General features: G+C 45.0%; 6 protein-coding genes across 10 annotated transcripts; 3 read left to right on the top strand and 3 right to left on the bottom strand.

The window, feature by feature from the left end:
- Nucleotides 1–12,879: 12,879 nt before the first annotated feature.
- On the bottom strand, nucleotides 12,880–15,802 carry BATF3 (basic leucine zipper ATF-like transcription factor 3). Its single transcript, XM_032184901.1, has 3 exons — nucleotides 15,740–15,802; nucleotides 15,453–15,557; nucleotides 12,880–13,530 (listed from the first exon to the last, which is right to left on the bottom strand). Exons 1-3 carry the CDS (start codon nucleotides 15,800–15,802, stop codon nucleotides 13,345–13,347), a joined length of 354 nt encoding a protein of 117 aa, XP_032040792.1. The 3' UTR covers nucleotides 12,880–13,344.
- A 3,311-nt stretch (nucleotides 15,803–19,113) lies between these two features.
- NSL1 (NSL1 component of MIS12 kinetochore complex) lies at nucleotides 19,114–30,563 on the bottom strand. The gene is made up of 6 exons (XM_032184833.1): nucleotides 30,397–30,563; nucleotides 30,100–30,181; nucleotides 27,901–28,031; nucleotides 24,113–24,167; nucleotides 21,201–21,268; nucleotides 19,114–20,624 (listed from the first exon to the last, which is right to left on the bottom strand). The coding sequence occupies exons 1-6, from the start codon at nucleotides 30,544–30,546 to the stop codon at nucleotides 20,346–20,348; spliced, it is 765 nt and encodes a 254-aa protein (XP_032040724.1). The 5' UTR covers nucleotides 30,547–30,563; the 3' UTR covers nucleotides 19,114–20,345.
- On the top strand, nucleotides 30,534–35,770 carry TATDN3 (TatD DNase domain containing 3). Of its 4 annotated transcripts, none has more exons than XM_032184832.1 (10): nucleotides 30,534–30,664; nucleotides 30,755–30,787; nucleotides 30,873–30,969; nucleotides 31,242–31,326; nucleotides 31,988–32,050; nucleotides 32,138–32,247; nucleotides 32,643–32,698; nucleotides 32,940–33,052; nucleotides 34,230–34,310; nucleotides 35,002–35,770. In XM_032184832.1, exons 1-10 carry the CDS (start codon nucleotides 30,571–30,573, stop codon nucleotides 35,071–35,073), a joined length of 804 nt encoding a protein of 267 aa, XP_032040723.1. In that variant the 5' UTR covers nucleotides 30,534–30,570; the 3' UTR covers nucleotides 35,074–35,770. The 4 variants fall into 4 exon arrangements, with proteins under 4 accessions (XP_032040723.1, XP_032040719.1, XP_032040720.1 ...); XM_032184828.1 differs by lacking the exon at nucleotides 35,002–35,770 and adding an exon at nucleotides 34,627–34,802; XM_032184829.1 differs by lacking the exon at nucleotides 35,002–35,770 and adding an exon at nucleotides 34,627–34,802 and having other exon boundaries at nucleotides 34,233–34,310.
- A 13,904-nt stretch (nucleotides 35,771–49,674) lies between these two features.
- Nucleotides 49,675–62,454, top strand: FLVCR1 (FLVCR heme transporter 1). The gene is made up of 10 exons (XM_032184827.1): nucleotides 49,675–50,432; nucleotides 52,545–52,689; nucleotides 53,254–53,394; nucleotides 53,701–53,768; nucleotides 54,014–54,117; nucleotides 55,301–55,411; nucleotides 55,910–56,015; nucleotides 56,213–56,324; nucleotides 56,984–57,051; nucleotides 57,896–62,454. The coding sequence occupies exons 1-10, from the start codon at nucleotides 49,827–49,829 to the stop codon at nucleotides 57,959–57,961; spliced, it is 1,527 nt and encodes a 508-aa protein (XP_032040718.1). The 5' UTR covers nucleotides 49,675–49,826; the 3' UTR covers nucleotides 57,962–62,454.
- A 6,096-nt stretch (nucleotides 62,455–68,550) lies between these two features.
- Nucleotides 68,551–92,702, top strand: VASH2 (vasohibin 2). Its single transcript, XM_032184646.1, has 7 exons — nucleotides 68,551–68,720; nucleotides 71,259–71,347; nucleotides 73,365–73,421; nucleotides 79,900–79,974; nucleotides 86,362–86,743; nucleotides 87,646–87,764; nucleotides 90,210–92,702. The coding sequence occupies exons 1-7, from the start codon at nucleotides 68,640–68,642 to the stop codon at nucleotides 90,277–90,279; spliced, it is 873 nt and encodes a 290-aa protein (XP_032040537.1). The 5' UTR covers nucleotides 68,551–68,639; the 3' UTR covers nucleotides 90,280–92,702.
- Nucleotides 92,703–93,267: 565 nt separating this feature from the next.
- On the bottom strand, nucleotides 93,268–108,834 carry ANGEL2 (angel homolog 2). 2 transcript variants are annotated; one of them, XM_032184644.1, is made up of 9 exons: nucleotides 108,696–108,809; nucleotides 106,864–107,297; nucleotides 105,041–105,294; nucleotides 103,218–103,287; nucleotides 101,027–101,448; nucleotides 99,935–100,061; nucleotides 99,360–99,420; nucleotides 96,763–96,926; nucleotides 93,268–93,890 (listed from the first exon to the last, which is right to left on the bottom strand). In XM_032184644.1, exons 2-9 carry the CDS (start codon nucleotides 107,288–107,290, stop codon nucleotides 93,736–93,738), a joined length of 1,680 nt encoding a protein of 559 aa, XP_032040535.1. In that variant the 5' UTR covers nucleotides 107,291–107,297; nucleotides 108,696–108,809; the 3' UTR covers nucleotides 93,268–93,735. The 2 variants fall into 2 exon arrangements, with proteins under 2 accessions (XP_032040535.1, XP_032040534.1); XM_032184643.1 differs by lacking the exon at nucleotides 108,696–108,809 and adding an exon at nucleotides 108,814–108,834 and having other exon boundaries at nucleotides 93,270–93,890.
- Nucleotides 108,835–112,757: the final 3,923 nt, after the last annotated feature.

Consider the following 112,757-nt stretch of genomic DNA (forward strand, 5'->3'; position numbering starts at 1 on the left):
TCTTTGCAATTCTGAGCAAAGGAATGTGTAAAATATTTTTAAAAGCATGGACATAAACTCGTTAACACCATTGGTAAGCACTCCTGCAAAAAATGTTACCCCAATTCATTCTTTCTCAACTGGAAGCGGAACACATTTTATATCAAGTGCAATTTCTCTTTTAAACATCTTTATCTTAATGGTTTTAGTATTGTACTTTCTGGGGAGCTGAACCTCACCTGAGAGAATTATTAATCCTTTCCAGCTCTCAGAGGAGTCCTGTGGAGTGTATTTCTGAATGTCACAGACTCATGCCTCACCTGTGAGTCCTGCTTCATTGGTTGGAAAACACTGTTCTGCACATCAGATGCCATGTAAGACATTATTTTCACACTACTATACGTTATTCAACTCCTTCTGTAATTAAAAACAATATGAGGAAGCTACAAGAAGCAGTCAGTTCAAAAGGACTTTATTCCATTTCACTGGTGATGGCAAGCCCTACTTCAGACTGAATTGATGCACAGGTGGACTGCCAATCCTACATGATTCATGGGATTCAAAAGCACTGGGCAGTACCATGTTCACACTACTGCAAAAGCTAGTCTAGGGTTATTAAAAGCTAAAAACAGCAATTGCAAAGAGCAATCTCTCACTGGGTATAAATTGATACTGCTTTAGCAAGTATCAAGATAGAGGTGAAAATGATTTATGGTTTACATAATGCCTTCCCTTGAAGGCATGAATTTATTTAAAAAATAGGCAGGTGTGTCACCCCAACAGTTCACAGAATCCCTAAGATACTGCCAAAAAGAATATTTCCATATAAAAAGATAAAAAATTCATCATAATAATTACAAATAAACTTCAATATCAGTCACAAATTCTTCCGACATTCTCTCTATTTTGTTTATTCCAAAGGAAAGTGGAGAAAAGAGAGGAATCTTCTCAGATTACTACATCTGATTCAACAAAGTTCCAGAGAATTGATGACCATTAAGAGCGTAGTTCTGAGTAACTGGCTTGTCTTCTTCATCTACATGAAACTGGTCAATCCAGGAAGCAAGGGGTAGCATCGCAACTACATATTAATGTCCGAGTTCAGCTATTACTAAAGCATGTTAACAAGCCAGCTGAGGTATGTGGGCAGGTATCAAGTGACAAGTTGTCTGTCCTGTTAATGTATACAAATGTTGGACACCAAATGAGGCTGAAGGGGGTTCGTGACACAAAGTGTTCAGTGGCAAGCACAATGATTCAATGCATTCCCTTGCCACCAGCCACTCATTCCTGTCTCTCTGTCTAGGCAAGCTCCCCCTCATCAGTCGTGCCTTTCCCACTGTTCGCCAAGCCATTCTGTGAGCAGTATCAGTCAACTGGTACTCAAGAAAGGCTTTTTCTTCATGCAAGATTACTTTTCAACCAGTTTTATTGAACGGGCTTATTTTACAGCCCAGAAACATCATGCTGGCATGATTTGGAGGACAGCAATTAGGGAGAAGGAGCTGCTGGGCAGGTGATGCTCACTTTGGTTGGTTCTGCCACACAGAAAACTGTATGTACACCTACTCTCACAAGCACATTTGCTATTAGTGCTTTTACGTGTTACATCCACACATCATGAAAATACACAATGCTAATATGGCATGAAATTTCTAGCATAATCTGATTTCAGGGACAATCAAAGTTCATTTTTTCCTCTGTATGGCTGTATTCTCTGCCATTTCTCTTCCCCTTCCCTACACTGAGTAGTAGGAGCTGAACACCTGGGTTGAAATCCTGGCAGAAAGGCAGTCAGTGGTGGCAAATCCCACTGACTTAGAGGGAAGGGAGCAGGTTTCACACCAACATTTCTCCTGAGTTTAAAACCAAAACTTCTTACTCTTTTACTCCATTAGCAATAAAACAAGTAAACATCATTCAATGTCTTACCTTAAACCATTTCAGAGGAACCAAGGCATTTGCGTGAAAACTGAAGTAGGTTGAGCTGGGGTATGTGTCCCCTTCTGTCACTTCTAGCAATCAGTGGCAGGGGAGCAGAGTGACATCTGTGCAGTAACGTCTTAAACTGTGGCTGATGAATTTACCACAGCCAATTAATCAATGCTCTTACTCAGCTGGAATGTACCCACATGAACATCCCTGCTAAAATCAGCTTGTAAATTAGATAAGCATCATCCATACCTATTTTAAAACCCCTTTGTATTGTCAGGATGGCATAAAGGGGCTTGGTATATAGGAAAAAATGGGTGTGATATTTTATTGTTTTAGTTGAGTTGTTGGGACTACAGTTTTGAAATCAGTAAGGCAGTTTATCCAAGTGCTTGGCAACATACACAACTGTTTACAATTTCCCATAATACTTTTAGAAAATCTAGTCTATATCATGCAATTTCAGAACCTGAATATGGATCCATGTGCACAAAGCTCTTACACTCTCACTGGGAGCATCAGCACACAATTAAATGAAAATATTTGAATTTTCTAAATACAGTGCTGAGACACTATTGCAAATCTTGGTTTGTAATCTAGGAAGATCCACTTCCATGCCAAATATACATGAATTAAACTCACCTCATACAGTTCCCCAAGAGGACTGAAGGTTAAAAAGAAATATGTTCCATTAAACTCAGGAGAATAACCTAAGAGGCCTAACACTTGGTTGCTAATTGAATGACATCAGAAAGAAGCCATCAATGGTGTTCTGCTGATTTCCTAGACACTGGAGAGTTTTGGTAAGAGTTGCATTAAATGATCTGTCATCAACCTAATATTAATCTCTCAGTATTTTATTACTCACTCTTAAACAGGGCCTTCTGGAGGGCATGAATTATTGGCAATGGGAGGCAGTAATTACAAAGTGAGGTATGGTGGAGAAAACATGACAAGTGAGCTAAAACAGTGTCTGGGGACCATTTAATATTGTGCTGGCAAACATGACGTGCTATAAAAACATTTTAGAGAGAACAGATATAATGCAGGAATCTAGCTGCTTTACAACAAAAAATGAACCCTGAAGCAGAAAATTATGTTTTTCATTTCTTACATTAAGGCATAACCTTTCAGGCTACGTTCCTTTAACAGTGCGGTAGATTCTGGTTATAGAGAGCACCATGTGAATGTGCCAAGTTTCTTGAATGTGCTGTGGGACTGGACACATTTTTAAAACATGTAGTAATCGCTGTGCATAAGATGCCATCGACCATGGTCTGTCCTTCGGGTGCTGTGTGGCTGATGACCCTCTTGCTGAACTCAGTGCTGAATGGGCTCCAAGCAAGAACGGAGCTGAAGTGAGGAAATACACACTTTACATGTGCATGACGCTGACATGATTCTGTTACAGTTAAGAAAATGTTAGTAAAGAGAAAAGAAAATCACAGCAAATTACTGCAATTCAAATATCCCAACCTGAGCCAGGCATGAGCAGATGCTATGAATGGGGAAGGGACGGTAACAAAAACTAAAAGCATTGTGCAGGAGATTAGCTGTCGGAGGGTAGGGCATATGGCTGATAAAAAGATAAATAGCTCTGAAAAGCATCACTGATTTACTAGGAAGCCTCAACCCACGAAACACAGAACCAACCATTTCAGGCCACATGATACAGGCTGATGTTCCCACAGCCATCATATTGCATGACAAAGCATGAGTAATAGTAGAGAAGTTTTCAAGTGTATCAGTGCATGGAAAGACCAGGAAAGTACTGGAACATTTCCCTGAATTAGCAGCTCATTGCAACAAATGCCTCTGCCCTGAAGGACTTAAATTGTTAGTAGATAAAATGGGCAGATGGTGCTGGAAAGAGATGTGTTACAGATATGTTACATGATAATTGAATGACCATAGAATCATAGAATCATAGAATATCCTGAGTTGGAAGGGACCCTTAAGGATCATCAAGTCCAACTCTTGACACCGCACAGGTCTACCCAAAAGTTCAGACCATGTGACTAAGTGCACAGTCCAATCTCTTCTTAAATTCAGACAGGCTCGGTGCAGTGACCACTTCCCTGGGGAGCCTGTTCCAGTGCGCAACCACCCTCTCTGTGAAGAACCCCCTCCTGATGTCAAGCCTAAATTTCCCCTGCCTCAGCTTAACCCCGTTCCCGCGGGTCCTGTCACTGGTGTTAATGGAGAAAAGGTCTCCTGCCTCTCGACACCCCCTTACCAGCAGCAATGTAGCTCGCAAAGCATGGGAGACCTGCATGAAGGGCATTTGTTCATTAAAAAGCATTTTTTAAATGTAAGAAGTAATGCAGAAGATGTTATTAATATTATTATTAGGGCAATTGAAATGCTAATTGGGGTTGGAGTTGCGGTTGTTCAGCCTAGAGACAAGAAGGCTCCAGGAAGACCTTGTAGTGGCTTTTCAGTACCTAAAGGAAAGATGGGGAGGGAATCTTTGACAGTGATAAGACAAGAGGTAATAGCTTTAAACTACAAGAAGGTAGATTTAGATTAGATATTAGGATGAAATTCTTCACTCAGAGGGTGGTGAGGCACTGGCACAGGCTGCCCAGAGAAGCTGCGGATGCCCCATCCCTGGAGGTGCTCAAGGCCAGGCTGGATGGGGCTTTGGGCAGCCTGGTGTGTTGGGAGGTGTCCCTGCCCATGGCAAGGGGTTGGAACCGGATGGGCTTTAAGGTCCCTTCCAACCCAAACCATTCTGTGATTCTGTGATTCTGTGATTCTATGGTTCTATGAAGCACAGAAGTAGAGATTCTGCATAATGACTTGGGATAGATTACTGCTTTCTCACTCTTATTTTTAATATGCATTCAGTAGCATATTAAATGCTACTGAATTTAATTTGAGTTCTTGAAACGCTGCTGTTCAGGTATAGAACAAGTATGCAGATAATAATGTGCAATGGGATTTTTATCAAGAAATCATGCAAGTTTTTAGTATCATTTATAATAATATATTCTTCCAGTTTGTGAGAGCAAGCCAAGAAAGTAAGACAGCTAAGTCTCTCCATATGCATCTGATGTCAAATATTGTGATAAAAGTGAAATTGTAAATTCATCATACCTACTTTCCTTTGAATGTATATAAATGATAGTTTAAAAGTAAAATAATTTCATTTTTCTCAATCATTATAAAAGTTAAAACTTGAAAGAAAAACAATTATCTACAGCCATGTATTGTTTCCTGAATTTTAAAAATAGTGACCCTCTATAGGTGGAAATGTAAAGAAACTATATGGAAAGAAGTAGTGATGCAAAACCAATTAGTGAAAACTGCAGAAATTGGTTTTCATATGAATTAAGTAGAATATTACAAAATATGAGACTGATATAACACTTGTTAATCTAATAACTCATGAGGAAAATGTTTTGATCACAGTTTCTTAGCAGGCTGGTAAAAATACAGATGTGCTTATAATGTGAGTGTCATATAGAACAGCCAATAAAAGGCCTGAGTTATCATTCAACCTCACGTTACAACTCTCAGCCACCCATATCCTTGTTTATACTCTTCTGCTTGAATTGTATCCGCAATTAGATCCTGTTCCTGCTGCAAGCTGCTCTGCGTGGGCTGACCTCACTGACTCTTTGAGACTCCCTGAGTTATCTGAAACTCCAGACTGGAGAAGTGTGGAACTACCAGCACGGCAAGGCTCATACCAAGGCAAGCTCTCTCAGCATTTTATTGACCTGGAAAGCTGGACTTCTGTTCTTATAGAAACAATACTTAAGTAGCTGTCGTTAATTTCATCACCTCACCTGTATGAACAAAAAGGCTCTTTCAAATTCCATGGCCCTGGGCCATAAGTCAAACCCTTAAGCACAGCTGATGGATCACCTCCCCCTAGAAAGGCATGAGCAAGGATGCGTAACATCTCAGTGCTCTGACAGAATAGGTCCCGAGTCCATACTGGAACTTAGCAAACAAATGGGATGACCAGAATTTACAAGGGAAATTTCTAGCCCTGTGTACTATTGTCATTTACAGTAAAAAAGAAAGCAAAAATATTCATCTCTAGAGATTATTTACCTCGCAACCCAATAGTGCACTTGGAAATTACTGTACCCTAAAACAGCTCTGATAAGCAAAGATGAAACTCAAAGAGCTAAAAGGGAACTAGCAGCTTTCTTGCTTAGTATCAAATCCTGTTTTAAAACTTTCTGATCTTAAAGACATCCTGTTTATATATTTAATGAATGAACTGGATGTAAGAGAAACAAAAATTGCCTGCATTCCTCTGTCAAATGCATATTCCCAAAGCTGGAATAACTCAGCTTTTAAAATAAACAACTAAACAGTTTGGGAAATTTACCAAAATTCCAGTTATATTTTGTTTCTGTTTCTCTGTGCACGGCTTTTTTTTTTTTTTTTTTTTTTTTTTTTTTTTTTCTGGGAAGGTGACATGGTTCAATGGTAGGCATCAAGAAGAAGAAAATTCCCTCTCTTTTCTGCTCTTTTCCTACTTTAATCAATACTTTAATTTGACAAGAGACACTTGTTTTACAAAATCTTACACATGAATTAGTTCTCCTGTCAAAATGAGCTGCTAGGTAAAGATGTCAGATGCAGGGATCTCGGGGATTATTATTTTTTTATTTTATTTTATTTTATTTTATTTTATTTTATTTTATTTTATTTTATTTTATTTTATTTTATTTTATTTTATTTTATTTTATTTTATTTTATTTTATTTTATTTTATTTAAGATCCTCTTGCTTTTTAAGAACAGTTGCAGACCTTTTCTAAAGCAGATGGGACAGGAGGAAATTTTTCAGATCACCAGTATACTCAATTGGTCTCACATCAAATAAAAAAACTTCAGCCTAAAAAATAACAGGTTGTCTGTATACATACCTATCCACAAAACTGCTCATACACACCATTTCTGTTGGAAGGTTATTCCTGAACCTCTTTCTTCACATACACAGCTCAAAAAGACATACAAATTACTCCTGTTTATTCTTCTACCAACACTCTTTCTTTTCTAAAATACTTTCCCCGCCATGATCCTTACTCCACTGTAACTACATAGACTGTGTTCCTAATGCTTCTCAGACTATTTGCCTAACAACATAAAACAAGATCTCAAATTTTTTTTTCTCATTCCATTATTCTTCATAGCAGCCCTTCTATGAACATACGTTAGCTTTGGTTCACCTTTCTTTATCATGGGTGAGCAGAAATGTATGCAGAATTCCAGATGAGGAATTTTGTTTCATCAGGCTCTTGCACGGTTATATGGACATTTCTCTCTTAAAGAACACAAAAATGCACATAAAGAAATAATCCCATTACTACACATCTAAGTTCCAATTTAACTTCCTTTTTGCCTCAGTGTGTTGGTGCCCAAGCGTCAGTGACTGACTAATATGCCTGTGCTTTTTCATTTCATCGTCATTTTCAATCAGTCTCCACCTTGTGACAAAAATTCTTGTTATTAGCTCAAGTTTGTGACTGTAAACTTTGCATCATTAATGATAATTGTATTTCTATTCTCATCTCCAAGGTCACACTGTTCCTCTTGCATGGTATTTCCATTTTCCTCTGTACTAATGGCTCCTCCATATCCAAGCTCTGTACAGAAGATTCTAAACAAGTGGTCTGAGTTCAGTCCTTGAGAATCTCCCCTTATAATCATTTGTTAGCTGGATAGGTCCCTTTTCAAAAAAGGGAGCCTTTTCAAATCTTCCTTCAGCTCATCCTCTGGTTATTTTTCAGTTCTTGTACTAATTCACATCATCTCCAGCTGGAGTAATTGCACCTTGTGTTGCATCAAGTGTTTAAGCAGTCTTACTGTTTATTCCTTATTCTCAATTGTTTTACCTAAGACAGAATTAGTTTTCTTACTATTTACAATGGAAGACAAACATTAGTAGTTTTCTTATGCCAAGACAGTTTCCTTATAAGAATCTCAAGAAATTAAACATTTTATTAATTCAGAGTGATGAAAACGTGACAGTATGTCCACAATGAGACACTTGAAGGAGAAAGTTCTTCCAGAGGACAAAGAACTGGAGATGTCTAGCCAGAACTGAGTTTTGGGGGGAATGGACTGTGATAGACTTCATTGGATGGTGCCTGGATGAGTGCAAAAAGCTATACTGGCAGGCTGTAGAACTTACTGAACATATACCATTAAAAAAAATAATCTTCTAATGCAGATTTGAAACAAAAACACCTATTAGGGGTATCATTTTCTATATGGCTACATGGAGAAGCTGATTCAGGATAAGAAAAGCTTTGAAACTGAAGCACAGTAGTCATTCTGTACTAACTCCCCAAATGAACGTTTTCATTCTATACCAACAGAGCCCTTTGTGGTTTAGCTTTATCCACTTCTAAAGAGAACTATAATGATTCCCTTAGAGCAGACAAAATACATAACTAGTAGAGAACAAGAGTATTTACAAAAGTTATGCCAGCTATTTCCAGACTAGGCAAGCCCTTTTGATGTCATGGTTTAAAATTCTACAGTGGGTGAAAAAAATCCTACTCAATTCTTACAGATTTTTTCCATAGGAACTATCTAGGAAAACAAAAAACAAAAAACAAAAAAACAGTTGAATGAGTACCAGAAAAGCAGCATGCAGTCTCAGGGATGATTGTTACTATAGTTTCCTTATTAAGAATTACCCACTTCAAGTTAGTCTGTAACCACTCCAAGTTAAATATTACCCAGGTTAGTAAGCATAGTGCCACATGTCCTCTGAGACAGCTGTAGGACTGTTCCTGCTTCCAGTGAAACCAGTGTAGAACGCGCGTTTCTGCAAAGAATTAATACAAATTCTTTCACTCCCTTGTAGATAGGTGCCCACACTACATTCTGTGCGTAGGTGTGAAATGTTTCTCCAGTGACCATTTGAGAGCAAACCAGGGCTTACAAAAAGAAAACTCCTACCCTCCTGTCAAGAGAATAACGTTAGTCTCTAACAGTAAATAAACCCACTGCTTCTCCTGCTTATCATACGTGCTTCCTTCCTGTGACAGGAATTATATCACCACACTGATGGGAAGAAGAGAAAAGGGATTTTTTTTTTTAATGGTTGTTTTATCTATCACTTTCACTGAGGCAGAAATTCAAGACTGATTCACGGACGGAAACCCCAAAAGCCATGCAGCAAAGCATTCATCTATGGACAGGAAACAGTATGGGTTTTATAGGCTAGAGTAAAGGTTATGTCACTTCTAAATACGCTTTAAAAGACTGCTCAGACACCTTCCTTAGTATTCAACTGACAAAGCTAGACACACAGAATATGCTTTAATCATGTACAGGGTGTATCAGCAAAGTTGAATTTCTATATTCTCCTACAAATTAAACTTGTTCCTATATCACTGATAACATTAAGCAGTGGTGTCACCTAGCCACACAGGAACAGTTGTAAAACAAAGGAAGAATGGGGGGGAATATGTAGCATCTGAAATAGAACAGCAAGAGAATACAAGGGAAATAGCAACAAGTGCAGGTGAGACCAGCAGCAGAGTAGTACAGGAGGATCAGCAGATGACAGTAAAAAAGGTACCAGGTAAAGAACAGAAAGACACAAAGTCTGTAGGCTTTTTGAATTTTATTTTTTTTAAAGTGTGCTTTTAGCAGGACTGGATGACTACATGAAGACACATAAATATTCACATGCATAAATATAAAACATCAGTGGGCAGGAGCGGGACTTTCTAATCAACTCTCTTGAGGTATAATAATTGATCTCTGTTATATTCTAACAGTTTTGGGAAGCTTGACTTTGTCTTTCTGTCTCTCTTTGGAGGCCAGAATTATCTTTTAAAAATAAGATGAATTTAAATCTGACCCACCATCAACTCAAAGAAATGAATAGACAACAGCTGAATTGGACCCAGTCTGCTTACCAGAATTAATATTTTTATCTTTGGGTAAGTTTGAACTGAGCATTTTGATTTTTCATTAGACTCAAAGAAAATACAAAAAGGAAATGCACACTAAGCAAATCTAGACTAACTGTAATCTTCATTGAGAATATAAGACGGAAAATCCAGTTTTCTTGGCAACCCTCATCCACATTACATGACCACAAACAGGATTGCGATTCATAGTATTTCTCACGTGAACCAGCACCTGAACATAGAAAAGATCTTCCCTAGGTAGACGCATCAGAAAATTATGCAAGTATAATGCAAACCACATTTGTAAGGATCAAGTCAAACTATCTGGAAGCTTTCTAAAGCTAGAATAAGTCAAGCAGTTTTTTAGCCATATATAGGTATGAAACATTTTTTGTGATGGTGTAATACCCTGCTGCAAAAGGAGAGGTCTGAATCTGAAAAAGAACTTTCTGTTGCTTCCTTAACAAACGGGCCTTTTCCTTTCTGTTCTCCTTTCTGCTTCCCTATTCATGTTACAATTATCCCAGGCTCCAGAACATACTTTCAGTTTTGAAACTCTCTGTAAATCAATAAATCCTTTTGAAGAGCTCCCGCAAACAGGGTCATCAGCCCAAGTGCATATTATTGTATTAGTGATACATAAGCCAGTGCTTTAACAGGTCACTGTGTCATTCACAACATGATTCAGCTATGACAATAATTCTACAAATGTATCAGTATGTTGGGTTTATCTAGTTTGGGACACTCATTTTGCTCACTTCTTTTGCTTAGGGTTCTCAACTGCCTTTGAACTTCTTTCATACAAAGCACAGTTTGTGATAGATGCCTTCGTTGAACTATTAAACAGAAGAATGATGCATAAGGCCCTTTGGTAACAGTGCTGGGAAAAAAAAAAAAAAAAAAAAAAAAAAAAAAAGTGATGCAATAGATGCAGGAGGAAGAAGCAGTCCCTGCCCCAAGGGTTCAAAGCACACTGTTAGTAAGGGACCCAAGGCACAGGCTGGAGCTACACCCTGTGGCTGTGGGAAGGAACTTGTGGTCGTGAGGGCCCCTGTGGGGCTCCCAGCTCTTCCAAGGAACAGCAGCACAGCCTTGGACTTAGGCTGCTGTTGCAAGCACACGACATTGTTGTGAGTTCAGCTGTTTTCCCCTTTACATTCTGCACAGACATTGCACAGTTAATGAGCCGATAAACTTAAATGCAGAAACAGCGGACTGAAGTTTGCAGAGCAAAACAAGATCGTTGCTTACTGGTGAGGAACATACAAAAGGACTTGGGCTACTACATAATAACATGCAGCCAGTTTCTAGGCAGATATTTATAAGAATACATGTGTAAGGATGATGATTTCACACAGGTGACTACTCTTCCCCTTCTAGAGGAAAGCACCTGTTGGACAAAATCCTTAGGAGGATTCTGCTGGGATGGACTGTCTTAGACAAGGTAGTTGATCTTTCCTCCCATTTTTGAGGGTCTGCAGGGCTTCATAGGAGATACCACGCTTTTGCATCTACTCTGACCTCAGCTAGCTCCTTTTCATCCCCAGCCTCAGCTCAGCCACACATACACATCTAAGAGACAGAAGATACCCTCTCGCACTCTGACCATCCTAAGCTATAATGAACTTTACTGGAGCAAACGTTGTTCATTTCCACTATGCTCCACCTTCTCCATTACACCTCTACTCAGCCCAAATTACACTGTGGCATCCAGAGGGGAAGGGATGTAGGTGGGTGGGTGAAGATACTCAAGATAGCTTCCTTTATTAAGGGTGACACGAAGAATCCTGTCAAGGACATTACCCAAAAAGCATACTGCAACGTGTCCTGAAGTTTTCATTTTCCTTGGCAGGGACTGCACGTGCTTTTCTTTGTATGATGAATCAATTTTTACAGGACCATAAGAAACTTTGAACAACACGTTTGGGCTGTGGATCGCTTCTGCAAGTGCTAAAAATTCTCTTGGGGACAACCTAGTGCAAACTTCTCAAGAAACCAAAAACTCCCTCCTCCTGTTGACCTTGAGTTTCTAGCCTAAGACAATGGCATGAGGAGGCCCTTTAGAAGGCAGATAGAATTAGCAAAACTGTGCAGTCAACTGTCTTCATAATTAAACTGTAATTCATAATTAAACTAGTGAAACTAAATATATAAAATCTTTTACACTTTTCAGATCACATCCTGCTGATAAATACATAAATCCAGCTGAGGGGAGAAATTAATCTCATTAGTTGAGCTGAAAAAAAAAATTAAAAAAAAAAAATCACCAAATGCTGAAGTGGGAGAGCTTGCAAAGGGATAGAGCTTTTTATTATCCAGAGATGCTCTTTGACTGGTAAACACTGTGAGCAACTCTTTGTTGGATCCCAGTCTAGGGCATTCACATTTCTAGGGCTTGACACAACTAAGAAGCTTCAGAGAAGGGGAGAACATTTTTCTGTTTGTTTCTCATAAACATGGTCATAATTCTTCCTTTTTGGTAAGAAAGGGAAAAAATAGTTAAAGTAGTAATAAGACATATTGCATGCAGTTATCCCATGTGGACATGGAATTAAATGCCTAGCCAAACTAACTCATTTTATCCATCGGCATCACTTATCAGAAGCAACATGCGAGATGAAGAATAAAGATAATGCACTACCAAAAAAAAAAAAATCCAAACAATTCCCCTAACCCCAAATAATCCCCTAGTTAATTTTCAGTGTGCACACTAAAGCAGTAAAATTTAAGATCTGCTCTTTAAAAAAGATGTGCAAGACCAGCAGACTGCTTTGCTTTTCCTTCACACAGAGCAGACTATCATTATTAGATACTGGCTGAGCTGTATTTTAGGATATAAAACATTATGAGAATTAATGCTGGCAGAGGCTGATGATTGGGGATAGTAAAGAAAGAAAGACTGGGAAAACTCATTGGTTTACACGCATTTCAAAAGAGGGACTAATGAAATGGCGATAAGAAAATAATAAAGCAACTGACAGGAAGATTACCATTAGACTTTGGATTTGGCCAGCAAACAAAGAGGAGAGATGTTTTAAGGACATTGGATATCGAAGAAGGTGGAGAAAACCATAAAGATAGGACATTGCTTTTATTAACCAAACCTGTTTAGAGAAAAAAAGAAACAAAACCACAAACCAGCAGCCAGAATCTGATATACAAGGATGACAACTGACAAAGGGTTGCTAGCAGTGGATGCGTGGGAGAAAGGCATCTCAGCCCAAGGCCGGTACTTTTCCCTGTCTACATTCCGTTGCACGATGGTGGGCTGCATCGCACTGTGACATTTCTGAATGCAAAACCATGGCTCGGAGATTCTACAAAAATATAAAAAGTCGTGGTTCGAGTTGTCATTTTTTCCATATTGATGTTTTCCTGAGATTCAGGAGACTAAAACACTTCAACACGGAGAAGAGCTGTGTGGTCAAGTCCAGCCCCCTTCAAGGGAAGGCCTGTGCCCTAAGTATGCAGTTCTTCAAATCTCTCCTCGTACTGGCACTTTCACACATCGCGTCTAGAGGTGGTGGAGGCAACGTCTCATCTGGGCAGGCAGCTGCTGAGTGCATCGGGCCTTGGTACGGTCACAAAGTTCATGGTGCAGTGCAATAGTGGACAGATCTTCTCGTGATCCTTCAACACTTCACTCAAGTGTTTCATTTCATCTGTTAGCTTTCCGATTTCTCTCTTCAGGGAGGTATTTTCTTGCTCAAGGGACTCATATTCCTGGAAGGAGGAAAAAAAAAAGCCTACTCATAGTCAAAACGCTCTTTTCAGTGCTCCCACCTTGAGTATATTCAAGTAACTGTAGGCAAGAAGCGTGGTTTCTTATTATAATGTGCAAAACGCTAAGGAAGGACATGCACAGCCTCGAGCAAACCTGGGTGCTTAAACAGGGCAGGTACTTCACGACCTGCGTCCTGAGCACGATGCGACTCCTTTTGCAGGAGGTGCCCCTGGACGGGGGGCTCCCCAGCAGCCCAGGGCTACAGAGGCAGGTGGTGGTGCCCCTGTGGTGCCCCTCCCAGCCCCAGGCTGTGCCTGCCAGCTCCACACCATCAGAGCTATGAAAATGAAAGTCCTGAGCCCCCACTTGGTCAGCAGCACTCCTGGCCACTGCCTTGCTTGTCCCTGAGCAGGCTGCCTTTGAGCCAAGGCTCCTCTGGCAATGAATACGCTGCTGTTAACTGCAGGGGAGTTTTGAGATGCTCTGCAGCACGCACCTGTGACGGATGTGAGACTCGCGTGTCACTTTTTCTTTTTTTTTTTTTTTTTTTGCTAGCTGCAGGTCTCAAGTGTCCCTGCTGCCAAGACTTCACATCCCAAAAAGAAGAGAGCCCAAGGTTCAGAGCCAGCCCACAGAAAACCTGCAGGTGTCTGCACCTCGCTGCTGGCCTGGGGCTCAACACTCGCCCACTCAATCTCACCTCCCTGGGAAAGCTTCAGAGCAGGCTTCAAAGCCCACACGTGCCTTCAAGGGGCTGCTTACCAGGCAGAGGGGAGAGCCCTGCACAGTGCTCCTCTGGGCAGCCAGAGGCTGCCTCTGCTTCTCTTCTTTGCTGCAGCTTGGACCCCCCCTGCCCTCCCTGGCACCTTTCCAGCACCCACTCACACAGGGTACAACAGGCAGGATCCTCCTGACACATCCCTGTAGCAGAGGCCAGCATCCCTGGCTCTGCTCTCCTCTTGTGCCCCAAGCCCCACGGAGCAAGCGTTACCCTCCAGTCGCTCCATCCCTTTTGCAGGGCAGAGAACACCAAATTGCTCCTGCTAAGAAGGAACGCCTCTTCAGCCAGATCTGCCTGGAAAAACCTGGGAATGAAGATTCCCAGCGTGAGGGAGAGCCCCGAGCCCAGCAGGAACACCAGAGCGGCTGTGGGACGGTGCAGTGACTCCAGAAAAGCCAGGGCTTGCCCTGTCCAGAAGCACCCAGCACCTGGCAGTGTCAGGCACTGACTGAGGAGATCTGGGAAAAACCAAACCCCAAACTCCCCACCCTGTGCCTCCCGTATGCAGCTCCTTCCACCCTACATGACCAGCACAGCCACCAGCAGCAGGACCAGCTCCCGGGGTACCGGGAACCCCGCTACAACAAAAGCGCTGCTGTGTCAGGCAACATCCCGACCCGGAGAGCAGCAACTCCTCTCCTCCAGCGTTTGTGCTGGGGACTGGAACCGCACGTGTGATATCGAGAAGTGCTGAGAGTTTCTGGAAGAATGAGCCACTTTCATGCTTTTTGGAAACACCCACTGCTATTTATCAGAGCACACATGCATAGCAGCTAACTGAACCGAGCTCCCGCGCCAGTTTTGGAGTTCCTAAGAAGCCTTTTCGAGCGGGTATTTCTGCCCCACACCACAGTTTTAAGTTGAGTGAAGCCAGCGCTGCCACCCCGCAGCGGTCCCCTCCTCCACCACCTCCTCCCCGGGGCATCCCTGCTCCATCGCAGCGCTCCTGCTGGCCTTACCCCGGCTCCAGAAGCGAGCAGCTTTGCCGAGGGACACCAGGAGCCCCGGGGAGCTGCTCGCAGGCGGCCAGGGGCCACCAGGTGCGGGCACGGCCGTGTCCCCCCCCATCCCCACCGGGCAGAGCCGGGAGCGAGCTCCGTGCATCCCCAGCCCCGCGGGCACCCCGAGCCCCCCGGGCACCTCGTGCAGCTTGTCTGCCTTCTGCGTCTGCTTCTTCCGGCTTCTCTGCGCCGCCACCCGGTTCTTTTCTCTCCTCCTCACCTTCCTGTCGTCTTCTTCGTGACTCTGGAAAGACACCGAGCCAGCAGCGCCTCGAAACAAGTCCGGGAACCGGCGGGGGGGCTCCCGCGGGCGGGCGCGACGAGCTCCGGCAGGCACCCACCAGCGTCCCGGCAGGCACCCAGGGGTCCCCGGCAGGCACCCACCGCATCCCCGGCCCCCCCCCATACCCCTGCCCCTACCCCTACCTGCTGGCCACCCTCGGAGCTCCGCGGCAGCGCGCTGCCCGCCGCCGGGACGCCGCCCGACATGCCGCCGGCTGCCGCCCGCCCCGGGGCGCCGCTGGGCAGCCCCGGCCCTGGCCCCGGGGAGGGCTGGAAGGAGGCAGGGAGGGCTGCAGGCACGGCCCCCCCCGGCCCGCCCCGGCCCGGCACCGGCACCGGCACCTGCGGGCCCCGGGGCGGAGCCGCCGCCCGCATGGAGCACACGTGGAGGGCCCGGGGGCTGCGCCCCACCGCCGGGGGAACCCCCCCAGTTCCCGGTCCCAGGGCACGGAGCTGCCCGAAATTCCCCCGGAGAACCCCCCTCCCTCCCTCCCTCCCTCCAAAAAGATCGCCCCCCCCAAAGCCGCGCAAAAGCCGCGCAGCAGCCGCGCAGCCTCACCCCCGCGCACTCCTGCCCGCAGCACTTGTGCGCCATCGGCTCCTCCGAGCGCCGTGGGCTTCAGAGAAGGGAGCGAGGCTCATCGGCGTGAGGACGAGGCATCGGGGCTGGAATACAGCGATTTTCGCTTTCGCTCCTCGCCCTGTTCCTTTAAATAATAAGGAAATGCCGCGCGCTTCTGGTAAAGGCGAAGCAAGGCAGCGCCTGGGGACAGCGCGGCTCTCCGGGACGCGGCTCCCTGCCTTGTGCCACAGCGAGCAGCGCGGCTCCTGACCGAGCCTCTGCTTCTCCCTCTGCTCGGAAGGATTCCTTTTTGCCCTGGCAGACGCTTGCCAACGCCCTCGCTCTGCTGTAGGTGTGTGCACAGCACCCCGTGTGCCAGCGCATGGGGCACACGCGTCCCCACGAGGGAAGGTGTCCCGCGGCGACACGCACGAAGCCCCAGGTATCTCAATGAAAGGGGCACTTCCCCATCCTCCTGGTTTCCCCAGAAGTTTGAGTCACGCAACTTAGATGAAGCTGAGGTTGCGGAGGCCGCAAATGGAGTAAATAAAGCCCGACGTTTTGGGAAGATCCGGCCAAGAGTTCGTGCTGGAGGTGAGAGAAGCACGCAGCTGGAGGCAAGGAGCTGGCCCGAAGGCAGTGATACTGAAAAACCTGGCCAAGGGCTTCTCCCCAGCCCAGCTGCACCACCTCTGAGCACTTTCTGTCTCTGCCCTCTGGGCCACCTCCACCTGGTGCTTTTGGAGGACCAAGCAGCAGCGCGCCTTCCTTACTCCAATGTCCCCTGGGACCCACATCCCTGACGGGCCCTTCAGCTCCCTCGCCAAAATGCCTCAACCAGGGGCACCCACAGGCTGTGCTGGGTCTGTGAGCGCCCTGCAGGACGTTCCCGGCCCCCTGGTTTCTCCCTGCCTGGCTTCTCCCTTCCTCCATCACACCCGCACCCAGCGGCTGGGTGCTGGGTAACTCCTGGCAGCTGCAGCCTGAGGAGGTTTCCAGGACCCTACAAGCAGGGGACAAGTCACAGGAAGGTTCCCTTGGGCCTGAGCATGGTCTGCTGGGGCTCAAAGTGGCATAGGAAATGAAAAGTCAAAATTTGCTCGTGGGAACAAGTTTCTGCTTAGTATTAAAGCTCTATCTCTGGTACATCTGCAGAAATGCCTACACAGTAATTCCAGGTAACACAGCAGCAAGGGCAGAACATTTCAATGCAGGAGGGAAAACAAGCCCAGAAAGCAGCCCAGGCGGCTGAGTTTACGTTTTACCCTCGCAGCTTATCAGCGACTTCTGTCTGCGTCGAAGCAGCCTACACACACACACGCGGGCTGGAGCCGTGGCTGAACACAGCGTGGCGCTTCCAAGGCACGGCACAGAGCGCAGCCGGGTGTCAGGGCACCGAGTGCCCCGGCTTGCAGACATGCCATGGTGTCTGCGCTGAGATTTCTAGAAGGGGAGGCTCTCCCTGTGGTGTTTGCCGTCACCTGGGTTAGAAAACAACATGCACAGGGCAGGGATGCTCCTCCAGCCCCTCAGGTTTCACGGGGTAGAAATGGCTCGCCCTCACCGGTGATGAACACACCGCTGGCAGCACACGCCACCGAGCAGCAAGATGGTCCAGCTCACCCAAAAAAGCCACGAAATCCAGCCTGCAGATATTCCCGAGCATCCCTCACTGTTGAGCCGCCTTACAGGATTCAAGGGCTATATAAAGAAAACCTACCAGACATTTCTTGATGCAATACCAATTCAGCCCAAGTTAAAAATAAGTTTGGATGTTGTGACATTTCACTGAAAACCTGATTAAGCACTTGTCTTGCACAACACTGCTGATTTCTATGAAAAGTTAACTGAAGGACGAAAGGCTACGGGAATGGGAAAAAATATATATATACGTCTTTCTGCCAGTGGAAAATAGATCCCAGACACTGATAGCTGCAAACATCCCTTGCTGCAGAAATTTTTAATAATTAGGGAAAGAGCTGAGCACTCAAGTGTCGAGTTTAGCTCATCACAGGACTTTCATTTCAAGAGACGTCCTCCAGCACCTTCTGCTGCCGCTTGGCCAAAAGCAGCCACCAGATTTGTAAATTCACAGCTGAGATGCTGCACTGGGAATCTTTACTTACTTTCTTTATCCTTCTTTACACCATTTATTTGGGCAGCAATTCCAGATGCTTTTGTGTTTTTTGTTTTTTTTTAACACACACTCGTGGTTACAAGGGCCACGGAACCAGGCCCAATTACCCTGGCTCAGGGTACCAGGCATCCCTTCCCACTTTGTTCAAACCCCGTGCAGACCGACTGTCCTGCCATCTCTTTATGCTGCCACGTGCTGTAGGACGACTTCTTTCATTCACTTCCTAGGTCTTAATCCGCAGTGCTGTCCTTCCTTGTTTCTTAAGGCATTTGTCTTACACTGGTCATTTTAGATGGGATGTCTTCAGAGAGGTGCCTAATCCTAGCTTTTATTTTCTTTTGTTTTAATTGCCTAACATTACTCAAGGGAGGATAGCAGGGAATCTTTCTATTAAAAAAAAATAAAATACTATAATTAGAGACTTGCAAATTCTTGTGGTGCTTAGCTTTGTATAGGAACACTCAGATTCAAGAGCACCTGTGGAGCTCAGCGAAGATGTATGCATTTGTGCAACGTGGGGATTTTCAGCCCAGGCCAGAGCACACATACCCGAAGAAGCTACAATTCACTGTGTGAAAAACCGTCCCGGTCACACGTTCTGCAGCTTTGCAGTTCCAGTCCTCTCACATCCTGTCCTCTCTTATATTAGAAGCTTTGTAGCCCCGAGATTAATAGCAGTTGCAAGTTCAAAGGCAGTAAATGGAGCTACTTCAGTTACTCGAGCCAAAATTTAACACAGATGTCTTCTGAAGTACTAATACACTAACTGTTCAGTCACCATGTATTCCAGGATTAGAACAACATTAGCCAAAACTTTGATCTTTCTTAATTGATTTCTTTTACTTCGTATAAAAACAAGTTTGTATATACAAAAGCCATGGGAAATATATTTACATGTGATTAAATATACAAAGTTTTAGCACAGAGGCTCACCTTTACAAAATAAACGGTACTAAAATCTGTTACACGTTTTCTTGAAAATTTTCAGTCTCTTAGACATCAAGATGGATCTGTCTTCCCACTACACTACACTAATAAACCTTCTTAAAAACCCTCTATTTACCGTGAGAGGAAATACATTACATGCTAGACACACGTATTTACTGTAAGCACATGCACTCATAAGCCAGAAAAAGTTATCGATGGTTAAGGCATAATGCTCAATTTAATACTACCTAGGTACTAATGTGTTTAAAAAAAGTAAGCTAGCTCAACCTAATACCATTTACTGTTAGCCTATACTGATTTGTAAAGTTTAGTCAAATGCCACAATTGCATATGTGACCCAAGTCAAGATCCTGTAATGTGTAGAAGTATTGTCAAGGAAACCCCCAGACTGCTTATATGGATTGCATGAACAGAAATATCAGAGGGAAAGATGCAGATGGTCAAATCCTTGCTCTGAAGATCACACGGCAAGCAAATACATACAATTATTGAAGTCCCACATTTAAACCAATGCGATGATACATAAGCCTTGCTGACCTAAATTCAGGAAAGGTGAAATAGGGGGGACTGATTTTAGGTTTGCTGTGGATTTTCAGATAACTAAAGCATCATACCAAAATTGGTGGGTTTAGTATGTTCTAGTTTGAAACTCTTCTTAATTTATTTATTAGCCACCAAACGCAGTATAAATGAAGGTTCATTAGGAGAACCAGACACTCTCCAGCCTCTTCAGAGATGTGCCTGCTGTGTATGAGCACTTAGTGGTTTACAAAAACACTGCCCACAGACACAAAGCATTCGCAGAGCTCTGAAAAGAACAAGGACTTCAAGCTAACTTCTGTAATAAAAGGGTAAAAAAATCAGAGTTAATCAGTAAATACATTTGTAGGATACCAGATGTTACTGGCATGCATAGGTTGTCATATACCACCATTGTAACAGTAAGAAGAAAAATACGTATATGGATCAAAAGCTAAATAATTAAGGAAGCTCCCATGTATAGCACTGAAGTAAAGGGTAGAATAGGGTTTAAAAATAAAAGACTGAATACATCAAGCCAGAGTGCAACCGAGTATCCAATCTGAAAATACAAAATGAGGAATTCAGGCGCTGAGGGTGATCTTCCTCCGTCGAAGCGGGTAGTATCTTCTCTGTGGTGAATCTGCAGCTCTTTTCCTCTTGAACAAAGTGTAGGGATTTTTACTGGTGCCAGTGTCTGTTGGCGTGACCTCTCCCGGTGATACGAAGCTTTGGGCGTTATCTTCCTCCTTTGCATGACAACCAGCAAGAACTTCTTGCCGCAGCTTGCAGAGTTCCAGGGTTGGTTGCCAAGTTAGCGCTTGGGAAAAACCTTCTGCTCTTTCTATTAGCGCGGGGAGAGACTGCAAGAACAAATTGAGCATCTCGAGTTACATGGGAAAAGTAACGGCTACAATGAGCGAGATGTTAATTAGATTCTGACAGGCACAAAAGACGCAGTGTCTGCAGGGATGGTCCAGGTGAAGGCTGGGAACCCAGCGCTACCAGCCTAACAGCACAAGGGGCTGCACTCACAGCTCGTACCAACAGGATGCCAAGTTTCGGGGCTGCCTAATTCCAGCTCTGAGCTGAATCAGTATCACAGGAACACAGTTCGTGTCTGAGCTGGTGCTAATGTAATAAATGTCATGTGCATACCTCTTCAGGAGGTATTTTTCAGATGTTGCAGGTCCTAAAATCTCCATTAAAGAAAAAATGCCTCCTATCGCCACAGGTTATTCTTCCTTACTCCCAGCTGAGGGTGAGTTCTTTACAGCTATAACATCAGGAATCCAAACCTAAAGATGTGCTTGCTTCAAAAGTATACAAGCAGGCTCTTCTGTACAAAGCTATAACCAACAAGAGCTGGAACTCCTGTTTGATAACATTATCAGAACAAGAAAAGAAACAAATATCCCCTTGGAGCACACAGATCTCACCTTCATTGCCTCACCAATCTGTTCAGACACCGTTTCTGTCACCTGCTTCAGATCTGTGATGTAAGCATCTGCAGAAAAACATAAAGCTCAAATACACTTCTGAAACATAACTCCCCTTTCCTCCCTCAAAACTTGCTATTGGCTTTTTAGAATCAGACAGAAAAGCAGCAGAGTCCTTGTGTAAACCTTAAACCTACAACGCATCCCCTTTGTCAGAGTGCCGGGGATGACAGCTGAAGGGCTTTATCATAGCGTTATTACTCTTAATCACAGAAAATACAGTAGTGCTTAGAAGTCTCACCCCTTGCAAGCCACACAGTTCTTCACCAGAAATCCTACAGCTTATACAAAACATGAGCCACAGAGGCAGTATTTGAGTTAAAGGAAGAGGTTACAGTATATATATTTATCTGTTCTTAAACCTTTCAAGTTCACAGAATCACAGAATTGTAGGGGTTGGAAGGGTTCTCAAGAGACCATCAGGTCCAGCCCCCCTGCCAAAGCAGGTTCAAATTACATTATGTAATTACAATGTTCACACTACATTTGGAAAAAATGCACAAAAGAAGGAGCTTTTACAAAAAAGGCTACTTTTTCATCCTGGCTTAATTTACCGGGCGTTAACAACAGGAATACGGCCAGGCTGGATGCGGCTTTGGACAACCCAGCTTAGTGGGAGGTGTCCCTGCCCATGGCAGGGGGTAGGAACTGGACAGCCTTTAAGGTTCCTTCCAGCCCAAACCATTCTGTGATTCTATGAAAAAAAAAAAAAAAAAAGAGTGTAAACAACGTGAACAGCACTAATTCTGCTGGGTTAACAAGAAAAGAAAGAAAGAGAAGCTTTCAGGAGTACTGAGGCAGACAGCAGGTGCAGAATAGTGGGGAAAATGGTATGTATTTCATTGCTGTAGCAATATGCTAAGATCATCAACACATTATACATTTTTGCTGGTTGTTTTACAGACAATAATAATTCTTCTACTCAAGAGTTAAACTCTTAAAGTTACTATAAAAGAGTTTTGCATGTCCTCTGCCGTTATTCCATCTGTGGCACTATGCCATCAACAAAAACAGATAAGTAAGCGTGCTTCTGGGAACTAAGTAGTCTCACCTCCCACTAGTATTATTTTCCTGTAGGGTTTCGCCAGCGCCTGCAGTAAATACCCTGTTAGATTGTGCACATGCTCCTAAACCATTTCAGAGCAAAACACATCACCGTGCTTTGACTTCAAACTAGTCAGTACTACTGAGGATAATTTAAGTCAACTACTGAATTCTGGCGCAGTGATAGTGACCTCCTGCTGACACGTAGGAAGCAGCAGCTGGCTGTTTTGTTAGGCTGCCTTTTCCACGTGCCTGCTGTGCTAACCTCACAGGGCTTAGGAAACAATCCTTGCACGGACACGGATGTTAAAACGCACTATCATTCAGAATTTGGAAGGAAAAAGAGTCAAAGAGCAGCCTCTTTAATTACAACACAGGACATTCTCTAAAAGAAAGGCATGTCCATAATGAAGCATCCTTGAAGTAGAACATTGGCATTAGAAGACTCTATGAAGTTGTAAGGAAGGAGTTAAGTAAAAGTGAAAAAAATAATTACTAGGGTTATTTCAGTTACACAAGAAGATTGACACGCAGATGAAGTTTGCCTGCAGGAGTTCAGCTTTACATGGACAGCACTATATTCCTCAGTGTTCAAGGCTTTCCAAAACATAGGGAAATGAAAAAAGGAAATGAAAGGTATTGAGTAATCTAAACATTTTTGGTTTCTGGCCGCTGTACTTGCTAAACTGGGATACATAAACTTCCCAAAGACTACATAATACTAAAATTCAGCACAAACTCTCTGCTGTCTTGGCTAGGACTTTGCTGTTACCTAACCTAAAAAGGAAAACCATGGTGCAAGGTATTACTAGCTTATAGAAGCAGTTAATTCCTAACAGAGAAGCATAGACCTGGATGCTAGAAACCAAAAGGAATGCAGACGTGAAGTGACGCTCTTTACTGCTCCTGTTAGCTGTTTTGCTGCACAGCCTGGCATTTCTGGGAGCAATGTCTCCTGTTTACAAAGAGGAAACGATGCCTTGAGTGAAGCCAGATCAGCAGGGTGAGAACTGGAAGCTTCAGGTTTGCTTCTTGAACTCCAGTTATCACCTCTGCTTGTTAGGCCAGCTTTGCAGCAGCTGCAGTAATCCACAGTGAGGGTTCTGTCACCGTGCCCACTTCAAACAGCACTGGCAAATTGTGTCATTTTTTAGTGCTTCGTAACAGGCAAGACAAAACTTTCCATCTCCAAAGGCCAGCCTCAAACAAAGCACATCCCACTCTTCTATTGCAAAACACACCGCCTTATTCAAACTCCCTGGAACAAGGAATAACCTTGCAAAACCATGGAGCAAACTTATGATGTTTACAGTTTTACACAAGCAGGGTAAAATTCAATCCATGCTTCATCAGTGAGTACTACACAACTGCTTTCAATTCCCTGAAGAAACTGACCGATTAGGAAGAGAGAGTGGAGCATTTCTAGTATTTATATAAAGGCAACACAAGGACGGTCAAAGCATAATGTCAGCGGTCCACCTAGTTCTGCATCTTGCCTCTGCCACTGGTGGAGGAAAGAGGTAAGAAAACCTCCTGAGGGCGAGTATTTGACAGTTCCTACCCAATGCTCCCCCAGAGACCAGCTTTTGCCTTCAAGCACACTGTGTAACAGCAGACAGCATTCAGAATAAACTGATGCAGCAATACATTCAGTTATGACAAACTTCTAGCTGCTTTGGTTAATAAATTAAACAAGCCAATATATTTAAATAAATTTACAGAAGGGAAACTTGTGAAACATTTGCTGCAGGCCAGTAAGGTAGGCACTGTTCCCTCAGTACAGTTGCCCTCCCCTGAGAAATCATTACCTTGAGAAGGCTGTGACCTGATCTCTTCAGGAGTTACCACAGGCTGGTAGAGCTTCTGCAAAATCAAAAGAGAAAAAGTCTGAAATAATCTCTCACTTTAATAGATACTAATGTATACGCTGCAATTCGAACAATGGAGAATAGCTAACACAGTTAAATTCACTGTGAACATGGCTCCGAAATCTGCTTTGGTTTGTGGAATTCCAATTCTTAAAGCACGAGAATTTCTAAACTAAAACCCAGATGTTTTGGAAGAAGTACTGCCATCCGCTGTGTGCTGAGGAAAATGAACAGCTCTGACTTCTAGGGAACCATTCACAAAAGCAGGATGCTGTCACAGAGAAGCAAACCTCAACAACGGGTCCATGAAGACAAAAAGCTAAGAAAAAGAAAACCATTTAAATGACTATATCATATCCCTGGAGTTACTTACGCAAGAACAGGTACAGTCGTCTGCACAAACCAGGCTCTCTCACTTAACACCAGGGAACTGTGACATGAAGTTCTCTAATACTAATTAATATATTTGATATTTATTTTGAGGGCAGAGTTAGAAGTAAGAACCTACTTGGAAATAAGGAAACGAAGAGACATAGGAACGCAAGGTTTTTCTATCATCTGCAAGTTGTTTTCTCCACTTGAAGAGCTGTCCCTCATCCTTCTCCAACCAAAAAAAGCAGCAAGAGGAAAGTTACTTATTCCTCTCTGCAGTGTTATCAGAGTAACACTTTCAGAATCATACATGTTACTAGCAAGCCCACAGCATCAGCCCCAAACAGAAGAACACTGCTTGCAGCTATCCTCAAACAAACGGGAATATACTGAATGAAAACGTGTGAGATCATCTCCTGCTTTGGCAGTTACAGGGAGATTGCCACACTAAACGAGTGGTTCCCTCCACGTGAACTTTAGTTAAGTACGGCTTCTTCATAGCTGTTTTTTATGCCCCAGAAAACATGCATCAGGAGAGACACCAGGCTTAAAAAGGAACAGGAAAAGTCCACCAACTAAAGCAGAGAAAACACGAGTACCTTCGCAGAAATAGCTGGGAGGAAAAAAACGCTTCATTTACAGAGACACGCTAGAAACTTTCTGTGTTTTGCAGACACAATGAAAATAATCATCTGGTTGTGCTGTAGTAAAATCTGAAATGATCACCAGCAGAAGAAATGTAGTCTGAGAGGCATCCTAAGTAACCCTTCTACTTTAGTACTCGGGTAGAACATAGTTCCTTCCAAAAGGATCAAAAGGTCTCATTAAAATCTTGGTGCCACACAATAGCACACTTTATTTTAGTTAATTTTTTGGGTTTGATATACTTGACTTATTAACAACAGAGATCACAAAGGCATGATGTGTTAGAAAATATTTCAGATTGAAGACAAATACATATGCATGCACTTCTATTTACTGCCAATCCTCTACGCCTGGCTAACCTGGAGAGTTATTTACCTTTGTCAATTTTAGTCCTCTGAAATGCAACGCAGGCTCTTAAAAGACTTTAAAATGATGATAATAATCCCTTTCTTCTTTACCAGAGAATCACAGAGCGGTTGGGGCTGGGAAGGCCCTCTAGAGGCGGTTCAGTTCAAGCCCGTGCTGAAAGCAGGGCTAACTCCAGCAGGTTGCTCAGGACTGCACCACGCCAGCGACTCCTCGCTGGACCTGATGCAGTTTCCCCACGCCTTCCTCGGACCGAGGAGCCCAGCAGGACCCGATGCTCCCGGCCTGTGTCACCAGGGCTGAGCAGAGGGCAGGAAGAAGACCAGCTGGCCTCAGCCTGCCGGCAGCTCTTCAGCTGGGGGCCTCCTCTGCCACAAGGGCGCGCTTCTGGCCCACGGTCAGCTCAGCAGCCAGGTCCGTCCTGCAGAGCTGCTTTCCAGCCGGGCGCCCCCACATCCACCAGCTCCATGTACGTGTCCCTTGGGTTGGTCGGGGATGGCTCCCTCTGTAAGTCCACGCGGGCCACTTCCACCTGTCCATCACCTTCCCAGGGACGGGCAGCTCCTGGCTCGCAGGTCTGCAGTTCCCTGGATCCTCCTTTTTTCCCGTTCCTGGTGACAGGGCTGACGTTTCCTTTCTTCCAGCACTCAGGGACCTCCCCCATTTGCCATGGTATTGCAGAGATAACCAAAAGTCCCCTTTTAACAGCCTCATTGTGGACACATCCCAGCAGGACATGGAGAACGGGACCGAGTGCATGAGCCAGTCCTGAGTCACTGCCTGAAGACCCACGGTGCGTGCCCTGGTGATGTAAATGTTCCCAGCCTGACGCTCCTCTGCCCTTCCCCTGAAGTTCTCCTTGCTTCACTGCCTCCCACAGCTCCCAGGGGCCTGTGGTTCCTGAAGGCAAATCTTACCAGGAAGGACCAAGGCGAAAAAGGGATTAAGTTTCTCATCCGTTTCCATGTCCTTTGTCATCAGCCTCAGTCAGAAGCAGCCCCTGGTCCTCCTCTTGATACACCTGCAGAAGCCCTTGCTGCCATGGCTAAATTCATCTCCAGGTGGCCTTTGGCTTTCCCTATCCCTATGTGCTACAGAACCCCTGTGAACTACAGCTTGCTAAATGTCAAGGCTTTCCTTGCTAACTGTTTAACTCGCTGAACTGCAAGGCAGCAGTTCATTTACGTGCTTTCCTGTGCTTCCAACGTGAAGAACGCAATTCTCAAGTCTTTACCGAGTCAGAAATCCTATGGAAAAGCAGTAACACTTCAGCCACGGGAAGTTCATATTACAGCACGCACATAATTAGGAAGAGGGAAGGAAAATATTTCTGGATTTCTGTAGCAAATACTTTAACCTTCTATCCTGCTTAAAGTTTCTGAACAGAAGGCAGTAAATCATCTCATTTGTTTACAAACACATGCACACACAGAAATGGCTCAGTGTGCCACAGTCCAGATGTCCCTCTGTTTTGCTCCTAGATTCAAATTACTTTTTTTTCCTCCAAAACCACATATCATAAAGCCACTAACCTGCCACAAAAACAACATGGTTTAAGACCTTATCCTAGAGTTAGACACTAAAAATGTACTTCAAGAGATGGGAATGTCACAGTTCTTTAGGATATCAAAGTGAAGGATGGAAAGAAAATTGACTCCTAATTAACCAGCAAGTAAGCAGGAGGCAGGTCTAATGTAATTACAGAAAAGAAACTTAACCAAGAACAGGAATGGGTCGTTTAATACCTATAATTACTTTACACTCAGTGTCAAAAAACAGAAATTGCTGAACCCATTAATTATCCACATTACTTCTTTTCCTTCTTAACTGAAATTGCTCAATGTAGTTACCAGCTCAACAGAAGTGCTCAGGGAAAACAGACTTCTTTTTGAAAGTCAAATACCGTGTGTGATAATATCTATCCGCACGTATCATAAATTTAATACGTTAAACGACCTTCAGACAAGAATTTCAGAAACCCAGCTTTGACAAGATTCATAGACATATAATGGCTTGTAAGCTGTAACTCACCACATTGAAGCAATCTGCCTAAGTAACTTGCTGAAATGTGCCACAGGCCCACTTCCCTCATAGTCACAGCAGTCTGTAGTAATCCTTACCTTATGGAAGATAAATTACTGCTAATTAATGCAAAGAAACAAAGCTCAATGTTTGAGCAACCTGGTCTAGTGGGAGGTGTCCCAGCCCATGGCAGGGGAGGTGGAATTAGATGATCTGTAAGGTTCCTTCCAACCCAAACCAGTCTGGGATTCCATGATTTATTCCAAGTTACATACAGCAGCTACTGTAAGCAAAGGGCTTCTGAAAAATCTGAGGTTACTCACCAACATTTCTTGCTCTGCTTTCATGCTTTGGATAACATGTACCAGTATCTTCTTAGGCCACTGCTTACGCTTTGTTGATGTCTCTACTATAAGTTCATCAAACTGGTCTTCAAGAATTTTGATGTAGGAACCTAAAAATGCCAAGCACACAAAGTTATTGTAACAATGCTCCTACCCACAATGTTTCTTTCCTTTGAGACAAAATTGTAAGGACAAAGACATCTTTAGAACTGAAATAAGAAATGAAATGTGAGTATCAAACAAGATGAATGTCTGTTCTGGATCCCAGTGTAAAGCAGTACAGAAATCAGAGCACAACTTCCTGCTGACTAGTTACTTTTGAAGTAAGGGAGCTGGGGTGAGGATGGGACAGGGGAGGCAGGGAACAATCTGGGGAAAAAATCCAAACCACATTTCTCTGTGTGCTCTGAATCTGACAAAAGTCTGACAAGGATCTCTTCATGTAATTTGTTTAAAATTTTTTAAAGCTTAAGACACTGTTTTAAAACTGGTTTCAAGATTTAGACAAGTAAATGCCTGTACTGGCTTGATGTCACACGTCATCACTACAAACCCCAAAAAAATCACAAGAGTTATGGAAAAAAAAACACAAAACAACAGAATTAACTTTGTCTAACTGAAAGGTAATGCATATTTCTATATTCTTCCATTTGCACACTTATAATTCTCCAACCAGTGGAGATTCAAAACCTTGACAGTAGTCTTGCAGTATAATTTTTAAATTTAATTTTGCAAACTCCTTAGGACTTAAATTCACAGTTATCACTAAAACATTGAGCATAGCTTGCAAGCCACACAATGTTTTCAGTCTACTGGTAACAAATGGATTTTGAGCACCCTCTCTTGGTCAATCTGTGCAGAATCAGATGATTGTAAAACTCAGAAAGGCAAAAAACAAGTTTAAGAGTTTGTGAGGTTTTCTGAGCCACTGGTCAACAGGAATACCTGAAGGCACAAAATGCCAGATCAGTTGGTGGTTCAAACTGGCTCAGAGATGAGCACATGCTTATATTTACGTCAAATTAAAATGCACAACGCAGTCCTTACACCTGCTTTATGCCAACTGCAGGAAGGTAAACAGTACCTCAGCTAGCATGAGGTTGGATTTATGCAGAGGATAACCTACATTAAAACGTAACCATCCAAAGATTTCCTGTTAAGAAAACCCTGTAAAGAATTGTTAAGTAAATCTGAATTAGCTGAGTGAGCCTGAATCAGTTTAGCATTTTGCATTATGAGACCAGTGCATGCAGCCTTGACAACGAAGTCAAACCTGGTCTTGGTATCTCGTGAAACCTGCATTTAGGATTATTTTATAAATGCACCCACTGAAAATAATGGATAAACATTTCACTCTGATGTATCCAGTCCTCATGCCGTCTGGATAGCCTCTGATGAACTCACTCCAGTTCTTCACCCTTTACTAAAATGAGGCAAATCATGCCTGACAGATCTGTTGTCCTTCTATGGTGGGGTTACAGCACTGATATGGGAAGAGCAACTGACATCATCCACCTGGACTTGTGCAAAGCATTTGACACTGTCGTGCATAACTGCCCCATGTCCCTAAGCTGCAGAGATGTGGATTTGACAGACGGACCGCTTGGTAGATAAGGAGTTGGCCAGATGGTCGCACTCAAGGAGCTGGCCTGATGTCCAGGTGGAGACCAGTGACGAGTGGCGTTCCTCAGGGGTCTGTACTGGGACCAGTGCTATTTAACAGCTTTGCTGGCAACAAGGAGAGTGGGATCGAGTGTACCATCTGCAAGTTTGCTGACAACACCAAGCTGTGTGGTGCGGCTGACACGCTGGGCAGAAGGGATGCCATCCAGAGGGACCTGGACAGGCTTGAGAGATGCACCCACGCAAATCTCATGAAGCTCAACAAGGCCAAGTTTAAGGTCCTGCACCTGGGCTGGGGCGATCCCAAGCACAAACACAGGCTGGGCAGAGGATGGACTGGGAGCTGAGTCCTGGTGGGTAACAATCTCAACGGGAGCACCCCACGAAGCCAGCTGTACCCCAGGCTGCACAAAAAGCAGCGTGGCCAGCGGCTCCTCATACAAAGCCAAGCCTGAGCTCCGCCTCATCCACACCACGAACAGACAACCAAGAGGCACTCAGCACAAACAAACAGATAATGAAACCCGCGATAAATGAACGAGCAGCCCCACGTACCGCAGGGCTCGGAGCTGGCCGAGGCGTCCCCCCAGGGCTGCCCGTTAATGGTGACGTTCTCCCGCACCGCCGCCTCGAAGTTCTGCAAGAGATTCAAGGGCTGCAAAACTCCTGGGCGACACCAGCAGCAGGTTAAGACGCTTTCCTGACCAGGGATCGCCCAGGGATCGCCTCAGGGATCGAGTCCCCGTCCCTCAGCGCCCCGTCCCTGAAGCACCCCCGGGGTGGGGACGCCCCCCCCGCGGGCCCTTCCCTGCCTCCCTCCCCGGCTCCCCAGCCCCGTCCCGGCCGCCTCACCCACAGCACATCGTCCTCAGCGGGGCCTCCCGGCTGCCCGGCCGCCAGCGCCCGCAGGAAGGGCGCGCAGAGCCCCAGCAGCCGCTCCAGGCCCCGCCGCGAGCAGCAGCGAACCCTCGGGTCTCGGCCGGCGGCCGCCCCGGCCGCCATTTCCCGCCTCCGCCCAGCCCCAAAATGCCGGCCCGGAAGCGGAACGCGGCGGGCAGAGATGGCGGCGGGGCGGCCGGTGGATTGCCACTGCCACCTCGCCGCGCCCTGCTTCCAGCCGGTGAGGGGAGGGAGAGGGATGGATGCACGGGTGCAGGGAGGGATGGATGGGTGCTGGGATTGGTGCTGAGGCGCTGCCTCTCTCCCGCAGGATGTGGCGGCTGTGGTGCGGGCAGCAGAGGAGGTGAGGCGAGGCGAGGCGAGGCGATGGGAGGCAGCACCCCCAAACCCCGAGCCCCGTCCCCTCCATCGCCCTCCCCGCTCTTCAGCACCTTTTTCCCGGCTGTGGCAGGCGGCCGTGGCGGCGCTGGTGGTGGTGGCGGAGCAGGCGGCGGAGTTCTGCAGAGTGATGGAGCTGTCCGAGAGGTGCGGGGTTTGGGGGTGTCCCGTCTCCCCTCCGTCCCCCCCATCTTATTTTCCACAGGCAGACACCGCCGCCCCAGCGAGAGCCCCCACGCGTGACCCCGAGTCGTCGTGAGGGGCTGCTTTGACAGCTGGTGAAGACAACTTGCCCTCTGCCTTGGTCAGGCTGGCCTTGCGTCTCTGTGTAACTTGCTCACTGTCCCCACATAACTCGCCTTCCACCCCGCGCTCTCTGGCTTGTCTCCCTGTGCTCCTTCACGCTGTTCTGTGCCCAGGTTCCCAGGATTTGTGGTGCCGTGCCTAGGGGTTCACCCCGTCCAAGAAGTTTCTCCAGAAGAGCAACGCAGCGTGACTCTGCAGGTAAAACACTGTGGGTTGGGTCAGCCCAGTTATGGTGACACTAGGGCTGCCCTGAAAATGCAACGTAGTGTTCCAGTTTGCCTAATTTAACATTAGATCTGCTCAGTGATTTTTATTTTTCTGTAACACGGAAGATGCAGTAGACCGAATCCCAGGTCTCTCAACACTGCCATTTGTCCGTGTGAAGTGTACAGCAGGCGTGTTCGCTGAAGTCTTCTGGCAGTGTTACAGATGCCACGGTGAAACAGTTCAAAGAAATCCCAAATGGGTGGTTTGTTTATAGGAACAGAATGTGTGCATGCTTGCAGATGGCCCTTTGTTGTCATGGGGAGCGGGAGGATACCAATTTGTGCCTGAAAAATTTTAACGTGAAAAACTTGGAGAGCTGTCTGCAGCCATATAATACTACCAGACTTTTTATGGGCCTTGGTTTTGTTACCTCTTCTGCTCCTGTGGAAAGAGCAACATGAAGTGAGGGCTCATTGAGTAAAGCAGAAAAATCCTTCAGGGCCCTAAAACTACTCAGCTCCTAGTAATAGCAAGTTCTGGAAACAGAATTTAAAAGCAATAAAGGGAAATCCATTTTAATCACATGACTGAATTCATACTGCTTCCATCTGATAAGGGCAATAAGGATCGCTTCTTTACTTTGTTCTTGCAGGATCTGGATGCTGCATTGCCCCTTATTGAACTCTACAAAGATAAACTGGTGGCAATTGGAGAAGTAAGCAGAATTCTATAATTTAAATGTCTCTGGATTCAGCATTAAAAAAAAAAGTTGAACTTTGTCACTTCTCTTCTTGTACCACAGGTAGGACTAGATTTCACTCCCAGATTTGCCAGCACGGATGAACAGAAGGAAGAACAGAGACAGGTTTTGATTAAGCAGGTTGAGTTAGCAAGAAGACTGGATTTGCCTTTGTAAGTGTTGTTTATACTAGTAGAAGAACTTGCTGTATCTCAATCTATGGAAATATTTCCCAGGATTTATCATTACTAAGAACCTATAGAACTCGCGTGGCTTAAGCTGTTACTAGTGTCCTGTCAGTCTCCAGCTGAAGATGTAGTTATAGAATTTTCCCTATGTTTGCCCTTGAATACTGTATCTTGTCCTTACTATGTTGTTGATATATCTTCACTATAGCTAAAATTATTTATATGTATATCTCTAGATTTTTTTTTCCAGATTAAAAGTGTAATACAGATTACTTTCTTCCTAACCTGCTGTTGGTTTGTGTTTGTTGAAAAAAAACTACATAGATATATACATGTGTTTTGCTGAATTTCCTAATGCCAGGCCTCTCCTTGGTGTGCAGAAATGTTCACTCTCGCTCAGCTGGAAGGCCAACCATTAATCTCTTAAAGGAACAAGGTATGCTTCTAATGCTTCTTTTTTTTTTTTTTCCTTCATGGCTTTTTTTTTTTTTTTTTAAAAAAAAACAGGATTTCTTCTGTCTTGTTCTGCCTTCATTACCAGTTTGTGTACAAGAAACCTGGGAGGACTAGTGCAGAGACTCTAGTCATTCTTGGTGGGCCTGAGGTCTAGTTGGTAGGTGATATCATGGACCTACAGCAAACACTACTAATGAGTTGGTTTGTTTCTTTTCTCTGAGGTGCTTCGAAGGTGTTGCTTCATGCATTTGATGGGAAGCCATCTGTAGCAATGGAAGGGGTGAAAGCCGGATACTACTTCTCCATTCCTCCTTCCATTATAAGGAGTGAACAGGTAACATTTTAAGGGGATTGCACCTTCTCAGCGGTTGGGGATTGCAGTTTATAACTGGTAGCTTTCCATGGTGGTAAGCATGCCTGCATTTTTACCATGCAGCTCTAAAGGATGCTTGGGTTTGTTTTCTTTTTTCTTTTTAAGTCTGTACAGTTTGAAGTGGGACTAGCAGTACTCATTTATGATTACAGTCACTTTTTCCTTGATAGAAATTCCTGCTTTCGGTTACTTATAAAATGGCTTTTTTACTTGGGCTAAATTTCTCTTTGGGCCTTTTGCCTTAGTTTTTGGGGAAATTTTGGCTGAAACAGTTGAGCTATTCCTCAGAAACAGGGGTTAAGAAAATAGATGTTTTCCCTCATTTTAATGTGTTCTGATTAACTTTTCTTTGGAAACTTCTGACACTAGTGTTTTAGAGTAGGGACATGGTGTGGAAAAAAAATAGATTCTATCTTGGTGCTATGAGGCTTTTGTTCAAAAGGAAATCTACTTGAAATTGACTAAGTTACAGGCCTTTGAGAAATAGTTATTAGTCAATGGCATGCCTTGCAAAGCATTAGAAAAATTGCTTAAAGACAGTGTTGGCCAGTTTCAGCCCTGGACTTAGTGAAACTGCTCATTCAATTTTTCCTCTGGACTGCTGCAAACTTTGCTAACTTCTCGGGTAGCCATCTCTTTCCATCCATCATCAACTTCTGTAACACAATCTGGAAATGTAAGAAAGGAAGAGGCATGATTCGAGTGGAGGGGGTGTGAGGGATGGATATAGATGGGGATGAGGGTAGGAATCTGCAGAAAGGAAAGGAAACTGGGGCTGCGGGGTGAAAGAGGTGAGAAAAAGGATACACAAATATATATACAGAAAATTGGCAAATTAAAAATGCATTGGCAAGTCTAATTGTAGGGCATTCAATAATGTGCAATATAATAATGTAATAAAATAACAATGGATTCAGTGTTAAGATAATACTAGTGCTTCAGGTATTTAGAGTCGCAGAAAATAGGATAATCCTGTTTTGAGGGGACTTCTTGAGCAGCTCCTGGTATTCTTGCTGCCATTCTAAAATTGTTGATAGCATACGGATCTTTTAAATGCCAAGCCTATCCTTCCATCTTACATTTTTTCCACAGGTCTAAGTTCATAAAGCATTTAATAGCTGTCTTTATTTTCTTCAAGAAGCAGAAACTTGTGAAACTGTTACCTCTGGAAAGTATATGCTTGGAAACTGACTCTCCAGCTCTGGGGCCTGAAAAACAGGTAAATGATGGGTGGACTTATGCGTTTGCATGTCCAAAACCATGCCTTATGGAGATTACTTCATTCTCTTGTGCTAGTAAGTAGAGTAGACATGGTCAAGGGATGGAAATCAGAGAATTAGCTAGAGAGGTAGTGTTCCCAAGGCTGGGAAAGGAAAAGAAATTACAGGAACGGTCAAAGAAGAAAATAATGCAAGGGTAGATGTATGCAGAACTGAAGTGGGACTAAAGGTGGCAGGAAGTATTGAACCTGAAACACTTGTCACCTGGAGAGATCTATAATTTGATTTTTTTTTTTTTGTCTTTCTGTTTTTCAGGTGAGAAATGAACCAAAAAACATTTACATTGCTGCAGAATACATTGCCAAAATTAAAGGAATTCCAGTTGAAGAAGTTATAGAAGTGACGACACAAAATGCACTGAAAGTATTCCCCAAACTGCGGAACTTTGTTCGTGTATAAACTTAGAAACTGAAATAAATAATGTTGCAGCAGCTATTAGTTATGGCATGATAAATAAAACTGACATACATCTTGTCCTTAATGGAGTTTGTTGGAAAGCTCAAGGAGTGAGCACAGTGTTACACAGATACAAGTTATAACAAACTCAAGTTTCTGAAAGACCTTCTTTTGTACACACCTTTGTTACCTCTTAAATTGAGATAAAAGTATCTTGGATCTTTCATGTTTCAGAGTGAATGCTTCGTTAAGAAGAGCACCACGGAATTTATGGGTTTAATTTCTGAGTCCTTGATCCTAGCCTAGGAGATGGCTAACGTGCTTAATGTCCCTCTCATTTCTTAATTCCAATGGCTGGAAGTGACTTGGCTGTGGGCCCACACATGTGATATAAGCTCTGCTATGGCCCGCAGACTGCACATCCCAGTCTGAGCTGTGAGAAAGCTCCAGCTGGATGGATGTTCTGTGTGTGTCATGTGGACCAGGCTCTGAGTGAAGCAGAAACAGCAGCTCCACTTGCCTTCTAAATAAAGTTGAAAAAAGAATTACTGCCTTTCTACTCCCTCCTTTTCACTTGCATGCAGTAACTTAACAGCTGCTCAGATCTCAGATATTTTGAGAAGGGTTTGCTTTTGTTTATTTATGTATTTACTTGAATCGTGCTGGGTTTGGACTTATTTCAGGGACTTCTTTCTGCTCAGTGTCAGGAGATGAAGGAGTGAAAGGGAGACAAACCTGTTCTCCGTATTCTCTAAATTCTCCAAATTTGTCTCATTTTCTTGGAGGGACTTGTCTACTGTGGATTCTGCCACACTGCTTTTTTTTTTTTCCTAAAAACTGAATATTGTGCTGCCTCACAGCACCCATATAGATGTGGGCTTGCTGAAATACTGAGCAAAATTTTGTTGACTATATAACAGCGACGTAGTAGGGGAGTTATGTTGAAGAATGGCTCAAAGAGCAAGGGCACGGGTCCCTAGAGGAGTTGTACAAGCAAAGGCAAAGAAAATGCAGAGTTTATAGCCATGGAGTAGGCCGGATGAGAAGCATTCTTGTGAAAATATGCAAGGGGCAGTCTGTCCTTGAGAGAGAGATAAACAGGTGGATCTGAGGCCTGGGAAGATAAGGGAGTAGCTTATGCGCTGTAACCGCAAGTAGGAGAAACAGTGTTTTTTGCAACACTTTTAGGCTTAGCCAATAGGATAGTAACCAGTAGGCATAATTATAGCTGTGTGTATAAATATATGGATATCTGCGCAATAAAGTTGAAGCTTGTATTACCACTCATATTGAGTTGATCACTTGCTTCCCTGCGCCGTAAATCGGAGGGCTCCCGCACCCGACAGAGTTACAAATGACAATTGTTCTGAGAGTCAGACAGAGAAGTGGAGGCTTTATCTCTATGTATGGAGTTGGGAAAGAGGGGAGGGTTTAAAGCTCAGTGAAGAAAAAAGGGAATTATTATGCTCCCAAGTGAACACATTTAAAGAGTTGAACTCCCTCTTCGGACATGTGGTAGCCCTGATGTGCACATGTATTTTGAACCCCGCTGCAGCCACCAGCACTGTCTGGATGAGCCGTGTCCCCTACTTGTAGCATGGGGCACTGGAGTGGCAAGGGATGGACTGGTGGACAGAACCAGTTCAAGTTCAGCTGGATGCCAAGTTCAGCTTTCAGGAAACCTGAGGGGAAATGAGGGGGAAAACATAGAGGTAGTGAAGCTAGGGCTTTCATTCTCAGTCATGCCATCAGCTTCCAGGGCTAGTAACAGCCCCTGTGATTTCTGTCTTGCAGCACCCCAGGAGCAAGGTGGTGTCTAGGTGTCCACAGTTTTGTCTCTGGGAAAAATAGGGCACAGAAACGTTAAATAAATTGTCCAGTGACACAGAAGGCCCACAGCGAAAGTGGCCAGGCCTGAGTTCTACCTCTAGATTTCACCGTCCTCTTGGATGCTCCCAGCAGCAGGTCTGATTGCATGACTGTCAGGGTCTGTTTGTCTTGCAGTTTGTATGTGATATAATAAAAGTTTGTGATTTCTTTGACAAAATTAGTGCCTTCAGGGTGCCTAACTTGCTTCTCAATGCCCAGTTATTGATGCAGCTCTGGTGGGTACAGCTGCCAGAAGAAAAGTCCCACACGTCACTAGGTGCTTTCCAGGCTTAAAATACAGCACACAGATGTGCTGCGAGCATGAGGGAGGGACTCCCACATGCACAAAGCCTTGAAGTGAACGCATGGCTCAACACCTAATGGGGGCATGCGCAGGGCAGTGCTAATGAGAAGGTACTTTCCACAGGCTGAGCTTGCTGATCTAGACACCCTTCAGATGGCTTTGTCTTGTCCAGAGAGACAAATCAAGGGATCAGCATGTGCTGCCAATTGCTACAAGACCACTCAGAGGTAGTCTGCACCTTCTCCTTGTTCAACGAGCACCTTGGGTCAGCAGCAGAGGCTGGGAGGATGTCGGAATTGCAACTCTTTGGCTGTCTGGTGTCACTGTGCTTTCACCACCCATGCCAAGCTCTTTGTAGGACTCATGTGGAACAAGACTGAAGTCGTTCAGCTTGAGATCTAAGTGACTTGTGAAGATGGGGTAGGTTAGAGCCCCAGTGGACAGAGCTAAAGGTTCAGCATCAGTCGCTTGAAATCCTGAGATCCTGGAAGTCTGCTCTGAGTTCAGGGACCACAGCTGAGGCTCTGTATAAGGGCTCTCTGTCATTACTCAGATCATTTTTGGAGGGCTGCAGGGGCAGCATTCCCACAGGGCCCTTCTGAAACTTGCTTTTTGTCATGGACTAACAGGGTCTGCATCTGCCAAATGCAGGGGCAATATGTCAAGATCAATAATTTTTCAAGATTTCAACATGGGAACAAGTGAGGGGATGGTGGTGAGGCCAAGTGGGTGACACGCTGTTTAATCCTGCTGCTTATTGTGAAAAGAGTTTAAACAAATTGACCAAAGGCTTTTGCTGGAGGTACTTCCAGCTGGCTCCTATGCAATGCATAGATAGGCTCTTTAGAAGCAGAAACAAATAAATAATGGGCTGGAAATGCAACTTTCATCACTAATGGGCCTCTGCTTTTGTTTGTTTTTTCATTAATGCAGGCTGGGGTTCGACCCTTTGTTTCCGTTACAGAGCAGGAAAACGAATTGGGAAAGTTATTGGCTTAGCAGGAAGGTTTGTTGTTCTTCTCTTTGCTTTCTATATGGAGTACAAAGATACAACTGAGATCAAAGAAAGGATACAAACTGCCGTAGCACCTAGTTGTCTCAGCATTTTCCTCTCCAGCAGGTGGTTATCCATCCCTTCATGTCCTGCGCTGGGGCCAGTTTGATTTCCAGTGTGAACGAGCTTGGGCATGGGGATAATCTCCCTCCCTGCCCTGGGTGCTTGGCTTTGTGTATTGGGCACAAAGTACTCCTGTCAGGGTCTGGCCATCCTTTGTGCTGCCCTTGAGATGCCGTGAATCATGGGGCTCATGGCCCTGATGAATCTGTGGCTGGGGTAGGAATCAACACCCATCTCCCCTGATGCTTGGCGCTGTGCTCCAGTGCCTGCCCGCTCTCCCTGTACCCATGGCGTGCATGAGATGCTGCCAGACGTGTGCTTCCTGAAAACGCAGGAGAGTGGTGGCCAGGCTTGATGGAAACTGTGATTCAGCTCACCTGAAAGAGAGCAAAGAGGCCCTGGGACATGCAGCCCTGTCTCTCACAGAGCCGCAGCTCATGGCACCATGATGGGTGTCGTCTCCCTGCTGTGTGGTCCCCCCAGCTGCTGGCACTTGAGTGTCTGGGTCATATCTGCTGCCAGGGAATGGCTGCTGGCATGTCCCTGCCTCCTCCTGCCTCACAAAGGCATCCCAAGTCTGCCATGGGGAGGTTGGGGCCTCATCCAGTTCAGAGCAGAGTAAATGGACAGCACAGCACTGCCGTTCAGGTGAGGCACCTAGCTCCTTCCCATGTGTATTCTGCATTTCTGTTACAGGCTATGGAGGCCAGTTTCAACTCCTTTAATAGGAACATTCAGATCTTGGGTCCACTATTTTGCCTGTGTCAGGGCTGTGTGCTCTGTCACTGCAGTGAAAGCAGATGCTTGGCGCCTTGTCAACGCCCAGCCTCAGCACAGACAAGTGCTGTCCCTGGGTTAACAGAAGATTCCTTGCAAGCAACACAACCAATAAAGACTTTATTTATTTATTTATTTATTTATTTATTTATTTTTCGGAGGGATTTGGGGCCTCCTCCCTATAGCAACCCCAGCCTCCAGTGCATGTCCTGTGGTGCTTCCATCTCAGCCCTGGGGTCCATGTTCCTGCGGCGTCCCTGTCGTTCCCCAGCTCTCTTCCATGTCACCTCCCCGTGCTAGTTGGAGAGGAGAGGGTCTGTGCCATCTGGGTGGCCACCAGCTCTCACAGACCTTGTAAGGAGTTTTCTCTCCAAGAGCTCTGCCCATCTGCCAAATTTTGTTGAGCGTTGACAAAACTGGTGAGTTGTGGATGTGGACCAGGAGACAGCAGGACGATGCTGACCGATTTCCACGGGAATTGTGTGTGTGTGTGGCAGATGTTGTGTTTCTTGGGTGGGATTGGGCCTGCTGGCTGTGGCCTCCTTGGTCTGCTCAGCACATGGCCACCGGCGTCCCCATGAAATGGAAAGGCCCGGGATTATCTCGCAGGAAGGTCTGTCCTTGTGAAGTGCACTGCCTGGAGAGGGCAGCTTTGAAGTCCTGACCGCCGCTGGCTTGTTGCTATAAATACATGGAGCGAGCACTTTTGTGCTTGGAGCATTTCTGGCCGCACAACAAAGGGGGAGGAAGCGAACAAATGGAGCGCTGTGGGAAGAAGTTAAATGGAGCACCATGTGGGGAGCTCCAATCAAAGCATCACTGGGTGACTTCCCTTCTATTTTGGGGTCATTATCACTGCCTGGGAAACAGGGTGGGAGCTCAGCTCTGCGCCACACGGGAGCTCAGTGCTGAGTTGAGGCCATGGCGAGTGCACGTGCAGTGGGCTAGCATCATCTAATGGACACGTGCAGATGTCAGCACCCCCAAAATCATCCCCTCTGCACTCCCAGAGAGTGCAGCATGTGCACTGACAATCCAAAGAAGCTCCTAAATACCAGGAATTCACAGAAAAAAATGACAGATCTCTCTCTCTCTCTTTTTTTTTTTTTTTTTTTTTTTTTTTTTTTTTCAAGAGCAGAATTTTGGGGTGGGAAAAGAGGATTTGTCTTGGGAAACCTGGATGTACAATAACCCCTGTCACCACCAACACCTTGTTAGCTAAGCTGAAGGTTGTTTCTTGAGCCACACTTGGAGGCTGTTGAGGTACCAGGACACTTGGAGCTTCCTCTCAGAGTCCTGAGGATGCCCTCTTGGAAGGTGAGGCCCAGCTCAGCCAAATTAGTGGGACATGTAGAAGAATGGGGTCTGACTTCCTCTGCTCATTAACAGAGTTACCTGGGTTAACATCCCTCCAACACTACTCGAATCTATTTTTTTCATTTTCTTCTGAGTGATGAGTGATTAGATCATTCAGAAACTGCTAGGAACGCAGTAGACCAATCCCCCCCTGCCCTGGACTCTTTTCATGACTAGCATTTCAAGGTGCACAACAACATGGATGTGTGTGGTTTTGTTTGCCATTACCCATCTTGCCCTCTTTGTCTTTACAAAGCATGAGAGCTGTGGCTGGTTTATTGCAGGATGTGGAATCTGTCCTCCCGCTCTCCCAGAAACACAGAGATAAGCTGGTGGCTACTGGAGAGAAAACGTGCTTTGATTTCCATGTAATCAGAGTTTGATCTGACTGCATGCAAACTGTGTTAAAGTGCGTGGAACTCATTGTAACCTCTGGCTGCTGACATTCCTAAGTACATTCATCTGATAGACGTGAAATGAGTTGGACTTAAATTCCAAAACTTTATTTTCCTAGCTAAAGTCTGTGCAAGAGTAAAATGAAAACTGCACAATCATGCAAGGCAGGGGGAGGGACTGCTGATAGGAGATATCTGAAATGCTGGCTTTCAGCAATGAAACCTCTGTAGGGAAGCTAGAGAAGATGCTTCAGAACCTTACTGGGAGAGTTTTCGTATCTGACACCATATTTTCTTTGCTTTTATTATTCGTATGTTGCTGTGTTTCCAGGCAAGTTGCCTTTTGGAGGGTGCTGTTTTCTTCTCCGTTTCTCCATTGCTAAAAGCTTCTGCTGCTCTCTTAGGAAAAATTAAGCTAACGTAGACATTAAATCTGCAAAGTTTGCAAGTCATCACATTTTGCAGAGTCTTAACCGGTTCCGTGTGTGGGTTGGGCTGGACTTCACTCCATGCCTCATGTAGACACCTCCACAATGCAAGGAGTGGCAGAGCCCTCGTCCTGCAACTGGCTGCAGCAGAACAAGCAGGCTTGCCTGCATCAGTCAAAAGCCTCTCACCCACGTCTCCTTCATCCACCAGGCTTTAACTCAGCTGGCCACCTGTTTCCTTCCACCACAGCCCCACAGGCACCCCTTAAGGAACTCCAGGGATTGTTCTGAAGTTTGAGTTTATCCAAATGTTCAATGGCTTGAGATCGGAAAACAATACTTGTGAGCACTTACATCTGGGAGGGTGGTGTCTTCGCCAGATGAGAGCTTGAAAAGTATTCCTCTCCAGATGTGTGGTGCTGAGAGTATGGGTCAATTCCCAGCCTTTTCCCCCAAGGAGACTTCATTTTACAGTTCTTCACCTTTTTCTGCTAGTCCTTTCAGTGATAACTGGGCTATGCTTCCCTGATAGGACTGCTCGGGATTTATACATGTGATAGTCGTAAGGCTTCATTTTTTATCCTAAACTACATGGCACATCAGAAGGTTCCCATTGAAACAAGGGGAGAGAAAAGATAGAGGGCTGCTTTCACCCCAGAGAACTTTGTTAGTGATTTGCCTGTTCACCACAGACATGTGCCTCCCATCTAGTTATTCTTAAAAAAAACCATCTTGTCTCAAGTTTAGGTATTAGTCCTTGATATAGACATGACTTACAATGGAGGAGAGATGATGCGAGAAAGGAACTGATCTTCTTTTTATGCAGACCTCTTGGTGCATTAACATCCACAGCTTAGCTACCTTCTTTTTCTGTAGACCTGAGAATCCACCAGAGTCAGATTGCTGTAAGAAAGATCTGAGCCTGTTTTAAAGCCCTTGTTCCATTATAGATATCATTTCCTCTCTGCCCAGTATTTAGAAAAACATTGTTAACAAAAAATTAATTTTAGTTTCATGACATAAATATGGACCTCAGGAGCACCAAACTTCCCCTTTTTTATGCACAAACTGTATTTCTTTAAATAAGCATGTGTGCAGTCTATACACATGGGAAGGGTCACAGCTGTACGTATGTAGGTACCCAGGGCACTGACAGAATAAAACCAAATTAAATCTAGTCCAACACTTGCAAAAGATTCTCTTAAACTTCAGATGGATGCAAAAAGGAGCAAGAAGGAAATAACGTGACTAGCAGTGATCAGTAGAAAACAAATATTTGGAGGAAATCAGAGATGAGATTTTCTGGAGCACTGCTGCTTCACTGTGTGCTGGCCATGTAATCTGGCCATAAAGCCAGCCTGAGTGATCGGGAGAGGGTGCTTCAGGGCACAGTTGTCCTCAGATAGCTGACTGCCAGCAATTATATGTATACCCTTTGTACCTGGCATAACAGATACAAAGGTGAGACTGGAAAAAAAAAAAAAAAAAAGTGATCCAGCTGTAACTGCCTAATCAGAACAGCACCAGGAGTGAGCTGATGTAAACGGGGACTTGAAACTACCTTTACACGTGTAAGGTAAAGGTAGCTTACCTCTGACGTGTCTTATGCTGCTGACAGCATTAAAAATGGGGATTTGGGTCTGTAGAAAGGGAGACCTTAGAGAAACAGAGACCAGGGAAAGCACTGTCACTGTTGGGGGAATGGCAGGAGCTAGTGAAGCAAAATAGCTACTGCCTCAGCATTATCTGCTATGTTTTCTTTTGAATTGGGTTAGAAAGCTTGATTTCATGATATATATATATTTTAAACTCCTTGTGGACTACTTTAAGCAGATCTGTATATTCCAAATTTGACTTACCTAATGGGGAAAAAAGTATACATCCTTTCCACTCATTTAAAAACAATTAGATTTATGCATATTGTATAACATCAGCACTGCAGAAGACAGCAGGACAGAAGAAGGGGGCTGTGGACCTGGAAGAGAGAAAGCTGAACAATTACAGCAAAGATTTTTCCTGTATTTGCGAGTCCCAGCATGGGCCAGGCAGGTGCTAATTGAAAAACGTGTCCATCCCCAGTCCCCTGGTGACTGAGGAGAGGTTAATTCCGTGGTACTCGGTGCAGCAGCGGACGGAGGCAGTCCCTGGAGTGCTTTTGGCAGACTTGGAAGCTGTTTTGCCATAGGGAGGACAGGGTTAACAAATTCAGGTTTTGCATTTTTTGACGGTTGCACTACTGACTGGGATCTTGGCATCTTGTCCTGCTACGAGGAAACCTGATAGGCAGTGTTTGGGTTGCTCGACCCACGTGTGCTGCGGGTGTTCAGTACGTACCGCTCCATAGCCGTGCCGGGAGGGTGTCTGTCACCCTGCAACAGGTACCAGCTGGCTGATATCTTTCTTTTCCTCCGGCCATTACAAGGCACGATCAGGTTAGTCCTTGCAGAGTTCCTGGAAGCCGTTTTAGCTATAATTGGATTGCATGAGGCTTGGCCTTTCACCTTCTCTTCCAGCTATCTGAACCAATGCAGAAGGAAAAGCAGTGCTGGTGGGGAGGGGACTGGCTGTGGTGACCAAGGGTGACTTCCATGTTGTGGAAAACAGTGCTCCCCCAAACTTGTTTTCCTTTAGAGTGAAAATGAGACGCTGGGATGTTTGTGGTTGGTGGAACAAACGTGTGACAGACACCTCGTGTAGCAGCGTGAAGCTGAGCCTCCCACAAGCTGTTTTTAAATGTTTTGAAATAAGAGGCCAAATGTTTTCAAAACCTTCCCAGGCAGAAACAAACAGTTCAACACTTCTTTACTGGTGGAAGATCAGTACCAAATTCACGGTGAAATGGTTCGGTATTTATAAATGAAAGAAATTTTCCCAAACATGTAAATAACTGTGTTGCCTCAAAAATGCAGCCTCTCCCAGGCCAACCCCTTGTCAGGGAGCAGTGGGAGCTTCACCTTGGCTGCTTCACCCACCAAAACATCGCTGCTTGCAGCACCCAGATGTTTATCTTGGGAAGAACCAAGCTAACATGAGAGCCCAAGTTTGTTGTACAGCCTGTGGAGAGAAATAGGCAACCAAAACAGCTATTCTCGGGGCCTAAGTTATTTCCTCTTCATTCCCCTCCTAGGGTTTATAAAAGCCATTTGTACTGTATGAGGTCTTAAGGGACATAAATACTCCGTTCAGCCTGTATTTGCAGTTCATCAGAAATATAGGATTATCTCCAGAGGCTTAAACAGTCTGAATGCCATTCTAGCAAAGCTGGTTCTTATTTTGCATGTTGCTGTATTGATTGCTGTGGTGAAAGCGACCCTGTCACATGCTATTCTGCCTTGTTTTATTATCCTGGCTGCACCAGAGGGAGAAGTTAATTAAACAGATTCCACTGGAGAACATTTGCTTGGAGACTGATTCCCCTTGCCTTGGTCCAAACAAAGAAGTGTAGTCAAAAACATGTAGATTAATCCCTACATTAATGCCCCTTTGAAATGATTTTCCTAAGTTCTAAAGTTTATGTACTTTAAGAGCCTTAGTGCCATGCAACATTTACGTATTTTCTTTTTTCTTACTGGCCTGGTCTTATTATTTAATAAAAGAAGAGCCATGAGGAGTTGCAAATATGAAGAAGTAATATGTAAGTCAACATGTTAGCTCTTGGGCTGCTGCTATTGTACATATATGACAGCTGCTCCACTAAAACACAGCGATGAATGCATTCATCGACACCCCGGGGAACACTGCTGTGTGCTCAGTGACTGCTGGAGGTGCTGAGCATCCTCCTGGTACCGTGTGGAGGGGATCGCAGCTGGCTGAAGTGGCTGCTGTAACTCACAAAACGCGCTAGATGCTCTGGAACGGTCCTGCTGGAGGAGCTGCCTGCTGACCGGTGGCGGTGGCAGTGCTGGCATGGCTGATAGGGGCACTAGATTTGTCTCCCCCAACACCAAAAGGGAGGGAATTCTTTCGGAGAGGTGCTGGGTTTGCAGCTAATCTGGACTAGTTTAAACCGTGCTAGGTGTGCTGCAAAAGAGAACTGCCTGGAGGGGTCTTTGGAGCATGTTTGCAGTGCTTTCCTAACAAAGGAGCAGAAAAAAGCCCCTTTTGGTGTCTGTCTGGCCGAGTTCCTGTTGAAGTGATTAACCCTGCTGGAATGTTAATATATTTTTCCATAATGTGTTATCACAGCCAGGGGCTTGGGCAGGCACCTTTTATTGTTATTCAGTCTAAACAAAAAAATATTCCCGCTGATCTTTAGTTAAGTGGAGGCCAGCCAGCGTCTTCCCTATCAAATAGGTTTGGACCTTTCTTCCTGCTGATAACTTTTTCAGAGAGAAATTGGGAACTTCCAGCTGTTACTAAACGTTTGGGTTTCCTCAACGGTAAAAGTAGCAATGTTTCTCAAGCTTGGGTGGGCAACCTGTCTTTAAAATGCAAGCACATTTCTGTACTAGGCTCTTACTAGATCCAAACCCACATGTCCGTTCCATCCAGTATATGAAGGATGTGTGCACATGGGCCAGGCAGGTAAGTTGCAATGAAGCAGCTGGTGAAAGGAAAATTTAGGTCATGTTATCCTAGAAGGGAAGACGACATTTTGTCCTTATTGCTTTATGTGGTGGTTTCACCAGCCAGTTGATTCAACATCCCACCCAAGTGGTCTGACACTTGGTATTTTTTTTCTTAACAAATGTTACCATGGCTTTTCTAATCACTGTTGTCCCACAGTCCTTTGATAAGACATGTGGATGCCACTTGATCTCTCTCACAGAAGAGCTCTGTTGATCAAAATCAAAATAGGAAGAAATGAACCAGAGAGGATCAGGATTGTCTGCCAGTACACTGCTGCAGAGAATGGGCTATCAGTGGGAAGAGTCTGTGAAGTAACAACAAAGAATACCTTGAAGCTTTTCCCAAAAGTTTACCAGTGTTCAAAGGAATGAATCTTTGTCAAAAATCAGAATGTTCATTAAAGACAACCCTTCTGCATTTCATGAATTTTATTATTTTTTTATGTGGACATGTGCAGGGTTTTTTGTTTGTTTGTTCCTCTGTGTATAAAGGATACAGATGGAGGTTACACTTTTTGTAATATATGAAGATGCTATTAATCTCAGTGAATAAAATTCCAATAAATTTTACCTACTCTGTTTGTTCACATGCTTATTTTTTTGGACACAAAAGTTATTTTGTGTACGTAACTTTTTTTTTTCTTTCCACTTGCTTTGCTAGGAAAATCAGGAGTAAGATTCCATTATGTATATCAAATTGACAGCTGTCTACAAAAGGAAAACCAGATGGCAGCATTACAGAAGTGCCAGATGTATATTTCTGCATCTTTTATATGGATTGGGACATCCAGAAGTGCTAATTTCTAATATTATTTACAGAAGAGTAGCCTGCTCACTTAGCATTACCCATGTTTTAATCTGTTATTTAGAACTACTCCCTGATCCTTGAGTAAAAGCATACTTTATACGCTTGTTGGTACATAAAAAAAAATATGAATAGAGGTCATTGATAAGCATCCCTACTATGGGCAGTCATGTTCCAAAAGAGAGACAAACACCTGGAGTTACGGACAAACTTCAGTTAAGTGCTTTGTATTGCAGATGAGCATTCACTGGGAGATATTATGGTTTAGCTCACGGGGAGAGTGGGCAAATGTTGCTGGAATGAGGACTGCACAGGGGGAAGAGGATGTTTACATCTTCCATGTATTCTCTAATAGCTATTAATTATCTAGCTCAGTTGGAACCTCAGATCTTTTGTTCTGGAATCAATTTCTTAAGCTGCTGTAGTTTTGTTTTGTTTTATTTTGTTCAGTTTTTGTTGTTGTTGTTGTTTAAAGGGCTCATCCAAAAAAGAAGTAGCCGGTGTATTTCTTTCATGGATTTTTTCTCTGCACTGAGATCAACGTTTGCATTGAAAACTGTAACAGGGAGTTAAGTGCTTTATAAAATAACATTTACATTTTTGACTGTAAAGACTGAAGTACACGGTTTGAAATATTAACAAAAAAAAAAAAAAAAGAAAAGAAAAGAAATGAAAATCCTGGAATCTTAACTGGGTGCTTCACGTACACAAAAATTCTAATTTTATTTTATAAGAAGTGTTGGTATTTTGGCACCACTATACAATCACAGTCCTAGAGAACCAGCTCCTTTGTTCGTTTCAAGTTCCTATCCTTCATGTCAAGTTTTACAAAGATGGTTTGACTTGGATTTTTAGGGGCAGATCTTAGATACTGTTTTGAGGGTTGGAAGAACTTAACTAGGAATTGATATCACCGCAATAATCTAGCTAGGAGTGCTGGGAAGCTACTTACACATTGCAAGCAGCACACTATAGCTGGGTTCCCTTTGTTTTGTGAAATGTCCTGATCCGAAACAAAATGGCACCTTCTGAGTGATGTTTCATCCAACGATGGCATTATCTGCAAGATGAAGCTTGGAAATAGTTATGAAAATCAATCATCCTTTCAAAGGAACATACGTTACAGAGGGAACAGTAACATATTTGGGTTTAGAGGCTAGACTGAAAAAGGATAGCAGCAGTTCTAAGCTGAAACTGTCTTGTAAACCTTGACATCAGTTTTCTGTTTTTAGCTTAATCAACTGTCCATGAAATGTAGAGATCCAAGGATGCACATTTTAAGCAAACTCCTGCAAGGGCTATTTCTCACAGGATAACTTTCTCTCTTGTGCAACAACGTCCTTGGCCCTGCTTCTTGGCTTATACCAACCGTTTGCACTGCTTCCTCATGTTCAGTGCTTTTTTCATGGCTTCAGACATCATTTTAAGAAAGGTGTCTAGTTATTTCTTCTGTGCAGGATTCCTGTATAGAAAGCAAACGAAGCCTTGTGTGTTGGACTGTCATGCAAAGATGATGCTGTCTGATTGCTGTGGAAGTGAAACCTCAGACATGTCTGTAACTGTAGAACAGGCTGACGTTGAACCTTGCTCTGAGAATATCACCTGGCCGTAACTCTGCCTGTTGCACAGAGTCAATGGTGTAACAATAGGAAAAGAAAGAATGAGAGAAGAACAAAGCCTATTTTCCTGTGTCTTTGGGGAATAAATTTTATCTTTGGATGGATGTGAGGTTATCCAAATTTAATGGAAAAAAAAAAAAAAGTGATCATGAACAGGTGCTGTTGGAAGTACTTGAAGAGATGTGGTCTCAAGCAAGTTTTCAGATTATTTCTACCACCATGTAACACTGACAAACTAAAGTGAAAGCAGGCTATTCTGGTACTTTGGTAATGTCTGTTTCAGTTCCCACTACACTTCTTCCTCTCAGAGTCCTCGAGTTTTCGACAAGGCTATGTTTGTACAGCAAGTAGCACTTAAATTCTGAAGTTGGGCAGACGAGTTAAGAAAAATGTACCCAGCACCTGATCTGATACAAAAAAAAGTACAAACAGGTCAGGCTTTTCCTTGGAATGAATGAAAGAGACACAGAGAACCTGAATCTGATACAGTTAACTGTGTTGCGAAAATAAATAAATAAATATTCACCTCGAGTAGTCTCTAAAAACTCACAGTGCCTGTTGTCATCACTACTGTTGCTCAGTTAAGTGCTCAGGGAAAGCAACCATAGCCAACTTAACATTTTGAAGCATGGGCTCCTAGCACTATTCATGCTATAAATAAGATCAAGAACTGTGGCTTAGGTAGATCACCTGATGTTAACTGAAATACCAATTCATAATTAGTGAGGAAACTTAAGATTGGTGGCTAAGCGCATCTACCACTCACACACAAATCTGCTTAGGCTGTAACATATCCATGAACAATCTGCAGCATGTTATTTGCTGAGCACATGCCGAATGATTTCCCACGTAAGCCAGTAAAATACTTCTAACGTTGTTAGCAAACTTAAACATTTCTATATTTTCATAACGCCCTTTGGAGAACAATCCATTTTTTATTGTGGTACACTGCCTATGGCAGCAGAATTATAAATCTCGAGGGGGCTGCCAGACACCGCTCCTACACGCCAGGCAGGGCTTAAGGGCAGATGGCTCCTGAGGTAAGCACTGACTGCCTGAACACGCTCCATGCGTGAATCAGCTTTCCGGGTGCGTGCCAAAACAAATTGCAGCGGTTGGGTGGAAACGAGGAAAGTTTTTGCCTGGGGCTCTTGAGGCGATGTAGGACTGGGGTGGATGCGTGTTCCCGAGCAATGCACCAGTCCTGGGCACTCCATGCTGGGCCTCCACCTTCACCATCTGCACCTTGACCCATCGGCATGTTCTTTTGCGCTGCAACTGCAAGGAGATAAATGTGCTACCTGAGGGGCACACTAGCTATTTTTCCTGGCAGTGGTGTGGCGTGGGTGCCTGTGGCACAGGCAGGGTGCGATTTCTGTGCAATCTGTGGGATTTGGAGCCGGAGGGTACCCAAGAGCAAGAGCGGAGGTTGCCAGGCGCGGGCTTACACACCTCTGCGTGGGATGCACAAACCCACAAGGCGCTTACAGGAATGATTTCACGCGGCTGCTCGCTCAGCGGGGATTATTCACACCACTTTCTGCCTCCCCGTGCTCCTCAGGCACCTTCCCGGGGCTGGTGGCGCTGCGGCCCTCAGCGGGGCGGGGGAAGACCATTCCAGGCGGGGCCGCGGCTGTGCAGCCCGGTGGCAGCTCGCATGGCACCGCCTCCTGATCCTCACACGGCGTTATTTCCCTTCCTCATCGCTTCCTCTGTCTCCCGGGCGGCTTCCCCGGCCGGCTGAGCCCGGTGACCTTGCGGGGCTGCGGGAGCGGAGCGGGCCGGGCCGGGCCGGTCAAGCTGAGCGGGGAGCGGGCGGAGATGGCGGAGGGCGGCGAGGACGAGGAGGAAGAGGAGGAAGAGGAGGCAGCGGCGGGAGAGAAGGGGGAGATGCTGGGCGCCCCGCAGCAGCACAACGGCTTCCTCCCCGGCAAGGAGGGGGAGAACGGCGGCCCCGGGGGATGCACGGCGCCGGGCGGCCGGGTGGAGACGCGGCTGTCGCGGCGGCGGCTGGCGGTGCTGGGCGTCTTCAGCTGCTACTCGCTGGTGAACGCCTTCCAGTGGATCCAGTACAGCATCCTCAGCAACGTCTTCGCCCACTTCTACGGCGTGTCCTTCACGCAGATAGACTGGCTCTCCATGGTCTACATGGTGGCTTACGTGCCCCTCATCCTGCCCGCCACGTGGCTGCTGGACGCCCGCGGGCTGCGCCTCACGGCGCTGCTGGGCGCGGGGCTCAACGGGCTGGGCGCCTGGCTCAAGTGTGCCAGCCTGGCGCCCGACCGCTACGCCGTCACCATGGCGGCCCAGGCCGTCTGTGCCGTCGCCCAGGTCTTCATCCTTGGGCTGCCCTCACGTGTGGCCTCCGTCTGGTTCGGTCCCTCTGAGGTCTCCACCGCATGCGCCGTGGCCGTGCTGGGCAACCAGGTGAGGGGCGACGGCTTGCAGCCCATGCTCAGGTGGATCAAGGTGGTTGTGGTTGTGGTGTTACAACCAAGCCAGTCTTCTTCGCATGCCCTGGTCCTGCTGGTTTGACAGCCCTGGACCAGGCACACGTGGAGGTGAGGTGCGGGTCCTCCTCCCCTAGCCTTGTCCTCTGGCCATCCTGGCCTGTGGTCACAGGATGGGGGAATCCCCACCAAGGTCACCGGTGCGGGCTGAGGTCTCGGGGAAGGTTTTGTTCAGGTACCAGAGGTCATGTTTTCCGCCTCCTGAGTCCAGTGGTTTATGTTTGTGCACTTTGGATTATTATGGTGGTAATATTAGTGGTAATACCTGCAGTTAGGATTGCTTGTTATCATGTACCTGTTTACACTTTTTCCTAATGCTTTTCCAAAACAATTAATTTTGTGCCGAAGCCTTCCAGTCGACAGGTCAACTGTCCATTTCGGACTGAAGACTTGTAAAATTGTTTTAGCAGTCCAGGTAAAATCTTCCTTACTGGAATCAGGTTAAAGGTTTTGTTGGCAGCTCCATCTCCACTCTTCGTAACAGCTGCAAGTTAGCAGAGGCTCCCCCAGGTAATGGTGAAACTGGGGGTCTGAAACTGGTGCTTTCCTCTGATGCTGAGATGTGGGGCTTCAAGTGGCAAAGGAAGGGAGCAGGAAGGAGCACAGGGGTTGTCCCAAATCACACCCGTTATCTCTTCAGGTGCTGATTGTTTGCAGCCAAAACAAATCACTGGGAATGCAGCTGTTTACTTGTCAAGGGTTGTTACCAGCATCAGGTTTTCGAAAAGTATTCAGCTTCTCAGTTTGTACACACCAGACTCGTTGCCACTTTAAAAGGCTGGGCCCCTAAAGGCTGGACTACATGATCTTAGAGTTCTCTTTGAACCTGAATGATTCTTGATCTCTATGATTCTTGATCCTTCTGGCTGTAATCTCTGTACTGCAAGGACAGAGAGTGGAAGGTGGAAAGTGGTGTCACTATTGGAACATCGTGGATGCTATACTGGGTGACACAGAGGCTGGGGGCACCCATATACCTTAGCAAAAAGTGTAATAGATTACTCACTTTCTACTTGCTAGTTTCGTGTACTAAAGGGTGATGATCATAACAAGAAACGAATTCTTCAGATGAGCGATGGATACTGGTTAAATCTGATGGTCAGTTAAAAAAAGCGAGAAAAGTCTTGCAGGGTGCATGCACAAAGGCTGCTTTGTGCGCTTACTGGCACACAAATGGATGCAGGTTTTTTAGTCTAAAAAAATTGTTCCAGCACTTAAAAATGCAACTTAGTTTTGGAAGAGTAGCAGAGACAAATTGGAGAGTGATTTCAGGCTGTTGTTTCTTGATGTTTTCAAATGCTTTATACATGTGCCCAAAATGTAAGTCCTTGTTTTGTGTCTTTAATATAAAATCGTTGCTACATTGCAATGGACTCCAAATGCAAACTCAGTGCTACTTTGTTTTGTAATTCTTCTTTCTTTCCCTAGCAATAACTGCAGATTTAGATCTCTTTTTATATTTATTAATAAGGTTACACCATTTCCCTTGTTCTTCTCTATCAGTTCTCCAGTAAGTCTTTCATGTTGGTCTTTATTTCTGTAGTGGCAGGACTGTGACATCAAATGCAGAATATTGATCAAGAAAAAGAGAAAAGCATTTCCAAAGAAGCAGCTGGAATCTTCTATCTCATCCCTACTCCTTCAGTTACAGGATGACCGACACAAATTTATGTGCATGCATGCCATTTCCTTGTAAAATGTTCTCCTGGAAGGAAAACAAACAAACAAACAGAAAAACCTTTCCTAATGCTTATTTGTTAAGTGGGCTATATTCTAAGTGTAGCATTGTATCTTAATTTAGAAATGAAAAGGTAAAAAAAAAAAATCCTGAGTTATCAGAAAAATTGTCTGTGAAATATCATTAATAGTAAATATGGAAGTATTATACTAAAGGAGCGCTTTTCTTTTGTAGATTTTATTAATGCTTATGATGATACAAATTCTGAATTTTACCTGGTAAGGATTTTGCTTCTGTTAATTTTTATGCTTGCAGGAAATTTATTGTTGCCTTTCTTTTCTTGCTTTACAGCTTGGCACTGCGATTGGCTTTTTGGTGCCACCTGTTTTGGTTCCAAACACACCGAATGATATTGATCTAATGGCACATAATATAAGCATCATGTTCTATGGAACAGCAATAGTATCCACACTTCTGTTCTTCTTAACAGGAGTGGGTGAGTGTTCTTTCCTTACAGTTTAAGTGCTGTGGCCGTAGGGAGTGTTTACACCATCATACTTCAAGTATCTAACTTCTCTCAGGGTAGCTGAGGTTTTCTCAGGTTTACTTGTGCTCACTTGTCTCTTAACCCTGGTCACAGCAGATGAATTTTTTGCTGTGTCATAACTTCACGTGGAGCAACCTCTCTAAGGATATGCAGGTTGTTTTTTTGTAGCTACCTGCCACGAGGACATTGTGATATAGCGCAAATTCTTTTTGTTATTCTGACAATTCAGATACAAAGGTCTAGACACGTTGCAGATGCAGTCTATCTCTGACCACACGTTGGTAGCAATTGCATGTGAACAAATAATTGGGGCATCTATTGTGGCTGTGACTTGTTTCTTGCATGAGAAAAATCTAAAAAAAAATACATACACATAATGTTTTATGGGAGTGATAAAGAAAACAAATCAATCTTGTGAAATTCATTGATATAGGAACAGTTCACACTTAAAAAGAAAAAAAAAAAAGAATTACTGTGGTAAGGACAGATCAAAATCTTTTTATTTTTCCCCAGTGTTTGAAGAAAAGCCTAAATATCCTCCTAGTCACTCTCAAGCACTTCTGCAAGCTCTGCCTCCTGAGGATTATTCCTACAAGCAGTCGATTATTAACTTAGTCAAAAATATTCCATTTGTACTCCTGCTGATCAGCTACGGTAAGTGGTGATGTCTGGCTGTTGTCTGGCAGAGCAGTTCTGATATGTGCCGAAAGCACACTGAGTTTTAATTGACTTGTTTCGTGTGTGTGCGTGTCAAATGTTCACCTATTCAGCAGCCTGCGCTGGAAAGGCCAGCAGTATTTAAAACAGCAGTTATAGATCTGGAGGAGAGATCTCACCTAGTAGATAAATGGTGTTTTTTCCTCGCACTTCAGTCTTGAATATCAGAAGATTAACTCTTGGTGGTAGCAGATCTGCACGACTAGACCTGGAATGGCTGACGCTCTTCTTTTGCTATTGCAGGCATTATGACTGGAGCATTTTACTCTGTCTCCACGTTATTAAACCAGATGATAGTAACTTATTATGAGGTAAGTTTTTTTGTTTTGTTTTGTTTTTTAAAGTTTACATTTGCAGAGGTGATGTTTTTTATTATTTAGGTGCTATGTGCGCTCAGACATTTGGTTTCCTTTATCCCCCCCGTACGGTTTCTTGCATCATACAGCTATGGGAGTCGTAGGAATGTTTGTTTGCACTTATGACCGCCAAGAGGTCTGAACTTGACTCTGAGTGGAAGCAAGTTATTAATGAGCACCGTATAAATATCTGTTGAAAGGGAGAAGAAGTGAACGCTGGGAGAATTGGCTTGACACTGGTGGTGGCAGGAATGGTGGGTTCGATTATTTGTGGTTTGTGGCTGGATTACACTAAAACATACAAGTAAGTGTGGGTAGGCATCTATGGGGCTAGGGGTAGGAGACGGTGCAATGGCATTAGAAAAATACTGCAAGGGTGGAGGTAAACTGATGACAAAATGCAGCACATCCCTGATCTTACAGCAGCCTTGATAGCGACAAGTTTCTAAGGCTACAGCAAAAGCTTGAGACTCTCCTGCTGGTTCTTGGCCAAAAGAAACGAGATAGGGTGTGCTCTGGATAATGCAAAGACATGAAAGGGGTTCCAATCTACTCCTGTCTCTGCAAGGACTGTAATGCTGGCAAGGAAATCGTTGTATGTCCTACAGGTATATACAGTGGTCAGGTGGCCCAGGAGGCTCCTTCTCCAGGAAAAGCACAAAGGCTTACCCTGCCTTATTTTATAAAATTGATAGTTGATGGATTCTCAGTTCTTGTACTACTCCTGGGCCTGTTAAGAAGCACAACATTTGCTTTAATTCAGGGGGTGACGATGCAGCAGAACTCTGTTCTGGGGTAAGAGCTCCAGGGTCCATCACCCACGGTGTGACATGCCCCCCAGGAGTGGGCAGGGCCCTGGAGCACTGCTTGCAATGAAGAAGTTGTCCCTTGGTGACTCAGTACATTACGTGCAAGAGCTCTAGAAACCTAATGGATGTTATTGCTGTAGGTTGGCTTTGTTTCTGCATGTCTTCTGGCTTATAAATAAGAAATAGGTGCTTTAATATTTTGGATGACGTCCCTTATACCAGATTTAAACTAAATAAAACATTTTAATGAGATTTGTTTGGCTTGCCTCTTAGACTGATTTTTATCACTAATAGTGTTCGATTTGGCTGCTGCTGTTTTGATCTTTTTATAATGGACCGTGCTGCAGAATGGCCAAGAGGTACAGCATAGTGGAGAACTAAAATGGTCTTGAGGTAATGGTTTCTGGTGTGATTGTTCATTCTTTAAGAGTGAGTAATTCTCTAAGCCTTGGGCGAAGCAGCCATATAACTAAGGCAATAAGCAGTTGGGGAAGGGTTATATTCTCACTGAAATGCATGATGTGTTTGAGGCAGAATCACATGAAGCAAATTTAATTACTGTAGAATGTCAGTTGTTAGCAAGAGTAAGAAATTGTTATATTACTTTTCTGTACTTCGGCAGTGTGCCAAATGACCTTATGTTAACAGTGTAATTTCATTGTTGTTGTTGGGTTGCAGGCAAACCACTCTGATCGTTTACATTCTCTCTTTCATTGGGTTGGTGGTATTCACGTTCACCCTGGACCTTGGACATCTCATAGTAGTGTTTGTGACTGGAGGAGTACTTGGGTGAGTAATTAAAGGGGTCTAGAAGACTTACTGCAGTTCTGTTCAGAACCAGTATTTCCACAGCAGCTTCTAACATCCGTTCCAGTGTCTGGCCATACTCTGTTGATGGTCTTTTTTATCATCTAGCATGGATATTAAGGCTAATCAAGCTCTGATATTCATGTATGCCTTTCATGTGAAATTGATTTCAGTTATGGAGTTGTTTGTGAACTGGTCAGAGAAGGTTGTTTTGTGTATATGGAGCGGAATAACGGTTGTTATGGGGAACGGCACAAATATAAACATCTTTTTAAACATTTATAAACATTTTTTTGTCCTGGAAAGAGGGGTATATGGTTAAAATTGTTGGATGAGGCAGGCAAAGCAAGGTCATATTAGGCCTTGAAAGCAGACAGTTCAGAGTACCAACTAATTCAGAGTACCAGTGGTTTGTCTAATTTTCATAGCCATAGTCATAGATGAAAGCCAAACCCATCACCCTCTTGTTTTCTTCAACAGGTTCTTCATGACTGGCTATCTCCCACTTGGCTTTGAATTTGCGGTGGAAATTACGTACCCAGAGTCTGAAGGCACTTCGTCAGGTCTACTTAATGCTTCAGCACAGGTTATATCACTATTTCTTCAAGTGAAGTAATGTTCAGGAAAGCTGCTCTGCTATAATCTAATAAGTCTTTCTTAAATTTGGCAGCAATTATGTTGCTGTAGTTGTCTCACTTGTTTTTGTAAGGTGTCTGAAGCTTTGCAAGGTAAACTGATGGCTCTTTTCTACATGGTGCTGATGAAGAGACTTTTTCTTTGTAGATATTTGGAATTGTCTTTACACTTGTTCAAGGGAAGCTTACAACAGACTACAGTCCTCGTGCGGGAAACCTCTTTCTTTGTGCTTGGCTGTTCGTGGGCATTATCTTAACAGGTAATTAATCAGAAACATAAGTGATGATTTTTCTTTAATGGAAAAATGTGTGGTTTTTTTTTTTTGAGATCTCAGACACCTAGGATTTAAATATTTGACTTCGTGTCTGGATGGAGGACAAATGTTACTAATAAGCACAAGGTTTTCTGTTTTGTTTTTAAATACTTGCTCTGTACACACCTTTTAAGGATGATGTTGCTAATAACTAGAACAATCCACCACCCATTTCTTGAGTCATGTCCTGAATTTGAGGCAGATGTCTGTCTTCTGAGTAGGATAGCGAACATAAATAAACGCAGAAATGGAGACAGTTTGCCGTTTTTCAAATATAAGAAATTGCTGATTTATTACTAAATTGTAGCAGTGATTTATACATGCCAGTGTCTAGAAGTATGCTGGAAGAGCAAAAAAACATCAGCCTTTGTTTTAAAAGTACTCATGATTTAAAAGCTTTTATTGTCATTTTCTGCATGTGATTTGTGAGGAGCAAGTTCAGATTGTCACCGAGTTCAAACTGCAAGAGTGAATTCAGATACTTTGAGTATGCGCTGAAAGCAGCTGCTGTGTGCGTGCACTGTACAAACCCGTCTCTTGAAGTGCTTGTCATTACAAAGCTGGAAATTAACTTTCTGTCTTCTCTTGCTTCCCCCTGACCCCAGCCTTAATAAAATCAGATTTGCGAAGACACAATGTGAATTCAGGGATTATGAATATGGACGCTAAACCTGTAAGTGGTGACTCTTTTACCTTGATTATATTACTGTATTTGCATGATGACTTCTATTGGCATAATAATATTAACATCAAAAGAGTAATTGACAAAAACTTACCGTGTGACTGTTCCCATGCTATTCTGCAGTGACAGAGCCACGTGGGATCCTGCTCTCAGACATGTTCCTCTCATAGCTTGCGTGAACAATCTAAGAAACTTTCTGCTCTCAGACTTCCCTGAATTTTGAGTAGCTAGTATTCATCCTTTGATTTTATTTCTTGAGTCTAGTTTTGCAGCAGGCTTGGGTCAGTTCATGTTTACTGTAGGCAGTGGTCCGTGGCTGTTCTGTTTTCCCTTATTACCTTGTTAATCAACTAGAGCGTCACACAACTTCATTAATACTACCCACGATAAAACAAAAGCATGGAGACCTCACCCCAGTATTATCGTAAACAGTTGAGAGTTGCCTGTGTTAATAAAGGTACAATGTCTGCCTGTGTAAATAAAGGTAAAATAATACACTTCTTCCAAACAGTAGTCATGAAGATTCTCTTGTATTTAAGTGTAATGGAAAAAAAAAAAAACAAAAAACAAAGAAAGTTAATCTCCATGTGATAAATATCTATAGGCAATAAGCATATATTTTAGTTATTTTAAAATTCAATTTTATTTTTTTGTTTGCTTCTTTTAAAAATTGTAAAGAGAAGGGAAAATATGGATTTCTACAAATGTGTGATTCAGCTAATTAACTACATACACTACTGTTGGTTAACCTAATAATTACCCAAGAGTACTGAGATTGAAAATAGTTTCTGCTGGATGACAGCTTAATTCCTGATTTTATTTTTTCTTCTCCCAGGTACCAGTTGACAGTCCTGTAGAACATGAAAATTGTACTGCTTTAAAAATCCAATCAGATTTATAAATCTGAAAGATGACTTAGAAACACAAAAGTTTGGTTGAAGACCAAACAATATTAAATCGTGTAATCACATATATGAACTTATATGAATAGTAAAATGTATTAGGTGATGAATTCATTGATGATTGTGTAGTGGAAACTGAAAGTGGTCAGTTCATTTCAACCAAGATGCAAACAACCCAACTTTGTATGGAATATTTATTTTAACGGCTTTCAAGTTACGCAGTTTCACCGGTGAAGAACTGTCTGAATGCTCTCCACTCTAGGAAGAAACGTACATCCATGATGCACACTGAAAAGATCTGGAATCCTAAAGTATGCTCATGATCAGAAGTATTTTTGATTTCAAGGGGGAGAGGGAGAAAAGATGATTTCTTCTTCAGTCCTTTCTAGTGCATTTGGAAAGTCAGAGTACGTATAGCTGCATGACTGAGTGTACTCATATTCTTTTTTATTTTTTTAATTTTTATGTTTTTTAAATGTCTCGGAAGTAAGCCAATAGTCCCTTCTGGGAAACTGTCTATAGCACAAGACTGAAAACAGGAGATGACTGCAAATGTGAGTTTTGAGTTTCTTTTGCCTGGAAAGTTCTTGATGGATACCAGAAGGCAGGTGAGGGAAAAACAAACAAACCCACAACATGTTTCTTACTTAATACAGTAAAAAGGAGAAAGACCATGGATATCTCTACTGTGAAGTATTTATAGGCAACGGAATGCTACTGCACAGGTTTCTTCCTGAATATTTTGAGTGCTTTCTCAGTTAAAGTGAGAGGAACATGTGTTTACAAAGTGATGGTGCCTTTACTTTGTAAAGAAGATACCTGCCTCCTTTTGAGTTGAACTAGTGCTGCTAAAGAAATTCCGTTTTGCATGTTAAACTTCCGGAATATGTGTGGAGTATCAGAAAATGTGTTCTGTCTTTTTTTCCCATTTATTTCTCTGTGTTATGAATCGTATCATTTATCTCATGTGAATTTTTTATGCTTATTGTATAACTTTGTGCTCATATGAAATGAGACATGACTTACGGTTAAAAGCTGTAAGGATGACTGAAAGGAAAATAATGTTTTTCTCTGTCTGAGAAATTTGCTGTTTAAGTCATGCATCTTAGATGGAACACACTTCTTTGCCGTTCACTTTGTGTTATTACACTTACCTGAATTTGGGAAGTGGATTTCACTGCACTGCTTCTGAAAATATTGCCCTTTCCCCTGTGCTCTGTAAACCCAACTACGGAATTGCTGGCAGTACTGTAATGCCAAGGCTCTGCTGTTACTGAAAAGTCAAACCAGAGCTAGCAGCATTTAGGCTTTGGCAGCCTTTAAGTTGAGGCTGCAGTTTCGGCACCACCAGTGATGCAGCCGCTGAGTTCCCACAGATGTAGTGTGATCCAGAAGGTGGAATCCTGCTTGAAGTTTCCCATGGATTAATACAGTGAGGTATGGGGAACTGTTTAACTCCCAAGACAGACTTTCAATGAGATGAGTATAATTAAATGCTTTTTTTCCCCCCCATTATAGATGTAGAGAATCTTTATATTAAAAGGAACCTCTAAATGCATCTTTCTAAGCTTGGCCTCTAAACTTTGTGCTTAATTTGGCATTTTGTATGATAAACGCTTCAGACAGGAGAAGACTGAATGGCAGTGTATGCACCAGAAAAAGACAGGTATGTTTGGAACACCTGTCTTTCGAAAAAGGGTCTGTGCCTCTTCGTGGGGTCCAGTGCTAGAGAGAAAATTGGCACGCCTTGCTGCTTCTGGGCAGGCGAGAAGAGTCCTCTGGTGAGGGAGCTGAATAGAGGAAAAGTAGATATTCAAATGGCAGGCGAAATCACAGGAGGGGAGGCAGAGATATTTTCTTTATGTTAGTTCTTTACGTTAAATGACTTGCTCTGATACAAGCTGGCCCAGACAGGGCAATATGCACTTTCACTCTGAGAGAGCAAAGAGAAAGTTTCTGCCTTTTGATATCCGGGGATGGCTTTTGCCTTTGGAGAAGTGATTATACTATGATATATATAAAACTATTCCACAAGATACAGACTCAGTAACTATGGCCTGTGTTTGTCGCCTGTGGTTTCTATGTACTTCTGCTGTTGCAAAACTTTAGCAAGAACTTCTCTCTGCAGGTTTGGGGAAGTGCTTTCAACTGCCCAGCAGAAAGTCTTTAGCAGTCTGCAGAATGCTTTCTGTGTCTGGTACACACTGTTCAAATTCCAGGATTGAGCTCTTATTTTTTTTTAATTTATTTTTAAAATTCCTTTCCTCACTAGTTTCCAGGAGCTTCCAGTTTCTTTGGTTCTGTTTAGTTGATTATTGAAAAATATTCCAGCCCCGCTGCCTCCTTGTGTTTTTTATCTTCTGCCAAATTACTTGGCTACCCCCTGAAAATGTCCAAACAAGCTTTATGGCATGCTGGAAAGCCTGCTGGGTCCCTGAAAATAAAATATTTCTAATAATGAAGGCTTAATTACATCCTGGATTTAATACTCCTCAAAAGGAACTTGAAAGTTGGAAACTTGTGAGCGTGTATTTATCTGAAAGTTATTTCTGGGCAAGAATTAAGTATGTAAATAAAAGGCTCAGTAGTAAAGTGAAGAACAAATAAACCAATATTTTATGCAATAATCTTGTCATCTGTTTATCAAGAAACTGAGGCTCTACCTCATGGCAGAAGCAGGTTTGTGGTTGTCAGGGCTTTATTTTCTGTGCTTTTAATTTTTGTTTTTAAATAGTATCCATTAAATCTGATGTCGGACAGTAAATAGGGTTTCTGACTCTATGAGCCTTGGGATTCTGGCTCAACCCTGCCCTAGCCGAAGTGAAAGATTAAAGAAGTAATCAGTTAATGAATGGAGTTCTGTGTGTCAAGAGGATGGAACTGGAAACCAAGCGAGGAGAGACCTCCCATTCCCACGCATTAACTTTTGCTTTTAAGTATTCTTGTCTTGTGGGTGCTTCAGGGGAACTCCGGAGGATGTAAGAGACTCCATGTAATTTTGAGCAGAAACAAGAGCTCCGCTCCTGAATCACCAGAGGCCCACCAGTGTGCGTACCTCCAGCTACAAGATGCAGAGATCAGCCGTCGGAATCGCTGCAGGAGGAATTCTGCACTTCGCTCGTAAGAGACAAGCGGCAATGCATTTACTGATGAAAGCAGCGCTTTGGCAGGGCTGAGCTGTGAATGAGACAAGGATTTGACAAAGCTCACATGGTGAAACATGACGTTAACAGGATTTGCGGTGGCAAGGTCGTGATGATTTTTACTGCACCAAGGACAAGGTCAGACTAAAAGCATCAGGGAGAGCCTCACGGTGAGGGTCAGAGCGGAGTCTCTGCTGCCATCCGAACTCCAAGGAGTCTACATGCGTCTGGCTCCTGTCCTGATTCTAGATTCAAGAGTTTATGCCTAAAGGATGATGTGCACAATCAGTTCTTTGTCACCTAGCTAAGATTACGAAGTTTCAGCCTGCTTAGCAAGTTACTTGCAAAGTTTCACCAAGCTAGCTATTAGTCACTTTCTGAGTATCGCTCACAGGCAAGGAGTCTCTTGACCTGGAACAGTGACCTGGAGGGGTATCCCTGCTCCAAGGGAAGCTCCTGGCGCACAGGAGGGCTCCGTGGGCTCTGGGCTGTCCCCGTGTTATTGGGGTGAGGTGATGACTACTAGTCCTATTTGCATGCCAGCCAGGTTCGGTTGGTGCATGCCTGTTAGTCCTTGGGTCTGTCTCCTCTGAATCCACCTTGGGCCTGGTTTGTCACCATCACAGTTCATCACGGTCACCACTGATGGTTATCGTCTGAGCTGGGTTACAGGTGCACGAGTATTTTATTTTGTGAATGCTGGTCCTTAATGACATCTCTTCCTGTTGCTAAATGCCCGTGTTTAAGAAGGAAGAATGAGGGAGGTGGGAAGAATACATACAAATCATTTCGGGTTAGCATCACTGAAGAGCGTAGTTACAGCTACCAGCCTATGTTCCCCAATGAAAAATGCTTCTTGAAAGATCTTTGGGCTATCTTGTGCATCTATGACCAAGTGGAATTGGGTTAAGCTGTGAGTATTTACTGCTCTCATTTTCTATTCCCTGAACTCATGACTTTTGCTGTGTGAATGGGAACGTGTGACCTTTTTGGTTGCTGTCTTGCTGTACGTTTATGTGCCACCTTCTGAATTGTGAAAGACTGCCAATGATTCATAGACCACAAGCTAAGCTGTTGTGTCCCAAGTGATTTCCCCCACCAGCATGCAGCCTGAAGTCTGTGAAGGGAGGGAGATGAAGTTAATGCGTGAAATGGAATGAAGTAAGCAAAAATATGCCTAAGAGAGATGCATTTCTTTGTAAGACCCATGTTATTCACTGCTCGTGTCTTTGTTCTCCTCATGAAGATAGCAAAGATTTTTGCTGTATTTTTTTTTCTGTTGTTGTTACTGTCCCATTCTGTGTTTCAAAAGATAATAAATAATACCTATGAATATTCTCTGAATGCAATATTGTACATATGTGTTTACATGGGTGGAATCATTCAGCATATAACCATTATATGTTACTAATGAAGTGTGTAGCATGCAACTCTGTTGGAGCCAGAATTACCATTTTTGACAGCTACTGACGCACCTGATGGTCTAAAACTGATCGTTTTCCTTGCAAAAGCTGTCATTTAATTTAGGAAACTTTACATGTGAATTATATTGCGTGCCATTAATAAACATGCATGCATACTTATGCAGACTGCATGCATTTAGGGTATATAAATATCCTAAACATGGCTTCTGGCTTACAGAGAACATTTGTCAGTATATTTTATCCTCAGGTGTTTAGTATCAATTCCCAGGACATGATCTGTGAGCCAAGCAAGTTTGAGGAACCAGCTTCAAAGAAAGTAGAGTCACTGTAAGACAATAATTATGTTTTCTTTTATATTCTTTTACCTCTCTTCTCGGCAAAGCTCTGAGTGGTTGTTATATAAGAGCCTCTTCCTAGAGGAGGCTGCGGGTGGTGCAGAGCACGGGATGCACCAGCCTTTTGTGGCAAAGCAATGCTAGCATCCAGTCACATTTGGTTAGGACTATAAGGTCACGCTGCTCTTGCAGTATCTCTGTGAAAGCTGTAGGCTATATCCCCATTTAGCGCTGCATTTTAAACATTTCCCCAGCTGGAGAGGAACAATCAGAGCAAATTATCATTGCCTGAAAGGTTGTTGTTGGGCAGACAGTCTTGGGATAAACCACCAGGAAGGTCATCAGGTAACAGGGAGATGTGAAGTCATCCTGACAATGAAACAAACCCATTCTTGAGGGAAAATCTTTTTTTTTTTTTTTTTTTTTTTTTAATTATTTCTATAGTTGGGGGGAGGCCATATGTATCCCAAACTAAGAAGTGTTATCCCTTCCAGAAAGTGATGCAATTTGTGCACAGACAAAAATGCGCAGGTGCCGAATGCTCCATTTCCTATGCTGAAAAGGTTTCTTAGAAGCTTGTTGGATTTCCTCCCTGCTGCCTTTGACAATGAGCTAACCTCATCTGACCTTCTTCTGAATCAATATTCACATCTTTGCTTAAACAACATCTTTCAGAAGTCAAAACAATAACATCCCGGCCTTTGTATAAAGTCCTTCAGCGGTTATATCTCACTAAAAAAAAAAAAAAAAAGGTAAAACACTGGCAACGTTCAGACATAGCTACTGATTTGTGAGGCTGCCTGTGGAGTATCAGGTATTGTCAATATTCTATGATGCTGATTTCTTGCATCTACTCTGCTTTCAAAGGTTATGCAGGGAGCTACTAAACCCTGATTCTTGGAGAGCAGCGTGTCTTAGGGACATCAGGAGCTAACCCTGGTTCTCAGAGCCCTGTGGAAGTTGCTGGGAAAAATCCCACAGATTCAAGGCTTCAGAAGTTCTGCACTAGGCTGAACCAGAAACTTTCCAGTCTTATTTTATTTTATTTTATTTTATTTTATTTTATTGGAAGAGGGAAATCCTGAAGTTGCTGATGTGCTGATCATTAGTTTGGATAAGGTAGCAAGGGGATTGAGGATGAGTGCGAAGCTCCTTACTCTTTTACAAACTAAATTGTCTAGCGGGTGCCAAGGGAAAAAAAATAATATATATATATATACATATATAAGTGCCCTTTCTGTGCCTGTACATGCTGGTGTTCTCCATTAATTCCTTGGAATGTAACTTCATTTCCTCAGAATAATTCATCAGCTAATTCTGAACAAACCCTCCAGGCACTGGAGGAAAGCTGCATCCTGTCCTGAAGGAACAAACTTCATCCTACTGGGGGGAGAATGACCAGCTCTGTGGGACTTGAATTTGCGTATCTGAAATTCACTCAGTGGCCTATTGCTAAAAGCCTGACATTCCCTTGGAGGTCAATGCTTAAAGCCCCCAAACCCTGTAATTTCTCATCTCGTCACAAGCTTCAAAAGGGTGGAGGAGCTCTCAGAGGCTCGGAGCTTGACAAAGCCTCCCAAACCAGGCAGCCATCAGGGGAGACAAGGAAGTCCTTCAGCTTTTGGGGAACAAAGAGCTGTGCTGGGGGTGATTTTCCTCTGACCCGCTTCATCTGCTCAGCCACAAGCTGTGGGCAGCTCGCTAGGCCTGCGATGTCTGTGTGCATGAAGAGAACATAGAGCGTTATGAAACCTCCTTGATGTCCACAGCTTGCGTGATCACACTCGTGACGCTCCTATTTATGATCCCAAAGGCAGAAATGGCTCTGCAGGCTTCTTGAGTTTCCTAGTTACTTCTGAAAATGAATGTGATTCACATGATGGCAAATAATGTGGATCACAGAAAAAAATAAATAAATCATATTGCTCCAGATGATTATGTTTCATCAGACAGCTTTAAGTTTTCTAATGGACCGCAGTATTTGAACTTTTCTCTAATCTGCAGGTGTTTCTGCAGTATTTTGGCTACTGTTCAGTCATTGATTTCTAGAAAGGAAGAATTTTAATCTGTGGAGCACTGGCTTCCAGTGATGCTTGAAGTAACACTCCAGGTCAAAAGCTGTTTGAAAAAATACATCAGTATTGAAGTGTTACTTTTTTGTACCTTGGAATGGGAATGATGAGTCACACATTTCTCTCTTTGCAGGTTTCACAAGGCACTTAAATCCAAGGTACATTTTATTGCCAAATAAAATTGTGCTTGGTACATTTTATTGCCAAACCTGATCGCTTTTCCAGCCCACTTTCAAATACTGCCTCAAAAGACAGCGCATTGGAGGACAATCTGTAAGGACAACATTTGCTCAGAGTGTTTCCTAAGCAGCATCATGCAGTTCCTAGAGGGCAAAGGGTGCCCTGTAACAGAGCTACATTGTTTAATTGATTTTTAAGCAGCAACAACAATTCGGTTTTGTGCTTCTGATCTCAAGCAAATGATGTTTGCAGGGCAGCCTGCTCCTCTCTGTGTGCAGGCAGCTCACCTGGCAGTAGAGGTCAGTCCTGACTCACCTCTGTTCACCCACCCACAGCTCCCTTGTGACAAGGGCTGGGGTGCTGCCAGTAACTGAAGAGAGATCTTGTTTCGGAGTAGCAGATCCTTTTTATTTTTTATTTTTTATTTTTTAGCAGTTGCTAGCTGTACTTCTATTACGCAGTTCCCCCGAGCAGAGTGATGGTGCTGGGTGGTTCACCCTCTGGCTGAAGGTTATGGAGGAAGTAAGCAGTCCAAAAAAGTTGGCTTGCGTAGATTGATGGAAGGTTACATTAACATTTCCTTGTTTTTTACAAGCAGATCTTGCTGTGGAGATATGCAATGTGCTGGCAAGTAAGACCTTCACAGCAAGCTGTGCTAATGCAAACATTTCCCCACCCTACAGCAGTATTTGGGGCTTAAGCCTTGGAACAAGACTGAAGGACCAAGGCCAGCAGGGATGCTGGTGTTGTACCACTCAGGATCAGGGATCTCAGCTGTATCAGGTGCTACCAGCTGTAAATCAGAGCGAGGTGCCTGTGACAGGGACAGGCCGGGAAGGGACAGGCCCCTGCTTCGCTGCTGGCCGGGGCTCAAGCCAAGCAGCACACGCAGCAGGGGATAGAAGGAGACCTGCAGGGGATAGAAGGAGAAATTTGGGGTGGACAGCATGCTAGGTCTGATTTATAGGCTTTTTCTGCCACTTTTGGCTTCTTATGCTGGAAATCTTGCCTGTTGGATTAGACTGAGATCAAGCGGAGCTCAAACAAACCCACCTAAAATAAACACTGTAATGTTTTGTCATGGTAGAATTAGCACAGGAGGTCCTGGATTTGCCCAGGAAATCAAAAGGCACCTCTGATGTTCTTCCTTGCTAAAACCAGTGTTTGAAGAACAGCATGTAAAGTTTTCAGAAAGGGTTACCTTGGGGAAAGCTCCAAAGCAGCACACCCTCAAGCCTTCCTTTCATAGCTTTCTATTTTCTTTTTAAAGTCTTTTAAAAGTCCACTTTACATGTTTATTTTCCCAGCTTTTATAGTCACATTGATTTATACATAAAGTTATCGTTCTTAGCGGTTACGCAAACCACTTGTGCAAACTTGCTTCGACAGCCATTATCATATTGCCATGGTTACAGCCTTATCACCATTTAACCTCGCATTTCATTACTAACCAAATCCAATGCTGGCCTTACTTCCAGTTTAGGAAAAGAAAGCCCAAACTAACAAGTTTTATTTCCCTTTTCAGGCCATCGCTGCATGGGCAGGTTTGCTGGGTTTGCTCCTGTGCACGGGTGCGGTTCCTTGCGACGGTGCTGAGGGGATGCTTGTGTAGGAGAAGGCTTCCTGGAAGCAGCGCCAGTGCTAATATCACCTTGCTGCCGCGGTGCAATTAAGAGGCATTAATTTTCCCTCAGTCAGTTGTGTAATTGCGCTGCAGGGCCTTCTGAATACTGCGTGTAAATGAGTCCGCAATTGGAACTAATGAAGGTTAAAACCCTCTTGCATGACTTTATGATCAAATTAGTTCCTTTGGCCCAGAAAACAGCTGCGGTAGCAACACGCTCTGCATTAGGAACAAGACCACAGGTTAACTCTGTGCTACTCAGCGCCGGCCTTACAAAGGTACCTCCATCCAAAGAGTCAGCACTTCAGAACCAAAAGGCTGCTCCGCTCCAGGGTACCGCAGCGAGGCATGCCGTGGTTTTCCCCCAAAAATGAGCCTGGCTGTGCAGATGCTGCTACGGCTGCTATGGCTGTCTGCCCCGGCTGTGCCAGCAAGCGACAGGGCTGTGGGCATCCCAACCCTGCTGCGTCCAACCAGGGAGAGTCCTGCCCTCTGGTGTGCACTGCTGCAGTGGATGCACAAGGCCTCAGGATGCAAAGCACATGAAGTCCCTCTGGTCTTCATGCTTTTGGGGCAATTAGAAGGTGGGTGGGTATAGGAAATAGCTGCCCAAGTCCTCTGGCTGCAGCAGGAAGTGGAGCAGTGCTGAGCGAGGCTACGGCTGCCTGTGCTGGCAGCGATCAGGGCTCTGGGATGCCTGTGGCTGCCATCTCCTGCATTGGCACCTCTGGGTACAACGTGGTGCTGCCTGTGCTTCTGGGTCCAGCATGCGTGGGGTGCCCGCCCTGTTATTTGAGCACCCATCCTGAGAGATTGTCAAGCTCTCCCTGGCTCTGCCCCAGTGGGCAAGTTTGCTGCGGCCTGCCCTTGCTGCCCTAACCAGCAATAGGACTAGAGATAACTGGAGATAGGACTAGAGATAATCAGTGATAGGACTAGAGGGAATGGCCTCAAGTTGCACCAGGGGAGGTTCAGGCTGGCAATGAGGAGACATTTCTCCTCAGAAAGAGCAGGCAGGCATTGGAAGGGGTTGCCCAGGGAGGTGGTGGGGTCAACGTCCCTGGGGGTGTTCAAGGAAAGGTTGGACGTGGTGCTTAGGGACATGGTTCAGTGGGTGATGGTGGTGGTAGGGGATGGTTGGAGCAGGTAACTTAGAGGGCTTTGCCAACCCTAATGATTCTGTGATTCTATGAGGCTGAGTCCCCCAGTGGGGCTCCTGGGTGCCTCCACGAAGCCCACGAGGGCACCGCAGCCTCATCCTCAGCCCACCCCTGGCGCAGCGAGGACCACTGGGTACTCCGCGGTGCCCGCGCAACCCGGCCGCCATTTCACGACCCAGCTGCCGGGGGGCGACCAGGGGGCTCGGGCGCGCCCCCCACACCCCCTTTTTTCTCCCTCCCCACCAGGGGGCGCCATCTCCGCGGCGGCCGCGGTGCCGCGCCTTGGCCAATCGGCGGGCGCGCCGCCTGCCGGCCCCGCCCCTCTTTGTTGCGGCCACCAATGGTGGCGGCCCGGGGGCGGCGGCGGCCAGCGCGGGACCGGCGGCGGCGGCGGCGGCGGCATGGGGCGGCCGCGGCGGCAGCAGCGGGCGGGGGGGCGGCGGCCGCCGGCGGGGCCGCTGCGGGGCATGGCCGCGGCTCCATGACGGGCACGGCGGGCGGAGGAGGAGGAGGAGGAGGAGGAGGAGGAGGAGGGCGACGCCGGGCGGCCCCGGCTGCAGCGGCGGCGGCGGGCGGGGGCCGTTCCCGGAGCGCACAGCCGCGGGCGGAGGGCGGCGGTGGCGGTGGCGGTGGCAGCGGCAGCGGCGGCTCGGAGGAGGAGGAGGCGTCGCGGGAGGGCGGCGTGCTGTTCCTCGTCAACCGCAGCGGCTTCCCGCTGGACGGGCAGACGTGGGAGCGCATGTGGGGCCACGTGGAGCGGGTGCACCCCGACGGCAGCGCCGTGGCCGCGGCCATCCGCAGCGCCGCCAGGCTGGCCCGGGTAAGGGCACCCCCCCCCAAGCCGTCCCCGGGGTTAATTAGCGCTCATTAGCCGGCCTCGGGGCGGTGGAGGAGAAGGGGGGGGTCTGGCTGGGAGCGGGGCGAGTGGTGGCTGCGGGAATCTGCTCGCTCCGTGGCTGCGGTGCTGCTCCGGCCTTAATTACCCTGGGGGTTAATTGCGGTGAGTTGAGCCTCTGGGGGCTCTGCTCTGCCGGCTTCACGCTGCCAGGTAGTGCAGGACCTGGAGCACAGCAGGCAGATGCCTTCCTGCTCGCTAGCGAGGCATGGAGGGGTTGGAGCAGTTTCACTGCCCATACAAGAGTGTTCCCATCCACGGGATGCTCTCCAGCCCCACTGTGATGTTTACATCGGCCTCACGCTCTGCGGTAGCTCTGCTGTCTCCGGAGGCATCACGGCTTAGAAATCACAGGGTCAGGGTCTTCCATCAGTCTCTGAATTTCCCTTGCTGGGTTGATGCACGCCCTGCAGTGCTGTGCTGGCATTTCGGTCGTCCTGCTGTGTGCTGGGATGTGTACCCCCTTGTGTCCGAGCTGTGCCAGCATCGCCCTGCATCTCTCGTGCATAGCTTCACTGTGCTGGTTTTTGGGTGCCTGGGGTCTGTGCTGAGGCTGCACCCAAAATACCTGTGTGTTAGGAGGCGCTGAGCAGCAGGCAGCGTGCCACCAGCCCAGTGCTGTCAGCGTGCAGCAGGGAGTTGCTCTCGGTGCAGCACCTCGGGGCTCCTGAGGACTTGCTGGGCAATGCAAGGCAACAAAGCCTCCTGCAGTGTGACAACCCCAGCAGGGTTTTGCCTGGCCTGGGGCTCTCCATGGCCATAGGATGGGGAAAAAGCCCAGGAGTTGCTACATCTGGAAGCTTTAATTCACTTTATTTAATTACTTGCACTCCTGAAACTTGGGCTGTGCCTGGTGTGTGTAGTACAGCTCTGCCTTAGTGCCAAGAGTGACGGGCGAGTAATTCACCCAAACCAAAGGCATTGGGGCTGGAAGGAGCTTGTGAAACTGAGAAATTGCCTCTAATGAAGAGCTTATGCGTGGAAATTGGGATTAAGGGATGTTAATGAGCCTTACCCGTAACTTACGCTTGGAGTGACTGCAGGCCCGTCTGTGCACGCTGCCGTGTCTCTGTCGTGGTGCTGAGGGTGATAACAGCACGCTGCAGACCTGGCCATCTGTCTGCCTTCCATTTAAAATACATTTCTGTATGCCAGCAGTGTAAGAATCTCTATTTTCTTCCCTTACTGAGGCCTGTTTACAATTTGACTGGAGTAACTAGCTGAATGCTGGCTTGTGATCTCCTTGGGGGGACGGATGCTCGCTCCCCCAAAACAACAAACGCACAAAATCCCTTGCTCGTAGTGGAGGTGGGAGCCTGGATGGGAAAGTGTGTAACAGAGACGGCTCCAGACTGTTCAGCCTCGCTTTTTTTGTCTGTAATCGTTGGCTTGGAGTGCCTTTAGAGCTGTGATTTTTTGCTTTATAACCCTTAGGGCTGATCTGCCCTGTTCCTGGAGCAGCGTGGGGCTGAGCTGTGGCTGTGGTGGTGTCGTGGCCCCACGTGGGTTGTGTGCTTCCCTCCGTGTGTTGTATTGTGCCTGCCATGGGCACTGCTTTCTCAATTTGGGTTGGCATTAATATTTAAGCAAACCATTCCCTTGATTGTGTTTGTGAGAATTGTGTTAACTTTTAGCAGGACTTTCCCCCTCAGGCACCACTGCCTGTTTTAGCACGTGCTGACCCCTTTTTTTGCAGACACCCCCTTAAAATAAGGGGGATTATGAGAAAGAGCTGTCCCTTTCTTGCGTGGTTGCAGGCTGAGGAGCCACGTAGCTATGGGGATTAAATATGGATTGAGTGCCAGGCTTCTTATGGTGCTTAGGCACAAGCAGATGTCTTAGGGGATTTTTGAAAAATCCCATTATGGTGCCAGTTTATATCTTTAAGTGTCGTAATATCATTAAATATCTGGGTCCCAGGTGGTCTCCAAGGTACCCCGCGACCCCTGCCCAGCAAGCGGGCTGTCGATAAGCAGCAGATGGAAAGTTACACAGCCCAGGATCCTTGTCTCCTCTTATCTTTATCTCCTGCTAGAGGAAAACAAAGATTAGGCTTGAAATGAATCCTCGGGTGAGGGATGATGACAAAAGCAGCCCTGGGACTCTGCTCCTCTGAAGCGCCCTAAGCTAGAGAGGGGGGAGGAAAAATGTAAACCATTTGCCTCCTGCCCTAATCCGCCTGTCCCTCTAGGGAGGTGTTGGAGGGACATCGCTGGCAGCTGTGATGGGGTCCCCTTGCTGCAGCAGGGACGAGGCTCGCCCCAGTGCACAGGCATTTGCTGTCACAAGTGGGATGGTTTTGCCCGACGCCTGAGTTCACTTTGGGCTGGAGCCATCTGTGCCGCCGCGTGGTATCGCGTGAAGCGCCTGCCTCTGTCAGAGCAAATTGCTCATCCTCTCCACGGGGAGCGGTGGCTGTCTAACCTCTTTATTTCTATTTATTTCATTTTTTCGTTTGTCCAGCCCTCGGTGCCGCCGGTGCCAAACTACAAGCTCTCCATGTCGATCCCGGAATGGCTCCAGGCAATACAGACCTACATGAAGATGCTGCAGTATCCTTCTTGATACTTTGATACAGCCTCTGGGGAGAAGGCTGGCTTGGGCCTCGTGAATTAACGGGGTTTACTGAAGCACTCGGGCTTGGGATCATTTGGGGTAAAAGGACTTATCTCGGCACAGCTGAAGATTTCTGGTGGTACCCGCAGCCCGGAGCTTGTCACAGCAATCCTGTGGGCTGCGTAATTAACTTTAAATGATACTGAAGAATTTTGCTGTGGTGACACTGGTGAGAACAGAAATGCTCGTTTTGTAGTTGGTGTATGAGGATGTTATGATCAGATCATGATGCCTGGAGAAGTAGTATGGCATCTCTTCATAAAGGGATGATGGGGGGGCAGGGTTGTGGCAAACCCTTTCTCCCTCAGCCCTGACGGCCCCGAAGGGCTCCCTGAGGCCTGCCTGCTTGCTCAGGACCGTCTGCTCTCTGGAGCCCGGGGGTGGGCAGCCTTGCCTGTCACTCAGGGCACTAATGAAGGAATCCTCCCCACAGGCCCTGCTTTCGGTCCCTTTCTAATGCGGTCCTGAGCCACAGGAAGGCAGGGGCAGCGGGAGGGAGGCCCTGAAGCAGTGCATGGCTGTGGCGATGTGCGTGTGGGGGAAGCGGTGGAGTTGAGGAACGAATGTGAGGTCCTGGTAAGGATTAGGAAAGGATATGGGTGGCAGCTGGAAGAGCATCCGAAAATAGCGGGGCAGGCAGCAGCGGGGATCAAAGCCCTGTCAGGGGCTGGAGTCGCAGTGGGGAGGAGGCTGGGGCCAGCTGCGCTGTGGGGAGCGGCTGCTGTAGGGCCAGGCTCTGCTCTGCAGCCCTGCAGTGTTGCAGGGTGAGGGATTTGGGGTGTGTTTGTGGCGGGGAGGAGCAGGGCTGTGCCAGAGGGGAGGCCGTGTCATGCGGAGCCCAACAAATCGTTGTTGTTTTCCAGCGGTTTTGAAATCCTGTGCTCTGCTGTGGAGCAGAGCCGAGCCTTAGGCATTGGGTTTGGGTCTGTGTTCAAAAGAGCTTCAAAGGGTGCTGGGGAATGGGGTCTTGGCTTCCTTTGTGGCTAAAAGAGGCTGTGTGCTTTGTTCGGAGCGCTCTGGGGAAGGGCCTCCCGAATGGGGCTTTGAAGGCAGGAGGGAGGAAAGCCTTATTTCTGGGGAGCGCTGAGCTCCAACCGGGGCCAGTTCTGAACATCCTGATGCAAGCTGGAGCTTTATTTAGACCACGGTCACACAGCCAGCAGCTGTGCTACTCACCCCTTGCCAGGCAGCCTTTGTCTGCACGGAGTCGCCCCTTTCTGCCCTGGTATCAGCACTGCGATTTTGCTGGCGTGAGTGTTCTTGTGGCCGTGCTGGGGATCTGATTCAGCTGGAAAAACAGCCTAGCGAAAACAAGTGGCTGGTGCGATTTGGGTTTTATTTTATTTTTTTTTTAAGGGGGTGTTGTTTGTGTTGGACAGACCAGTTTCTGATTTATTGCGGTGCTGCTTGAACAGCTCTGCTCGAAGAGCAGAGGAGAGGCTGCTCTTGGTGCTGCTGCACATCAGCTTGCATTTCTAGCCGAGCGGTGCTGAGCTTTAGCTGGCGGGTGGCTGTTTTCTGGCATCCTTTATGATGAACTTACGTGCTCGTAGCAGTAACTTATGTTCCTGGTTTGCATTTAGCTGGACATTTCCATTTTAAGTGCCCTGTATGTTTTAGGGAATGCTTTATATTTCCAGATGTAAATGGCTGTATCTGCCGTGCTGCTTGTTTGCAGGTCCCGCGTGAGCTGCGCGGCTGAGTGAGTTAAAAACTTAGGAAGGAAGCCAGCTCTTTGAAACAGTGAGTGGTGTTGATTGGTTCGAGTAGACTACAAATGCCTTCTCTCCCCTGAAGGGGGGAATTTTGTCAAGCTCTGATGTAACCCAGTCGTGAGTGGGAGCTGGAGGAAAAGAGAAGTCATAACACACCGATGCCAGATGTGTCATATCAGATGTGTCACTTTATTTTTTTGGCTGTTCAAGTTGCTTTCCTTTAACAGACAAAACACAGATACAATCACACAGGAACTCAGTTCTTCGAGATTAGGAAAAGCAGACCTCTAAGTGGGTAAGTGTCTCTGGAAGTGGCCTACTGTCCTACTCCCCATAAGCACAGAGGGCAGTCGGCTGGCATTGTGGTGTTGTGGCAGGCTGCCTGGCGCAGCCCAGGCTTTGCACGTCACTCAGCAGCGATGTGGGAGCTGCAAAGCTTGAGTGTACAGAGTTCGAAAAACTCAATTCTTGCTTGTCGGTGTTGTTTTGGGGGTACTGTACTGTTTTTATGGGAAAAGTGCAAGTCCTGATGTTCTGATTGCACTACAATGCCCTTTACTGATGGTAAGAAGAGATCAACTGTGCAAAATACTGCAGAAATCTTGGCATTGTCTTGGGCTCAGTCGCTTCCCCGGGAGGATCACAAGGAATAGTTCAAGTCGTGGTCTTGCTGCTCCTCGTGCCATTCCTTCCATCTGGCTGACTCCTGCTCTGGGTGACACGGAATTGTGCAATACGAATGTGAACATGTGCACAGGGAGCGTGACGACAGGGAGTTGGGATCCCTTACATGTAAGAACTGTAATTATGACAGCTCTTTAAGAAGACTCAGTAAGTTGGCAGATTAGGGTGGGAAGTGATATTGACAACATTGTGCTTTTAGTTAGGGCAAAATTTAGATAAGCAGAATGTATTGACTTCTGTGGGCTGGCCCGTCTAGCTCTCCCGAGCTGTCTGTCACTAATTTAATGGTCCCTTGCTATAAATTCCAGTTCCCATCATAGCTCTAGACTTGAGGTTTTCATCTTGCTGACAGCAATTTTTACCACTTCCTTTCTCTATGCAATTTTACTGTACTGGTGGAACTAGTTTAGAGGAAACCCTGTGCTTTGAATAAATTGAGGGCTTTATACAAGCTTAAACCAATTTTCAGGTTGGTCATTCATGTTCAAATTTGTCTCATTACTTTTTCACAAGGAAGTGGAGGATGAGAGTGAGCTCACTGCTTGAAAGGCCCATGTTTTCTGTGTTGGGCTTGATGAAAGTCTGGTTTATGAGGACAGTGCTTTTTGCTGAAAGTGAACCAGTGGTGCTCCCAGCTGGGGGTGTAATCATGGCTTTGGATCCCCTTCTAAGTGGTTTCATTTCCTCTGCTTACCTGCCTTTATTGTTTGTGGCTTGGGCACTTTGTATTTGGCTTCTCTCCTTGTTGTCTTGCTTCTGAGCAACCTAGTTAGTGGTGATGGGGCTTCTGGAGAGCTACAGCTAGCGTCACTGGAAATGGCCAGCCTCCTAGGGCTGGCTGCTGCCCGCTTGCTGCCCATATTCGCCCCTATTTGGTGTATGTTGGACTCACACAGCATTAGGTCCTAACCCTGTGTTGGTTTGCTCCAGCTGCAGGTATTTCCTCCTGCAGTTGTCCTAGGCAATTGGTTCACCTGCTGCCAGGCCAGTTTTCATCAGAGTTCAACAATCACCCATACCTACAAGATTTTTATTTTTTTTCCTCCTGGGAGGCTTGTTCTGTTTCACAGGAGCCCTGAGCTGTGTCTCTGGGCTGCTTCCTTTGTCCTCAGCTGGCGCCTGGTGGACATGCCGTACGCTGGAGGAGCTCGTCTGGAAGATGCTTCGTGACTTCCAGCGCGGTAACAACGGGCCCCTTGTGCTGAGGCAACAAGCAGTGCTTTGAGGAGGCTGCTGTGGTGTGAGTGGCCTTGCTCGCTGCTGAGGGGCAGGAGATGTGTGGGGCAGGAGGCAGGAGCGCTGTTTCTCGCCTCAGATGAGGGGAGAGCCACACTGGGATTGCTGGTGTCCCTCCAAGCCCGGTGCCAAGCTCCCCTCTTGCTGTGCATCGCCCCTGGTGTGCAGGATCCCTTGCTTGCTGGTGAGCTAATGCAGGAGCCTGCTGGCAAAGCAAAGCTTGTGTTTGCACGTTGATCTGGCAAGGTGCTGCGTGCTGTTGGCTCCCACCGACTCCTAGAAGTTGAGGCTGTTCCCAGAGCCGTGATTTATGGGTGCGAAGCGTGTTTGTTTCATGTTACGAAGGCTCGGGCTAGTGACAGTGTTACAAGGCCTTTGGCAGCCTGTCTTCCCGAAAGCTGGACACAAAGAAGTTGAACACTAGGTGGAAACGATTAATATTTATGAATTCATGCGAAAGTTTCCTGAAGCATATTAATGAGAATTTCTGTTATGGAGGGCGGGCTAGATATTATTGAGATTTACTGTCAGCGTTGGCATCGTGCATGCAAATAAAGATGCGTGGCCGGGCTTAGGAAGGAGAGCATAAACTGCTTATAGGAACTCAGAGCATTAAGGAACTCGCAGCATTAGGTGACACGAGCTTGACATAACTCAGTATTAAAAATCTCCTGGGAAAAAGTTGGTTAGCTATCAGCTGGCATCTAGGCTAGCATCTTGGCTTGCCTGGGTTTGCTGTACCTGCACAAAAGGTTTGCAGGTGCAGGAGTGCTTTGCTAGGAGAGCACGCAGGTCTCCTGACCCATGACACTGTCCTTGGCAGAGGCTTTGTGATGTGTGCTTTCCTATGGGGCAGGCAAAGGACAGCGTGTGGAGAAGGAATTTGAGGAATTGCAGCCTGGAACCTGGAGGTTTCACATCTCTTTTTGCTTTGTTTGGGAAGAATAAAGCTGCCAGGAGCTTCTGAAAAATTAAGGAGAGGGAGCTTTCATGGGCCTCATGGAACATCATTGCGTTAGTTCCCAGCTACCCATCAGGTGAGATGGAGCAGTAATGTGGAACCTGTTCAGATGACTGGAAGGACTCAAATACAAATCCCACAAACAAACCCTGCTCAGAAAGGCAATCGAAGAGCCTGATGCTGTTTCCTTTTATTTTTTTTCCCCTTCCTTCATTAACACGTTTATGTAGCCTTTCTGGTCACAATTGATACCCGAGTGTGGTAACAATTCAGGAGTGAAATCAGGTGAAGCCAAGGCAGAGAGCACTTGTAATGAGTCATTGTTGAAGTGAGCCGGGTGCAATGGAGTTAGTTCCAGGTGACTTAGCTGACAAGCAGCCTCCAAACCATTTCTGCTTCAGGTGGAGAATGTGGGCAGGATGGATGCTTACGTTGGAAGCAGGACGGCAAAGGTAGCAGCCTCCTTGGAGGAGGGAAGAAAAGGGGTGTGGGTGGGAAGGAGGTCTAGGGACTTCCAATTTATCTGCAATTTTGGGAGAAATGCTCGAGCAAATAATCAAGTGTCTGGAACGTAACAAGGTGGTAAGTAACAAGCAACGTGAATTTAATCTGACGTGGTTTGTTTCTGATAGTTCCCCTCTGTGAGAGCATCGGAGCTGTTGTGTGGAAGGGATAACTCTTCGCTTCAGTCTGGCCTTTGGCAGCCTCCAGATAAGGCCGAGACATCCAGTCTAAATGAAACTCTTGGGACATAAGGACTCAGCCTGGTGCAAAGCTGGGCCTGGAAAGTGTTACTAACCAACATCTCATTCCTGGTCTAGCAGAGCAGTTGAGGTTTGCAGTATCTATCCCAGTTCAATGTTTTTTTTCATTAATGGCACAGATATGGCTGTTTACTCCTGTGCTTTGTGCCCCAAGCTGGACAAGGCTTTGCAAGGTGGAATTAGGCTTCGGAGTGATCTTGGAGAGCAAGAGAGGTGGACTGGGAGTTAACAGTGCTGGTTTGGTTGCAAAAATACATGCAAAGCTGGATTCAGAAGGTAGACAGTGTTTGCACTGGTGTGGTGAGCTCAGGTGAAGGGTTGTGTGCGAGTCAGTTGAAGAGAGTCTAAAAGGGAAAAAAGCAACAAACATTGCCCCAGGCCTAGAAAACGTGACCTGTGGGAAAGCTTGAGGGGGAGAGGGGTTTATCTAAAACAAAACCAAACCCTGCTTTTTCCTATGTTTGCAGAGAGGGCAGATTACAGCCTTCTGCATACACAAATGTGTGTTGCAAGAGGAGAGATAATAAATGGTCTCCTGCCCGCTGTGGATAGCAGAAATAGCTTCTGATTTAAATTGCGAAAATAAAGATTTAGTTTGAACGCGAGGGGACCTTCTTAGATGTGAGGTTAAGTATAGGATAGATTTAGTGGGAGCTTTGCAAGCCTTTGAGAAGCCAGTTAAAAGTAGGCTGGAAAATTATTGGCGAGGAGTGATTTAGATTTGGCTTATGCTACCTCGGTGGCTTAGGGATGCTCTGAAGGCCCTGGTCCCGATGCAAATGCAGTTTCTGAGGCTGTGGTTCGACTCGAGCTTGTTAGGAGCAGCAGGAAGGCTCTCGGTGGTTATTGAACTGGGTCATGCAGATAACCTCCGTGGCCTGTGTTGGAAACGCGAAGGAAAAAAGTGTTTGCTGGGTGTTCCCCGGGACTCTGGAGTACGTGCAAGGGTGGGGTGGCTGGATGCACAAGTCCTCAGGGCTCGGCTTAGCCCCCAGCCAGCTCTGTTTCTGTGCTCCATCAGCACTGAGCACCTCTTGCTCCATGGCATGGTCCCCGGAGCGAGGCTGGTTGAGCCCCTGAGTTAGGAGAGCTGCGGGGTGCCGTGGCCAGATCTGGGCAGCTGCAGGGGGCTGAGGAGGGTGGCCCCTGGGCCCTGGCCTTCCCTTCCAGTCCCTCCTTCCAGGGGCGGCTGTGATTCCTGCTTCCTTATGCTTGGATGCTGGACAGGAGGACCTCCTGCGGTCCCTTCCAAGCTCTATTACCCTGTGATGCGATGTAAAGTAAAGGAGAGCTGCTGCTGGCCTCAGAGGGAGCGGCTGCTGTACATCAGTAGGACTTCTAAGCAAGCAAAACGCCTCTCGTGTTCAATTTAAAGCTGCTTTAATAACCACGGAGCATCTCACAAAGCTGTACTTCAAACCCAGCGCAGACAGAGCCCATGTTAAATACAACTGAGTATTTAAATACCGCGAGTGTCGCTGCGACAGATGAGTTGGTACTAATTTGGCTGCTCGCTTAGGCCGATTACTTTGAAGGCTCCCTCCCTGGCTGTGAAGTCGCTGCTGTTTTATCCATGCTGACAGCACCTTGGCTTCATGGCAGCAGCGAGCTCGTGCAGGCGGGCGCTGGGAGACCTGATGCTGCTTGCCGTGATGCCGCGGTTACTCCAAGCCCAGTGTGAGCAGGGAAAGAGGTTTGGAAATTGAGTGGATCGCCTTGTTTGTGGATGCATCCTGTGCTGCACACACTTCTTGTGCTGGCGGGGAGGAGGCTCTGCAGCAGCTTCTGCCCGGCCAGCTCTGAGGAGCCCCTTGGTGTGCCCTCAACAGGGCTGCTGCTGCTTGCTCCAGTGGTGGGGCTTTTCTCACTGATGGTGGGCATGTTAGGAGGCAGGCTGGCTCTAATTCATCTTCTGTGTGGCAGGCAGAGTGTAAAGAGCAGCTGTTTACAAATGAAGAGATAATTTCCAGCTCGGATGAATTGGGTGCGGAATCACTGTGACAGGCAGTAATAACACTGGGGGCTGCGCCGCCGCTCGCGCTGCGTGCGGGGTTTGAAATGCATGGGATGTGTGTGTTGGGAAGGGGGAAAACAGATGAAAATATGCATCTTGAGCCATTAGTCATCTTCTCTAGTACAAATATTTCTATCTTTTAATGTCGTGTTTCCTCGAGAGCCGGGATCTCTACGAAAAGCTCTCCTCAGGGAAAGGATATGGTTAGAGGAGGCTTCAAAATAGAAGTCGTCCTTTGTTTGGGCTTTTTTTTGCTGAATATTTTACCTCTCTTTGTCTCCTTCCTACAATTTTTTAAAAACTCTGCAGGATTTGGGGATCTGCTGGCAGAATAGGGTAGGGTACCTTGTTGTTGATGGTGCAGTATCGCTCTGACCTCAGCTGAGATCAGATCGCTTGCTTCTCGTCACAGCGCCGCCCCCATCAGATGAGGCTGCTCCAGAGACAGAGTCCAGGTTCCACTAAATTCTGTGGACTTGCCAAGATCTTGGGGATGCATAGTTTGCTGCATTCCTGTAGGAAATCCTGCGTGAGAGGAGAGGAGCGGCAAGATGGTAACTCAGCTTGAAATGCCTGTGCTGACAGAGCTTTCTGCACAGCAGGCTTGGATAAAAATACATTAAATTCCTGCCTGCACCTATAGGCATTAGCTCAAATGGGCATTTGTAGCTTTCAAGGGATATCACAAAATTTCTATATCCTCTTTTATTTTATTTTATTTTATTTTATTTTTTTCTAATAGAAGAGAGCTGCATATTTTGAGAACTCAGCTAAATTTGGTCATGCTGTGGGAGCTTACATGATTGCCATCTTGCAGCTCAGCAGGGCTTTGTGTCACAGTCCAGAGCGATGCTCAGGGCCTTGCTGGGAGAGGCAGCGAGAACTGCTTTTCTCCAACCCATCTGCAGAGGCATGGAAGGCGCTGGGATACCAAACACCCGTTTATTTTTTCAGTCATCCTGCAGAAATTAAGAGGGCTCTGGCAGTCACTGAAGAGGAGAATCAAGTTCACCAGCACTTGCTGAGATGAAAAATGGAGGTGTCTAGCTCTCAGAGTACAAGAGGATCCTTTGTTCCAACTGAAAAGACTAAAACCCTCTTGTTTCTGCACCAGGTTAATGGAGACAGCAAGAGAAATGACCAGGGAGTCCCTACCTATCAAATGCCTTGAAGCGGTTATCCTGGGGATGTATCCTTTTGTGTGTCTGTGGCTTTTTCCACTGCAGCACTGTTGAACGTATTGCCCTCCCTGGATGATGTTTGAGATGCTCACAGCCACAGGTGAGTGCAAGCAGCTCAGAGACTTTCCATGGGATTGACCAACACGTTGCTGAGGTGCCTAGGTGTGTCGGGAGGAGCTCAGAGGCTGCGTGCACGGTTCAGAAGGGTCAGCTGGCGTTATCCCCACTTTGCCTTCTGCCTGGGTAATCTGCATAATGTCAGGAGCTGACCCAAAGCGCCCAGATAAGTAGCTGTCTGTGCAATCCTTGCTTTCTTCTTTAGTCTTTTTTTTTTTTTTTTTTTTTTGCCAGCTATTGTTGGAGCTTGCTAACACCTGACAAATGTAGGTTCTGTGCTACATTTGTCTAATGTTTACATAGCAAAGTCGTGTTGTGATTTTTTTTCTTTGCAGTTGTACTTAGTGCAGGAAAGTGCATAGTATAATTAACCATTGCATTAAGGTAAAGCTTAAATGCTTATTTCATACTCAAATCCAGAAAAGAACACTTTCTATTTAGAGATGGGCTTGCTTCTTAATCCTTTTGTGCTCTTACTGGTAAATAAACTAACTTGCATCATCCCAAAACACCAGAGAAGGACGAGGCAGGACAACAGGAATAGTTTTCTACTGGATATGCCTCACAGCAGCTGATCAAGTTTGATTTAAGACAAAGAAAACCCAACCCAAAATAAAATCAAAAGCAGAACAGCTCCTCGAATGTCTCTGCTGTGTTTTGCTTGCTGCTGCTGCCCCCTCTCGTGGCAGCAGAAACTAGCAGAGCCTGTGCGTAGTGCCCTGTGTTGGCTGATGTGAGGGGGCAGCTGCTGGGGCTTGTGAGGAGCTTTCTGAGAGCTTCCCCCTGAAATTTGCTGCCTACAGATGACCTTTAACCTAAGAGTACTCTGGTTGGTTTAATAAGTTTTGACCATTTTATTTTTATTTGGGGAAAAAAAAAAAAAAGCTTTCTCAGGAAAGGTTTTCTTCTGCCTGTCTCAAGCCTGACTTCAGGATTTTTTTGGGGGTAAAATAGTTGAAGGTTCTGGATTATACTATTTAGTGGTGTCTGAAATTTCTTTTTTTTTTTTTTTTTTAAGCTTTGGATGAATATTTTTTTTTCTGCACAGTACTTTCAAAAATGTTTATGGAGAACTTTTAATTGAGATTACCTCCTGAGAAGCCTTAGGAAGGGGAGAGAATGGGACAGGCTTGTCTTTTCCCGTGACTACTTTGCTGTCTTGGAAGCCTGCTGTGTAGGAACAGGGGCCACCTGCTGGGGTGGTTATCTTTGTAACAGCATGATGTTCAGCTAGTTGATTTTTTTTTTTTTTTTTTCCTTTCTTAGCCATGAGATTTTGATCTTCAGCATCAGCCTCCAGATGCGGACATGGTGAGGCCAGCAGCTGTGACTTGCTTTCTGAGGTTGGGCAGCCAAGGCCATTGCATGTGCCTGAGCTGAGCATCCCTGTGCGTGTGTGGTAACCTCTGGCTTCCTTCTCTGTCCCCAGAAATAAGGTTCCGCTTGCAATTTGTGTGCTGGCAGGCTTTGCTGTGTTGCTTGGATACTGGGAAGAGCAAAGCCGGGTTGGGTGGGCCCTCGGCGTGAGCCTTCATTCAAAGGCCGCCTCGTACAGAGCAGCTTAGCAAGATGTCACTTTAATTGAGCAGCTTGCTGCCTCCTGCAATTGGCCTCTGCAGCCCGACTTCTTATAAAACACTTGGGTAATCCCTCTTGCTACAGAATTAAGTTTTGCATAATTGCCTTCGCGCTGGATCTTGAAGCATTTTTATCTGGCAGTGAGTTAAATACCGGGCGACCCTGCCTGCACGCACCGAGGGAGCAGCTGCTGTGAGGTTACCAAAACCTCACACAGATCCTACGGTATGACATTGATTGCAGCCCTCTGCACGGATCTCCTGCTCTGCTCTGCATGGCTGAACTGGCTCCATATCCTGCTGCTTCCATGGCCTGCTCATCAGCGCCTAACCGGAGGCATTCCTCCTGCTGCCATCCCCAGGGTATTTTCTCGGTTGGGCTGTAAATCAGCCGGGTAATGATGCGTTCGCCGCATCCATTACGAGCGCCGATCGAAACTACTTGTGCTCAAGAAAGGGAGTAGTAAACCGAAAGGTGCCAGGGGAATTTTATCCGTGCCGTATTCTTTATTAAAACGCAGAGAACAAAATATCAGGGGGTAAGAGGGAAGCACGGCTCCTCAGGGGATCTTGCAGTGCTGTCTGTGACAGATGAATATAACTCGCTCCCATTGACTGCTGTGCACCTGTCCTGGTTCATGCGAGGTAACAGACCCGTAAAGTGTATTTATTAGACCTCCCCCTGCCCAGTAACATCATTAAAGGAGGAAGGGGAGAGCAGAAGTGTCTCAGGAGGAGAGATAATTTAATAGCTTCTGCACTAGGCCTTCTGCACATTTAATCAGTGGGTGATGTTTATTGCTGCTGGAGTCCTGGGCCCATCCTGTTCTTCCTGCCCAGCAGGCAAATTCCTGGGCTAGGCGTGAGCCCCTTCAGGAAGGGGCAGAGTTTTTCTGCGGTCACTGCAGGATGGCTGGAATATTGATGTCCTCTCTTTGCTTCCTGCCAGCTTGTCTATAGCTCGACCTGCTCACGAACTGAAATATGGACCAGGAGAGTCCTGCTGAGTAGCTGCTGTCCCTCTGGTAGCTCATCCCATCCAGATGTGGGCTTGGTGTAGCGCCCTGCCTTGCCATCAGCAGTCCCAAACCTGGAATCTCAGTGCTGCTGGAGCTTGTGAAAAATGCTGTCTGGCTCCAGGATGTGCTGTGAAGCTTCCCTGGGTGCTTGCCTCTGGCGGTTGGATGCCCTCTGACGTTGCTAGCAGTTGCTTAGCTGTTCTCAGAAACAGCTCCTCTCTGCTTGCTGAAGCCATATCTGATGTGTGAAGTGTGATGTTTGCTTTCTTCCTGTTCAACCTCCTTGCTCTAAGCTAGCAGCTTTGGTGTTGCAAGCCTAAATACAGCTGCCTCCTTTCACCTCTTGTCCTCTGAAGGTTGTGTGGAGCGCCTTACGGGGCGGCCTGCAAGGGCCTGGGGTCCTCTCACCCTTCCCTAGTTCAGGGAGCACCACGAGAGGTGGGGACCAGAAACCCTGAGGTTTTCTGTGCTCATTTTAACCAAAGTTGAGTGAAAAGGTCCTACTGGGTGGGCTCTGTAAGACACGCAGCACTACAACATCTTGTCCAAATTAAGTAGGGAGGATTTCAAGCACTGATTAGCGGCACAATGCGGATTCATCTGGTCAATACCAGATTAATCAGAAGGTCTGTTTTCACCTCTGGTTTGCGATGCAGAGTGGAAATTGTAGTGGGGACAGCTACCTGCATCCCCAGTGAGCGTCAGGAGTGATGCTGGGTGTTCCTGCAGCACTTGTGAGCCTGGCTACTGGGAGAGCTGGGCGCTTACACCCCTTAGGGCATCGGCGCTGGCTGGCAGGTCTGATTGACCCATCCATGTTGGCCCTTCTTTCTGAAAAAGGAATTAAATATACCAATTTGTTTTGAGATGCTGGGGGCTCTGCAACACCACTTTGCACTGACTTACTGACTTTTTTCCCCTTGTTCAGAGCTCGAAGGACAAGCTCTCAGGGCTGCTCCCCATGCCTGTGTCCCCTGGGTGTCTCCGCCAGTCTGTGTCCAAGTGCCATGGAGCACCATGTCCAGTCAGGGGCCCGGCTCCCCTGGCCTGCTTTTGGGGCCTGAGCACCTCTGACGTTGGTGTCTCGTGGTGCTGTGACACTTGCTCCTCTTGAAGGGCTGGCACCCTTGCCCCGTGTCCCCCTGCTGTGCTGGCTGCGTTTCCTCATGGCTGTGGGAGGCCGCTGGCAGCGAGCAGCCCGAGCCCAGCTCCCACAGAAGGCAGCTGTCAGCATGTCAGCCCTGTCAGCTGCTAGGGCCTGTCTCCAGAAATGTCCACGTTCAAAGCCCCAAGCCGGCATGAGGAAAGATCCTGCGTGTTAACAGAGCCGGGCTGGGTAACGCCAGCGGCCTTGCCCCCGAGCACGCTGTGTGCTTCAGGCCAAGCTCTGCCCTCGCTGCTTGGAGCCAAACGCCCAGCCAGCCTCTGGGGGTGTGCGAGCAGAGCTCATTCCTCTGAGAAGGTCCCTCCTGGTCATCTCTGAGGGGATCAGTGTCCCTCAGTGCCACTTTTGGGCTGTGTGGCCTAGCGGGCTGGGCCCTGGGATTCACAGCAGGGCCTGGGATCTGGAGGGCACCGAGGTTTTCGCTGCCCTCTCCCCCTGTGCTTGGTGTCAGCTCTGTGGCACATAATTTACTCCCCGACTCAGTCCCGCAGTTGCAGTCCCGGCTCAGAAATGCGATGACGGCTGTGGCATCGGCGTGTCCTTGCCTTTTGTTTGCCACAATACAGCTCTACTCGGGCAGAGCAGAAAGGGAAAGAAATAACAATGATAGACGGATGGAGGGGAAGATCTGACGTGCCTTTCCAGCCCGTGTGCTGTGTATTTCATCTCGGGTGGGGACTCTCATTAAGTAGTCGCTCGGCAGAAGCAACCTGTACCTAAAGGTTAATTTCCACAGCAGTTGTTGCTGGGTTGTTTGATGGTGGGTAATTTCCAGCCTCAAAAGAGTCTTTTACTCCTACCTAGTATTTAATGAGATTAAATTGCAACTCCTCCAAGACCTCGTGGCGGAAGTGTGTATGTGTGGCAGGTGGCCACGAAAGCTTTGTGTGGGCTTAATAGAAAGGCGCTCGGGGAGCAGAGAGAAAAAAACCCTTTCATAATGAAGGGGAAAAATAGTGGCGATGTTTGAAAGCTTCATAGGTGTTAATAAAAGATACTGCTTTTTCAGTCACACGGATTGATAAATACAATGGGCTTCCGTAGGAATCTGTCTGTAGGACAAAAATTACTCTAACGTGGCTTTGATGCACGCATGATGCTCCTTGGAAGGCCTGGGGCGAGGTGACCCTTCAGGCGAGGTGACTGGGATGAGTTTTGCGGCTGTTAGGGTAGTGCTGGGCCTGATCCTGACCTTGTGGTGTACTTAAAATTTGCTTTGTTTGGTGAAGGTAGTCCTGCAAAGATCCAGCAACACCGCCGAAGACACAAGGGAGGTTTTGTTCCCTGTTGGTGCAGTTAAGTTATTCTTTTTTTTTTTTTTGGCTTTGGACAGAGGTGATCTCCTTGCGTTTGACTTCAGACTCAGTGGAGCTCATTCAGTGGCTCTTGTTTCACTCCAGTTCAAGAGCTTTTGGGGCACAAGGGAGCCGGGGGGGTGCTGGAGATCTCCATACCAGGCAGCTCCAGCGGGGACCGACACTAGTCCTTCATCCTTCAGGCTGTCCCGATGGCATCTCAGTGGCGCTGCCGAATTACCCTGCGGCTGTATTTCATCGTCAGACCCAGCGTGGGTTGGTGGGGTCTCCGCTGAGGGAGGGAAAGGCACCTGCTGTCCCTGGGGACTTGGAGGCCTTGGGGTGAGCGTCAGCTGTCCGGGATTAGCAGCAGGGAGCCACACGCAGCGTAGGCGCTGACGCACGCCCACGTGCCTGAGGGAATCTCGCTCCTCTTCCCCTCGCCAGCATCCCGAGGAAACCACCTGGACCGGCGCGTAGCTCCCGCCTGAGATCACACATCGCTGTTACAGGGCTTGGCTCCTGGCCACTTCACGTGGTGCCTGTGAAATGGCCAGCCAGCAATCCAGGGACAAATCTTGCTTTTCAGAAATGTTTGCTCCTGGCCGTTTATCTGTGCTTATTTGGAGAAAATAATTATCAAGCTGGGAGCTTTCTTCTCCATCATTTCAGCAATATGTCACGAGTGCAAAAGCCGGTCTTGTACACGGAGTTGCCAGACTGAAGGCCAGCCTGTAGACTCCAAGCCAGAAATGCAACCCCAGAAAGGATTCTGAGCTCTTTGTGCTGCAGGGATGTGTGAAAATGAGGATAAGTAAACAGCCTGAGTCATACCGAGCTCCGACATAAAAGGGAGGGATGTTCCCTTTGGGGAACAGAGGAGTTTGGTATTGGTGTCACATAAAGGAGTTCCCAAGGATCTGGGAGGATGGTCTCTGATCCAGCACGCTGAAATGAATGCTGGTACTGTTGTTGTTTTGTTTTCTCTTCCCCCCAAGCATGGCTGAGTCAGGCCCTTTCCGGCCTGAACAGTTGCATCCTATTCTCTGAGTGCTGAAAGGGGCTTTGGGCAGCATCAATTATTTCTGGGGCACAGTGAGTGTAAATTTGTGCTTATCAGCAGGCGGGGGGCCCTGTGGTTACCGCTGCTGGGTCTCTCCCAGCTGTAACTCTGTGTGCTCGCTTCTCAACCCCGTTGGTGCCTTGACTCGGCGCACGCCAGATACCTGACGAACGGGCAGCCCTCCGTGGAGCGATTCCCCATCAGCTTTAAAACCCACTTCTCAGGGAACTATTTTCATCACGTGGTGCTTGGGATTTACTGCAATGGCCGGTACGGCTCGCTGGGCATGAGCAGACGTTCCGATCTGATGGACAAACCTCTGACGTACCGAACTCTGAGCGACCTCATCTTTGAATTCGAAGACTCCTATAAAAAGTACTTGCATTCGGTCAAAAAGGTGAAGATCGGACTGTACGTCCCGCACGAGCCGCACAGCTTTCAGCCCATCGAGTGGAAGCAGCTGGTCCTTAATGTCTCCAAAATGATGCGCACAGAAGTCAGGAAGGAGCTGGAGAAGTTTGCCAGGGATATGAGAATGAAGGTAGGTCCTCGCCTCCGGGCTGCCGTGTCCCAGAGGTGGCTGTGCAGTCCCACAGAGGTCGGTCGTGCTCCCCGGGGGGCTCAAAAGGCAGGAGGGGAGCAAACCCCTGGCAGGATGGAGCTTCCCCACCAGCTGGTTGGACTGAAGAGCCTGGAGAAAGGCGGGGAGATGGGGCTGTGGGGTTTGGCTGCCCTTTGGGATGAGGGGTGTCCCTGAGCGTGCCTCTGGCGCGGGGCAGGAGCTGGCCGCAGCCACGACGAGTGGGGATTTGGTGCCTTTCCAGCCTTCTGCTGGCAGCGGGAGCCGAGCAGGTGTGCTGCTAAGTATGGGGCTGGCTCTCGCCGAGAGGTATGTGGCATGGCCTCCGAGTTATTCTGGGTTCCCGGCCCCTGCCCTGCTGGCTCGTGGCTGGCAGCCCTCTGCCCGTTTGGCAGCAGCCCCTGTGTCCTGCTGCCACCTCTCCTGCCCCGCCGAGTAGCTCAGCAGGGTGAGAGGCGTGTGGTGACCCCCAGCCTCCACCTCTTGTACGTGTCCGACCCCAAGAGCTCCTGGAGGTGGCTGTCACAGGCTGATTTTAGTGCTTCTGGTAGAGGGCCCAGCTGTGATGTTTTTTTTTTTTTTTTTTTTTTTTTTTTTTTTTTTTTAATTTTTTAACATTTAAGTGGGGACTGAGTTGCTGACACCAACCAATTCTTGCAAGGGGCCCTGGCACAGCTACCACGTGATAACTGCATTGAGCTCCTCTTAACCTGGGGCAGGGTTTGCATAAACCCCAGGGGACTGAGGGCTCTTTGTGTGCCATCCACCCTACTGTCTGAGGCCCTTTGATTTTTCATTTTTTTTCTTTAGTGAATCATTGCCTTCATTGAGCGCATCTTCCTTCCCTCCCCCATCTCCCGCAGATTCTGAAACCCTCAAGTGCCCATTCTCCAGCGAAAGAGCGGTCCCGGGGGAAGTCGTTGTCCCCTCGCCGCAGGCAAGCCACCAGCCCGCAGAGACGAGCGTGCCGGAGGGACAAATCGTGAGTATTGCTGCACCAATGCTGCTGCCACCACTCGTGGGGCACAGGCTGAAGGCAACGATGTGTTATTGTACAGTACAGAGCTCGAGGCACGCTCACTGACACACATAGGAAAGCTGTACCAGGCATCTTGGTTGCCTGAGAGTCTCCAGAAGCCAGGAGTGCTGGTGTCCTGGTGTTTCTGTGACAGCCCCTCTGTGCAGTGCCTCCTCGGAGGCCCTGCTGACCTCTGGTTCAGCTCTGCAGGGTGTTGGAGGGCTGTGACAGTACAAGTGGGGCTTTCACCTTCTTTTTTCTAGCTCTTAGTGCACTTTTGGGAGAAATGAACCTAGTTTGGGGTGCAGGAGAGCCTTACAGAGAGGCACGTAGTTTGATCCTGTTTAAGGGCGTTCAGATGTAGGCATTAGAAAGAGGAGAATACCTCTAGGAGAACATCTCCTGGTGGTGGTGGGCGCCCTGCTGTCAGCGTCCCTCTGCCAAGCTGGATTCCCCGAGATGAGCGTTGTTACCGGGCTGTGCTGCTGACGGAGGGGTTGTCACTGAGGACCGACAGACAGGGACTGGAACAAGCGAGCCTTTTCTTGCCGAAGCAGAAATACTGCTCCCGTTGTATTCCTTCGCTTATCATCAGTTGAAAAACCAGACCACTTCCTTCGTGTGTCGCAGCTTCAGCTTTTCGCTGGGTGCTGAAGGATGGGCTAGGCTCACGCAATGCCTCTACATGGAGAAAAGTGAGCCTCCAGGCCACGGGCCTTGTACGGCCGCCAGCGATGCAGCCTGCCGCCCATACCTTACATTGGGAAGTCGGGTTCGAGCCGCGCTGCGTCGTGCCAGGAGGCTGACAGCTGTGAAAGCCCACACGTAACCCAGATCAGGCACATATTTGCCATCATTGCTTTTTAAATAGGCTCGCAGGCTCCTGCCTCAGCACTTATTTATTTATTTTCAAGTGGCTAACAAAGACGTTAGGCTAGCTTGCTAAAGATAACTTGGAGATACTTTAGCAGCAGGCTTTTATTTTTACTCCTGAATTCATACTGGGTCCACGATGCTGGGCTTTGGACGTCATCAGCACAACCCGACCTCCTTGTATAGCACCTGGATAATTATAGTCGTGGCAGGCCCTGCTCCTCCTTCACCTCCTTGCTGCTTTTGGAGGGATGGGATCACCTCTGGGGTTCTCAGAGGGCTGCTGTGGAATGCCCCGTGTCTCGAGGGGGAAACAGGACCCAAAGGCAGATTTATGGAGTTTTGCTGAAGTTTGGGCATGGTCATGAGACACCTCCCCCCCTTCCATTAGGGAAAGGAGGAAAGGAGCCACCCAATTAAAATTTAAAATTTGCAGTAGCTTATATGCAATTAGCACCAAAATGCTATTTTATAAGTAATAAAATAATACCCAGTCATATTTCTACACTAGTCCTGCCTCTGCAAATCTGCCTCTGCAAAAAAATGGGTGCACAGTGATAAATCTCAGCTGAGGGGAAAGACGAGAGGTGAAACTGGGTATTTTCTGCAATGTATTGATGCATCCTTGAGAACCTAGCTGCAGCAAGAGGCCTTTGTGTCACGCACAGAGGGAAGGACTCTGGGTAAGGCTGATGAGCTTGAGGCTGACTCTGAGCTGAACATCAGCCACGCTCATTGATGCTGCATTTGGTTTCTTCATGAATCTCTTATTTGCATGCTGTAATTACAGCTTTTTAGAGCATGCAGGGGAGGGGAGGGGAGAAGTGTTTTTTTTGCTCTAGCACGAGCTGGCAGGGGCTGAATGATGCGTTCGTTTGAGAGGCTTCACCTGCTGATGGCAAGCTGTTATTACAGCCTGCTTCTTGTCGACAATGAAATGGGATGGGCCTGCTGGGAAAAATCGCCCAGTGAAAAGCGTGCGAAAAGCCCCTGCTGGAGCAGGCACGGCTCCATTTCATCCTCAGTAAGGTGTTTGGAGGTGGCGGGGTTGGGAAATAGTGTCACATGGCGGCCTGCAGCAGTCTCTGCCCCTGAAAGTGTTTGTCAGATCTGTTTCCTTTTCATCTGATACTGAGGTTTTAACACGGTTGTGCTCTGGGTGTTGGCGTGACACTGCCCAGCTCTGGGATAACCAGAGGAGGCAGAACCATCCAGGCTTGCTTCAATTAAAGGGAGGGAAAGAGGGAGAGAGGTGTGGGAGGGGAAGAGGAAGTGTTAAGGGCTGGAAACCAGCTGTCTGAGGAGCTGGAGGAAAACACTGGATGACCAACTTGCTATTTTACTGCTCAGGCTTTAGCTGTGATTTCTGTGAGGACTTTGTAATTTAAAAAAAATATTACAAAGGACTTTGTAATTTTGTAAAAATTGGGAAATTTTTGCAGTAAATTGTCCCTGGTTCTGCACGTGCTCTCAGCTCCTGCGTGGCAGTGTTCAGCCCGTTGTTGAGCAGCGCCCTCTTCCCTCCTTTGCCCGCAGGCCCGCGGTGGTGGACAAGAAGGGAGACCTGGCCACGCTCAACGAGGTGGGCTACCAGCTCCGCATCTAACAAAGCCATAGGCTGGACAGAGAGAGGGCTTCCTTGGTGCTTCCCGCTGCACTTTACCTGCACTCCAGTGGAAGGAAAAAGGAATGGGACTATTTATTAACTCGTGGACATTGAAAATGGAAGTGTTACCTAGGAAATAGAATAGGGGGGGGATTTTTATTTTTATTTTGGTGGCAGTATTTATTTTCGTTCGACTCATGGAAAAGGCACCAGTGAGGAGAACCTCAAGTTGTTGGCCGGGATGCGAGGTTCTTTTCACTGTCTTGTGGGAGGTAATTCCAGGGGTATGCGAGTTTCTACAAGTAGAGTTTTGCTGTACAAGTGTTAATTGAGTTTGGACATTGTGCTGGGCAGTAGCTTTGGGACGACTACAAAATCAAACACGGTCTTAAGGTGTGCTGGGGTGCAGTGTTTAAAAAAATTCGCAGTATTAATATTTAATTCAGCAATAAAAACAAGCAGTGCAGAAGTGGCATGAGTTTTTAAATTGTCAACATTACCTCACTAAACTTAATAGATATGCAAAACTGTCAGTATTACTGTTTTGTAACGAATTTGTACCGTTTCCCAGCATTTCTGGTAGTATTGGAACAGCACTGGATGTGCTCTGCCACCTGTATTATTGTTTTGTGCATGTTGCTGAAGGATGTTAGGTAACAGTAATATGCAAGTGTGTTCTGGAACACTGACATCTTCAGAAAAAAATGAGTGTTTTTTTAAAACGACAGTAATTGAATAATGAATTTCTAAACTTTAATAATTTTTTATACTTTGTCACAAGCTTTTAGTCTTTCCAGACTACACTGCTGAAGCACAAAACCTAGAGATTGCTGTTTTGGAGAGACAAGTGTTCATGTACTAGTTTGTTTCTTGTGTATGTTCTTGGAATAATGGGAGAACTGTCAGAATTGCTAACCCGAGTCTTTCTGCTTTCCTTTCAACACTTGTATGCAACTTTGAACCTTGTCTTTGAAAGGCTGAGCAGGCTCAGACAGTGATGCCTTGACATCTTATATTAAGATCAGACATCACAGGCTGAAGTGAAGCTTCCACCGTGCTGCTGTAGGGAGTTTTTTGTATGTGCACTGTAGTAACAGATGCTTAGTCAGAGCTGAATAAAGAAGCTTGTGTTGGAACAAATTCAGCAATAAAATCAACTGTATGTCTGAAATAACCGAGAATCGAGCTCACCTGCTTCCTCCCTCCTCTGTCCTTCCATGCGAAGATTGGGCCAAGGACCTGTGATGGATGGCAGCATTCTCAAGCGGAGGGGTAAGGCTTTCCGTGGAGCCTGCCTTTCGCGTTAGTGAAGTTCTCTGGAAGCATTTGAGGGCTGCGTTCCTGAAAATATTTCATTAGGTGCCTAAACAGAAACTGGACACTTCCAAAAGTCCAGCTCCTACCCGTTGTGCTGTGCTCCCAGATGATACTGCCGTGGGACTTGTGTACTGCCTCTCCTGGGTGCTTGCTTTCGTTGGAATGGCAGAGCAGACAGGGCAGCAACACAACAACAACGATGCTTAATCAAATTGAAGGATTTAAGCTCCCAGAACCCTTCTTGTCTCAGCCAAAAATGGAATGGGTACAGAAGGAGATGAGTGCACGTACACAAACCTTATTGCTCAGAGAAGTTAGTGAACCTCATCTACCCAGGGCAGGAAGACAACACCGAGACCCAGCAACCTTCTGCAACCAGGAAAAGGCTTTTCAATAGTCAGGCTTCACAAGGCCTAGAAAGGCTTTTCAAATGTATTATACTTCTTTATACAAGATGACTTTATCGATTACAGGGAGGCCTTTCTCATCCCTCTCACCCCAGCCTTTTTTGCTCCTGTGTTCACAACAGGATTTTTTTTGGGTTGGGAGTGAAGTTGAAGAGAGGGAGATTATTCTTTTGGTAGAAATTCTTGTGTGATCTGACATCAGCTGCAGAGTTTGTTTTACACTTTGTGCTGCTCAGTATCTTGTGACAGTTTTTTTCTTGTGTCCCTTAGATTTTTCATGGGTAAAACACTGTGGAAAGACTTACATGGTGATCAGCTGTATTCTATAGCATGAGGTTACCTAGTATCTTGCAAGTTTTTCTATAAAACCATTGTTTACTTCAGCTTGAGTGACAGTGGTTGGTATATAGCTTTTGCCAGTGTCCAGAGCAATTTGAGTTATTTTCTCTTAACCTCTAACTTATACTGAAACTCTTTTATGCTATAGAGCTGTGTGACAAATTGCTTTTGGGGGTGGGTCTTGCTTTGAAGTTCAGTTGAAATATTCTCTTGGAACTTGCTTATGATGGCATTTGTCTTAATTGTGGTTCTAGTGACTTTAATTCCCTGCAACATCATCAAATACTGTAGAAAACATGCATGCTGCTCTCTTTTTCATTACTTGTATGCTTAGGCACAGTATAAGACTTCAATAAAAATATCACGGTAGTCTTTTTAATGATGTAGGGTTATTTTTTGTCTTGTCTAACACTGGCTATTACAGGTAAGTGTCCAGGTTGTGATATTCCAGGAAAATATCATTTTATTAGGTTATAGTCTAGAATCAATGTGGCAAAAAGGAAGGAACCAAAGCAGCTTTTTGTATGCTAAATACCTACATCCATTATTTACTGTTCTACAAAGAAGTTTATGCATTAAACCCTTAAACCTCCCCTAACCATTCACTGGGTTACACTGACAGACTAGAACAAGTCTCTAAACCCTGAAACTCCCTTGCTGCATATTCTTTCAGTACTGCCTTGTCCGTTTCCCTAACAACATACCCTAATGAAATAGAAAAAAATCTTACTTCCTGAATGGGTTGCCAGGGAGTGGGGTATGTTTTCAGAAGGCTGTCATGTTTACTGCCTTGAATTTGGCCATTTAAAGTGTCACAGTGACTTTTTAGAAGTTTAAGAAGTAATTTAAGAGTGTAAGTATTTGCCTTTGGCAAAACTATCCAGGTCCAACCCTGCAGCCTCTGCCCTGGCTACAAGTAACAAAGGAAATTCCTTTGCAGAATTATTCAGATGAAAGCATCTGCAGAGCAACTCTGTAATAAAGCATTACTTTTAACTTACTGCAAAATGGGGCATGCACACAAACTCACTTCCCTTTGCTCAAAGAATGACACAGTTGTCAGAGAATAATCAATTTTACTCATATTTACAATAAAAACCATTTACACTATCTCTGTGAAAAATAATGCCATTTTAAGACTGGCACAGATGTTTTCCATTATCAAAGGAAGCTAATGTAAACTTTTTTTTTTTTGCCTCAAAGACTTCATGAAGTCATTTAAACGTTTAAAAAAAGTCTCTAAAAAGTCTACTTTACACAACACTAACAAATCAGCACGCATGCAAACCTGTTTAAACCGGACCAGCAGTGCTTGAATTAACCCTTAAAAATAAAACTCACATGAAGAGAGAAGGTGAAGGTGACTTTAGCTACGCAAAAGTTCCTTTGGTTATTACCGCTCAATAAGCCTGAACTCTGCTAGCAATGGCAGGTGGTCAGAAGAGTTATTTTCATTGGGCAGACCGTTAACACTCCAGAGATCTTTCTCTGTTAGAAGTGCCAGCCTACCAAGAAGCTTCAGACCTCCACGAAAAGAATCCACTGCTCCTAATATTAAAAAAAAATAAAAATAGGAACATTCATCAGTGTGGACTAACTATTAAAAATCACATTCATACATATTCAGAAAGAAGAAAACACAACAAAAAATAATCGAAAGTGATTACTGTTCCATGCAAAATCACCAGTAAGGTGTTTTGGAAATTCTTCCAGTTTGTTACTGTACCCTCACAATAGGACTTATGACCAGTAGAGCTAAAGTACTCCGAAAGATACTGCCCCTCCATTTTTCAGAAGGATAACTGGAGGTAGAAAGGGAAAGGGATTGATTTGTCCATTGGAATTTCCCTGAAAAAGCCTCATACAATCCAGTCTTAAACTCCAGCCTAACAGCATGGTTAAACAGTGCTGACATTTGCAAAATGAAGGATCTTTTGAGAGTTACCGTTTCACATTAACATTTTATTTCTGTATCTGCAAGCATACAATTCTCCGGCAGGCAGCAGATGGTTTCATTACTGAGGAAAAAAGCCTTCTGGTATCTCCCTTCCTAACTGCTCTTCATAAGAAATGGATCTTTCTCTGGTGTTTCCTGCTACTTTCTATAATGGCAAAAAAAAACAACAAACCGAAACACCCTCCAGATACCAAAAGCACCACGTTGTTCATGGAAGAGGGGAAGATGACTGACAGCCTTGTCATTATTACACATTCCTATTACAATATGCTTAAAATCTGTTATCAAAGAAACTGAAAGCTATCAGCAGCAAGAATTAATAAGCTTTTGAGTCAAGTAAAGGAATTCCATTCAGAATAAGATCCTGCAGTGATGCGTCAACAAACTCAAGCTTCTTAAGCTGTCTCTTTGAGGAAAAGGACTATTCAGCAGCCCTAGCTACTGCTTTCAGAGCGCAGAGATAATAAATACTGAAGGGTTAAGTGCTTTTCAGGTACAGCACAAACAGCAGCTCCAACTTTGACAAAAAAAAAAGTCGGTGTGAAAATGAACAGCAAATTTAGATCCTCCTGACTGAACCTTTTTAGGTACTGTCTTAGCAGCAGGGGTATTTAAAGGATTATCCAGCAACTGTTGAACTCCTCAGATAGTTCAACATCCTCACTCCTTAGCCAACTGCCAGCTTTCCAGGCCTTTAACAGCCCAGCAGCTGTTTACTACTGCTTTGAAGAAAAGCCTTTTCACTGCGAAGATGCCTCAGCAGCTCCAGAGCACGTCTTCCCAGCTCTCGAGCCAAGTTTATCATTTGGCACAGCACCCGAATGTCCATAAAGCAGCAGTTTGTTACTACAGACAGCTTGGTCCACGTGCAGCAATTAGTTTTGGCTCAGGGCACTCTGCAACCAGCAAAATCGAATCCCGAAGGAGCCAGGTAGGTGCTGAACCCTGCTTTCACAGCAAGTCCAAAATCCTTAGCTAAGCATAACACAAACCACAGCATCAGAACTCTGCCGAAAAACCCCCAACACCTTTAATGGGGGGAAAAAAAGTGATCAGCCAGCCTCGCACCACATCTAAGTCACTTCTGACTTTGGACAACTTTCCACAATGGACGTCCAATGACAGGCATCAGAAAACTGAAAAATCTGAACTGAAAACTAATGAATGAGAACTACACTAGTTTACATTACTCTGAGAACTCAAGTTTACTCATATTCTATGCTCTGACATGGGGTGAAAAATCTATTTGAAAAGCCATGCAGGAAGAAAGAAGTGCTACAGCTCTGCTGGGGCACTGGTGCTGCAACAAAATGCATGGGCATGTGAATTAGGATTCCGTTTTGCAAGGTGCTGCACTGAAACCAACTGAAACCACACAGCACTCATGTCACACAATCCAGACTGAGCTTAGACATTTGTCATCCAGCTTTTCAGAACTTTTATTTCTGCGTTTTAAAGCTTTTGTGTTTGTTACTTTACAATAACACAGTATTTGCTGTGCATGTCAAGACAAATGAGACTGTTGTGTATCGACTCAGTGAATTTTAACAGCCTAGACTCAGGGTGTGAGAGATGAAGGTGGCATTTTCATTTCCAATGCTGAAATGAATGTTAGTTTATAAACATCAGTTGCAACCTACACTGGGAGCAGGAGCAGAACCCGGCTTTCTTTGCTCTGAGTTCTGCAAAGCCATTAATTTATCTGATAGTGCTGCACTGTGCAAGGTTCTTTGACAATGACATAAAACACACAGCTAACTGTAACGTGGAAAGTCTTTTCTTTTTTATAGCATGGAAAGCCTCACATGGAAAATCTGCTCAGGAATATCCATGGTAAGAACACAAAAGCAATTAAGGATGATACTGCTACTACCCATGAAGAAATACACCCGCAGAGGCACCGTGTCTTTCTTGCACCATCTGGTGAGTTTTAGCTGCAACTGCAACGGGAGAGGGACAGCTGGGCATGTGCCAGTGTCTGCTCTCAGAGGAAAGGCACATGAGGTCATTTGCTTGACAGACATTACATCAAACCTACCTTAAAAGTAATTTTCTAAGAAATCGTTCATTAATAAACTTTAATGTACATCATAAATTGCTATTTTGCCACTGAGATCCTGCATGTGTTACTGACACCAGTATTTCCTAGGTGCTACTTACGTTGCTGCTTTTCTGTTTCCTCTGCTCGTGGTCTCCAGGCTGAGATAGCAACTACAGGAATGTTTAGCAAGTTGAAAGAGTTTGCCCTGTGTGGGACTCTACATCCAGCTGTGGTAAGTTTACAAGGCCAGACACATTTCTCAGGTAATTTGTAAAAGGTAGAAGTTTTTTGCTTCAAAACAACACCACAAACCCCTGAGATGTTTGATACAGATCAAATTGTCACTGTGTTTCCCTTACAACAGGATCTGGAAGTTCCCTTTCAGCATTTCTAAAAAAGTAATTAAAAGCTGATTTCTTTACCTGGCTGGGTAGCATCATCATCATTTGCTGCAGAATAGAAGATATAATCCACTGTGACTGCACTTCGGGAGTGACAGGTTGTTACTTCTGGCATCCCAGTTTCAGGGAAGTAGTGAGAATACACTGAAGACAACTTAAAATGGTGCCGCAATTTTGAAGACAACCTAAACAGAGTCAAAGAAAAACATTTAATTTTCCTGCATTTCCTAGAAAGAACAAGCAATGAAGAAACACCAAAAAGTTTCTAGTTCAAACAAAATCATCATCAGGATATGTAGGTTATACAGCCTTTGTGCTTCTCTTAAGCAATCAATCCCACCACCTTCTGCTTTAGGGACCCAGACCTCTGAAGGTAAAATGAAAACAGCTTTTTCAAGTAAATGGCAGACACCTAAAAGCCTATCAAAACTGGATCAACTCCATCCACACTTTAAGATCTCATATGCCCTCATTGTGCTATATCTCCCTGAAACATGGGTAGAAGTGTCTATGAGAATAGCTTATATGAAAAGGGACTAACTGAACTCATCTAACTGGGCATACAGAGAAATAAAGATTTATTTTTTTTTTTCTAAACAAAGCTATCAGGTATTTTTACATTAGGCTATGCCTGATTTTTCTTCTACTTAGGCTCTTATTTTGTGTCTTCCCATCACCTGTCACACTACTCCAGCTCATCCCACCTCATCTCACCTGGTTTTTCAATCCTGAAAAAAGACACAACTGCATCTTCTAGCAAATCACCCTTCCCTCAGCTGTACCTGCCTTGCCCTGCATGGGCTGCATTTTAAACCTGATCTGCAATACATTCTGGTTAAAACCAAGCTTTTTTTAAAAAAAATAAAATCAGCATATCACCTGCCTGGGTGACAGTGAGTACAATACAGAGGGGTAGTAATTTCTGCTCTGGAAATTGCTGGGGAATAAGCTCCTCTTTTCCATTGATTCTGCTACTACAGGTTATCCATTGCAGCTTCCATGCGTTTCTGCTTCCTGCATTTTGATGAACTTTTTCATCCACAGTCAGCAGAAGCACAGCTTTACGGAGTCATCGCAGCCTGCCCTAACTGCCTGAACCAGCCAGCAGCAAACACAGGCTGGGAGTGACAACTGTGATGCCTACAGGAACACAGGTCACTGGAGAACATCCAAATTATCAACAATCCTGCAGCTCACAACCTGGCCAACAGTGTTGCATCCACACGAGGCAAACCACATACAACAGACTTTTCTTCTGTGAGCTTTCCTTACTATTTCTTAGAAACTTCTACAACGCTTAGCAGGTAATTTTATCTGTGCAGGGAGACAAAGAACCTTTACCTGTTTTATGGCTACTGCCTGGAAATTTGTCATGATTGGTATACTTCCTACTTACCCCTTCCATTTTTATTCATGTTCTGCTAGCTATTAAGGGTTTTCCTGTTTATCCCTTCCCAGCTGTCTTTTTTTCTAAGCCAAGACGACCCAAGTCCATTTAATCACTCTTCAGATCAAAGCTAGGGAATAACTTTGATCAGCCTTGTTATTTCATGTTCGTTTTAAGATGAAGCAAAAAACCTGCAGTCAGTCTTCAACACGTGGCATGCTAGGGATTTACACTGTAGCAGAGGGTTTCCCAGATTACCTTCTACTTTTCTCAGAAATGCCATTACTTACCTTTTCTATTACCAGGGGTTTTAAGGTGGCTACCAGCCATGTGTGATACCAAGATCTCATTTCTGATTAGAAGAAATGCCTAACTTGGAGCCTGATATCACACATACACAGTTATAGTAGCTTCCTCCTTCTGTGCCTTATTTTAAATACTTCCACCAGTTCGGTAAATGTAAATATATTCCTCTTTTCAAATAGCAGCCATATATTTCTTCAAAACAGTCTAGTGATGGCTTCTTCCTTCAGTTTTACTGGCAATTATTTTATCTGAATAGGAATCATACTACCAAATCAATAATTACATTAAAGATCCCTCTTCCATACCCTCTCCCCAAAAACAAACAAAAAAAGACACACTACAAGTTTTGGGGACTCCAAAAACTTCAGTTCTCCCACAGGAAGAACTTCTGACCTTTCCAGTTCCCTGTTTTATTAAAATGTGACACTGTATTACAGGATTTAACTAGCACCTGTAAACCAGCATCTCAAGAACAGTAGAGAGAGAAATGTACCAACACAAGCAGCAAGACAATACTCCTCTAAAAACAAACAAACAAAACCATCCATGACTACATGATTTCTGCAACCGGACTGCCGTTTACTGGTTTTCTACGATGTGATTACAGAGCAAGCTGAGATGTCCTGCTTATGCCAAGAAGTGACAAAAATACGAGATGCATTCTTTTAAGAAAGAGATAGAAAATACCCTCTTAACCAGCACTGATACCTCTTCTCTGCATTCTGAAATAATTCTTGCAAGTTCCTGTCAGGACACACAGTGATTATTTTGCCAGATGGGCAGACTGAGTTGGGTGAGCATCTTGTATCCATGTCTGGAATCAGATGCAAGTTTGGCCTCAAACCAAAACCCAAACAGTATCCCCCACCCCACAAACTAAGAACCAGTCCATGGTTTCAATTTCTTCCTCCCCACAAAAACATACTTTTCAGATGTTCTTACAATCTCCTTAGTATCGTTCAACTTTGCTTCTTCCATTTTTTCTCCTGCAAAACAAAAATACATTCAATTTACATTTAAAAAATAGGATATAGGTGAGACCTGTATTGAAAAGCTACAGAATAAGAAGAGCCACCTGTTATATCTCTAAGTACACTTATTTCTTGCAGCAAGCAAGATAAAATTCACAAATCTGGATTAAATTATTCTGTTCCATTATTATAATTCCCTTCAAAGAGTTCATTTCAAATTATTTTGTTTGTCACAGAAAAAAAAAAAAGGTGGATGAGAGATGTGCTAACACTCAGGAACCACTTGCTTTTCCCATTTGTTTAATTATTATGGATCAGCTCCTTAATAGTATTTGTGTCTTCTAAAAGATTCAAACCTGCAAATACTGACATGAACAAATAACTTTACCCTCTAACAAGCTCACCGATGATTTTTTTTTGCAAGCTCAAGGCTCATTTTTCCCCTCTACTAGAAAAGACCTTCTGTTTTTCAGTGCTGCCTGCAGGATATTTTCAAAGGACCACAAAATTCATCAACCCCCAAACTGACCTGCATTTTCTTCTTTTTGTTGCTGTTTTATCTCATATACACAGCTCTGTGAAATACCTAATTTTTTTGGCCAAATTGGAATAGATAAGATTCTTTGTCCCCTTGGAAACTGTTCTTGTCCAGAAACCTAAGAAAGACAACAAGCTTTTTTTCATACAGAAATATGATTAAAAAAAAACATGGAAAAATTCTGTAAACTTTAAATTTTTACACGAAATTCAGCTCTTTAGAATAAATCTTCTGTAATGGTTTGTCAAGTCTCTATAAAAACACTAAACTCTCTTTATGTACACTTCTTTTGTTAACTCTTACCAAACTTTTTGCAGATACCTAGATTTCCAAGACAGTTCTCGTGACACAAAGCTGAGAAACTACCAAGAGCGCTTCTAGCAACATAACAGGACCGAGAATAAACATCTCCCTGGCAGACACTTCATCTTCATGATGCTTGTTCTTCTCAGAGCAAGTAAAATCAAAGAGGGGCTAGAAACAACAGCCCACTAGCAACAAACAAAAGCTCCCGTTTTCCTGTTTTCTCATTGTATGTACTCAAGTTGCTTTCTATTAAATAGCTTTTGGCATATCCAACAGCTATGTACAAGAATTTAAAAAGAAAACCATATAACCTCACACAGTTTATGTTCAGCATCTAATCATAGTTTGAGTTTTATAGTTATTCTAACCACTTTAATTCACACTTCATCTAAAACAGAAGTCATCTTTCCAGAGAGAACACGGTACATATTTGATTAAGTACTTATTTTATCCTATTTAAAGACCAGGACACTTAGAAACAGCGATACCATCATCTTGTGGCTAACTGCCTTTTGAGAACAATTAATTTGCTTGGCAAATTCTTCCAGCATGCTGAAATGAAACAGACAGTATTCTGTAAGGCACAGCTAACAGACCCAGGCTTAACTTCACAGTAACTTTTGCTTTACAGCCTTTGCAAGGGAAACCAAGATTACTAACATTGCAGTATCAATCACAAATCCATCTATCATATTCTAATGTCACTTACAAATTTCTTTTTAATCAGCATTAACCTTTTTATTTTTTTTTAAATGAGAAACAAAAAGCACAGCTTACCTTCCCGATAGCAAGTCCTTCATAATTTAACTTTCCTTCCTTTATAAACCTGTACAGTGGGGAACCAGGAACAGAATTGAAGTCACCGCAGATGATAATCGGACAGAAGGTACCGTCCTTCTGAGGGGCCACGCTAGCAATCTCTGCCAGGAGCATTGCAAGCTGGGTCAGCTTGATGTCCCCTCTCCGTGGGTTATACAACAGATGTGTGTTGGCTATACAGATGGCAGCATTAGTTTTACACTGAAATTTAGGCTGCAAAAGCAACACCAGTCCCACATTGTCCCTGTCCAAGAGTGGAATATCACGGCGAAAAAATTCCACGGGGTTTGACGAGATCAGGCTAAATTTGGAAGTTTTGAAGCAAATAGCACAGCCATCAGGCTTTCTCCCAGTCCTCATTTTATACTCACAGTGATACCCTGCAAGAAATTTTTCAATTAAAAACATAAAATGCCATTGTGTAAGTACAGATAAGTTAAAAAAGTACAGATAAAAAAAATATATATAAAAATTAGAAAGACTTCATGCTACTTTTCTCCCACAGCAGTGAAGATCCAGTCTATTTCTACCAAAGATAAGGGATGTCCACTGTGTTTCTTCAATATCCGTCATGGACTTATGAGGTAAAAGTCTCAGACATTGCCTTGGAGGAAAGCTGATTTTAATGGGAATTATTTGGCATCACTAAATACAAAGCTGGGAACAGAGTTCATAAACAATATTCATCACAATTTCCCTATAGAAACTCCAGCTTTAATGGCTTTTGACAGGAAAGGAATACCAAGAAATCTGGGTCATGATAAAAACAAAGTACATAAAACCTAGTTCCCATTTATACTTTAAATTGATAGGGACCATCCCCATTGTTTCTTGTTTTCAGAAGAAAGTTGCTTTACCAAGGGAAGTGGTTTCCCTAAGATGGGAAAACAGTTCAACATTAACTGCCCAAAGTAAAGTTCAGCTAAAAATGTAAACAAGTTTATATAAAGGTATTTATCTCATATTCTTTAAATGAGAAATTATTTAATGTCATTAACAATTCATATATGAAGAGGTATCCTTAGCATTCATTTTATTCCTTCTCTGTATGCCAAGAATCAACTTCTTAAGAAAGATCTAAACTTTTCTTCAAAAGTTTAAAAATATGATTCAGGCTTCAAAATATGATTCAGGAAGGAAAGTGTACACAAGACTTTGTCCTAACTTCAATTAAAAAAAAACAACCTGCAAAAGGCATTAGACCAAATTTACTGTAATGTATAAGCATCGAAATAGTTCAAAAATACGAAGCATATTCTCTCCTCATGTAGAAAAACAAAACAAGAAACAAACAAAAACACTGAAACAAAATCTAAACCACAAGTCCCATAAAAGTGGATTTGCGTACTGAAGTTTTTTTTCTGAATGTTACAATAATGGTTTAAAAACACTAGCAGTGAAGTCTTCCAATCAAAAGCAATAATCACCGTAAGTCATAAATCACTGTCTAAAATGATTCATAGACTATCAAATGCTTCAACATATTTACACAATTATGCAATTATCCAGTTAGCAGCAAGAGGCAAGCTTGCAACAGGAAAACTGAGACACCTATCAAATGACAGAACTGGAGTTCATGTAAGTCCACCTGAAAATAGTAATTTACCAAGTTATTTATTCTATGCAGAGCTGAAACTCAGATTTTAATGACCCCTTATCTGTGTAAGAAAGAACTAAATATCTTGCCACAATACTTTTTTTTTTTTTTTTTAAACACTTCTCTGCCCAGCCCATGCCATATAAATTCATGAAGTACAGCCCCATAAAGCAGAGTTGACCAAAAGCTCCCTTGCCCACAGGAGCCTGGCCTTGCACTGCTATTCCACATTCCAAGCTGATTTAGGTCAGTGCTGCCATTACGCTGCCTTCTTTACCTGCACTTGGTTCTGGGAGCTAGACTACTAAGAAATAAAGAAAAAATAAATCAGTGCAGGCTCCTCATGGCATCAAACAAGTACCAGCGCCGGGAAGGGAGCGGGGCCCTGGGACTGGGTGCAAATAAGATTTCAGTGAGTTTAAACCACCATAGAATGACATCCCTGTCAGCTTGTCCCTTGCCACCAATTTATATGACAGAGTGACAAGGGCAGTATCAGAAGGAAAAAAGAAAAAGTGGTCATAAAAAAAAGTAATAAGAATTTCATCATACCCAGGGATTCCAAACTTGACTTGATCTCTTTTCTGTAGTGGTCTTCTTGGACTTCTTGTAAACAAAGTACCTAAGGCAAAAGTTTACAGTTAAAAGATGTTGGTCAAGATATTAATTGATCTCTCTGTTGGCAGTCTTTACAGGCTTAAACAACACAAAAAGTATTTCAGATTTTTGCCTCTATAATCCTACAAAAGGATTCACTCTCCTATAGAAAAACCTCCTTAAAATTGTGAAAAGGACTCCAATTCCTCCCCGCCTTTCTCAGACACATTTTCAGATGTAAAATTCAATTTAATCAAAGCAGCGACCTGTTAATACATTCTCAGCAGTTTAGACATAAACTGAATAAAGCTAAATAACAGCAATGGAATAAAGAAGCCAGGGACACACTTTCCTTTAACTACAAAGTGGATGAGAATTTTCCTTTTTATGACAATCTGAACTGAAGATCAGCCCCAAAATAGTCCATTAAGAAAGTTCTGAGCATCTGGAGCCTTCTCCCCACACACTGCAGTTACACACAGATTTACAGCCACCTTGGGACTCTGACAAAGGACTGAGCTCCTGAAGGGCAATGAGTTAGCAGTGCTTACTGAGCATCAGCAAGACTGCTTATCCAGCTGACATCAACTCATTCAAGGTCTCAAAGACAAGAGTACAACCTGAAGCATCAGTCTGATGTTTCTACCCAGCTTTAACAAGAAGCCCTCTTGGTTACAGTTCAAAACAATGACTCAATTACAAGTTGATGTCTTTTGGCAAGGATTTACTCTGCACAGAGGGCATCTCCATCTTCTCTGCAGGCAATACAAGGCATCAACTCCATCCCAGTCTCGCGTTGCGTGGCTCCACAGGCTTTAGCACTCCACTCTTTGCCAGAGGGGCTGGCTTTTGCTCCAAGCCTTCCTCCTGGAGAAGTCTGTCACCGCTGCTAGCACCAGGCAGATGCCCACCAGAGCCCCTCCTGAAGAGGACTTTCATCTTCAGCTTCCTGCCTACACACTCACAGGACTGCATTTTCCAAGTGGCACAACAAAGCAGCTTTTCGGTGGCTGCTCTAACGTGTTTACTTGGATTTGTTCAGCACTGTTTTCTGATGTGAACAGGTTGAACTCTATCACCAAACTTTCACTGGCCTTAACAATGACTGAAGCAAAGTTTGACTTCCTGATTAACAATAAGCACCGAATGTCCTTAAAACAAACAAAAACACCTACAGCCAACCAACCAAGGACATGTAAAGCCCTACAAGATGAGGTATTTTTTCAAGCCCTGCTGTAAGCAGGTGTTCAGAGGTATGGCTCAGTAGCAAAGAGCAGTAAGCGTGTTCACAAGTCAAATGGTGCAGAATACCAGCCAGAAAGAATACTTCTGGATCAGAGTCTCATTGGAAATAGGTACTACTACCAGCTGCACCTTCCTCACAACCTTGAATGTTAATCTCAAGAAAACAGCAGTTTTGTCACTCAGGACCTCATGCAATCAGAAAAGTCAATACAACATTTGAGGCTGCCTGCCTGCCAACCCAAGGATTCCCACCCAACAGCAAGTTCTCTATTACCTGGTCTAACAAATGGCTCTAAAAAAACAAAAGCAACTCTGAGTAACTCATACTGTAGAGTTCGCCTTTGCTGCAAGTTTGGATCACACAGAATACACTGATTGTGTAAGCATAAAGCAGAACTGCTGTTAAGCATGAGATAATTAAAAGCTCAGTAAGATTCACTAGACAGCCCACTTACTAAAAGAAAATACAGCAGACATTTGCTGCCCCATTTCATCAGTTCATACTAACATTCACATGCTCATTTTGTACTCACATCCGCATCCAGCTGTTTGATTTCTTGCAGAATGTTGGGAAATCTGTATGTCCAGATTAACAAGCGTTGCCTGCAGTGTTTGTACAGGTGGGAGTTATCTTCTAACAAATTCTGTGAGAGGATGTTGTAGGACATGACTGTAAAATCAAATTTTGCTTCACTTTCTCTATTGCTTTGGTCAATTTCTTTATTTTCAAAGATCTTCATTGTTTTACTGTGCTGACAGAAATATTCCCAGTGCCTTTTGATGGTTCCTGTTAAGAACACACGCAGCAGAAAACAAGTTATGTAATAACACCATATGACTTACTTCTATTGGAAATCATTCTACTGACAACTATTTGTGAAATTGCTTAAGCAATTCTTAAAGCTCTTTTGATTAGCACTGATTCAGGCCCTCCATTTACGATAAACTTTATATAAGCATCAGTAAGAAACACACCAGAAAGCTATTACAGGCTCTCGATTTCAAATGACTGTGAAATAAGGGAACTGGCACGTTCCAAGGAGATCACTGCTGTCCTGCCACACCATCTTGCTTGTTGGAGGCTGTCAAACCAGTAAGCCAAAGCCAGTCTCTGATGCAGGCTTATGCTATTGCCTCCCCAGTGGCCATGGGGTATGGCAGCCCGGGGCACACCCTTAGCACAGCATACACGCCTCTTGAGCTATCTTGTACCAAAACAGGTACCAAAGTTGATTTTCCTCAGCGAGGTTAAAGAAATTATAAGCCTCAGAATTACCAAAAACTTCTGAAAAGGCTTACTTCGCCTTTCTGCCATACCTAGTTTAGTATTTATTATTTGTACACAAAAGTTTAGAAGAATATCTGTCCACCATTAAGCGTCTAATTGTTTTTCAGCTATGTATTTCTCCCCTTAAGAAGACTGCAATCAAAGATGCCTTTCAGCTATGTTCCAGCTCATCCAAGAGTGTGCCAAGACCCAGTTACCTGTGTTATCAACAAACAGCAAGAGCTGTTAGTATCTGCCCTACTTGGGTAGCAAACTTCAGCCCTGTGCTTACATTATTCAGGACTTTATCCACTATTTGCAAAGTACACCAAGGCTTTAAATACTGTTTTTATAGTGGGAGAGAAGCTACATTGCTCCTCAGTGAGTGCCTTTAATTACTGTCACCTTACAATGTGTGAATGAAAGATAACTAGGATGGGCCACAATGCCCACCACTCTCTCAGATAAAAAGTCCATGCTTGCTAAGGAGGGGATTAAGGTAGAACTCAGCAGTAATGACATGGAGCAGCCTCCCTTCCTTCAGCTCCTGATAATGGATGACTTTTCTAATTCTTCAGGAAGGAATTCTTCATGTTTGTGGATATTTGTGTCCAAAAAGCCCTTTGGGATCCTGATGGCATCTGTTGTCCTTTTCAGGCACAATACAACTTTTACTTTGCTATAGAAGTAATTTAATTAATTTACAATCTTGACTGTGCCCCTCTGTTTCACAGTTGACAGAACTGTTAATACCCTAAACACTCAGTGAAACGTTTGGTGTCACGTGTAGTAAGTTAACACAGACACTTCCAAGTTCCATGAAAGTAGATTACTGAGTTGAGTAGGTGTATGTGTGTTGCATTTGCTCTGCCACCAAGTACAGCACACCTTTCTTTCTGACAGGCTGTTTGACATCACAGAATAAAGCAATTTACTGACAGCATTACAGAACTGTAACATTAAGACAGATGTTTTCTTGGGAGAGGTGCCAAGAAAAATAGTAACTCACAAGTTGCAGGAAACATTGCTTCTAACAAGTTTGTTATAAATAAACAAACAAAACAAGCAAAGAGCTTTTTTTTTTTTTACCTTTCTTGCTGCTATCACTTTTTTTGTTCTGTGCTACAGAAAGACACGATGCTTCCTTCTGATTAGCGAAGTTTGTTTCTTCCTCAGGAGCTGGAGTATCATGCTGACCACTAAGCCTTCTCTTCTTTGTCAGTGGCTCTTCTCCCTCAGATTTCATACTGGGGTTCGGTAGATGGAAACAAGAACTTTGTGCAAAGTTATCAAGTTGCCAATTGAAGTTCTGAAATTGCCTCCAAGGTCCAAAAAACGGAGGGAACCTCCAGTTTGCTGAGAAGTCAACTGGAACAGGAAGAGGAAACGAGGCCCGAGGATAATGTCCAGCCCATCTCATGCAGGTGGAAACTGGGCCGTTCGAAGTGAATACCTGAGAACTGTTCAAGTGGGCAATCCAGTCTCTGCCCAGCCTCTGCATGTGACGGGGCAGCATGGAGTGTCTATCAAACAAAGCATAAGATTTATTACCTAAATGCAACTAGATCTGCATGTAGAGGACTGTAGATACAATCATGACATATGAAAGGTAATCTTTTCCTACAAGTTAACTCATTTTCCTTTGAGTTCTAACTTACCTCCATGGGATAAGAACCTTTTTTTTAAGATACCAATTATACGTTATAACCTTTTATTTAGCATTACACATGTAATTGGTACACATGTAAATCGTTCAGGTAAAAGTTGAAATTTCTGAAGGGGAAGTTTACGAACTGATCTTGTCTCCTTTCCTCCCTTCAGCATAAAAAATGTCATTTAAAATTTTCAAACTCCCCATCTTAATAGCTATCCACAATTTGTTCCCTGCCTTGTTGAATTCAACATCACATCTTTCAAGTGCTCAGCTGAATGATCTTTACAAAAGCTCATTTCCGCGTGTTGTATTATTAAGCTATCTGAAAAGAAGCAGAAAACCATGTCAAGCAAGTTTCTGACTTCCTGAAAGAAAGAATCACAAACTTGGCTCCAGCCACAAAGCCAACAAGACCGGGAAACAGAGGGTACTGATGCTCTCCCCCTTTCAGGCACCAGCTTAGACAGAAGTTTTTACTACGTGAATTATTAATGTTTGCTTTGAAGGTGAGAAAGTTGCAGCTTAATGATTAATGCTACAAAGATAGAAATCCCACCCATTCCGGAAGAAAAGTCTCATTCTCAACAAAACCGTAGGAAGTCAAGTGCCACCAGGCTGTCCCAGCTTCCTCATTGTTCGAGCGACAAGACGTATTTTAAGGTTATGAGCAGAAGACATCGGAGTTTGACATGTCTAAAGTAAAGTCAAAACTTATCTGTCATTCAGCCCAGCAAATAAACTTAAATACAACTCGGCAAAACCAGCTTGTTCTGAAATAGTAGTTTTTACTGCGATGTACTAGAAGCAGCTCCTTTGTCGCACAAGTGCAATACCGCCCCAACGCACCGCAGCATTACGATGCGGTCCCAAAGCAAGCGCTGCCTCTCCTGTGAGGAGAACTCCTGGAACTCTCGCTTCACAGAGAAGGATTCCAAAAAGACTTAATCCACCAGAAGGCTTTGTCAAAACACAGCCTCAGACGAGGGCTTTCGTAGCGACCAGCGGGGAACACCTCCGCTTCCTCCCTCCGGCCGCTGCCCTGCATGCCGCCGGCTGCTAACAGCAAAGAGCCGCCACCTGCGAGGCTTTATTTAGGGCTGTCCACCATCGGGCAGCTTCATCGCCAGCCCCAGAGCGGCTCCTGGGAGGGAAGGAGGGAAGGAGCGAGGCCGGCTCCCCGCGCACCACAGCGCCCAGGCGGCTCCCGGGCCCGGCGAAGCCCCGCAGCGCCCCGCGATCCCGCGACCCCCGCCCGCCGCCCTTTTACCTCCCAGCGGGCCGGGGCCCCGCTGGCGGCTCCGCGCAGCCCCGGTGCCCCCCGAAGGGGTCAACCCAGGACGGCGCCAGCTCCGCCCGGCGCCGCCGTGCTCCCTGCCTGCCCTTACCCGGCACAGCACGGCGGGCGGCGGCCAGGCCGCGCCCCACAGCCCGCTCGCCCCTGGGACTTGTAGTCAGACGGGGGCCATCTTGGCTCCGGGGCGATGAAGCCAGGCCGCCATCTTGGGCCCGGGCTGGGGGGGGGAGGGCGCCATGTTGTGCCCCGAGGGATGGGTCGTAGGCTGCCTCGCTTCTCACTTTCGGGCTTTTATTATTATTATTATTGAAAGCAGATGTAACGCTGACTTTATGCTGCATTTTCCATACGCTGTCTTCTCCGTGGGATGCTGTCTTTACCATGTATTCCCTAGGGCCTGAAGCATCTTGAGGCAGAGCTGCCGGTTGTTCCAAGCTGCCACTCGCTGTTTGCAGAAAAATAAAAGCCACTCACCCAAGACTGTATTTTAGCATTCCTGGGTTAAAATGCTCCACACATAAGCTCTGTGCTGGTAGGGAGTCCCAGTCTGGTGAAAGAAGCAGAAGCCTGCCTGCCCTGGCAGCTCTGCAGATGCACACGCAGCTACCAGCCGCAGAAACCACCAGGTCTGCTTCTGCCAGCCTTGCACAGGGTTAAATGCATCCTGGAGGTCTTCTGAGGACAAAGCACATGCTGGCTCTGCTTACTGCAAGAAAATACAGCACAAATCATACGAAATATGATAGCGCTGCATAAGGCAGATGCTGTGCAGGAACTGTATAATTCAGCAAAATACTGTTTCTCTGCATTCCTTTATTTATTTTTTTCATACAAGTGACTTTAAGCAAGCAATCACTTTAAGATTTTCCCAGGACTGGTAGGGAACACTTAAACTGGAATAATGTGATTATGTTAAGAGTGTTACATTAGGTGATGTGTCCAATTCACTTTGGGTTTTCATTCTTGAACACAGCTTACTTAATGGCAAAAGGTAAAGATTTTCTGTTAGTTTCTTCACAAGGTAGTAAGGGAGTGAAGCTACTGGTTCTGTAATTTGTCAGCAGTAAAGAACTCTCAACTGTTATTTTCCATCCATACATTATTTCTTTCATTTATTCTTTTCCATATTTTTGAAGTATTCTTACTTCTTGGGTGTATTTATAAAACAGAAGACAGAAACCCATAGATTCAGCAGCAAAAGCTGCTCTTATTTTTAGGAGCAGTGGGAATCTTCCTGTAGAATGTAGTTATTTTCTCTATTTTGACACCCAATGCTGTATAAGGCACCCAGGTTACTCTGTTGCTTTGAAAGCTTTTGCATAATAATAATAATCTCAGTAGTGAGGCTAGAAAAGGGGAACGGGTGAAACTTTATTTTATTTTTTTTCTAAGACGAGACTTGAAAAAGATAAAGATATGTTGTTAAGCATAAAATTAATTGTGAAAACACAAAATAGAAGATAACTAAAAGATTAACCTATTCGTATGATACAAATTGTTTCTTTTCTGAATTTTGAAGGTATTTTTTGCTTTGCCCTAGGTTAAGCCTTAATAAGCCAGTAATGCTTAATTACAGATTGTGTGTTCTTCTCTAATTATTTTGTATATCTAGGTCAGCCATCCAATGTTAAAAATTATTCTTCAAAATAGGTATCTCCAAGTTCTCTGATTTGTAATTAGAAGCCAAGTTTTTCATGAGTCATTTGAGCTTCTGAAACGCCCTAGTGAATGGAGGCTACTGACTCACCGAGGGATGTTTTGATTGATTATGCTGAACATGAGAACAGCCTTGGTGGCTCAGCTCAGTGCTCCGCAGAGCTCAGTTTCCTGCTTTTTAAAGGTGGATAGCAGCAGATGCCTGAAGATGTGCAGGGACCGGGCAAATTTCAGCTGAATACACCTGCATCTAGTTGTTTTGAGCTTTGTAGATTTCCTAAGACTGATGTGTTTGTCATTTACGTAACTCTCAGTGACTCTCTCCCCAAAGTACTCGAACTTGGGAACTTTTTGCATCGACAACACCCTTTGACAAGTCCTGCAATTCTAATGCTCATTATGCGACAAATGATTTTTTAAATTATTATTTTTTAACCTCATTCCTACCAACTTCACTCACTATGGCTCTTGTCTTTAAAGAGACACTGATCAGTCCATTCCCATCCATCTTCTCCAAGCCAAACATGATTTCATGGACCACTACTATATCCCATCATCTTATTTCTTCTTCCGTGCCAGAAACTTCTGCACTGTTCCAAACAAAGAGGCTATTCCATAGATCTGATCACATTTACTGTCCTTCTGAGGTTTTCCAGTTCTAATATATGCGTATTCTCTGGTAAATAAAGGAGATGGAAACTGTACAAAATACATAAAGCTTGTTTCAGACATGGAGTTAAACAGCTGCAACATACACACCTGTCACCTCAGCTTCTGCTGGTTCGTTTCCATTTCTCCTCCCATCAAACTGCTAACTTTTGAATTTTGAGTTAGCTATTACAATTTAAATGAGATCTATTATATCGTTCCTTAGGGATTAATCAATGACTTCGGTTCCACTGATTTCTGCTTGTAGAATTAAAACTTCAAAGCTACCACATCTTATGAGGTATTATAAGCAAGTGCTGCTTCATAAGCAAGTTTATACTGGAATTGGTTGTCTAATCATGTACTATTAAGGAAGGTTGTATGAACTGCTTGTACCAAATACATGCATAGTATCTCATGTTGGAAATTGTTTCCACGTTCCCTTTCCTATTTTCAACCAGCTTTTTGGTTTTTGGATGTGGTGCCACCACAAAAGTGATCTGAGAAGCCACAAGTTTCCTACAGCTAAAATTAGAGAAGATGAGAGTAATAAAATGTCCTCTGACACCATTCTAACCCCTTCATTTCAGATGTAAAGAAAACTCAGTGTTTCTATCACTTATACATTAAAATTGCTCCAAACAGAGGATTTTTTTTTTTCGAATGTCTCTTTCAATGAAACTTCAATTTCACTGAAAGGATTATGTGTCACTGTAAGAATTAATGTTTCCTCTCTTCCCCATTCCTTAAGAAAATGTTCCCTGTGCAAAGCAATTCTCAGAGATGAAAACCAAGCAATTCTCAGAGATAAAAACAATAAAGAATCTTTCAGGTAACTTGATAGCTGGGAATGCCAAAGTAATCCAAAGAAAAACAAGAGACAGGATGTTGTAAAACTCACATTTGTATTGTTTCTGCCCTATGAGTTGTTCGGAAGAGTCATTGTATTCTCCCACAGAAAAATGACCTTCCTCTGGGGTTGCGCTTTTCAAAGATGAAGCTGTATGTGGATACTAGAACGCTGCTATTTGGAGACTGACCCGAATTTGCTAGGCTTTTCAGGGTTTCACACGGGAAACCACTGTCAAATGAGCTGTTTTTTTTTTCAAACAGTGAAATGCTGAAACTGCTCACTCAAAGGTGAGCTTCCACAATGGCACTTCCAGATCTGTAGCGGTGAATCTGATCTGGAACTGAGGATTATTATGATTATTGAGGAAGAACTTTCATTTACATAGCAATAATTGGGAATATTGTAAAGGTTCATAATGGAGCTCAGTCATCCTCAAAGGAAACACCTGCTTACTATTCGTAAGCAGCTATCATTTCTATTTCACAAAGAAATGCAATTAAATACTTCTCTTTATGTCAAAGGCCTGCATGAGATCAGAGATAGTAATAACCTGTTAATGAGCAGCTGAGTTTTTAATAGCAGACTATTAAATGAATTAAAATACTGTGATAAAAAATAATCTTAGCAGTTCAAATTATCTGAATTGCGATCTATATTTGTATAGATCTGCGTTGGTACAGACGCCACAGCAGCCGAGTAACTGAAGGTTCAGCCTGTGGAAGGAGAACGTCTCGCAGCACGAGCTGCTCCTTTGGACTGCGGCAAGATGCCTCCCTCCCTGAAGAGTTATATGGGAGACCTATACGTGCACAAGAGCCCAAAGTCCAAGTCCTGCTTAGGAAATCTGGAGAATACAGGAAACATCCAGCAATGTGATT

Source organism: Aythya fuligula, chromosome 3 (genome assembly GCF_009819795.1).
Source record: "Aythya fuligula isolate bAytFul2 chromosome 3, bAytFul2.pri, whole genome shotgun sequence".
Classification (NCBI taxonomy): Eukaryota; Metazoa; Chordata; class Aves; order Anseriformes; family Anatidae; genus Aythya; species Aythya fuligula.

Bases quoted from the DNA above. Each gene is read 5' to 3' on its own strand.
- BATF3 (XM_032184901.1), bottom strand. From the start codon at position 15,802: ATGTCGGGCGGCGTCCCGGCGGCGGGCAGCGCGCTGCCGCGGAGCTCC. The intron at 15,558-15,739 runs GTAGGGGTAGGG...GTGTCTTTCCAG, and splicing joins GCTCCGAGGGTGGCCAGCAG to AGTCACGAAGAAGACGACAG. The intron at 13,531-15,452 runs GTGCCCGGGGGG...TCCTCCTTCCAG, and splicing joins AGGCAGACAAGCTGCACGAG to GAATATGAGTCCCTTGAGCA.
- NSL1 (XM_032184833.1), bottom strand. From the start codon at position 30,546: ATGGCGGCCGGGGCGGCCGCCGGCCGAGACCCGAGGGTTCGCTGCTGC. The intron at 30,182-30,396 runs GTGAGGCGGCCG...AATCTCTTGCAG, and splicing joins CTGAGGACGATGTGCTGTGG to AACTTCGAGGCGGCGGTGCG. The intron at 21,269-24,112 runs GTAATGATTTCT...GTTTTTCTGCAG, and splicing joins CAGGTCACAGCCTTCTCAAG to ATGCTTACATCACAGATCTG.
- TATDN3 (XM_032184828.1), top strand. From the start codon at position 30,571: ATGCCGGCCCGGAAGCGGAACGCGGCGGGCAGAGATGGCGGCGGGGCG. The intron at 30,970-31,241 runs GTGCGGGGTTTG...TTCTGTGCCCAG, and splicing joins GTGATGGAGCTGTCCGAGAG to GTTCCCAGGATTTGTGGTGC. The intron at 32,699-32,939 runs GTATGCTTCTAA...CTTTTCTCTGAG, and splicing joins TAATCTCTTAAAGGAACAAG to GTGCTTCGAAGGTGTTGCTT.
- FLVCR1 (XM_032184827.1), top strand. From the start codon at position 49,827: ATGGCGGAGGGCGGCGAGGACGAGGAGGAAGAGGAGGAAGAGGAGGCA. The intron at 50,433-52,544 runs GTGAGGGGCGAC...CTTGCTTTACAG, and splicing joins TGGCCGTGCTGGGCAACCAG to CTTGGCACTGCGATTGGCTT. The intron at 57,052-57,895 runs GTAAGTGGTGAC...TTCTTCTCCCAG, and splicing joins TGAATATGGACGCTAAACCT to GTACCAGTTGACAGTCCTGT.
- VASH2 (XM_032184646.1), top strand. From the start codon at position 68,640: ATGTGGGGCCACGTGGAGCGGGTGCACCCCGACGGCAGCGCCGTGGCC. The intron at 71,348-73,364 runs GTATCCTTCTTG...GACAAAACACAG, and splicing joins ACCTACATGAAGATGCTGCA to ATACAATCACACAGGAACTC. The intron at 79,975-86,361 runs GTATCCTTTTGT...GGCGCACGCCAG, and splicing joins GAAGCGGTTATCCTGGGGAT to ATACCTGACGAACGGGCAGC.
- ANGEL2 (XM_032184644.1), bottom strand. From the start codon at position 107,290: ATGCTGCCCCGTCACATGCAGAGGCTGGGCAGAGACTGGATTGCCCAC. The intron at 101,449-103,217 runs GTATGATGAAAT...AATTTCTTGCAG, and splicing joins GTCAAGTTTGGAATCCCTGG to GGTATCACTGTGAGTATAAA. The intron at 96,927-99,359 runs GTATGTTTTTGT...GACTCTGTTTAG, and splicing joins ATTGTAAGAACATCTGAAAA to GTTGTCTTCAAAATTGCGGC.